This window comes from Phyllobates terribilis, unplaced genomic scaffold, assembly GCF_046119375.1.
Source record: "Phyllobates terribilis strain yellow unplaced genomic scaffold, ASM4611937v1 Scaffold_303__1_contigs__length_2303217, whole genome shotgun sequence".
NCBI classification, from domain to species: domain Eukaryota; kingdom Metazoa; phylum Chordata; class Amphibia; order Anura; family Dendrobatidae; genus Phyllobates; species Phyllobates terribilis.
In genome coordinates this window covers 43,498-187,676 of record NW_027363063.1, presented here as the reverse complement: position 1 = coordinate 187,676, position 144,179 = coordinate 43,498, and the positions used below count along the sequence as shown (strand labels likewise).

The 144,179-nt window shown below is 48.2% G+C and overlaps 1 protein-coding gene across 1 annotated transcript; it reads left to right on the top strand.

The window, feature by feature from the left end:
- The first annotated feature begins 40,057 nt into the window (after nucleotides 1–40,057).
- On the top strand, nucleotides 40,058–101,396 carry LOC141220801 (striatin-interacting protein 2-like). The gene is made up of 7 exons (XM_073666406.1): nucleotides 40,058–40,079; nucleotides 40,742–40,867; nucleotides 62,814–62,914; nucleotides 70,125–70,177; nucleotides 72,078–72,144; nucleotides 83,872–84,076; nucleotides 100,880–101,396. Exons 1-7 carry the CDS (start codon nucleotides 40,058–40,060, stop codon nucleotides 101,128–101,130), a joined length of 825 nt encoding a protein of 274 aa, XP_073522507.1. The 3' UTR covers nucleotides 101,131–101,396.
- Nucleotides 101,397–144,179: the final 42,783 nt, after the last annotated feature.

The window sequence follows — 144,179 nt, the reverse complement described above, 5'->3', positions numbered from 1 at the left end:
TGAAACCAGGGAAGGCCGTGTGCGACAATGCTGCAAACCTGGGTGTGGCCCTTCGCCGGGGCAATGTCACACACGTGCCTTGTATGGCTCACGTGTTGAACCTGGTTGTCCAGCAATTTTTAGCCCACTATCCCAGACTAGATGGCCTTCTGCAGAGGGCACGGTCGCTGTGTGCTCACTTCCGCCGTTCGCATCCCGCAGCTCAGCGACTTACATCTCTACAGAAGTCGTTGGGCCTGCCACTTCACCGGCTAAAATGCGATGTGCCTACCCGGTGGAATTCAACTCTGCACATGTTGCAGCGACTGTGGCAGCACCGACAAGCCCTGGTGCAATACGTTCTGACGTATAGCCTGGGCCAACGAGATTCAGAGGTGGGGCAAATCACGCTGGAGGAGTGGTCTCAGATCAGGGACCTATGCACCCTTCTGCACAGTTTTGAAATGGCGACGAAGATGTTTAGTGCTGACGATGCCATTATCAGCATGACTATTCCGGTGATTTACATGCTGGAGCACATGTTAAACAGAATTCGGAGTCAGGTGGTGGCACAAGAGGAGGTGGAGGAAGTAGAGGAGGAGGAGTTGTATGCGGAAGGGCTAACATCTGCAAGGTCCAGACGGTCGGCAGCACCAGGGCGGCAGGCATGTGAGGGTGGGGGAGATGATTTTACCAGGGCGCATGGTAGCAGCCAAACTAGTGAGGAAGGTGCAGGAGCCCAGGAAGAAGTGGAGGACGAACTGATGGAAGACTCATCAGATGAGGGAGACCTTGATCACATTTCTGTTGTGCGAGGTTGGGGGGAGAGGACAGAGGAAGGAAGCATGATTGTTACCTCGCCACCAACACAACAGGGACTTGGTGCTCCTGGATGCGCAACACACATGAGTGCCTTCTTGCTGCACTACCTGCAACATGACCCTCGAATTGTGAGAATTAGAAATAATCCTGACTACTGGGTTGCCACACTGTTAGATCCCCGGTACAAAAGTAAATTTGCAGAAATTATTCCTGCCATAGAAAGGGATGCACGCATGCAGGAGTATCAGCAGAGACTGTTGCAGAATCTTACATGTGCTTTTCCACAAAATACCAGTGGTGCACGTAGTGAATCTCACAGTTCCAACTTGCCAACCGTGGGACCGTCAAGTGTTCAGCACTCAAACCGTAACAGAACCACAGTATCTGCTGGTAACATCAATTTTGCGGAATCATTTCACCACTTTTTTAGCCCATCCTTTGCAAGGCCACAGGAGACAAGAAGTCTGACACATAGTCAACGCCTAGAGACGATGGTACAGGAGTATCTCCAAGTAAACATTGAAGCCACGACTGTGTCACTGGACCCTTGCTCTTTTTGGGCTTCCAATCTGGATAAATGGCCGGAGCTAGCCACTTACGCCTTGGAGATCTTGTCATGCCCCGCAGCCAGCGTTCTGTCTGAACGTGTGTTCAGCGCTGCTGGTGGTGTGCTGACAGATAAGCGCACGCGGCTCTCCACTGATAATGTAGACAGACTCACGTTCATAAAGATGAACAAATCATGGATCCGAAACGACTTTTCTACCCCTGTGTCATCCTGGAGAGAGTAAAAGCTTGATGATTGGTTAAAATCACCCTACCAACAGTTTTAAGCTTTCAAATTACTAATCATGTTTATCTGTATCTTGACTGGAAAATAATTTGGGCTTTGTAGCAGTGTGCAGCACTGATCCTATTAGGCCATCTATAATAAGCTTCACCAGATTTAAAATTAAAAATAATTTTTAGCTGCATCTAGCCCGGAAAATAATTTTGGGGCTCCGAGATGCGCAAGACACATAAGTGCCTTCTTGCTGCACTACCTGCAGCATGACCCTCATATTGTCAGAATTCGAAGTAATCATGACTACTGGGTTGCCACACTCTTAGATCCCCCAAACTTTTCGATCAACCTTTTCATTTTAATAAAGACCAAAAAAATGGTCATTTTTGAAATTATAAGCATTAGCAGGTTGTTAGAAACTGAAATCAAACAGTTTTCAACTCAAAACTTTATTCTAGGTGATGTTACATTTTCACATAGGACCCCTTGTTCGAAAGGATCTTCTGAACTCTCTCGTCCATTGAATTTGTCAGGTTTTGGATGGTTTCTGCTTCAATTGTTTTGCATGAGGACAGAATACCCTCCCAGAGCTGTTGCTTAGATGTGAACTGCCTCCCGCCATCATAGACACTCCTTTTAATGATGCTCCAAAGGTTCTGAATGGGGTAGAGGTCAGGGGAGCATGGGGGTCACACCATAAGTTTGTCCCCTTTTATGTCCATATCAGCCAGAGATGCAGATGTTTTATGTGCAGCATGAGATGGTGCATTATCATGCAGAAAAATGATCTTGCTGTGAAATACACGGTTCTTCTTCTTGAACCATGGCAGGAAGTGCTGTTTGAGAAAATCCACATACATTATGGAGTTCATCTTTAGCGCCTTCAGGGATCCTAAAGGGGCCGACAATCTCTCTCCCCATGATTCCAGCCCAAAACATTACTCCACCTCCTCCTTGTTGGCGCTGTAGCCGTGTTTGCGTGGGGTGTCCATCAACCAGCCATCCTCCACTCCATTCATCTGGACCATCGAGCGCTGCACGGCACTCATCCGTGAACAAAACAGTTTTGAAATCAGTCTTCATGTAATGTTTGGCCCACTGGAGCCGTTTCTGCTTGTGTGAAGTGGATAGAGGAGGTCGACAGGATGGCGTATGCACAGCTGCAAACCTCTGAAGGACCCTGCATCTTGTTGTTCGGGGGACGTTGGAGGCACAAGCAGCTTCAAAAACTTGTCTGCTGCTATGACAAGGCTTTTTTGCCGCTGCTCTTTCAACCTGACGTAATTGCCTGTAGGAAAGAGTCCTTAATTTGCCCTTATCAGCACGCACACGTGTGTACTGTGAATCAGCTACATACTTCTTGATTGCCAAGACACTTCATCCTGATCATCGCACAATGTTGATTGTAGTCATGCCTTGACCTAAACACTCCACAATTTGTTGCTTCTCAGCAGCCGACACATCCTTTTTCTTTCCCATTTTGGCAGAAAATGTAGGCTGCTTAATAATGTGAGAGAGCCTTCTTAAGTAGTCTTGCCTTTCATTGGACACACCTGCCAAACTAATTAGCACAGGTGTCTGCAATTGCTTACAGTGATATAAAGAGCCCTGACACACATCACCATCAATGAGTTTAACTGACAAACAAACAAATTCTTCCCTTATCACTCCTAAACACTTTTTGCATAATAATTTGGAACGCGGTGTACATGTGCTTTTCCACAAAACACCAGTGGTTCACGTAGTGAATCTTACAGTTCTAACTTGCCAACCGTGGTCTGTATGGAATTGTTCAATAAAGGGCCCAAAATTAAGATAACATAGATGGGAGAGGTCTCTATGAATAGGAATTCCTAAGTATTTGATACCCTGTGAGGGCCAGGCAAAGGGAAAGTTGGACTGGATGGAATCCTATATGGATTTAGGGAGGGAGACATCGAGGGCCTCAGACTTCGCTGCATTGATTTTAAAATTTTACCATGTAACAAAGTGATCTATTTCAGCCATAACAGCAGGGATGGATATATGTGATTGAGTGATATATACTAGGACATCATCAGCAAATAGAGAGCACTTGTACTCGGTGCCTCCCACCTCAATCCACCTAATATTGGGGTTATGGCGAATTGATGAGAGCAGGTGCTCCGTCACTAGGATGTATAAGAGAGGGGACAGAGGACATCCCTGCCTTGTCCCATTGGTGATTGTGAAAGGTGATGAAAATGTTCTGACGCACCCCCTGGGCCTTGGGACACCCGGAGCCGGACCCTTTTTGGTGGATGCTGGTGGTTGTAGTCTTCGTGGCGGCGATCCGATTCCGTGGCTCAGGGCGGTCAAACCAGTGGCGGAACTATTTATGTGGTTTTGATGTTTAAATGTCCGACTACGCCACCCGTGGATTGCGGTCAGAGTGAACCGCCGCTACAGGGCAGACCGCTAAGGCTGGTGTTGTGGGTGCAGCAGAGCGTAGCATAACTCCCCACGGGAGGAGTATAGCCTCAGGGCAGTGTATGCGGAGGATGGGGGTGATGGTGCAGGGCAGCAGCAGTAACGACACGGAGTCAGTGATGCAGTTCAGGGCCTTTACTCACAGTTCTTATTATCCAGACCACGTCTGCAGGTAACGGCTGCCCACGTCGTACTGTGCTCACCAGGTGAGGGGCTCAGACAACTCCCAGATAACTTTGGAGCGCTTCACAGGACCCCCTTTGTGTGTCCTTTGTCTGGCCTTTCTTACCAACACTTCTATCCGGCTGCCTCGGGCCTCCTCTTGGTAAACTTGGCGCCAGTTTCCCTGACCCTATGTGGTGCCTTCCTAGCGGGTGGAGCAAGGGGCTGCGCCACATAAAATGTCAGAGCCTCCGGTTTCTAGCTGAGGGTCATTTCCTGCCTCCACTAGTTCGGGGACCGGTCTCCCCCTTTGGCCTGACCCCTCCACGCAGGTGGATTCGGGCGTGCGGTGGCGACTCGCCCGTCCGCACCCCTGGGATCCCTTCATTCCTCGTTCCTGGAGCCTTCTCCGCTCCTCTTCCTTCCTTCTCCCTCTTGCAGGCCTGGGCCTCTGTTACTAGGCCCGCCTCCGGAGCAGAGCTCATGCAGAGCCCCTGCTCCCTGCCACTTCTGCTCAGACTTCTCTGCACTGAACTAAGATGGTGCCCACCTTTTATACTCCCTTCTCAATGCACCCAGGAACTGCTTCCTCCCTGCTCCTGCACTGCAGGGTTCCCCTTCCTCAGTGTTCCCTCCCCCCACTCCAGCCAGGGACAGGGACTGTCGTGCCCATCTCAGGGGCATATTGGTCGCCCTGCCCCACGGCAATGTGGTGTAATGCATGCAGGTGTCGGGTCCTGATCCACACTCCATCCTTATCTGAGAGTGAGATATCACACCTCTGGGTGAGGTGCAATACGTCTGTAGCAACCGAGCCCTCGGTGCTACAGTTCCATTTATCTTCAGCCTAGGTGACGTATTGTGATACAGGGCCGTGATTTTGGCTATAAAAGGGTCCCCTAGACCCCTACCCCAAGCTTTTTAAGAGAATCATATATGGCGTGCCAGGAGACTCTATGGAATGCTTTCTCAGCATCCAACGAGAGTATCTACTTACAAATTTTTAACTGCATCTAGCCCAGGAAATACTTTGTGCCTAGTAGCAGTGTCTGCTAGTCAGCGGATTATCCCGGCTGTTAAGCAAGCTACACCACCTGTAGTTTGGACACTTAATTTTTTCAAAGGAAATGCTTCGGGACCACGGGATACTTAGTGAAGAGCATCAGGAGGCACCCCAAGGCATAGGGGCTGGGACTGGCACTAGGATGCCTTGCGGTGGACAGCCGAGCTCGATCCTTATAAAAGCTTTTTAACTGCAGCAGCTTTAGTGGACGCTACTGGAGCTGGAATTACGCGGCTGCTGTCATGAGACTTGCCCTCCAATAGATCCTTGTAAATGGATTTAAAGTGTATTCATTCAAATTAGAGGGACAATTTAAATTAAAAAGCTTAGAGCTGCCTCCACCACAGGGGGGCTCTCTCGACCCACCAGCGGACAGGCACCAGTATTGGGAGAGGGGGGCTGGCCGTCAGGGTTCACCGCGGCTCTGGCACAAACCCGGCGACACGGAGGTGGCACGGGCAGGAGCGGACTGGCCGTCTCGGCTTCTCACTTTTTGGATTTTAGAAGGGCATGACATGCCTATATCTGTGTCTCCCCCTCCTTTTTCTCCTCCACCTCTTTTCTTTTCGCATGACTATATGTACTTGTCACTTTTCCATGTGTTAGTTGTGTCTTCTGAGCAGTTTGTCAGCTTTTGGACACCTTTGAAGGTGTTTTCTATGTGTTTCTATGTGTTTTTGTTTGCCTGCCATTGGTTTTAACGGTGTTCGAAGGTGTTCGACGAACAGTTCGACGAACAGTTCGGCGAACACACGGGTGTTCGACGAACCGAACCGAACTCGAACACTACGGCGGTGGCTCAACACTAGTAACGAGTGTTAGGGTATGTGCACACGATCATATGTTACAGCATATATGTAGTAGATGGGATTTGTACAATCACCCGCGGACACGGAGATGCGATGCGTCTTTCCAGACCGCAGCATGTCAATTTCTCTTGCGGAATCGCTAGTTTCCACAAGAGAAATTCAATCAGTGCAATGTATAGGATGCAGTGAATCCGCATGGTTCAATGAACACAAGCGGATTCACCTGCGTGCAGCGCTTTGGATGCAGCATAAAGTATACTGCGTTGAAAGCGCTGCCAATACCGACCGTGTGCACATACCCTTCTAGTGTGTGGGCTGGTGGGGTTTGTGCGGCAGGGCTGCTTTTTTGACCCAGTCCGGCCCTGGATACCTTTATTGACTAACCAGAATCTATATATATAATCGTCTTATCCCGTCTGTCTGTCTGTCCAGGAAATCCAGCGTCGCTGATTGGTCCGGCCGCGGCCAATCAGCGACGTGGGATTTGAGAAAAAGATGGCGGCAGTTAGCGGCTCATCTGCAGGACAGAGGTCAGCGGCGATGCAGCCGGGAGATGAGGCGGCGCGAGGCACTCATCTCCCGGCTTCTCGCAGTGGAAGTAGCCGCACAGGCAGCGCCGCTGCCCGGTCCTCACTAATACGATTCGCTGATTGGTCGTGCGCCGCGACCATTCAGCGATTTTGGCGCAAAATTTAAACAACGCTCTGCTGATATCAGCGAGATTGGCGCCAAATTTAAAAGCTCTGCTGATTGGTCGCGGCCACCAGCCAACCGCGACCAATCAGCGATATTGGCGCCAAATTTAAACCCTGCTCTGCTGATTGGTTGCGGCCGCGACCAATCAGCGATTTTATTGCCAAATTTCAACAAGCTCTCCGGTACTCACTAACACAGTTCGCTGATTGGTCGCGGCCGCCACCCGCGACCAATCACCGATATTGCCGCCAAATTTAAACACCGTTTTTCTGCTTGGTCGCGGTTGCCGGCCGCGACCAATCAGCGATTTTGGCGGCAAATTTAAACAACGTTCTGCTGATTGCGCCTGGTCGGCCGCATACATATTCTAGAATACCCGATGTGTTAGAATCGGGCCACCATCTAGTAAATATATATGCAAGCTTTCAGAGCACAGGGGCTGCTTCTTCAGGCAGGATTACAAATTAATGAGACAAATGAAGAAGGCACAACGTTTATATCTATACTGTCCTCACACGATAGCACGGTGTGCAGTGAGACATGTAGCTAAACCCCCTGCCTGGCTGTGAACTTGTAACCTTCTTTTATTGATTGTAGATGGACAGGAAGCTGATGATTACCCATCTAATACATCAATACACTTCTAACATCAGTGCATTGTAACACAGATAGAAGCTTACCAACTATGCTAAAACAGGCTGTATGCAAAGAACAAGACAGAGCAACACGTGAGGTGGTTTTGCCTCAGAAGAATGCAGGAAATGGCTGCTGGTATTTTCACAGTGTCATAATAAGACCACAATGCATTGCAATAATAACAGAATGCCTCAGGAACCTCCCACAATACATTGCAAACTGAAACTAAAATGTATACATTAATCGCCAGGAGATGGAGCTGTTACCAAACATTAGGAGCAATAAACATTATTGTAGCAATTTCTCGGATGGGTTTTTTCTGCTTTTGCAGCTTAAGGATGGCTTGTTTCACCTGCATGGAGAGCTCCTTTGACCGCATGTTGACTTCACAGCAAAACCTTCCAAATGCAAGCACCACACCTCAAATCAACTCCTGGCCTTTTATCTGCTTAATTGAGAATGACATAACGAAGGAATTGCCCACACCTGTCCATGAAATAGCCTTGGAGTCAATTGTCCAATTACTTTTGGTCCCTTTAAAAACAGGGTGGCACATGTTAAGGAGCTGAAACTCCTAAACCCTTCATCCAATTTTAATGTGGATACCCTCAAATAAAAGCTGAAAGTCTGAACTTCAACTGCATCTGAATTGTTTTGTTTAAAATTCATTGTGGTAATGTCTAGAACCAAAATTAGAAAAATTTTGTCTCTGTCCAAATATATATGGACCTAACTGTAAGTTTACCACTAAAAGTACAATGTGTCAAAAAAAACAACCCAATCTCAATCATTGGGATTTGAAGCGTTCAGAGTTACTACAATATAAAGTGGCAGTGGTCTAAATTGTACAAGTTGGCCTAGTCATGAAGGTGAAACAAGGGTGAAGGGGTTAAAGAACTGATTAGCTCTTCACATCACATGGCTATCATTATCAGAAGGGATATTTTTACCACTTTTAAAATTACATTCATTGGGCAAGAAAAAAGCGAAAAGGACATCTACAGAATGGGAAGAATAGAACCAAGCAACAGCACATGTGAAAAAGACTTGGGTATAATAATAGATCACAGACTGCACATAAGTCAACAGTGTGATGCAGCAGAAATAAAGGCAAACAGTTCTGGGATGTATTAAGAGAAGCATAGAATCTAGATAAAGGGAAGTAATTATCCCCCTCTACTCCTTCATGGTCAGACCTCATCTAAAATACTGTGTCCACTTCTGGGCACCACATTTGAAAAAGACATCGAAAAACTGGAACAAGTTCAGAGAAGATCCACGAGGATATTGAGCGGACTGCAAACTATGTCCAATGAGGAACGGTTAAAGGATCTGAGAATGTTTAGCTTGCAAAAAGAAGGCCAAGAGGAGACTTAATAGCTGTCTACAAATATCTGAAGGGATGGGACAGTGTAGAGGGATCATCTTTATTCTAATTTGCACATGGAAACACGAGAAGCAATGGAATAAAACTGAAAAGGGAGCAGATACAGATTAGATATTAGAAAAAACATTTTGACAGGGTGATCAATGAGTGGAACAGGCTGCCACGAGAGGTGGCGAGTTCGCCTTCAATAGAAGTCTTCAAACAGAGGCTGGACAGACATCTGTCCGGAGATGGTTTATTGAATCTTGCATTGAGCAGGGGGTTGAACACGATGAACGTGGAGGTCACTTACAGCTACGAATCTATGATTCTATTCAATGGCCCCAATTTTGATAGGTTGGGGTATCCTCATTATGAAAAAGCTAAATCTGTATAGTAATATTATGGACCAGGTTATCGATGAGACTTCTGATGCTCTGGCAGAAATCTCTTTAGAATTAGAACAGACATGTAGAGTAGCAGATTTCTTACTGGCAGCTCAAGGTTGTGTGTTCATTCGTGGAGGATTAATGTTGTATCTTTGATAGCTCTGAAGTTGTGATTGAGCATCTCAAGAATGTAAAAGAGCTCCAAGTGATAGCATCCAAAATAGGTTCCCTAGGAGCTCAGTTCATTGAGTTCTTTGTTTCATTCCTCAAAACCTATTGTTGCAATTTGTGTTATTATAATTCTAGACATTGCAAATACACATGAAGATTCGAAATAGAAACAGTGTACTTTTAAGCTTGAAAAAGTAGCTATTGCTTTTAATTTTGTGATTCATAGAGTTGTTTACGTGCAAAACAAAGGTGGGAACTGATGAAAATAATCCGTATAGCTATTAAAACAAGTAATATAACATATTGGCAAATGATGGATTATATGTCAGCTTTATAAAGTGATGTTTTGTTTCAGCTAAAAGAAACCAATTCTAATCAGGGGCATATCTAAGGGGGTGCAGGTGTGGCATTAAACTTCAGTGCAGCCGGCCAGGGGGCGCCATCGGGCCACCTAAAGTCGCGGTCAGACGTGTCTCTGCCGCCCCCATAGTGGGATTCAACTATTAGCTTGATGGCCGGCTCAGAGAAGGTGCAACAACGGCTCCCAGCAATCAACTTTACTCACGTCTTTCATGCACAAGAACAATTCAAGCACTGACTTCCCGCACTTCTGGGTCAGGGCGACGTCAGCAGCGTCATCAGGTCATCTGATTACACTGCTGATGACACTCTTCAGCGACACATAGGCGTGAAGAATGTCTGTTGGTGTGGCAAGCGCTCCAATTAAGCTGAAGGAACCAAAGAATTATTGTAATGCTGGGTGAATTTGAGGAGACAGTATGGAGAGAATGTGGGAAGAAACAGTACGGAGAGGAGGGGGGGATGAGTGTGGGATCAGGATAGGGAGGGGGATGCATTGGGATACAGAATGGAGAGCGAGGGGAGAATGTGTGAGGAAACAGCATAGTGAGCGGGGGTGAGGAATGGGTGTGGAAACACTGCGGGGAGGGAATGTGTGAGGAGCAAGCGTGAATGGGTGTGTGGAAATAATGAGGAACGGGGGGGGATGTGTGCAGAAATAGTATAAGGAATGGTGGGGGGGGTGTCAGGAGACAGTATAGGAGGAGAAAAGTTTGTGCGGGCACATAATAGAGACTGGGTAATGTGGGGAAAGGGGTAACATGAAGAGACAGTGTGAGGACATACCAAGGAGGAGACAGTACATGTACTGATGGTGGTTCTGGTGTTGTACTGTACTGATGAGGGTTGTGATGCTGTATTTTTGCATACTGCTGGTAGTTATGTTGATGTATTTTTGTGCAGTTATTGGTTCTGATCCTGTACACATTGAACAGTCCATAACTTATAAAATTACATGATACATGGCCATATTAATAAAGTGTTGTGCTGTCTGACAAGAGTTACTCTGTTTTTATTTGTTTTAGGAAAATTAAAAGGGTTGTTCAAATTTGTGATGAAAGTCTACAATCACTGACAGCAGACCTCTGAATTCTCACAGTGAACATGTGCACTGCATGCGGTCAGGACTCTCTGGCGCTAGTGGTGAGAGCAGGAAATCTTGAAACCACAATTATGCGATTTGCATACACTTGGTCACATGCCAACTAGACATGCGTGGCCTCATTCTATACAAATGACTTGAGTGAGGCTGGTCACGTTTAGTTGGAATGTGGCCAGAAGTATGAAAATCTCATACTTGCACTCACATGACCTTTCAGGATTCTCCTGTGCTGGAGGAAAGGTGAAAGTGTGCAGTGCATGCGCTGCGAGTATTCAGAAGTCTGCAGCCACCTAGAGTTACTGCCGACTTTAATCACAAACCTGGACAACCCTTTTAATTATAAAATTAAGTACTGTAGCATGCCCAACCTTAACAGCGTGCAATATACTCAATGTCAGGATTCAGCTCTGCTAGCTGGGTCCAGCAGACACCACATGACCACTCGTATGTGATTTTCATACTTACGGTTATGTGACAACTAGCCTTTAATCCTGCTTCTCTTCATGAAATAGGGGCTGTCGTTTTTCACTGAAATTGAGAGAATTAGGAAGAGCAGCTAGTCACGTGACTGTCAAAAAGCAAATCGTATATGAGCGGTCACATGACTACTATTCAAACTGCATGAGCGGTGTGTGGGGGGGGCACCAAACTGAATTCTTGCTCCGGGTGCCGGAAAACAGATCTGCCTCTGCGCTAAGCTTCCGATATGGTCAGAAGGTTCTGTAAGACATTGCACTATAGATCAGATATTCTTTCAGAAACAAACCGCCTGGAAGCCTCCTTGTCAGATTTATGCTTAAGTACTAATTATATTTTACTTTAAATATTTCTAATAAAGAAAATAATCAATACAGTAATTATAATCCATAATTTTCCAATATGTTATATTACTTGTGATACGTCTGATATAGTCTAGCTTTATTAAATCATGTTTTGTTTCTGTAAGGGAAATCAAGGCTGAGCCTGCAGATATTGTTAGAAAGTTCTGTACCATGTTATTCCATAGATAAAATGTACTCACAGAAACCAGGCGTCTGGAGGTCTCCTGCAACAGACTTATCCTTGAGAACTAAGAATTGTAATGTTTAATCTGAACATGCATGGAAACTTTGTTACTGTGAGCCAGAACTTTGGTTTAGATCCTGCACTCTTCTGTAACAGAGTAGGTCCCTCTCTCATTCATAGGGGTCCTGTATACGCATTTTATGTCTCATCTCCATCTCTGAACTGTAACTATTATTCAAAATACATTTTTCTCTCATTCAAATCACCTGTGAATATGGATGTTTTGCTTGGAATACAGATTTCCATGTCATTTCATTATATTGTCTGGGCGTGCGTGGAAACTCCATGCAGGAGAGAAATTTACATTTAAATACTGCACCCTTTTGCAAGAAGGCCGACCCACTTCTCATTCATAGGGGTTTCTGGATAAGGTTTTTATATCTTATCCTTATCTATACCTTTACTTGTAACTTTATTCTAAATAAACCTCCATTTTATTCAATTACCTATGAAGACCTGGTTTGGCCATTCCAGCAGTGTCAGCACTGGCTCTTCCGGGGCCCGCGATCCCTGCGGCCAATCAGAGGTGTCTTCACGCTCTCGTACTTTGGAGGAATTGACCGCTGCAGCTGCTCTCCCACCTCCTCCAGATATCAATGATGTCTGTAGGAGAGGAAAGTGAAGCCAGCACTGAATGTCACACCAAATATGGCTGCCCTCCTATTATATAAATCTCACTAGAACTCCACCACCAGCCTATCACATTCCTAGTTCCACATCCAACCTCCATATCAAACCCTGTAATAAACCCTTCATTACCTGGTCTTGTCAGGACCTCAATAAACCCAGCCTTTTTGAGGCCTAGTTCTGTACGGCCATTAATAATGCACTGGTGTAAATAATGTGTGTGAGGTAAATTGTGTGGAAAACCGGATTGTAATCAAGCAATGATTAGTGTTGAGCCACCCCCGTAGTGTTCGAGTTCGGTTCGGTTCGTCGAACACCCGTGTGTTCGCCGAACTGTTCGTCGAACTGTTCGTCGAACACCTTCGAACACCGTTAAAACCAATGGCAGGCAAACAAAAACACATAGAAACACATAGAAAACACCTTCAAAGGTGTCCAAAAGCTGACAAACTGCTCAGAAGACACAACTAACACATGGAAAAGTGACAAGTACATATAGTCATGCGAAAAGAAAAGAGGTGGAGGAGTAAAAGGAGGGGGAGACACAGATATAGGCATGTCATGCCCTTCTAAAATCCAAAAAGTGAGAAGCCGAGACGGCCAGTCCGCTCCTGCCCGTGCCACCTCCGTGTCGCCGGGTTTGTGCCAGAGCCGCGGTGAACCCTGACGGCCAGCCCCCCTCTCCCAATACTGGTGCCTGTCCGCTGGTGGGTCGAGAGAGCCCCCCTGTGGTGGAGGCAGCTCTAAGCTTTTTAATTTAAATTGTCCCTCTAATTTGAATGAATACACTTTAAATCCATTTACAAGGATCTATTGGAGGGCAAGTCTCATGCCAGCAGCCGCGTAATTCCAGCTCCAGTAGCGTCCACTAAAGCTGCTGCAGTTAAAAAGCTTTTATAAGGATCGAGCTCGGCTGTCCACCGCAAGGCATCCTAGTGCCAGTCCCAGCCCCTATGCCTTGGGGTGCCTCCTGATGCTCTTCACTAAGTATCCCGTGGTCCCGAAGAATTTCCTTTGAAAAAATTAAGTGTCCAAACTACAGGTGGTGTAGCTTGCTTAACAGCCGGGATAATCCGCTGACTAGCAGACACTGCTACTAGGCACAAAGTATTTCCTGGGCTAGATGCAGTTAAAAATTTGTAAGTAGATACTCTCGTTGGATGCTGAGAAAGCATTCCATAGAGTCTCCTGGCACGCCATATATGATTCTCTTAAAAAGCTTGGGGTAGGGGTCTAGGGGACCCTTTTATAGCCAAAATCACGGCCCTGTATCACAATACGTCACCTAGGCTGAAGATAAATGGAACTGTAACACCGAGGGCTCGGTTGCTACAGACGTATTGCACCTCACCCAGAGGTGTGATATCTCACTCTCAGATAAGGATGGAGTGTGGATCAGGACCCGACACCTGCATGCATTACACCACATTGCCGTGGGGCAGGGCGACCAATATGCCCCTGAGATGGGCACGACAGTCCCTGTCCCTGGCTGGAGTGGGGGGAGGGAACACTGAGGAAGGGGAACCCTGCAGTGCAGGAGCAGGGAGGAAGCAGTTCCTGGGTGCATTGAGAAGGGAGTATAAAAGGTGGGCACCATCTTAGTTCAGTGCAGAGAAGTCTGAGCAGAAGTGGCAGGGAGCAGGGGCTCTGCATGAGCTCTGCTCCGGAGGCGGGCCTAGTAACAGAGGCCCAGGCCTGCAAGAGGGAGAAGGAAGGAAGAGGAGCGGAGAAGGCTCCAGGAACGAGGAATGAAGGGATCCTAGGGGTGCGGACGGGCGAGTCGCCACCGCACGCCCGAATCCACCTGCGTGGAGGGGTCAGGCCAAAGGGGGAGACCGGTCCCCGAACTAGTGGAGGCAGGAAACGACCCTCAGCTAGAAACCGGAGGCTCTGACATTTTATGTGGCGCAGCCCCTTGCTCCACCCGCTAGGAAGGCACCACATAGGGTCAGGGAAACTGGCGCCAAGTTTACCAAGAGGAGGCCCGAGGCAGCCGGACAGAAGTGTTGGTAAGAAAGGCCAGACAAAGGACACACAAAGGGGGTCCTGTGAAGCGCTCCAAAGTTATCTGGGAGTTGTCTGAGCCCCTCACCTGGTGAGCACAGTACGACGTGGGCAGCCGTTACCTGCAGACGTGGTCTGGATAATAAGAACTGTGAGTAAAGGCCCTGAACTGCATCACTGACTCCGTGTCGTTACTGCTGCTGCCCTGCACCATCACCCCCATCCTCCGCATACACTGCCCTGAGGCTATACTCCTCCCGTGGGGAGTTATGCTACGCTCTGCTGCACCCACAACACCAGCCTTAGCGGTCTGCCCTGTAGCGGCGGTTCACTCTGACCGCAATCCACGGGTGGCGTAGTCGGACATTTAAACATCAAAACCACATAAATAGTTCCGCCATTGGTTTGACCGCCCTGAGCCACGGAACCGGATCGCCGCCACGAAGACTACAACCACCAGCATCCACCAAAAAGGGTCCGGCTCCGGGTGTCCCAAGGCCCAGGGGGCGCGTCAGAACATTTTCATCACCTTTCACAATCACCAATGGGACAAGGCAGGGATGTTCTCTGTCCCCTCTCTTATACATCCTAGTGACGGAGCACCTGCTCTCATCAATTCGCCATAACCCCAATATTAGGTGGATTGAGGTGGGAGGCACCGAGTACAAGTGCTCTCTATTTGCTGATGATGTCCTAGTATATATCACTCAATCACATATATCCATCCATGCTGTTATGGCTGAAATAGATCACTTTGTTACATGGTCAAATTTTAAAATCAATGCAGCGAAGTCTGAGGCCCTCGATGTCTCCCTCCCCAAATCCATATAGGATTCCATCCAGTCCAACTTTCCCTTTGCCTGGCCCTCACAGGGTATCAAATACTTAGGAATTCCTATTCATAGAGACCTCTCCCATCTATGTTATCTTAATTTTGGGCCCTTTATTGAACAACTCCATACAGACCACGGTTGGCAAGTTAGAACTGTAAGATTCACTACGTGAACCACTGGTGTTTTGTGGAAAAGCACATGTACACTGTGTTCCAAATTATTATGCAAAAAGTGTTTAGGAGTGATAAGGGAAGAATTTGTTTGTTTGTCAGTTAAACTCATTGATGGTGATGTGTGTCAGGGCTCTTTATATCACTGTAAGCAATTGCAGACACCAGTGCTAATTAGTTTGTCAGGTGTGTCCAATGAAAGGCAAGACTACTTAAGAAGGCTCTCTCACATTATTCAGCAGCCTACATTTTCTGCCAAAATGGGAAAGAAAAAGGATGTGTCGGCTGCTGAGAAGCAACAAATTGTGGAGTGTTTAGGTCAAGGCATGACTACAATCAACATTGTGCGATGATCAGGATGAAGTGTCTTGGCAATCAAGAAGTATGTAGCTGATTCACAGTACACACGTGTGCGTGCTGATAAGGGCAAATTGAGGACTCTTTCCTACAGGCAATTACGTCAGGTTGAAAGAGCAGCGGCAAAAAAGCCTTGTCATAGCAGCAGACAAGTTTTTGAAGCTGCTTGTGCCTCCAACGTCCCCCGAACAACAAGATGCAGGGTCCTTCAGAGGTTTGCAGCTGTGCATACGCCATCCTGTCGACCTCCTCTATCCACTTCACACAAGCAGAAACGGCTCCAGTGGGCCAAACATTACATGAAGACTGATTTCAAAACTGTTTTGTTCACGGATGAGTGCTGTGCAGCGCTCGATGGTCCAGATGGATGGAGTGGAGGATGGCTGGTTGATGGACACCCCACGCAAACACGGCTACAGCGCCAACAAGGAGGAGGTGGAGTAATGTTTTGGGCTGGAATCATGGGGAGAGAGATTGTCGGCCCCTTTAGGATCCCTGAAGGCGCTAAAGATGAACTCCATAATGTATGTGGATTTTCTCAAACAGCACTTCCTGCCATGGTTCAAGAAGAAGAACCGTGTATTTCACAGCAAGATCATTTTTCTGCATGGTAATGCACCATCTCATGCTGCACATAAAACATCTGCATCTCTGGCTGATATGGGCATAAAAGGGGACAAACTTATGGTGTGACCCCCATGCTCCCCTGACCTCTACCCCATTCAGAACCTTTGGAGCATCATTAAAAGGAGTGTCTATGATGGCGGGAGGCAGTTCACATCTAAGCAACAGCTCTGGGAGGGTATTCTGTCCTCATGCAAAACAATTGAAGCAGAAACCATCCAAAACCTGACAAATTCAATGGACGAGAGAGTTCAGAAGATCCTTTCGAACAAGGGGTCCTATGTGAAAATGTAACATCACCTAGAATAAAGTTTTGAGTTGAAAACTGTTTGATTTCAGTTTCTAACAACCTGCTAATGCTTATAATTTCAAAAATGACCATTTTTTTGGTCTTTATTAAAATGAAAAGGTTGATCGAAAAGTTTGGGGGATCTAAGAGTGTGGCAACCCAGTAGTCATGATTACTTCGAATTCTGACAATATGAGGGTCATGCTGCAGGTAGTGCAGCAAGAAGGCACTTATGTGTCTTGCGCATCTCGGAGCCCCAAAATTATTTTCCGGGCTAGATGCAGCTAAAAATTATTTTTAATTTTAAATCTGGTGAAGCTTATTATAGATGGCCTAATAGGATCAGTGCTGCACACTGCTACAAAGCCCAAATTATTTTCCAGTCAAGATACAGATAAACATGATTAGTAATTTGAAAGCTTAAAACGGTTGGTAGGGTGATTTTAACCAATCATCAAGCTTTTACTCTCTCCAGGATGACACAGGGGTAGAAAAGTCGTTTCGGATCCATGATTTGTTCATCTTTATGAACGTGAGTCTGTCTACATTATCAGTGGAGAGCCGCGTGCGCTTATCTGTCAGCACACCACCAGCAGCGCTGAACACACGTTCAGACAGAACGCTGGCTGCGGGGCATGACAAGATCTCCAAGGCGTAAGTGGCTAGCTCCGGCCATTTATCCAGATTGGAAGCCCAAAAAGAGCAAGGGTCCAGTGACACAGTCGTGGCTTCAATGTTTACTTGGAGATACTCCTGTACCATCGTCTCTAGGCGTTGACTATGTGTCAGACTTCTTGTCTCCTGTGGCCTTGCAAAGGATGGGCAAAAAAAGTGGTGAAATGATTCCGCAAAATTGATGTTACCAGCAGATACTGTGGTTCTGTTACGGTTTGAGTGCTGAACACTTGACGGTCCCACGGTTGGCAAGTTGGAACTGTGAGATTCACTACGTGCACCACTGGTATTTTGTGGAAAAGCACATGTAAGATTCTGCAACAGTCTCTGCTGATACTCCTGCATGCGTGCATCCCTTTCTATGGCAGGAATAATTTCTGCAAATTTACTTTTGTACCGGGGATCTAACAGTGTGGCAACCCAGTAGTCAGGATTATTTCTAATTCTCACAATTAGAGGGTCATGTTGCAGGTAGTGCAGCAAGAAGGCACTCATGTGTGTTGCGCATCCAGGAGCACCAAGTCCCTGTTGTGTTGGTGGCGAGGTAACAATCATGCTTCCTTCCTCTGTCCTCTCCCCCCAACCTCGCACAACAGAAATGTGATCAAGGTCTCCCTCATCTGATGAGTCTTCCATCAGTTCGTCCTCCACTTCTTCCTGGGCTCCTGCACCTTCCTCACTAGTTTGGCTGCTACCATGCGCCCTGGTAAAATCATCTCCCCCACCCTCACATGCCTGCCGCCCTGGTGCTGCCGACCGTCTGGACCTTGCAGATGTTAGCCCTTCCGCATACAACTCCTCCTCCTCTACTTCCTCCACCTCCTCTTGTGCCACCACCTGACTCCGAATTCTGTTTAACATGTGCTCCAGCATGTAAATCACCGGAATAGTCATGCTGATAATGGCATCGTCAGCACTAAACATCTTCGTCGCCATTTCAAAACTGTGCAGAAGGGTGCATAGGTCCCTGATCTGAGACCACTCCTCCAGCGTGATTTGCCCCACCTCTGAATCTCGTTGGCCCAGGCTATACGTCAGAACGTATTGCACCAGGGCTTGTCGGTGCTGCCACAGTCGCTGCAACATGTGCAGAGTTGAATTCCACCGGGTAGGCACATCGCATTTTAGCCGGTGAAGTGGCAGGCCCAACGACTTCTGTAGAGATGTAAGTCGCTGAGCTGCGGGATGCGAACGGCGGAAGTGAGCACACAGCGACCGTGCCCTCTGCAGAAGGCCATCTAGTCTGGGATAGTGGGCTAAAAATTGCTGGACAACCAGGTTCAACACGTGAGCCATACAAGGCACGTGTGTGACATTGCCCCGGCGAAGGGCCGCACCCAGGTTTGCAGCATTGTCGCACACGGCCTTCCCTGGTTTCAGGTCCAGTGGAGACAACCATTCATGAAATTGGTTCTCCAGAGCTGACCACAACTCCTCAGCTGTGTGACTCACATTTCCCAGACATTTCAATGTAAAAACCGCCTGATGACGTTGAGCCCTACTGCCAGCATAGTAAGGAGGTGTGCAGGATCCCTTCTGCGCAGTTAGAAAGCTTGTGGCATGACCAGACAGGCTTTGGGTGCAGGTGGAAGACCGAGAGGAGGTTGAGGAGGCAGAAGCAGTGGAGGAAAAATGACATAAAGAGGATTGACGCACAACTCGTGGGGACGGCAAGACTTGGACAGCAGCCCCTTGTCCTGCTGTCACCATAGTTACCCAGTGCCCAGTCAGCGACATGTAACGCCCCTGTCCATGCCTACTCGTCCAAGTGTCTGTGGTGAAATGCACCCTGTCACACACAGAGTTTCTCAAAGAAGCGGTGATGTTGTGTGCGACATGCTGGTGGAGCGCAGGCACACCTTTCTTTGAGAAGTAGTGCCGACTGGGCATCTGGTACTGGGGCACTGCGACGGACATAAGGTCTCGAAAATCCTCTGTGTCCACCAGGCGGAAAGGCAGCATTTCTGTAGCCAAGAGCTTGCAGATGGTGAAATTCAACCTCTTAGCTTTCTCATGGCTAGGAGGAAATGGTCTTTTACTTGTCCACATCTGAGGGACCGAGGGCTGGCTATTGTGCTTAGACGGGGTTGATAAGGGTGTCCCCGGCAAACTGCCGGTCTGTGAGGAAGATGCAGGCGGACATGTTAGGTTGCCTTGATCCAAAGGTGGTGCTATCGATGTCGGACAGCGCTCAAGACCAGCTGGTGTTACCACCTCCAAAGAAAATGATGACCTGCCAATCACGCTGGCTGTTGCGGGTAAAGAGGTGGCAGGTCTGCGCCCCAAAACAGGTGTGACTGCTGTCCCCCCAGTCACAGAGGATGAAGAGGCCGCGGATGCACAAGATATGGCAGACGGTGGTTGGCCCGGCCGGCTAGACCGCATTGTAGCACACTGAGCTTCCCACTGCAACTTATGCTTCATGTCCATGTGCCGGTTCATGCATGAAGTACTCAAACTATGTATTTTTTGGCCTCTACTTAGCTTTTGCTGACAAATGTTACAGATAACACGAGTTGGGTCATCTTTATCGATCTGAAAAAATGCCCAGGCTATGCAAGGCTTAGCACCCATGCGACCTGAAGAGCCACCACGACTTGTGGTGAGAGGCAGAGTTGTGTTTGAGGATGCAGTTGTTGACGTGCTTCCAGTACTACGTCTCTGTCCAGGAAGGCGCAACCTGACCTCGTCGTCACTAGCATCTTCCTCCACCTCCTCTGCTGACCTCATCTCTTGGCTGACTGTGGGTTGACAGTAAGTGGGATCTCCGACCTCATCATCATCACCCTGTGCGTTATCACACCCGTCGTCCTCAGAGCCAACCTGTTCCTGCCCTGACAAAAAACTAAAGTTGTCGCTCCAATCAGGTATTTGAGTCTTATCATCGTCTTCCTCATTGTCTCCACCAACAGGAGTTACAGTTTGGGAATGAGGGTCTACATTATGGTCAGAACCTTCTGCGTCTGGTCCTGGATCCGACTCATAAAGATTCTGGGCATCAGTGCAGATCATTTCCTCGTCTGGATTCACAGAAGCGCTGGAGTCGACCTCTGATTCCCAGGCTATAGTATGAGTAAACAGCTCTGCAGACTCAACCATCTGTTCTACCTCATACTCAGACGGGCAGCTGGAGATTTGGGAGCTGTGAGGAAGCAAGTGCGATTTGGGTGACACCTTTGAGGACTGGAGTATTTGTGATGTTGAAGTTGATGTGGAGGAGAGCCCACTTAAAGGAGCACTTGATATCCGTTGAAGCACCTGCTGTTTTTGTGCCTCATCTGGAATTTGTAGCGATTGGCGTGGCCGTAAGAAAGGGATCTTATCACATTGTCCGCTAAAAGAAGTAGACATTTTAGTTTGGCTGGAAGATGGTCTTTCTTCTGCACCTACCCCACGGACACAACCTTTTTTCCCCTTCCCAACACGCCTATTCCCCTTTCCACCAGCAGCAGGCCTTTTTCCACTCATTTTGGTGGTTAACTAATTCACAACTCTGGAGTTGTTTGCACAAAAAAACAATGGATGGTAACCGAGCAGAGCTGAGTGGCCAAACTGTGGTATTAGGCCAAAACTATTGGCTGGGTTAGATGCAGAAAAAAATTATTTTTAATTTGCAACCTGATGGAGGTCAGTATAGATGGACTAATAGACCAAGTCCCACACACTGCTAGAAGCCCAAATATTTTTTCAGAGCTAGATGCAGAAAAAAATTATTTTTAATTTGCAACCTGATGGAGGTCAGTATAGATGGACTAATAGACCAAGTCCCACACACCGCTAGAAGCCCAAATATTTTTTCAGAGCTAGATGCAGAAAAAAATTATATTCAATTTGCAACCTGCTGGACGTCAGTATAGAAGGACTAATAGAACAAGTCCCACACACTGCTAGAAGCCCAAATATTTTTTCAGAGCTAAATGAAGAAAAAAATTATTTTTAATTTGCAACCTGATGGAGGTCAGTATAGATGGACTAATAGACCAAGTCCCACACACTGCTAGAAGCCCAAATATTTTTTCAGAGCTAGATGCAGAAAAAAAATTATTTTTAATTTGCAACCTGATGGAGGTCAGTATAGATGGACTAATAGACCAAGTCCCACACACACCGCTAGAAGCCCAAATATTTTTTCAGAGCTAGATGCAGAAAATTTTTTTATTCAATTTGCAACCTGATGGAGGTAAGTATAGATGGACTAATAGACCAAGTCCCACACACTGCTAGAAGCCCAAATATTTTTTCAGAGCTAGATGCAGAAAAAAAATATTTTTAATTTGCAACCTGATGGAGGTCAGTATAGATGGACTAATAGACCAAGTCCCACACACTGCTAGAAGCCCAAATATTTTTTCAGAGCTAGATGCAGAAAAAAATTATTTTTAATTTGCAACCTGATGGAGGTCAGTATAGATGGACTAATAGAACAAGTCCCACACGCTGCTAGAAGCCCAAATATTTTTTCAGAGATAAATGAAGAAAAAAATTATTTTTAATTTGCAACCTGATGGAGGTCAGTATAGATGGACTAATAGACCAAGTCCCACACACCGCTAGAAGCCCAAATATTTTTTCAGAGCTAGATGCAGAAAAAAATTATATTCAATTTGCAACCTGCTGGAGGTCAGTATAGAAGGACTAATAGAACAAGTCCCACACACTGCTAGAAGCCCAAATATTTTTTCAGAGCTAAATGAAGAAAAAAATTATTTTTAATTTGCAACCTGATGGAGGTCAGTATAGATGGACTAATAGACCAAGTCCCACACACTGCTAGAAGCCCAAATATTTTTTCAGAGCTAGATGCAGAAAAAAATTATATTCAGTTTGCAACCTGATGGAGGTCAGTATAGATGGACTAATAGAATGATGCTATGCCCAAAAGATTTTACTTCACTAGGTGCAGTAAAAAAATTGGTATTCTATACACAGGTGGTATATCTTGCAACACAGATAGGCTACTCCACTGACTAACACACTCTGCAATAGGCCAAAAAGGATTAGCTTTGCTAGATTCAGCCAAATGCTGTGAAAAAAACTTGCACAGCACTGGCACAGACCTGCCTGGCAAAAACTGATAGGAACTGATGTAACCTAGTCCTGAAAAGGACTCCAATTACAATTAGTCTTTACTCCCACAATCTATCTATTTAAGAGCACAGACCTGCCTGATAAAAGTCGTAGGAAATGCTGTAACCTAGTCCTTAAAAGGACTGCAATCACAACTATTCCCTACTCCCAAGCTATCTGTATATTTGTGCGAAAATTGGCTTGAAATTAACAAGGTATAGCGCACACAGCAACAGCGGTGCCGTCTAACACGCAGCTGCAGCAGTGAGAAAATGGTGGCGACGGGGAAAATGGCTTGGTCTTATAGGGCAAGGACATGTGACATACACTGCCAATCACACATGCCCTTGCTTGTGTGAAAAAAAGCACTTCGCTCCGTGTGTGCGCTGCTGATAGGCTGACAGATTGCACCTCCCCACTGCAAATGCGGGAAAGAGAAAAAAAAATGGAGATCTTCATTGTTCCTGCAGAGATCCATCCCCTGCCCCTCCCCCCGCCCCGCTGTACACTCAAACTGCGTATTAACATTAATTTTCATCATTACTGAGAAAAAATCCAGTTATGATTTTGGTGCACGAACAGTTATCGAACATAACCTCGAACAGCCGAATTTTTCTCAAATTGTTCGTGTTCGCCGACCGGCTCGAACACCGCCCAAAACAGCTCGAATTTGAGATTGGCGAACAGTTCGAGTAGAACAACGCTCATCTCTAGCAATGATTTCTTCAATTGGACTGCAATGTCCTGAACCATACGACTTGTACCAGTCATGTGACTTATGCTGCCCCAGGACTACAGGCATATTGGCCAAAGCTGTGATATCACAGAGGCACATACCAGCATGTGGAAGCATGGCGACATAGCGATGACATCACAATGGCAGGTGCCGGAATGTGGAATCTATGACATAGCGATGACATCACAATGGCAGGTGCCTGCATACACAGGAGCGCAGGTGAGAGGAGACACACGGGAGCTCACAAACCACAAGGAAGGCAAGAAGAATCGATTGGAGAATAGGGACAGGAGAAAGCCAAGAAGAACAGAATAACCCGCTTCTTAGCCTTCACTGAGTCATGACAAGACTGACTGGATGGAAGCGGAGGAGGAGACCCAGGACCCCGTCACATCCACCTGAATGATGAGAAAGGGGAGAAACTATGTAGATTATGGAGCAGAATTACAACTATTCTCGTTACCCATAGCAACCAGTCAGAGCTCAGCTTTTATTACAGGGGTATTCCCATCTCCAAAATCCTCTCCCAATATGGAGTAGGTTGTAGTGGAGAGAAGATTTCCCTTTTTCGGCGCTTCCAGAGGATAAGGATCGTTACAGATGAATTCTTTTTCTCAAAATCAGATTTATTCGGACACTATATTAAGAGCAAACAACGCGTTTCTGCCAGCAACGGCCTTCATCAGGTATAATATGCACTTGTAAGGACTTTAAGGGAAGACAATCTTTATAGACTAGTTACTCTTAAGATGTCGTGTTTTTTTTTTTTTTTTCTTTCCTTGACTTGGTTGAATTGATTAGGATTGACACCACACCCCAATTAAGTTAGGAGAGTGGGTAGTTATTCAGCATTACATTCTAGCACCATTCTGTGTACTAGAATGGTAGATTTTTTGATATTAGAATGAACATATATATAATAAAATTCCTTTCTCTTATCATTTCCTTCACTTTCCCCTCCTTATATATATAGAAAGAGAAAGTGATATATAATAGTAATTTTAGAATACATAGTTGTGATTAAAATATACCTGGTGATGGTTATATTTATATAAAAAATAAATAAAAATAAATTACATAGTACTGATCATAAAAATACATAATTGTTAATCTAGTATATAAAAAAAAATCATAAAATATAAGTTATTTTTACAGGAATGAGATCTTACAATAAAACAAATATTATTTTCAGTATTGGTAAATAGGGCTGTGCATTATTAAATATACATTTTTTTCTTCTTCCCCCTCACACATTTTCCACTATATCATTAAGACCATCCGGATATAGGGTTTTCAATCTAAAGATCCAATAAGACTCTTTTCTGTTTAGTTTCTGGATCCTATTTATGTCATTCTGTGGTATTTGTTCAACAGGAGTTACCTTTATGTCAAATTGTTTGTGGTGTTTAACTAAAAGGTGTCTGGACAAACTGTGTTTTAAAAAACCTTTTTTGGTGTTGTGTCTGTGGCCATTCATACGCGACCGCAGTGTCTGTGTAGTGCGGCCCACGTATTGAAGGCCACAGGCACAATTGATCACGTAGATAGCGTGATCACTCTCACAAGTAAGGTGCTGGTTTATATTTATTGTCTCTCCTGTGCTTCTTGATGTGATACATTTTTGTTTGTGACTAATGATATTGCAGCAATCACATTTTTTTGATCCACATCTAAAAACTCCAAGGGGATTTTGTATAGGAGTCTTTTTTGGTCTTAAAGGAGAGAGGGGTTTGCCTAAGACACTAGGCGCAATAATGTTCCCAATAGTAACCCCCCTCTGGAATGTGATACCAGGATTCTCCGGTAGCCACTTTTTGAGAAAGGAATCCCTTCTTAGAATGTACCAATACTTTTTTAAAATCTGTCTTACTTTCACACTTCCCTGATTAAAAGCAGTAATAAAATTATATTGCCATCTTGTATTATTTTCTTTATCTCTCTTTTTGTACGTATTTGTTTGTTCATTGTCTATAACAGAGCACTGTTTTTTTTCTGTGAATTTTTCATACAGACATTCATTTTGAGTTTTTTTCAGGTTGGTGTCATAGGCTTCTGCTATAAATTTTTTGGGGTATTTTTTATCCAAGAATTTTTTAGTCCGAATTTTGGATTGTTCCACATAATCTTTGTCTTTCGTATTGTTCTTTCGGATGCGCAGCTATTGGCTGAACAGTATGTTCTGCTTCCATTTTGGATAATGTGCGCTCCGAAAGTCCAAAAATCCATTAGAATCCGTTTTTTTTAAAAAAGGTTTTACTTATAATTTTATTATTAGAGTGACTGATTTCCAGGTCCAGATAATGGATTTTTTCTTTATCCATGTTATATGTGAATGAAATACCCCAACTATTTTTGTTAAGTTCCTCTATAAGAGAAATAGCTTGTTTTTCTGTGCCCTTCCAGAAGATGATTAAATCATCTATATAGCTTCTATATAGCAATATGTGTTCCTTAAATGGTGTTTGGCTGATGGGAGATGAGGACTCGAATCGCCCCATAAAAAGATTAGCGAAACTTGGCGCGACCCGAGTCCCCATCGCGGTGCCAAACTGCTGCAGGAACAATTCACCCTGGAATTCAAAAACATTATGCTCCAATATAAACTTTAAGCCTAATAGAAGGAAATCTCTCTGGGCCGACGGCATATTTGGAATCTCAGATAAATAGTGTGATACTGCTTCAACTCCCATATTATGTTCTATATTGGAGTACAGAGCATTCACATCCAGTGTAATGAAAAGATAATCATTTTCCCAGTTTAAATAACTATATTCCTTTATAAGTTGGTAAGAATCATGGAGGAAAGACGGTAGCTTTTTTACAAGGTCCTGAAGATGTAAGTCTATATAGTGAGATAACTGACTAGTTAGAGATCCAATACCAGAAATAATCGGTCTACCTGGTGGTACTACAGGGTTTTTGTGGACCTTTGGTAAATGATAAAAAATTGCTGTGTTTGGGTTTTTGTTTGTCAGGAAACGTTTTTTTTTTTTATTGATAATATTTTGTGAATATGCTACATTTATGAACATGTGGTATTCTGATTTAAATGTTTTTGCAGGATCTGTATCTAATTTGTTATAGTATTTTTTATCTGCTAGGATATTGTGAGCTTCCTGCAGATATGTTTCCCTGTCCTGAATGACCACTCCACCTCCTTTATCAGCTTGTCTGATGACTATTTTTTTTATTATTTTTCAATTGCTTGAGAGCTAACTTCTCTGATTTTGAAATATTGTCTTTGGTACTGAATGATATTTTTTCAGTATTTTTGTATTTATTATTTTTAAAAAAAGTATTGGTACATTCTAAGAAGGGATTCCTTTCTCAAAAAGTGGCTACCGGAGAATCCTGGTATCACATTCTGGAGGGCGGTTACTATTGGGAACATTATTGCGCCTAGTGTCTTAGGGAAACCCCTCTCTCCTTTAAGACCAAAAAAGACTCCTATACAAAATCCCCTTGGAGTTTTTAGATGTGGATCAAAAAAATGTCATTGCTGCAATATCATTAGTCACAAACAAAAATGTATCACATCAAGAAGCACAGGAGAGACAATAAATATAAACCAGCACCTTACTTGTGAGAGTGATCACGTTATCTACGTGATCAATTGTGCCTGTGGTCTTCAATACGTGGGCCGCACTACACAGACACTGCGGTCGCGTATGAATGGCCACAGACACAACACCAAAAAAGGTTTTTTAAAACACAGTTTGTCCAGACACCTTTTAGTTAAACACCACAAACAATTTGACATAAAGGTAACTCCAGAAACTAAACAGAAAAGAGTCTTTTTGGATCTTTAGATTGAAAACCCTATATCCAGATGGTCTTAATGATATAGTGGAAAATGTGTGAGGGGGGAAAAGAAGAAAAAAAATGTATATTTAATAATGCACAGCCCTATTTACCAATACTGAAAATAATATTTGTTTTATTGTAAGATCTCATTCCTGTAAAAATAACTTATATTTTATGAATTTTTTTATATACTAGACTAACAATTATGTATTTTTATGATCAGTACTATGTAATTTATTTATTATTATTTTTTTATATATAAATATAACCATCACCAGGTATATTTTAATCACAACTATGTATTCTAAAATTACTATTATATATCACTTTCTCTTTCTATATATATAAGGAGGGGAAAGTGAAGGAAATGATAAGAGAAAGGAATTTTATTATATATATGTTCATTCTAATATCAAAAAATCTACCATTCTAGTACACAGAATGGTGCTAGAATGTAATGCTGAACAACTACCCACTCTCCTAACTTAATTGGGGTGTGGTGTCAATCCTAATCAATTCAACCAAGTCAAGGAAAGAAAAAAAAAAAAAAAACACGACATCTTAAGAGTAACTAGTCTATAAAGATGGTCTTCCCTTAAAGTCCTTACAAGTGCATATTATACCTGATGAAGGCCGTTGCTGGCAGAAACACGTTGTTTGTTCTTAATATAGTGTCCGAATAAATCGGATTTTGAGAAAAAGAATTCATCTGTAACGATCCTTATCCTCTGGAAGCGCCGAAAAAGGGAAATCTTCTCTCCACTACAATATCCAACATGCAAGCCTTATACCAGGGCTGACATAGTTCCCGCATTTGTGCTGCAGACCAGAGGATTGCAAAGAGCTGATCCACTATACAGATCATTTGAGTGAAAATACAAGACATCTAAAGGGTGAGTGCAAAAAACAAATATTGTTGTGGCAAATGCACATATTCATCTACACTTAGACTCTGCGCCCCTTGTCTCCCCTTTTTATTCTTTTTTTATATCACTGTGGAATATGGAGTATGTGTAATAATAATAATGTTAGCAAATACCTCCAATTAGAAATGTAGAATAGTTTTTCTGATTCGCCATGTCTCTTCCCTCATGTGCAGGCATTGCAGGACCTTAGCTATCCATGCTTACAAACCACTTATAGCGATAGTTATCTAGTTGCTAGTGGTCGTAACCATAGATACCTAAGGTCCTGCAATGCCTGCACATGAGGAAAGAAACATAGCGAATCAGAAAAAGTATTCTACATTTCTTATTGGAGGTATTTGCTAATATTATTATTATTACACCTACTATATATTGCGATAGGATCTTGGAGATGGGAATACCCTTTTAATTTCTGATTGCTATGGGTAACTAGGAGAGTTTTTTGTTGCTCAGCTTTGATAAGGGATGATAGATTTTACTAGGCTAAGTGGATATCATTGGTGCAACCAGTGCAGCTGCACAGGGGACTAATAGGTTAGGGGCTACCCTCTGGTGACTGTGGGGCGGTCATAAAACTACCCTCTGGTGACTGTGGGGCGGTCATAAAACTACCCTCTGGTGACTGTGGGGCGGTCATAAAACTACCCCCTCGGCTGACTGTGGGGCGGTCAAAAAACTACCCCCTCGGCTGACTGTGGGGCGGTCAGAAAACTACCCCCTCGGCTGACTGTGGGGCGGTCAGAAAACTACCCCCTCGGCTGACTGTGGGGCGGTCAGAAAACTACCCCCTCGGCTGACTGTGGGGCGGTCAATAAACTACCCCCTCAGCTGACTGTGGGGCGGTCAATAAACTACTCCCTCGGCTGACTGTGGGACGGTCAAAAAGCTACCCCCTCGGCTGACTGTGGGGCGGTCAAAAAGCTACCCCCTCGGCTGACTGTGGGGCGGTCAAAAAGCTACCCCCTCGGCTGACTGTGGGGCGGTCAAAAAGCTACCCCCTCGGCTGACTGTGGGGCGGTCAAAAAGCTACCCCCTCGGCTGACTGTGGGGCGGTCAAAAAGCTACCCCCTCGGCTGACTGTGGGGCGGTCAAAAAGCTACCCCCTCGGCTGACTGTGGGGCGGTCAAAAAGCTACCCCCTCGGCTGACTGTGGGGCGGTCAAAAAGCTACCCCCTCGGCTGACTGTGGGGCGGTCAAAAAGCTACCCCCTCGGCTGACTGTGGGGCGGTCAAAAAGCTACCCCCTCGGCTGACTGTGGGGCGGTCAAAAAGCTACCCCCTCGGCTGACTGTGGGGCGGTCAAAAAGCTACCCCCTCGGCTGACTGTGAGGCGGTCAAAAAGCTACCCCCTCGGCTGACTGTGGGGCGGTCAAAAAGCTACCCCCTCGGCTGACTGTGGGGCGGTCAAAAAGCTACCCCCTCGGCTGACTGTGGGGCGGTCAAAAAGCTACCCCCTCGGCTGACTGTGGGGCGGTCAAAAAACTACCCCCTCGGCTGACTGTGAGGCGGTCAAAAAGCTACCCCCTCGGCTGACTGTGGGGCGGTCAAAAAGCTACCCCCTCGGCTGACTGTGGGGCGGTCAAAAAGCTACCCCCTCGGCTGACTGTGGGGCGGTCAAAAAACTACCCCCTCTGCTGACTGTGGGGCGGTCAAAAAACTACCCCCTCGGCTGACTGTGGGGCGGTCAAAAAACTACCCCCTCGGCTGACTGTGGGGCGGTCAAAAAGCTACCCCCTCGGCTGACTGTGGGGCGGTCAAAAAACTACCCCCTCGGCTGACTGTGGGGCGGTCAAAAAGCTACCCCCTCGGCTGACTGTGGGGCGGTCAAAAAACTACCCCCCTGCTGACTGTGGGGCGGTCAAAAAGCTACCCCCTCGGCTGACTGTGGGGCGGTCAAAAAGCTACCCCCTCGGCTGACTGTGGGGCGGTCAAAAAGCGACCCCCTCGGCTGACTGTGGGGCGGTCAAAAAACTACCCCCTCTGCTGACTGTGGGGCGGTCAAAAAACTACCCCCTCTGCTGACTGTGGGGCGGTCAAAAAACTACCCCCTCGGCTGACTGTGGGGCGGTCAAAAAACTACCCCCTCGGCTGACTGTGGGGCGGTCAAAAAACTACCCCCTCGGCTGACTGTGGGGCGGTCAAAAAACTACCCCCTCGGCTGACTGTGGGGCGGTCAAAAAACTACCCCCTCGGCTGACTGTGGGGCGGTCAAAAAACTACTCCCTCGGCTGACTGTGGGGCGGTCAAAAAACTACCCCCTCTGCTGACTGTGGGGCGGTCAAAAAACTACCCTCTGCTGACTGTGGGGCGGTCAAAAAACTACCCTCTGCTGACTGTGGGAGGTTCTCAAACTACTCCTAGTGCTGGCGGGCGGGTTCTAGTACTGCTCCTGGCGGGGCGGTTCTAGTACTGCTCCTGGCGGGGCGGCTCTAGTACTGCTCCTGGCGGGGCGGCTCTAGTACTGCTCCTGGCGGGGCGGCTCTAGTACTGCTCCTGGCGGGGCGGCTCTAGTACTGCTCCTGGCGGGGCGGCTCTAGTACTGCTCCTGGCGGGGCGGCTCTAGTACTGCTCCTGGCGGGGCGGCTCTAGTACTGCTCCTGGCGGGGCGGCTCTAGTACTGCTCCTGGCGGGGCGGTTCTAATACTGCTCCTGGCGGGGCGGTTCTAGTACTGCTCCTGGTGCTGGCGGTTCTAGTACTGCTCCTGGTGCTGGCGGTTCTAGTCCTGCTCCTGCTGCTGGTGGGCGGGTCTAGTACTGCTCCTGGCGGGGCGGGTCTAGTACTGCTCCTGGCGGGGCGGGTCTAGTACTGCTCCTGGCGGGGCGGGTCTAGTACTGCTCCTGGCGGGGCGGGTCTAGTACTGCTCCTGGCGGGGCGGGTCTAGTACTGCTCCTGGCGGGGCGGGTCTAGTACTGCTCCTGGCGGGGCGGGTCTAGTACTGCTCCTGGCGGGGCGGGTCTAGTACTGCACCTGGTGCTGGCGGTTCTAGTCCTGCTCCTGGTGCTGGCGGTTCTAGTCCTGCTCCTGGTGCTGGCGGTTCTAGTCCTGCTCCTGGTGCTGGCGGTTCTAGTACTGCTCCTGGTGCTGTCGGTTATAGTACTGCTCCTGGTGCTGGCGGGGCGGGTCTAGTACTGCTCCTGGCGGGGCGGGTCTACTACTGCTCCTGGCGGGGCAGGTCTTGTACTGCTCCTGGCGGGGCGGGTCTAGTACTGCTCCTGGTGGGGCGGGTCTAGTACTGCTCCTGGCGGGGCGGGTCTAGTACTGCTCCTGGTGATGGCGGGTCTAGTACTGCTCCTGGCGGGGCGGGTCTAGTACTGGTGCTGGCGGTTCTAGTACTGCTCCTGGCGGGGCGGTTCTAGTACTGCTCCTGGTGATGGCGGTTCTAGTACTGCTCCTGGTGCTGCCGGTTCTACTGTAGTACTGCTCCTGGTGCTGGCAGTTCTAGTACTGCTCCTGGTGTTGGCAGTTCTAGTACTGCTCCTGGTGCTGGTGGTTCTAGAACAACCCCTGGCGGATGGTTCTGGAACAACCCCTGGTGCTGATGGGCGGTTTTAGAAGTACTCCTAGTGTGCAGTTCTAGTACTGCTCCTGGTGGGCGGTTATATAACTACTCCTAGTTTTGGTGGGCGGTTCTAGAACTACCCTGGTGGGCGGTTCCAGAACAACCCCTGGTGATGGTGGGTGGTTCTAGAATTACTCCTGGAGGGCGGTTCTAGATCTACCCCTGGCGGGTGGTTCCTGAACAACCCCTGGTGATGGTGGGCGGTTCTAGAATTACCCCTGGTGGTTGGTTCTAGAACTACCCCTAGTTTTGGTGGGCGGTTCTAGAACTACCCCTGGTGGGCGGTTCCAGAACAACCCCTGGTGATGGTGGGCGGTTCTAGAATTACTCCTGGTGCTGGAGGGCGGTTCTAGATCTACCCCTGGCGGGCGGTTCCTGAACAACCCCTGGTGCCGGTGGGCGGTTCTAGAATTACTCCTAGCGTGCAAGTCCTCGTGGGCGGTTCTAGTACTGTTCCTGGTATGCTCCTGGTGGGCGGTTCAAGAACTACCCCTGGCGCCAGTGGGCGGTTCCAGTATGACCCCTGGCGCCAGTGGGCGGTTCCAGTACGACCCCTGGCGCCAGTGGGCGGTTCCAGTACGACCCCTGGCGCCAGTGGGCGGTTCCAGTACGACCCCTGGCGCCAGTGGGCGGTTCCAGTACGACCCCTGGCGCCAGTGGGCGGTTCCAGTACGACCCCTGGCGCCAGTGGGCGGTTCCAGTACGACCCCTGGCGCCAGTGGGCGGTTCCAGTACTACCCCTGGCGCCAGTGGGCGGTTCCAGTACTACCCTTTGCGCCAGTGGGCGGTCCCAGTACTACCCTTGGCGCCAGTGGGCGGTCCCAGTACTACCCTTGGCGCCAGTGGGCGGTCCCAGTACTACCCTTGGCGCCAGTGGGCGGTTCCAGTACGACCCCTGACGCCAGTGGGCGGTTCCAGTACGACCCCTGGCGCCAGTGGGCGGTTCCAGTACGACCCCTGGCGCCAGTGGGCGGTTCCAGTACGACCCCTGGCGCCAGTGGGCGGTTCCAGTACGACCCCTGGCGCCAGTGGGCGGTTCCAGTATGACCCCTGGCGCCAGTGGGCGGTTCCAGTACTACCCCTGGCGCCAGTGGGCGGTTCCAGTACTACCCCTGGCGCCAGTGGGCGGTTCCAGTACTACCCCTGGCGCCAGTGGGCGGTCCCAGTACTACCCTTGGCGCCAGTGGGCGGTCCCAGTACTACCCTTGGCGCCAGTGGGCGGTCCCAGTACTACCCCTGGCACCAGTGGGCGGTTCCAGTACTACCCCTGGCGCCAGTGGGCGGTTCCAGTACTACCCCTGGTGCCAGTGGGCGGTTCCAGTACTAACCCTGGCGGGTGGTTCTACACCTACCCCTGGTGTGCGTTCTAGAACTACTCCTGGTAGTATACATCTATTCTATATTTTTCTATTTTAACTATTGTATGTACATTGGTGTGAGTGCCTGTCTCTACGGTGTCACTTACTTAACCGTGTATTCATTATACGTTTTTTAAATTTCCTATTTTTGCAGAATTTGACTATTTAGTTCGGTTGTTCTTGATTGGTTCTTTGGCATTCCTAGTTTGTCTATGGGCTCAATGCAACAAAATGAGTCATCTAGCGTCAATGAACTTTAACCACCTTCACTGCACACGTCAGTGTTGTGTCCTCCTCTCCCCACCCCCAAATAGCTGCAAAGTCCCACCTGTATAGTGGAGCCCAAGACCACACTCTGGATCTCTGGCACTCCTAATGTCACGTGCAGGGGCCCCAGGAGCCTCCGAACACCACACTGACATCTGTCTGCTCTCCTCCACAACTGAGCAGCAGCAGAAGCCCAGCTAACAGACATTGCTGTCACTGCAAACACTCATTGGATTAACTGACACGATGTCAGCGAGTTTCTGAAGATCCGGATACTGCAGCCATGAGATCTGTGGCTGCATTAGGCAGATGGGACATTGCAGCTAATAGAGAGTAAGAGTGTAACAGAGATGGCCCTAAACTGCATTTAAAGGGAATCTGTCACCAGGTCTATTGCCACCTGATCTGAGAGCAGCACAACGTGGGGACAAAGATCCCCAATTCCAGTGACGTGTTGCTTTCTGGGCTGATTGCTGTAGTTTTGATAAGAGATCCTCCACAAGCAGGAGACTGCCACCAGATGACTAGTAAAGCTTCTGCCATGTAGTCCAACCCTGTCCCCACAATGGATGGATAGTTCTGTACACTGTGCATAGGCAGAAAGCTACCAATCAGTGATGTGGGTGGGGTTATACAGAGCCCAGCATTCAGGGCATTTGTAGATCTGCAGCAGACACAGTTACTCTGAACTGCACCAAGTGATCCATCACTGTAATCAGGGTCTCTGCCCCTAAGTCATGCTGCTCTCAGATGGGGCAGCAAAATCCTGGTGACAAATTCACTAACCCCATCCAGATTCAGGTGCAAGTATTAGAATTGATTCTCATGCTCAAAATTAAATGTAAAGGCAAGTGGCTAATGGCAGGCAATAGGTACAGCAAGGTGTGGAAGAGTTACCTGCAGGATTGTAGGGAACAAACTTCTCAATGTCGGGGTACTGCTGCTCGTCTGTCTTATCAGAAGTGCCAGAAACCTAGAGGGGAACAGGAACCAGGTCACAAGCTTCATTTATCCAGTGTTTGCCATTAGGTTCTCCATATATGATCTGAAAAGGAGTCAGCCAAGCCCCTGTGGCATAGCTGTGGCCTGGCCATACACTGTTTGGCTAGCAGCCATCTCTCCCAACATACAGATGAGCTCTCATGTGTTCTGTGGGGAGGAGGGTAATCTGCTGCCTCTAAGCAATTTGTGCCTAGAGAACAAGGAGCGGGTATTTGAACTGAACATTTGTTAGGGCAGCCAGGAGACCCCCATACACATTACACAGCTAGATTAGCCAGATATTAGCCCACTTTAATCCAACAGATAATAATGGGACTTGTAATAGTAGAACATGCCATGTGATCTTCTTGCAGATGTTCCTGTGGCATTTTAGGATTATGTAGATACAAGTCTGTACATCAGTACAGGGCAGAACACAAGAGCGGTGTATGATCAGAGCTGCGGTAATACATTATACCTGTATAACAGCTGGCGCAGGCTTTGGCACTTTCCGGTCTCCTTTCAGAGGCTGCCCGTTCTTCTGGGTCATTACTTGCTTGTTGACATTTCCCAGAGCTTTTCTTGATGTTTTCCCACTTGATGCAGAACTGCGCACTTTGCCCTTGTGGCTTTTGACAAGCGACTTTCCTATAGGGAAAAAGTCAAGTTACTTACCGGTAACAGGATCTTTCGGAGACCATGACAGCACCATGGGGGGGGGGGGGTCAGCCCACCAAGGACAGCAAACCTACAGGCTTAACAAGGGGTGCCACTTCTCGCCTCAGTCTGGATTACAGAGTATTGAGAGGACTGCCAGGATAAACATAGCAAACAATCACAAAATTACTCATACACCACCCATTAAGTGTGAAATTCTAACAAACAGAGTGCTCCCACAAACATGAAGGGAGGAAATATAAGGGTGCTGTCATGGTCTCAGAAAAATCCCGTTACCGGTAAGTAACTTATGACCATCGGTCGACCATGACAGCACCACGAGAGAATTGTAGAGATTAAGAAGTCTAGGGAGGGTCCACAGCTTGGAGCACCCATCTCCCAAAGGTGAGGTCAGATGAAACACCCATATCCAGTCTATAGTGCCTATAGAATGTAGAGGGAGAAGACCAGGTAGCAGCCTTACATATGTCTATCGAGACACCCGTCTTCTCTGCCCAGGAGATAGACAGCCCGGGTGGAGTGAGCGTTCAACCCTTGTGATACTTCTTCGTCACTAAACGCATAAGCTAGAGAAATAGCCTCCCTCATCCATCTAGCTACAGGGACCTTGACTTTAAACACTTTCCTAACCCCTTGGTAGGATATAAACAATGAGCTCTCTTTCCTAAAGTCTTTGGTAACCGAGAGGTACCTAACCACACAACTCCTTACGTCTAATGTATGCAACTCTGCTTCCTTCTGGTTACTCGGATTAGGACAGAAGGAGGGTAGTACTACTTCCTGAAGTCAGTGGAAATGAGTAGCTACCTTAGGGAGATAGAGTCATTCTTAAACCTGATCCTGCCTATCATCCAGGATTTGAGTAAATGGTAAGGCCGTAGACAGAGCCTGAATGTGACCAATCCTCCTAGCAGAGGTTAAAGCTATTAGTAGTGCTGTTTTAAGGGAGAGGGATTTAAGGGTTGCTAATTCTACCACTGGGCGTGCCACCTGCTGGCCGTAGAGGTTATTGCAGCACTCCCTTTGGAGTCGGCACACATGTGGCCAGAACTTCCTGGTCCGGTCACGTGACCACCGGGGCGCACAGCAGCATCATGCCACGCCTCCGGCTACATAGAGAGACCGGAAGCGTGTGGCCCCGCCGTATCATGCGGCACTGAAGCTGCAACTTCCCACAGGGACACCACTGCCTGGCGCCAGAACGACACTGGGGCGGCCCACCCCAGACAGGGGCGCAGCTCCCCCTTACCATCTGGCACCAGCATGATGTTGGGGCTGCCAACCCCAGACAGGGGCACAGCCCCTGCTGCCATCCAGCGCCCATTTGATGCTGGGGCTGCCAACCCCAGACATAGGCGCCGCTCCACAGCCACTGACGCAGAGCGATGCTGGAGCTGCCGACCCCAGGCTGTGGGCGCTGCTCGACAGCTCGATTCTTCAGAATCCGTACATCTTCAACAGGTAAGCCTGCCACAGGTTCCCTTCATCAAGGATAGGAAACCAAACTGAGGCGAGAGGTGCCGCCCCTTTTAAGCCTGTAGGTTTCTTGTACTTGGTGGGCGGATTCCCTCTCTCGTGGTGCAGTCATGGTCGACCGATAAATAGATACTTTGAGGACTGTTCCCGAGCATCAATGGGCAAGAAACTGAAAGATTGCCAACACCAAAGCAGCAGTGGCAGAGTCTTCCAATACGCAAGGAACAGAATTATGCCCACCTGGATGTCAGGTGTACTAGTAATCCCAGCACCCATGCCCAATCTGAGCACATACTTGAAAATCATTTCTGCACTAAAAGTGAAAGAAAAAAAACCCACTGGAGTGGCACTTTAACCCCTTACCAACATGATTTGCAGTTACATCATATGCCAGCTGTGATATTTAGCCATCATCAACCTCTAATAGCCACATGTAGGGCACAGCTCCACCTGTTAGAGACGGACAGCGGCATTAACAGCGAACTGAGAAGGGAGTCATGCCATGTGCCCATCTGTGCTCCTGTAACACGATCGTGGGATGCCATCACTGCCAGAAAGGAGTCTGCTGAAAAGACCCATGCCTGTCATGACAGATCTGTGAATGCTGGCTATATACTGCAGTATTGCTGTACGTAACAAGAAATCAGATGATTGCATGTTCAAGTCCCCTAAGGCTATGTGCCCACGATGCAGAAATACTCCGGATTTTTCCTGAGCGTTTCTGCATCTCCCCTGGCAGAAAAAACGCATGTGGATTGTACATGTGGATTGTACATGCGGATTGTACATGCGGATTGTACATGCATTTTCCTGCCAGGGACATGCGGAAATGAAGAGTTCTTAACATGCATTTCCGCATGCGGGTTGTCAAGCGCTTTCCAAGCGATTTTAGCATCACTTGGAAAGTGCTTGTCAACTTGGTCACACTATATAAATCCATGCAAACGGCATGGATTTATATAGTGTGACCCGAGAGAATGTCAAAAAATAAAAAATAAATCTATACTTACCTTCCGATAGACCCCAGAGTCTTGCTTCACTCGGTGCTGACTGCAGGCAGATCGCGGTACACTGCACTGAAGGACCTGCCGACATCAGCGTCGCGTGACCCATCACATGACTATGACATCAGCGCAGGTCCTTCAGTCCATCGCGATTTGCCGGCATGAGAGGAGGGGCGCAGCGGGGGCCGCCAGAAGGTAAGTATCATATTTAGTTTTTATTTTATTCTTTTTTTCACAGTTTCTATAGTACCCGGGTCCGGAGGACGGTCTCCTCTCCTCTAGACCTGGGAACCATCCGCACATTGAAACGCGTGGATTGCGCATCTACATATACAGTGATGCGTAATCCATGCGATCTAATGCAAGTAAGTGGCGGCGAAAAAGCAGCACTTCCGCAAAATAATTGGTAGTGCTGCGTTTTTTTTCCGCAATGATAATCCGCAGCAGAAATTTCCGCAGCATGTGCACAGCACATGCGGGTTATCATTGGGGAACATGGCAGGCCTTCTACCATGTGTTTTTTAAGCGTTTCTGCAGCATTTTTGCCGCTGCGGAAATGCTTAAAAAATGCATCGTGGGCACACAGCCTAAGGGGACAAAAAGGAAAAAGTATAATCTGAACCTTCAAATCACCCCTGCCCCTCTATGACCCATTTTAAAATAAAACATATGGGCGTTACTTCTGTAAAAGTCCAATCAAAATATAAAAATAATTTACCTGATCAGTGAACGGCATAAAAACAAAAACCCTCATATGGCTGTATTGACAGAAAGATAAAGTTACTGCTCTTAGAAGAATAAGAAAAATGCAGAGATGGGAAATAACACGGTCAGGAAGGGGTTAAATTCTGCCACTTCTATAGAAAATTGAACCCATTTCGCTGACTGCCTTCAATGGCAGCCAAATAAGGCAGAGGGTTAGAGGAATACTGACCTTATATTGTAGACTTCTAGGATGCTTAAGAAGTGGACATTCCCTTTAAGCTACATTGTGCAGACAAAGCCATGGCAGTGTAGAAGGCCGACAAGATCTCAGTGGAAAGGCTGCAGGTTTGCGTCTGCATTAGGCAAGTTATAGAGGTAGAAGTGTTGGGACCTTGTTGCTGTGCAGGTAGAATCTGGAGCCTCGGCCCCGTCCTGCGTAGCCCATACTACAGGGAGGAGCAGCGCCATGTGTAGTAATCTGAGCAGGATAGTCAGTGTTCAGCCAGCACTGATGGAGACTGACACCCCAACTCATTACCCAATACATGACAGTCTTAAAGAACCTCTCCCATCAGAGCTTATCCTCTTAATATATTGTAATTATATAGGACTGTGTACTAACAATTGCTCACTTTACCTTTCTATCCAGTAAATTCTTTTCTATGTAGAAACAGGAAGCCTCTTCCCTGCAAAAATCATTCTCCTCTTCACCTCCTGACCCAGCTGCTCCCTCCTCCTCTGCAGGGACTTATGACTCATGCAGGAAAAGTTCACCTTGTGTTAACATAGAGATTAGAAGGATTCAGCTAGTCAGTTTTTAATCACATCTCTTTTCCATTAGGTAAATGACAATAAGCTGGGTAGAAAGGCAAAATGAGCAATTGTAAGTACACAGTGCTATATAATATGATGACTGCAATATATAGAGAATAAAAACTGATGGGAGAGATTCTTTAAAGATGGGTGGGCAAAAGTAAAAGCAAAGTTTATTATGAGGTGGACTCCACTTAACACTTCTGGTGAGGCGCACCATAGTGATGGGGTGCACTTAATTTATGGAAAGTTGTGACTCAGGTGGCTTCACCATGCTCCGTCCACTTGGCAGAGCTGGAGTGAAAGTGCTTAAATAAATAAATATATATATATTGAGTGCAAGGGATAATTTTATTTAATTGAACACGATGACAAAATCCCAAACCGACCCAAATTCATCTTCAAAAAGGCACGTAACCTAGGATCAATTATAGCCCCCACAGTAAGGATACACACCAGTTCTCAAAAACCTCAAACCCCATTCCATCAAAAACTAAAAGGCTTCTTTCCATGCAAACAATGTAAGACATGCAAAACCCTAAACACACCAAAACAACACACCGTCAGCCACCAAAAAGAAATATACCCCATCACAGATTTTATAACATGCAACACCACAGGGGTCATATACGGGCTATATTGCCCATGTGGCAAATTATATATAGGCAGAACAAAAAGACCTATGAACATCAGGATCAACGAACATTTAAGGAACATCAAAAATAAATACATGGGCCACCCTCTCTCAAAACACTTTATAAAAAAACACAATGGGTCAATAAAAGGAATTAAAATAGTAGGTATACAAATCGTCCACAAGAACTGGAGACAAGGAGATTTTATTATGAGCATGTCCAGGAAAGAAAGTGAGTGGATTTTTAAACTGAACACCTTAAGACCAAGAGGATTGAACAGCGAAATAGAGCTCTTTGCATTTAATGACTAACAAATTGACCTATGACGTCACCAGCCCTGCATATATAAGGACACCATTTGACTGGGTTAAGCCATCCCTGAGGAAGACAGCCGCAGTTGTTGAAACGCGTCGGTCTGACCCTTAACACAGCTAAAGAGGCGCCCACAGGCCTCCGTACCTTGTGCACGCTGCACGCCACGTGACCCCACGTCACGCTGCCCCCCTCTCGTGCGCTCTCCACATACTCTCTCTCTCCTCCTCCTACCCGGAAGTAGCGAGCACGCGGCAGTCACCGGCCAGGACTCCGCTCTCGCTCCGGACCTCGACCACCCCCAGATGGTGAAGCCCTCTACAGACCGTAAGTAACAACGGGCCCCTGCCCCACCAAGTCCATACTGTACGCAGCTGACCCTTTAACGGTTTTTCCCTGTTCCCCGCAGTACTTGCTATCAACCCCTTCAGTTGGGCTCTGCACCAGCCACCCTCCCTATTGCTGAATCTGGCACCCACTGTTTCCAGCCAGAGCCTCCTGGTGCACCCAACATAGGAAAACATAAGCCTCCTACTGTATCCTATCTCTGGTTACCTCTGACATAACTATAGCCTCCTACTACAGCACCCTGCTGTATCTACATTATGGAGACCTGAACCAGCATCTACTATTGACACCCTAATCCCTACGAAGCAGGTAAATCACAATCTCTGGGTAAAAACTGGAGGCTACAGCCACAATCCAGTGATACCTTAACAGATACACCCCCTCCCCCTCCCTACAGATCTCTATACAGGGAACAGAGGCATTACATGCTAGTACAAGCCTCTTGCTGCATCCTACTTCTGACCTCCTCGTGCTACCTCCACTCAACAAGGGACCAGGACTACTACCTCCAGCTCATTCTAAGACGTCCCTGGATGCCCCTTGTACCTACCAACAGGTAACCCCAAAACTCTTGTCTCCAAGGCTTGTACCACAGCTACATCAGTTAATTTATGATCTATCCCTATTCCTTCCCCCTGCAGATCTAACTCAGATCATCAACCCACAGCCGTGTGTGACATATCCTCTACCTCTCTCCAAGAAGGACCAGGACCGATACCTCCTAGTCATCCAAAATAATCAGGACACCCCCCGCTACCCTCTAGAAGGTAACTAATCCAAAACTACCCTCTTTGAACCCCGTACCTTAACCCTTGAGCCCTGCACCCTATTCTTAATACTTGTCTCCTCTCACTCCCTATAGTACTGCTCCGGTGAATCCAGTATTATCCACACAGCCTGCTGACTGTCATACCAGTAGCAGTGCTACTGTGGATCAACAGCTAACTACTACCACAGTCTATTGAGTACCATACCAAGAACAGGTAACTCACGACCCAACTCAGAGTCCAGCAGAGACATCTCTGTCGAGTTCCACCCCCACTTATCCATACATTTTTTTGTGTACCCCACTCTAGGTACCCCTCGTCCTCCCTCCCAGGCACCAACACGTGCCACCAGTGAACCTCCATACCCCATACGAGGCACCAGTATCAGGTAACCACAGACAAACAGATACCTACCCCTTCCCCCATCGCTCATTAGTATACCATATTTATACATTCCTATTCTATCCCACCAGGTCTACAAGCCTTTGCCTCCTTATACATCTACTGCAACCGAACATCCTCAGACTACGAGGGAAAAAGGCCTATTTTTATCAATCAGTGATTACCTTGTATCAGTGGACACCGATCTATTTATCGATTTTATAACTTTTAATACTTTTAATAACTATTCTTATATCCGACCCAGTGACCTCACTGAGTCTGAATCATTTTAACTAGCTATTTTTAAGCACATGTTCGATTAAATAAAATTATCCCTTGCACTCAAAATCTCTCGTGCCGTCCTTCTGTTCACTACCACTAGCGCAAATTTACTTCTTCTCGGCTATATCAACACTTATTTGGACAACCCTGGTTCCCTGTCCACAAATTTGCTGCCACTAGTAGTGACGAGCCCACAGCGCCTCCTGTACCCATATACTAACCAATTATATATATATATATATTATATAAAAAAATTAACATCTAGTTGCATAAAAGTTTTGACCTGTCAGAGTTCTGCTAGAAATCTATTAAACCCCTTGATGAATTGGGGCCAGATCGGCCGTTACCTTTAGAAACCACTTACCGGCACCTGATAGTTGTGCACGATCTCTGGACAACAGCGCAGCATTAACATCACCGTTCTCCTGGTCACTGTAGATCACGGTCGCCATTATAGTCAGATTCTGCAGGCAAAATATAAGAATGAGCCACGTTTCATTTTAGAACACACCAACAAGTAGTGTCCTCCTCACCAACCCCTGGACAATCTCCTGACACCACAACTCAGGAATATTAGAGGAGCCCTTCATAATGCTGGTCCTTGTCAGGAGGAGTATAGCGTGAGCTCAGGAGAGGAAGCCATTCCTGGTAAGCAGGTGCCCAGTGTTATAGCGATGATCCTCCTACAGATGCCAGGACCAGAGAATAGAGGACTGTGCCTCCAACCACAGCAACAACCCATTACAGGAACCGGACAGATCCATAGAGCCATGAGCAGCACTGATCAGTAGCCATGTCTACACTGCAGCAATTACCCATTACAGGGACCTGACAGATCCATAGTGCTATGAGCAGCACTGATCAGCAGCCATGTCTACACTGCAGCAATTACCCATTACAGGGACCTGACAGATCCATAGTGCTATGAGCAGCACTGATCAGCCGCCATGTCTACACTGCAGCAATTACCCATTACAGGGTCCTGACAGATCCATAGGGCTATGAGCTGCACTGATCAGGAGCCATGTGTACACTGCAGCAATTGCCCATTACAGGGACCTGACAGATCCATAGTGCTATGAGAAGCACTGATCAGCAGCCATGTCTACACTGCAGCAATTACCCATTACAGGGTCCTGACAGATCCATAGTGCTATGAGCAGCACTGATCAGCAGCCATGTCTACACTGCAGCAATTACCCATTACAGGGACCTGACAGATCCATAGTGCTATGAGCAGCACTGATCAGTAGCCATGTCTAGACTGCAGCAATTACCCATTACAGGGTCCTGACAGATCCATTCTGCTATGAGCAGCACTGAGCAGCAGCCATGTCTACACTGCAGCAATTACCCATTACAGGGACCTGACAGATCCATAGTGCTATGAGCAGCACTGATCAGCCACCATGTCTACACTGCAGCAATTACCCATTACAGGGTCTTGATCGATCCATAGTGCTATGAGCAGCACTGATCAGCAGCCATATCTACACTGCAGCAATTACCCATTACAGGGTCCTGACAGATCCATAGTGCTATGAGCAGCACTGATCAGCAGCCATGTCTACACTGCAGCAATTACCATTACAGGGTCCTGACAGATCCATAGTGCTATGAGCAGCACTGATCAGCCGCCATGTCTACACTGCAGCAATTACCCATTACAGGGTCCTGACAGATCCATTCTGCTATGAGCAGCACTGATCAGCAGCCATGTCTACACTGCAGCAATTACCCATTACAGGGTCCTGACAGATCCATTCTGCTATGAGCAGCACTGATCAGTAGCCATGTCTACACTGCAGCAATTACCCATTACAGGGTCCTGACAGATCCATAGTGCTATGAGCAGCACTGATCAGCAGCCATGTCTACACTGCAGCAATTACCCATTACAGGGACCTGACAGATCCATAGTGCTATGAGCAGCACTGATCAGCCGCCATGTCTACACTGCAGCAATTACCCATTACAGGGTCCTGACAGATAACATACAACATAAAAAAAATTTTTTATGGGCATCATAAACACCCTTTAAAAAAATTTGTGGGTGTTGCATCACGGACCACGGTCACCCTGGTGATATGGTGGTGGATGATGAGGAGAAGGAGGAGGACAAGAGCAAATAGCCACCAAAATCAGGAAGCGTATACCCATGTGTGGGTGTGAAAAGGTGCATGTGAATACACCTCCCAAAAAAAAGACACTGGATTTGAGTTTATGTTACGCTGCTTTCATACTGTGGTGTTGAGAAGTCTGGCCCAATCCAGCCCTTGTTCATTATTAGAAGAGACAGCCTGTCAGCATTTTCAGTTGACAGGCGGATGTGCTTATCAGTTATAATTCCACCAACGTCACTAAAAACCCGCTCTGATAAAACACTAGCGGCAGGGCAGGCCAGGACCTCCAAGGCGTAGAGAGCCAGTTCATTCCACGTATCCAGCTTGGATACCAAACAATTATAAGGCACAGAGGAATTACAGAGGACGTTGGTACGGTCGGCAAGGTACTCCCTCAGCATCTTCCCAAACTTTGCTCTCCTTGTGAGAGTACCCCGAGCCTCAGGGCCTGGGAGGGGCAGAGAAAATTCTCCCAGAACTTGGACAGTGTTCCACTGCCTCTGCTGGATTGGAGTTGTGTCTCTCGCCTCTGCTGCTTGGTTGTCCAACGAACTGTGACCTCTGCCACCAGCGTTTTCAGATTTTTAATAGTTCCGCAACAAGGGCCTTCTGGTACTGCCCCATTTTTGTAGACCTGTCCGCCTCAGGAATAAGAGATAGAAATTTCTCCTTGTAGAGTGGGTCTAGAAGTGTCACCAACCAGTAATGACGGTCACCCAAAATTTTGAGAACGCGAGGGTCATGGGAAAGGCAGCGTAACAAACTCAGCCATGCGTGCCAGACTGCTAACAGGCAATACTTCTGTGTCCTCACCAATAGGACCACTGACCATGCTCTCCTCCTCTCTGTCCCCAGGCCATCCACGCTGAACAGACGGTATGACAGTAGTGCAGATAGTACCATCTATAGCGCAGGAAACTAGCTCCTGTTCTTACTCCTCCTCTTCCTCATTGTCACCCGATCCACATTGGGATGAGATGAGGCTGGGCTGTGTGTAATCACCCTGTATGGTTCCTTGCTTCATCTCATCGTGCTCCGCCAGCAGTGCATACTCTTTTATTGTGAGCAGAGAGCATTTCAGAAGACAGAAGCAGGATGGTGACGCTAAGGCTAAGTGCCCACATAGCGTTTTTCAAGCGTATGTGCTGTGGAATTTCCGCAGCATAAACGCTTGTTAAACGCTAGGTAATCCGCCCCCCATGGTCCCCAAGGGGATTCCGCAAGTTCTATGCCCATGCTGCGGATGTTTCCGCAGCGTTTATGCTGCGCTCAAAAATCCGCAGCATGTCCATTAATTTTGCGGAAGCGCAGCGTAATCGCCGCCATTGACTTGCATTGAGACGCACATAATTCGTGTCAGTACATTTGTACTCACGGATTATATGCGTTTCAATGTGCGGATGGTACCCAGTTCTGGAGGAGAGGAGACTCTCATCCAGACCCGGGTACCATTGTACCTGTAAAAAAAAGAATAAAATAAAAAATAAAGTTTATATTCACCTTTCGACGGCCCCCGGTCTCCTTCCCTTTGCTTGCGGGCAGGACTGAAGGACCTGCGGTGACGTCACAGTCATGTGACCGCAGGCCCTTCAGTGCAGTGTCCTGCGATCAGCTGGCAGACAGGAGCGAGCGCAGCTACACACGCCGGGCCATCGGAGGGTAAGTATAGGTTTATTTTTTTATTTTTAAACATTCTTACGGTCACACTATATAAATCCATGCTGGTTGCATGGATTTATATAGTGTGACCTAGTTGTCAAGCACTTTCCAAGTGATGCTAAAATCGCCTGGAAAGCGCTTGTCAATCCGCATGCGGAAACGCATGTGAAAACGCTTCAAATCCGCATGTATTTGGCAGGAAAAACGCATGCATAATCTGCCAGGGAGATGCAGAAATGATGCAGAAATTTTCTGCTTCATTTTTGCATCGTGGGCACATAGCCTAATTATGGCGACATCGCCACTCACCATCTTGGTGGAGTCCTCAAAGTTTTGGAGGATATGTCTGACATCCATGTCCACTCCTGAGGTGTTACGTGGAGTCTGAACTGAATACCGACGGCCTTGTTGATGCTGGTAGTCAACAACTGCCGTCTTCTGCTCACAAATCCTTCCCAACATCTGCAGTGTAGAGTTCCAACGCGTAGGGACATCACACACCAGTCTATGGGCCGGAAGCTGCAAACGCTGCGGAAACACGGCAAGGGCGGCGGAAGCTGTAGGTGATTTTCTAAAATGGGCACACAGGCGGCGTACTTTAACAAGCAGATCCGGCAGCTCCAGGTAGGATTTGAGACAGCGCTGAACCACGAGGTTAAGCACATGGGCCAGGCATGGTACGTGTGTGAGCTCGCCTCAGAGCTGCCACCAGGGTCCGGCCATTGTCACACACGACCATGCCTGGCTTTAGGCTCGGCGGTGTGAGCCACAGATCTACCTGCTCTCCCTCCACTGTCTGATTCCGGAGTGACTGACGAGCACAGCGGCCCCAGGTCTGATATAGACCTGATGACTCTGTGCGGCCAGCCAATCACTGTAATGCCACAACCAACATGGCTGCGGCATTACAATGAGTGACAGGCAATCCCTGCATGTTCATTAGCTCGGTAAAGAGCAACAAACATGCAGGGAGGGGACTCGAGCTCCCGCCGAGCAACCCCGGAAATACTCGGCGAGCGTGGAGCATCTCCAGCAGTGAGATGCTGGGGCGAGCACCGAGCAGTAGAGAGCATGCTCGCTCATCACTAGTCTTCATGCATCAGGTCCATGTATTCAGCAGTACATGATTCATCTGCACTACCACAGACTGTAGAGACAAGGAGAAGAGGAAACCCCAGAGAATTAGTAGGGAGGTTTCTCTCTAACTACAGAAGCCGGGCGAAGAGCAGCTCATCATTCAGCCCCATGCTATACCAGCATCCACCACCAGGGGGAGCCCGGGGAACAGACTTGGGTTATAGAGCCCATATATGAAATCCTATGCACAGGGCTCCCCCTACTGGTGTCTAGCGGCAGCGCAAGACTAGAGTAAGCCACAGGAGAGCCAACATGGCGACATTACAGCTCCCGGCACACCAGCACCATCAGGACATAGGCGGGCATGCTGGGAGTTGTAGTCTCACGGCAGCTGACAAGCCAGCGCTTGTCATGTAACGGAGGTAATAAGACGCCATAACACAAACCGCCCTCCACCAGCAGCGTAACAGGCAGGGAAGCCGGGAACGTATTCACAGACGGTTACTAGACACCGCCTGACAGCCGCTCCTGAGAGCGGAGCGGACACCGATAAAGAGCACGGACGGGAAGCCGGGACCGCCGATCCAGAACTGTCATCAGCGCGTCCTGATTGGTCGCTGCCCCGGCACCTCTGTAATCTGATTGGATAATGGACGGGCCGCTCTTATTGGCTGGAGACACGTTACCTACTCGCCTGTAATAGCGCTATAATAGTCCTGTTATCACTGTACAGGGGAGGAGCTTGGCTGCGCTTTATAGGGGGGGGGGGTTATAGGATTTCATCCCTGGTGGGTCTCATCTGTTTTATCTTATGTAACGTAAATCTGTAGGCTCCAAGATACATAAAAGCACGGGGTTTCCTGTGTCCCTGCTGGGCTCTTGTGGTTATTCTCAGCGGGGGATACCCGTGTTACATTGTGGGGTCCAGCACAGAGTCTCGCAGTGTCTGCCAGTAAGGCTGTGTTCACACTGCGCCTCTCACAGGCGGATTCCGCCACAGAAAGCCCCTGAGGAAGCCGGAGGCCGCTGCCAGGAATAGACGGCCTCTCTGTACTCCCCCGCGGGGCCCATGGCGGCTCAGACACGTCTCTTATCAAGCTGCAGAGAAGTGTCCCCTCCGGCCTCCGCTCCGGCCTCCCCTCCGACCTCCCCTCTGTCCTCCGCTCCGCCCTCCCCTCTGTCCTCCACTCCGTCCTCCCCTCCGTCCTCCGCTCCGTCCTCCCCTCCGCCCTCCCCTCCGTCCTCCGCTCCGCCCTCCCCTCCGTCCTCCGCTCCGTCCTCCCCTCTGTCCTCCCCTCCGTCCTCCGCTCCTCTGTCCTCCGCTCCGTCCTCCCCTCCGCCCTCCCCTCCGTCCTCCCCTCCGTCCTCCGCTCCGCCCTCCCCTCCGTCCTCCACTCTGTCCTCCGCTCCATCCTCCCCTCCGTCCTCCGCTGCAGAATATTATAAAATACAGCTCATCTTCTGCAGAATATTATAAAATACAGCTCATCTACTGCAGAATATTATATATACAGCTCATCTACTGCAGAATATTATAATATACAGCTCACCTGCTGCAGAATATTATAATAAACAGCTCATCTTCTGCAGAATATTATATATACAGCTCATCTACTGCAGAATATTATAATATACAGCTCATCTACTGCAGAATATTATAATATACAGCTCATCTACTGCAGAATATTATAATATACAGCTCATCTTCTGCAGAATATTATAATATACAGCTCATCTACTGCAGAATATTATAATATACAGCTCATCTTCTGCAGAATATTATAATAAACAGCTCATCTACTGCAGAATATTATAATATACAGCTCATCTTCTGCAGAATATTATAATAAACAGCTCATCTACTGCAGAATATTATAATATACAGCTCATCTTCTGCAGAATATTATAATATACAGCTCATCTACTGCTGAATATTATAATATACAGCTCATCTACTGCAGAATATTATAATATACAGCTCATCTTCTGCAGAATATTATAATAAACAGCTCATCTACTGCAGAATATTATAATATACAGCTCATCTTCTGCAGAATATTATAATAAACAGCTCATCTACTGCAGAATATTATAATATACAGCTCATCTTCTGCAGAATATTATAATATACAGCTCATCTACTGCTGAATATTATAATATACAGCTCATCTACTGCAGAATATTATAATATACAGCTCATCTTCTGCAGAATATTATATATACAGCTCATCTACTCCAGAATATTATAATATACAGCTCATCTACTGCAGAATATTATAATATACAGCTCACCTGCTGCAGAATATTATATATACAGCTCATCTGCTGCAGAATATTATAATATACAGCTCATCTACTGCAGAATATTATATATACAGCTCATCTACTGCAGAATATTATAATAAACAGCTCATCTTCTGCAGAATATTATAATATACAGCTCATCTACTGCAGAATATTATAATATACAGCTCATCTACTGCAGAATATTATATATACAGCTCATCTACTGCAGAATATTATAATAAACAGCTCATCTTCTGCAGAATATTATAATATACAGCTCATCTACTGCAGAATATTATAATATACAGCTCATCTACTGCAGAATATTATATATACAGCTCATCTGCTGCAGAATATTATAATATACAGCTCATCTACTGCAGAATATTATATATACAACTCATCTACTGCAGAATATTATAATATACAGCTCATCTTCTGCATAATATTATAATATACAGCTCATCTTCTGCAGAATATTATAATATACAACTCATCTACTGCAGAATAATATAATAAACAGCTCATCTTCTGCAGAATATTATAATATACAGCTCATCTACTGCAGAATATTATAATATACAACTCATTTACTGTAGAATATTATAATATACAACTCATCTACTGCAGAATAATATAATAAACAGCTCATCTTCTGCAGAATATTATAATATACAGCTCATCTACTGCAGAATATTATAATATACAACTCATCTACTGCAGAATAATATAATAAACAGCTCATCTTCTGCAGAATATTATAATATACAGCTCATCTTCTGCATAATATTATAATATACAGCTCATCTGCTGCAGAATATTATAATATACAGCTCACCTGCTGCAGAATATTATAATATACAGCTTATCTACTGCAGAATATTATAATATACAGCTTATCTGCTGCAGAATATTATATATACAACTCATCTACTGCAGAATATTATAATATACAGCTCATCTTCTGCAGAATATTATATATACAGCTCATCTACTGCAGAATATTATAATATACAGCTCATCTTCTGCAGAATATTATAATATACTGCTCATCTTCTGCAGAATATTATAATATACAGCTCATCTTCTGCAGAATATTATAATATACAGCTCATCTACTGCAGAATATTATAATATACAGCTCATCTGCTGCAGAATATTATAATATACAGCTCACCTGCTGCAGAATATTATAATATACAGCTCATCTACTGCAGAATATTATAATATACAGATCATCTACTGCAGAATATTATAATATACAGCTCACCTGCTGCAGAATATTATAATATACAGCTCATTTACTGCAGAATATTATAATATACAGCTCATCTACTGCAGAATATTATAATATACAGCTCATCTTCTGCAGAATATTTTAATATACAGCTCATCTGCTGCAGAATATTATAATATACAGCTCACCTGCTGCAGAATATTATAATATACAGCTTATCTACTGCAGAATATTATAATATACAGCTCATCTTCTGCAGAATATTATAATATACAGCTCACCTGCTTCAGAATATTATAATATACAGCTCATCTACTGCAGAATATTATAATATACAGCTGATCTGCTGCAGAATATTATAATATACAGCTTATCTGCTGAAGAATATTATATATACAGCTCATCTACTGCAGAATATTATAATATACAGCTCATCTGCTGCAGAATATTATAATATACAGCTCATCTGGTGTAGAATATTATAATATACAGCTCACCTGCTGTAGAATATTATATATACAGCTTATCTACTACAGAATATTATATATACAGCTCATCTTCTGCAGAATATTATAATATACAGCTCATCTTCTGCAGAATATTATAATATACAACTCATCTTGTGCAGAATATTATAATATACAGCTCATCTACTGCAGAATATTATAATATACAGCTCATCTGCTGCAGAATATTATAATATACAACTCATCTACTGCAGAATATTATAATATACAGCTCATCTACTGCAGAATATTATAATATACAGCTCATCTGCTGCAGAATATTATATATACAACTCATCTACTGCAGAATATTATAATATACAGCTCATCTTCTGCAGAATATTATAATATACAGCTCATCTTCTGCAGAATATTATATATACAGCTCATCTACTGCAGAATATTATAATATACAGCTCATCTTCTGCAGAATATTATAATATACTGCTCATCTTCTGCAGAATATTATAATATACAGCTCATCTTCTGCAGAATATTATATATACAGCTCATCTACTGCAGAATATTATAAAATACAGCTCATCTACTGCAGAATATTATATATACAGCTCATCTACTGCAGAATATTATAATATACAGCTCATCTTCTGCAGAATATTATAATATACTGCTCATCTTCTGCAGAATATTATAATATACAGCTCATCTACTGCAGAATATTATAATATACATCTCATCTACTGCAGAATATTATATATACAGCTCATCTTCTGCAGAATATTATAATATACAGCTCATCTTCTGCAGAATATTATAATATACTGCTCACCTGCTACAGAATATTATAATATACAGCTCATCTACTGCAGAATATTATAATATACAGCTCATCTACTGCAGAATATTAAAATATACAGCTCACCTGCTGCAGAATATTATAATATACAGCGCATCTACTGCAGAATATTATAATATACAGCGCATCTACGGCAGAATATTATAATATACAGCTCATCTACTGCAGAATATTATAATATACAGCTCATCTGCTGCAGAATATTATAATATACAGCTCACCTGCTGCAGAATATTATAATATACAGCTCATCTACTGCAGAATATTATAATATACAGATCATCTACTGCAGAATATTATAATATACAGATCATCTACTGCAGAATATTATAATATACAGCTCATCTGCTGCAGAATATTATAATATACAGCTTATCTACTGCAGAATATTATAATATACAGCTCATCTGCTGCAGAATATTATAATATACAGCTCACCTGCTGCAGAATATTATAATATACAGCTCACCTGCTGCAGAATATTATATATACAGCTCATCTTCTGCAGAATATTATAATATACAGCTCACCTGCTTCAGAATATTATAATATACAGCTCATCTACTGCAGAATATTATAATATACAGCTCATCTGCTGCAGAATATTATAATATACAGCTTATCTGCTGAAGAATATTATATATACAGCTCATCTACTGCAGAATATTATAATATACAGCTCATCTGCTGCAGAATATTATAATATACAGCTCATCTGGTGTAGAATATTATAATATACAGCTCACCTGCTGTAGAATATTATATATACAGCTTATCTACTGCAGAATATTATATACAGTATACAGCTCATCTACTGCAGAATATTATAATATACAGCTAATCTACGGCAGAATATTATAATATACAGTACGGACCAAAAGTTTGTACACACCTTCTCATTTAAGATTTTTCTGTATTTTCATGACTTTAAAAATTGTACATTCACACTGAAGGCATCAAAACTATGAATTAACACATGTGGAATTATATACTTAACAAAAAAGTGTGAAACAACTGAAAATATGTCTTATATTCTAGGTTCTTCAAAGTAGCCAACTTTTGCTTTGGTGACCGCTTTGCACACTCTTGGCATTCTCTTGATGACCTTCAAGAGGTAGTCACCGGAAATGATCTACACTTCACAGGTGTGCCCTGTCAGGTTTAATAAGTGGGTTTTTTTGCCTTATAAATGGGGTTGGGACCATCAGTTTTGTTGTGCAGAAGTCAGGTGGATACACAGCTGATAGTCCTACTGAATAGACTGTTAGAATTTGTATTATGGCAAGAAAAAAGCAGCTAAGTAAAGAAAAACTTGTACTTCAAGAAATGAAGGTCAGTCAGTCCGAAAAATTGGGCAAACTTTGAAAGTGTCCCCAAGTGCAGTTGCACAAACCATCAATCGCTACAAAGAAACTGGCCCACATGAGGCCCGCCCCAGGAAAGGAAGACCAAGAGTCACCTCTGCTTCTGAGAATAAGTTTATCTGAGTCGCCAGCCTCAGAAATCGCAGGTTAACAGCAGCTCAGATTAGAGACCAGGTCAATGCCACACAGAGTTCTAGCAGCAGACACATCTCTTCAACAACTGTTAAGAGGAGACTTTGTGCAGCAGGCCTTCATGGTAAAATAGCTGCTAGGAAACCACTGCTAAGGACAGGCAACAAGCAGAAGAGACTTGTTTGGGCTAAAGAACACAAGGAATGGACATTAGACCAGTGGAAATCTGTGCTTTGGTCTGATGAGTCCAAATTTGAGATCTTTGGTTCCAACCACCGAGTCTTTGTGCGACGCAGAAAAGGTGAACAGATGGACTCTACATGCCTGGTTCCCACCGTGAAGCATGGAGGAGGAGGTGTGGGGGTGCTTTGCTGGTGACACTGTTGGGGATTTATTCAAAATTGAAGGCATACTGAATCAGCATGGCTACCACAGCATCTTGCAGCGGCATGCTATTCCATCCGGTTTTCGTTTAGTTGGACCATCATTTATTTTTCAACAGGACAATGACCCCAAACACACCTCCAGGCTGTGTAAGGGCTATTTGACCAAGACGGAGAGTGATGGGGTGCTACGCCAGATGACCTGGCCTCCACAGTCACCAGACCTGAACCCAATCGAGATGGTTTGGGGTGAGCTGGACCGCAGAGTGAAGGCAAAAGGGCCAACAAGTGCTAAGGAACTCTGGGAACTCCTTCAAGATTGTTGGAAGACCATTTCCGGTGACTACCTCTTGAAGCTCATGAAGAGAATGCCAAGAGTGTGCAAAGCAGTCATCAAAGCAAAAGGTGGCTACTTTGAAGAACCTAGAATATAAGACATATTTTCAGTTGTTTCACACTTTTTTGCTAAGTATATAATTCCACATGTGTTAATTCATAGTTTTGATGCCTTCAGTGTGAATGTACAATTTTCATAGTCATGAAAATACAGAAAAATCTTTAAATGAGAAGGTGTGTCCAAACTTTTGGTCTGTACTGTACATCTCATCTACTGCAGAATATTATAATATACAGCTCATCTACTGCAGAATATTATAATATACAGCTCACCTGCTACAGAATATTATAATATACAGCTCACCTGCTACAGAATATTATAATATACAGCTCATCTACTGCTGACTGTTCAGACACAAATATATCTATTTAAAAAAGTTTGGTATACACCAGGAAATTAGAACTGTGGTTCTCCTCTTCCACGGTTCAAATCTGGGTGTAATCCACCTTTTCGCCCTTTTTCCATAAAAAAAAAACAGTTTGAGTGTCTCGCTAACTGTTCAGACACAAATATATCTGTTTAAAATATTCTGGTGTAGGCCAGATAACTAGAACTGTGGTTTTCCTCTTCCACGGTTCAAATCTGGGTGTAATCCACCTTTTTGCCTTTTTTACATAAAAAAAAACAGTTTGAGTGTCTCGCTGACTGTTCAGACACAAATATATCTGTTTAAAAGATTCTGGTGTAGGCCAGAGAACTAGAACTGTGGTTTTCCTCTTCCATGGTTCAAATCTGGGTGTAATCCACCTTTTTGCCTTTTTTACATAAAAAAAACAGTTTAAGTGTCTTGCTGACTGTTCAGACACAAATATATCTGTTTAAAAGATTCTGGTGTAGGCCAGAGAAATAGAACTGCGGTTTTCCTCTTCCACGGTCCTAATCTCCTTTTTATTACCCTTTTGCCATTGATAGTGCGAGCGTAAGCTATTTTACTTCATTTACAATGGGCAAGGCGCATGGCAAGGGACGTCGAACTGGACGTTCTGGTGATGGTGCGTGCAGAGGACGGGGCCGTGGCCAAGGTGAAAATGTGCCATAACCAACAGCCACATCTTCTCGCTTCCAGTTCTTGACCGAATTACTAGGGAAGCACACAACAACACCACTTTTGCCAACTGATCAGTGTGAACAGATTATTAATTGGATAGCAGATAATACTTCCAGTCACCCTGGCACCACCATCTCCAGTCTGTCTTCCACACGATCAAGTCTTAGTAGCCGTGAGTCTCGACCGCATACTCCTCCTCACCCTGATGCTCCTTCCTCCCACCATGCCGAGTGTCCTCAGACAGCAACTGATCCCACACTTGGACACTCTGAAGAGCTGTTCACTGGTCCATTTCCATATTTGGGCCCCTAGCCTGCTCCGCTTGAAGTGGTGAAAGAGGAGATCCCATGTAGCGATGGCCAAATATTTGAACAGCCACGGCCACAGGAAGGCGACGCTGGCAATTTGTCACAAGAGGTGGACGATGACGAGACACAATTGCCACGAAGTGAGGAGGAGGACCGTGGTGCGGAAGTGGAAGAGGAGGAGGTGGTGGATGATCTAGTAACTGACCCAACGTGGCAGGAGGACAAGCAGAGCGAGGCAAGCAGCACACAGGGGGAGGGAGACAGAGTACCCCAACAGGCAGGAAGAAGCAGTGTGGTGGCCGCAGACAGAAGGCGGGCAACCGTTCCCTGTAACACCAACACGAGGGACGTTGCCAGTACAACCGGTAGGTCTTCCAGAGTCTGAAATTTTTTTAAAGACTCTGTTAATAACCCCAAAAAGGCCATTTGTACCACCTGCCAGGCCAGCATCAGCAGGGGTGACAAAACTACCAGCCTGACCACCACCAGCATGATCAGGCACATGTCAGCAAAGCACCCGACTTTGTGGGGTGAACCCCAGGGTCCACGACCAGTGTCAGTGGGTATCACCACTGCTTCTTCCTCTGTTGTGCATGTAAGAGAACCCCCTGTTGTGCGTGCAAGGCAATCCCCTGTCCATACTGCATGCAAAGATGCCCCCTCCTCTTAGTCTTCACTTGTTATGGCAGTTTCTCAAGAAACAGCATCAACGTCCACGTCCACGTCCCACCGCAGCGTTCAATTGTCCATATCCCAGACATTTGAACGAAAGCGCAAATTCGCAGCCAAACGCCCCACAGGCCACAGTCCTAAATTTGCACATTTCACGACTGCTTGCGTTGGAAATGCTGCCTTTTAGGCTGGTGGAGACGGAATCCTTCCGCAACCTTATGGCGGTGGCCGTCCCTCGGTACTCGGTCCCCAGCCGACACTATTTTGCCTGGTGTGCCACCCCCGCACTACACAAGCACGTGTCCCAAAACATCTGCCGTGCCCTCAACAACACAGTTACTGGGAGAGTCCACCCGACAACGGACACGTGGACAAGTGCTTGTGGCCAGGGACGGTGCATCTCCCTGACGGCACACTGGGAAACATAGTGGAAGCCATGACCCAGTCGGACCTTGGGACGGAACACATCCTCCCCACACCGAGGATTGCGGGCCCTATGTCAGTCAGAGTTGCCCCCACAGTGTACAGCTCCTGCGCATCATCCTCCTCCTCCTCCTCATGTTCAGCCTCCATCTCAGATATCACCACATCAGTTACAAGCTGGAAGCACTGCAGTACTGCCTCAGCCAAGCGGCAACAGGCTGTGCTGAAACTCATAAGCTTAGGTGATAAACCTCACACTGCTTGTGAGTTGTGGACAGCTGTGAAAGAGCAGGCAGATCTGTGGCTGAGATCGCTGAACCTACATCCAGGCATGGTCGTGTGTGACAATGGCTGTAACCTGGTGGCGGCTCTGAGGCGAGGCGAGATCACACACGTACCATGCCTGGCTCACGTGCTTAATCTCGTGGTTTAGCGATTTCTTAAATGTTACCCCGAGTTGCCAGATCTGCTCGTCAAAGTACGCCACCTGTCAGCTCATTTTCGGAAGTCGGCTACAGCTTCCACCGCCCTTGCTGTGTTGCAGCAGCGTTTGCAGCTTCCGGCACACCGACTGGTGTGTGATGTCCCCACACGTTGGAACTCTACCCTCCACATGTTGCAAAGGATTTGTGAGCAGAAGAGAGCAGTTGTGGAGTACCAGCTGCAACAAGGCCGTCGATATTCAGGTCAGACTCCACACATAAGACCTTAGGAGTGGACCTGGATGTCTGACATATGTACCATCCTGACAAACTTTGAGGAATCCACCAAGATGGTGAGTGGCGATGACGCCATCATTAGCGTCAGCATCCCACTTGTCTGTATTTTGCAATGCTCTCTGCAGAGAATTAAAGAGGAGGCATTGCAGCCAGAGTATGATGAGATGGATCAAGAAGCCGTAGCGGGCAATTACACACAATCAAGCCTCATCTCATCCTAACGTGCATTGGGGACAATGAGAGAGAGGAGGAGGAAGAACAGGAGCTGGTATCATGCGCTGTAGACGGTAGTACCTGTACAACTGACATACCGTCGGTTCAGTGTGGGTGGCCTGAGGACAGGGGGGTGGGGGAGGAGGAGGAGGAGAGCATGGTCAGTCGTCATTTTGGTGAGGACACGGAAATCTTGCCCGTTACCAGTCTGGCACGCATGGCTGACTTTATGTTACGCTGCCTTAACAGTGACCCTCGCATTGTCAAAATGTTGGGTGACTGTAATTACTGGTTGGTGACACTTTTAGACTCCCACTACAAGGAGAACTTTCACTCTCTTATTCCTGAGGTGGAGAGGTCTACAAAAATGGGGCAGTACCAGAAGGCCCTTGCTGCAGAACTGTTAAAAAAATTCCCATCTGAACGTGCTAGCGGCAGAGGTCACAATTTGTTGCCCAACCAAGGCGTACATGCGAAAGAGACGCAACTCCAATCCAGCAGAGGCAGGGGAACACTGTCAACGTTCTGGGACAGTTTTCTGAGACCCGCCCAGCTTACAGGCCCTGAGGCGCGGGGTACTCTCACAAGGAGTGGAAAGTTTCAAAAGATGGTGATGGAGTACCTTGCCGACCGTACCAGCGTCCTCCGTGATTCCTCTGTGCCTTTTAATTATTGGGTATCCAAGCTGGACACTTGGAATGAACTCGCTCTGTATGCTTTGGAGGTCCTGGCCTGCCCTGCCGCTAGCGTGTTGTCGGAGCGTGTTTTTAGTGCCGCTGGAGGAATTATAACTGATAAGCGCACTCGCCTGTCAACTGACAATGCTGACAAGCTGACCCTTATCAAAATGAACAAGGGCTGGATTGGGCCAGACTTCTCATCACCACCAAATGACAGCAGAGTAATATAAAGTCAAAACCACTGTGTTATTTCGGGAGGTGTATTCCCATGCACCGCTTCACACCCACACATGGGTATACGCTTCCTCATTTCGGCTGTTTTTTGCTCTTCTCCTTCTCCTCAGCCTCCACCACCACTATACCACCAGGGTGACCGTTGTCCGTGTTTCCAGCATTGCAAGTTCCTCCGTCCTAATTTTTGGCAGCTTTTGCTTGGAAGGCATAGGCAAAGACTATGGGAGACCCACTCCCCAATAATGGGAATAATGTTTTTAATATGCTGTACTGCATGGCTCTTGTAAGGGCCATTAAAATCGTCTTGTTAAGCTACTGTGACCTCCACATCTCTTCCAAGGGTCATTAATATTGTCTTTTTATTCCACTGGGACCTCCACCACTCTTCCAAGGGGCATTGATATTGTCTTTTTATTCCACTGTGACCTCCACCACTCTTCCAAGGGGCATTGATATTGTCTTTTTATTCCACTGCGACCTTCACCACTCTTCCAAGGGGCATTGATATTGTCTTTTGATTCCACTGTAACCTCCACCACTCTTCCAAGGGGCATTGATATTGTCTTTTTATTCCACTGGAACCTCCACCACTCTTCCAAGGGGCATTGATATTGTCTTTTTATTCCACTGGGACCTCCACGTCTCTTCCAAGGGGCATTAAAACCGTCTTGTTAAACCACTCTGAACTCCATGTCTCTTCCAAGGGGCATTAAAGCCGTCTTGTTAAGCTACTGTGACCTCCACGTCTCTTCTAAGGGGCATTAAAACCGTCTTGTTAAACCACTCTGAACTCCACAGCTCTTCCAAGGGGCATTGAAATGTTGTTTTTAATTACCTCTAACCTCCACGACTCTTCCAACGGGCATTGCATTTCCTCCTAATTTTAGTCAGCTTTTGCTTTTCAATGCATAGGCGAACACTAAGGGAGACCCACTCCCCAATAATGGGTAGAAGGTTTTTAGTATGCTGTAATCCACGTCTGTTTCAAGGGGCATTGCAGTTCCTCATAATTTTTGGAAAGCCTTCCATTCACTGCTTAGGCCAAAAGTGTACAGGAGACCCAGTTGCTATAAATGAAAAAAACGGTTTAGTTAAGGCCCTCTGACCTCCATGTCACTTCCAAGGGGCATTGGAGTGCCTCAAAATTTTTGGTAGGCATTGCACTCACTGTATGCCCTACAACTGTGTAGCCAAACTGCTCCTTTTGGTACAGAAACATATCCTACAAGACATGTATGGTTGACTGGCCTGATATTGATGTGAATGGTCCCTGTTCCTCCTGCTCTTTCTCCTTTGCCACCACCTCATCCATCATTCATCACCTGAAGCTTTGTTTTAATGGGAGTCATAGAACTGGGATAGTAGCAGGAAAACATCCAGCAATCCTCAGAGGAGGTAGGATATGCTTCCTGACTAAGCCATTTCCGGGCGAAACGCGCGTCGAGGCTACTGCACATCCCCAGCATCTCGCTCTAAGCTGCCCCAGACTCTGCCAACATGACCCAAGGTAATGTTAATCTTTTGATGCCACTCTCCCTGCTCCGTTGATGTGGGTGTTGTTATAACATAACAATAGAAAGTAGTACTTAGTGTCCTGCATTTAACCCCTTCAACACCTGACATCCTATACATGGGGAATCGTTATTTGCCATATCTTTCTCTACCATAGGGTCCCACTAATGCGGATTTCTGTGACTTTAAATCACCTGACCGAATCTGGACTAGGATTTTTACTTGACTATAATCTTGTACTACCTAGCTGGCAGCACAGACTTACATCTATTACATTTAATATGCTGATCTGGGGATGGTAGTCCCTTTGCAGGACGTTTATCATCTCATCCTGCTTTCTTTAGCTGTCCTCCCCCCTTCCCCTCCCTTCCCCCTTTTTTATTCTCTTTTTTCTCTTTATTCATACTATGGAATTGTGTAATAATATATTAATGTATATGTTTCAATAAAGTTTATATTTTATGATATAAATCCCTTTTGTGTCATTTTGGGACTATCAACAGGTAGATTGAGGTGATCATTTGTCATAAGAGGTTTACTTTCCCCTCATTGTCTGTAAACTCCTCTCTCTCAAAATGGGTTTTTTGTCGGTTTTGATGTCTTCATAGGGATTGCAGACCATACATTAAATGGTTGGTGAATCGGTTTTCATGTATGGTTGACTGGCCTGATATTGATGTGAATGGTCCCTGTTCCTCCTGCTCTTTCTCCTTTGCCACCACCTCATCCATCATTCATCACCTGAAGCTTTGTTTTAATGGGAGTCATAGAACTGGGATAGTAGCAGGAAAACATCCAGCAATCCTCGGAGGAGGTAGGATATGTGCCAAAACGCTGACCACCTCAGGCCTATCCGCTACTACATACATGCGCTTCCATTCCAAGGAACAGAAAGCTAAGGAGATGGATGGCCTCATAATCATGAATAATTTACTCGTTGTGTAGGAGGCCGACCACTGCTGCTGTCTACCTTCTGAACTTTGTGTTGAAGCCTGATTTACCCAGGACCCGCAATCCTCTATGTCTAGAGGACATGTTGCATCCCAGTGTTCAACTGTGTCCCGGCTTCCACAATATTAACCCAGTGTGAAGGCGTCAGTGAGATGGACCATCCCTGGCCACATTCACTTGTCCACGTGTTTGTGGTTAGGCTGTCCTTCCCACTAAATGCACTGGGGAGGGCACAGGTAATGTTTTGGTATGCGTGCTTATGTATAAGGTGCACCGGGACAAATAGGGGCGGCTGGGGACCGAGTGTGGAGACCCGGCCGCCGGGCGGCTGGGGACTCAGTATGGATACCAGGCCGCCGATGCAGCCATGACATGGTGGCCGGCGTCTGCCTCCACAAGCCTAAAAGGCCTCATTTCAAGTGCAAGCAAGCTAGCAGTATGGTATTGCAGCCTGGGGGTGGGTGGGTGGCAGGCTGCACACTTACACTTACATTCCAAGAAAACAAAGCAGATGCTAACTTCTATCATCATCATGCTCCTCACCTTGGCACTCTCAACTCCCCTGATGGAGAAGCCAGGGCCCACCGGAGGAGTCTGGTTGTCTGGTGGGCTCGTCCAATGCTGCCCTAAAGCAGGCCAGGCTAAGAAACTGTGGGGAAGGTTACCGGGACAAATAGTGGCGACTGGGGACTGAGTATGGAGACCTCGCTGCCGAAGCAGCCATGAGGTAGTGGCCAGCTATGGCCTCCTCCAAACTACAAGGCCCAATTTCAAGTGCAAGCTAGCAGTATGGTATTGCAGCCTGGGGTGGGTGGCAGGCTGCACACTTACGCTTACATTACAAGAAAACAAAGCAGATGCTAACTTCTATCATCATCATCATGCTCCTCACCTTGGCACTCTCAACTCCCCTGATGGAGAAGCCAAGGCCCACCGGAGGAGTCTCTGGTTGTCTGGTGGGCTCGTCCAATGCTGCCCTAAAGCAGGCCAAGCTAAGAAAAGTGTGGGGAAGGTTCCCAGGAAAATAGTGGCGGCTGGGGACTGAGTATGCAGACCTCGCCGCCGTCGCAGCCATGAGGTAGTGGCCAGCTTCGGCCTTCTCCAAACTAAAAGGCCCAATTTCAAGTGCAAGCTAGCAGTATGGTATTGCAGCCTGGGGGTGGGTGGGTGGTTGGCTGCATATTTGCGCTTGCATTGCAAGGAATGGGGGAGGTATAATTGAACACTGCCCTGGGACAAGGACTTGCACGGGGATAGTTGCAAGTCTGCATCTTCTGATACGGCAAGGATCACTTCTGATGGGCACACTTTTAGGCAGTGACCTGGGAGTCAGAGATCCTTCCAGGGGTCTTCCCCATGCTGTTCCCATGTCTTTTCAGCACTGTATGCATGTGTCACACAGCACATGGCCAGATAAGGTTGTAAAATGTTAAAATGACATTTCCCGGTGAATGCATTTGTCACGGTTGAAAGCAATACAAACGTGCAAAAACGCATAAAAATGCTACTTGTGAACATAGCCCAAGGTGTGGAGGAGTATTTTTGTTTTTGGTTATTTATTTTACCTTATACACAAGTCTTTACCCTGGATGTTCCTTAACATATTTCACAGGAAAACAGTTTCACTTTCATTTTTGAACGTTTTATTGTGAGTCCAATGTGGTTGCTGTAGGAGAACTCTGCCCATAGAAGACGTTGTATCCAGTCATCCTGGTGAGCAGAAATAAAGGGGCAAGCATACTGTAGTTTTCAAGAGTTTTGTTAACTGGTTTCACTTGTCCATTGCTCTGTGGATGGCACGCGGTGGAGAAATCCAGCTGGACATTCAGCAGCTTGCAAAGATCTCTCCAAAATTTAGATGTAAACTGGACTTTGCGGTCAGAGACAATGTGGAGAGGGAAAGCATGAAGATGAAACTTATGCTGGAAGAACTATGTGGCAAGCTTGGGAGTCCAAGGTAGGCCGACCAAGGGGATAAAGTGACCCATCTTAGAGAACTGTTCCACCATGACCCAGATGGTGTTGTAACCCTCAGAGAGGGGCAGGTTCATGATGAAATCCATAGCGATATGTTGCCAGGGGGCGGAAAGAACTGGCAGAGGCTGAAGGAGACCAGCAGGCTTGTTCCTGGGAGACTTGTTTCTTGGGCACTGCGGACAAGTGGTCACAAAGTCCTGAACATCCTTGGACAGCGATGGCCACCAAAAGCGGTGTGCAATTAGCTCAGTGGATGTGAGTACTCCCACATGGCAGGCTAGCTTGGATTCTTGTCCCCATGACAGTATTTTCCTTCTTTTAGCACTAGGAACAAAGGTTTTCCCCAGATGAATGTCTTTTAGGAGGACAAGGGCTGCTTCAACAATCCTGGCCGGATCTATGATATACTGAGCCTCTTCCACGAAAATAGTCACTTCAAAATATCAAGACAGAGCATCTGCTTTAACATTCTTGTCCACTGGATGGAAGTGTAGCTCAAAATCAAAACAAGAGACGAAGAGTGCCCACCTGTTCCCTTTCAATAAATGAATGTCCCCTGCTGCAGATGGTAATAATGAAACAAAACGTTCCGTATTTGCCTTCCCCGAGTCCACCGGCAAGTGTCTGCAGCAGCTTCCAGTGTCTAACATTGGCTGCGACCTGAAAGTCATGTCAACTACGCGGTGTTCAGTTTACACTGACAGAGCCACTGAGCGTAGCGATTGGCTGCTGCACTGTTAATGTGACATCAGCCAATGCCGGCCACCGCGAGCAGCGGCAAAGACTCATCGTGGACCTCGGGGAGGTGAGTACAGCACGGTTTGTTTCTTTATAACAACCTGCAACTGATGACTTTCATTTACTCAAAAGGAAAAATCCTTTTAAGTCCTGGGCAACCCACTTAAAGGGGTTAATACGAAGCCGGGAAGGGAACAGGAGAGTTAGCTCAACGGATTCAGTAGCACCTTGTTAGAATGAACATGACCACACGGAGCCGCCCTAGTCTGGGTCGAAGTAGCAATACAGAAAGAACAAGATTTTCCAGCAATGGCAGGTGATGTAAGCATAAAACTTCACTTTTTCTTTACAAACCTTTAAAATCCAATATTATCGGCAAACCACAGAACCACCACGTTTCGGCATCAAGCCGCTGGAGAATCTTCTTCTTTCTGCACTTAGACAGATTGCAGACTTTGATTCCCATCCTGGACAACCCCTTTATGTGACTGCAGACTTTTGAATTCTCACAGTGCATGCTGTTGGAATTCTCTGGTGACAAGGGCGGACATTGACTGCTTGGGGCCCGTCTGCAAGAAATGTCTGGGCCCCCTTTTTTTATGAGGCGACAAAGCTACAGATGCATAAATATGTGTAATATATACAGTCGTGGCTGAAAGTGTTGACACCCTTGAAATTGTTTCAGAAAATTATTGCAATTACAAATGTTTTGTTATGCAAATGTTTATTTCCTTTGTGTGTATTGGAACAACACAAAAAAAAAACAGAGGGCAAAAAAGGCAAATTGGACATAATTTCACACAACACTCCAAAAATGGGCTGGACAAAATTGTTGGCACCCTCAACTTAATATTAGGTTGCACACCCTTTGGAATAAATAACTGTAATCAATCACTTCCTATAACCATTAACAAGCTTCTTACACCTCTCAACTGGAATTTTGGAACACTCTTTTGTAAACTGCTCCAGGTCTCTCATATTTGAAGGGCGCCTTCTCCCAACAGCAATTTTAACCACTTTCCTGCCCAAGGCGTACTAATACATATCTGGGCCTTATGAGCATGATATGTATTAGTACGCCCTGGTGATTTCGCCCGCAGACAGGCTGTGCGGGCACGATCGCCGCCGGATGTCAGCTGATTGTCACAGCTGACTCCCGGTACTACGTGCAATGAGCGGTGCCACACCGCTCCCAGCACATTAACCCCCGAAACGCTGCAATCGAAGTCGATCGCAGCATTCCGATGGCAAGAGGAGGTAAGCGCCACTACCCAACTCTTCGCCGGCATCCCGCGGTGTCTGTGGCCGGGTCCCGTGGTTGTTATGTGCGTGATCAAAGTATCTTCTCCCTGTACAGATCTGACAGGATGTATGGCACAGAGATACTGCTGCATCCCTATGCTATACAGCCGATCAGACTGAAAAAAGTGAGAGTCCCATAGTGGGACAAAGTATAAAAGTAAGAAAAGTGTCAGAAAGTGAAAAAAAAAATTAAATTGTAAAAATATTAAAAAAAAATAATAATCTCCAAAAAATAAAAATATAATGTACCCATCAATAAATATTATGAAAAAAAAAAAGTACACATATTTGTTATCGCCGCGTCCGGAGCAACCTGAAGTATAAAACTGTCCCACTAGTTAACCCCTTTAGTGAACACGGTAAAAAAAAAAACTAAGCAAAAAAACGATGCTTTATCATCATACCGCCAAACGCGATCAAAAAGACGAATGTAAATATAAATAGTACCACTGAAAACGTCAACTCGTCCCGCAAAAAACAAGCCATCACATGACTGTCGGCCGAAATATGGAAAAATTATAGCTCTCAAAATATGGCGATGCGAAAACTAGTCTTTGCAAAAAAAAAAAAAGCGTCTTTTCGTGTGTGACAGCTCATAAAAACCCGATATAAATTTGGCATCGTTGTAATCGCACCGACCAGAAGAATAAAGTCGTCTAATCATTTATACCGCACGAGGAAAGGCGGAAAAAATTACCGCTGGGGTTAGGGTTGTGCTGGGGTTAGGGTTGTGCTGGGGTTGGGATTTTTTCAAAAGTAAAGAAAAAAAAAATGATGATGATATGGGGACTAGTGTTGAGCGCAAGTGCTCGCTACTTGAGTTTGCATCGGGTGCTCGGGTATGCACCAAGTATCGCGGGTGCTCGAGTGACAAGCTCGAGTCCCCGCCCCATATGCTTCACGGCCAGAATAACCTCGCGGGGATTACCTGCCATGCACGGGGACTTGAGCATGTCACTCGAGCACCCACGATACATGATATATACCGCAGTACCCAATGCAAACTCAAGTAGCGAGCACTTGCGCTTAAGACTAATGACAACTTATTCAATATGATGACCTAATGTTATCAATTTCTGTGTAGTGCCTCTGGGTTCAAAATGTTCACTATACCCCTTGATAAAATCCTTGATGGGTCTAGTTTCCAAAATGGGGTCACTTGTGGGGGATGTCCACTGTTTAGGTGCATCAGGGGACTCTCCAAACGTGACATGGCGTCCGCTCTCAATTCCAGCCAATTTTGCATTTAAAAAGTCACACAGTGCTCCTTCCCTTCTGAACCCTGCCGTGCGCCTAAACAGTGTATTTTCCCTTTCATATGGGGTATCGGCGTACTTGGAAGAAATTGCACAAAAGTTTTTGGGGTCCATTTTCTCCTCTTAGCGTTGTGAAAATAAAAAATTTGGGGCTAAAACATCATTTTTATGGAAAAAGTTTGATTTTTTTATTTTCACGGCTCAATGTTATAAACTTCTGTGAAGCACCTGGGGGTTCAAGGTGCTTACCACACATCTAGATAAGTTCCCTGAGGGTTCTAGTTTCCAAAATGGTGTCACTTGTGGGAGGTTTCCACTGTTTAGGCACATCAGGGGCTCTTCAAATGCAACATGGCGTCCGCTAATTATTCAAGCAAATTTTACATTCAAAAAGTCAATTGCCGCTCTTTCCCTTCCAAACCCTACCATGCGCCCAAACAGTGGTTTTCCCCCACATATGGGGTATTGACGTGCTCAGGAGAAATTGCACAACAAATTTTGGGGTCCATTTTTTCCTGTTACCCTTGCAAAAATAAAAAAATTGGGGTCTAAAGTAACATTTTTGTGAAAAAATGTAAATGTTCAATTTTTTCTTCCATTTTCCAAAAATTTCTGTGAAGCACCTGAAAGGTTAATAAAATTCTTGAATGTGGTTTTGAGCACCTTGAGGGGTGCAGTTTTTAGAATGGTGTCACTTTTGGGTATTTTCTGTCATAAAGACCCCTCAAAATGACTTCAAATGTGATGTGGTCCCTAAAAAAAAAGAAAAAAAAAAATTTTGTTGGAAAAATGAGAAATTGCTGGTCAATTTTAGCCCTTATAACTTCCTAACCCAAAAAAATTTTGGTTCCAAAATTGTGCTGATGTAAAGTAGACATGTGGGAAATGTTATTTATTAACTATTTTGTGTGACATATCTCTCTGATTTAAGGGCTTGAAAATTGCGAACTTTTCGCCAAATTTCCGTTTTTTTCACAAATAAACGCAAGTGATATCGAAGAAATTTTACCACAATCATGAAGTACAATATGTCACGAAAAAACAATCTCCGAATCAGTGGGATCCGTTGAAGCGTTCCAGAGATATTACCTCATAAAGTGACAGTGGTCAGAATTGAAGAATAAGAAATTTCCACAGGTGTCCAATGTGATTTAAGCCCCCGTCTCACATAGCGAGATCGCTAGCGAGATCGCTGCTGTGTCACGGTTTTGGTGACGCAACAGCGACCTCACCAGCGATGTCGCTACGTGTGACACTTTGCAACGATCAGGCCCCTGCTGTGAGGTCGCTGATCGCTGCAAAATGTCCTGGACCATTTTTTGGTCGTTGCCCTCCCGCTGGTCAGCACACATCGCAGTGTGTGACCAGCGGGAGCAGCGATCAGGCTGGTAACCATGATAAACATCGGGTTACTAGGGGCACACGCGCACCTAGTAACCCGTTGTTTATCATGGTTACCACTCTGCTACAGTGATCGGGAGGTTACCGCTCACTTTAGCTGGCTCGTAACCATGATAAACAACGGGTTACTAGGTGCGCGTGTGCCCCTAGTAACCCGATGTTTACCATAGTTACCAGCCTGCTCCTGCTTCAGCAGGCTCATAACCAGGAGCAGGACATAGTGGAAAGATTCTTTCCACGATGTCGCTGCTCCCCTGATCATTGGTGAGCCTGCCTGTTTGACAGCTCACCAGCGACCACATAGCGACGCAGCAACGATCCCTGACAGGTTGTATCGTTGTCGGGATCGTTGCAGCGTCGCTAAGTGTGACGGGGCCTTTAGATTCGTGTTCCAGAGAAGGAGAAAGACAGGTGAGAGCCTCCTCATTAGAGCCTCGCCTAATGGAAGAAATAGCTAAAGAGTTAAAATCATCCTGCTGGAAAGCCGAAATGGAAAGATATATCTGATTGGACTGAAAGTAGAGGACTGAGCTGAGGTTACCCAGATGCAGGGTAACTACTACAGTAGCCTTGAGTTCGCCCTGCCCAGGTGGGCAATCCTGACCTGAATCCTACAAGTCAAGTTTTGCTAGAACAGGATAGCCAAGGCAGGAACCTGACCCTTGGAAGTCAGCCCTGGCTCAAGACAGGCATGCAAAAATTAAAAAGGGGAACCACCTTAACCTTAGGACAAGTGCCGATCGGTTCTCACTTATGAACAAGAGGCTTTTTAAATGTAATGGTAGAAATGTGACTTCTAAGAGCATTGTTTCCTAATCCTTGCCAGACAAACCTATTATGAAAGGCCCGAAGCCGAGTAGAAGAGGAGAATCTTGCAATGATGGGGAAAGACCAAGATTCCTCTGGAATGTAGAAGCGCCTTGACCTTCACCCTGACCCATCACCTACCAGTGGAATCTCTAGTGGAGGTAATAGGCTTCTTGGGAGACCATAAAAGGCATAAAATCTCCAAACTCCCAGGCTGTCCAGGTAATGCAACAAAAAATTGATCATCTGAATGACATGCTTTAAGCCTTGAAAGAGATGGACTTGACCAGCTCTCCCATTGGAGTTGAAAGGATGGAAACATTGCTAGCATTTTCTAACCCAGCCATTAATGACTCCAGGTGAAAGACTGAGGTAAAATGGAGACCGCCCTGTGGATCAAGATCTCATAAGAACCAAAGTACTCAAATAACCACCTCAAAGGGAGACTAGAATAACCATTAATTTTGTCTAACGTGGTGCACTACCCAGGGATGATGCATTGCCAAGGGCAGAAAATCTGGGGACACCTTGAAAAAAAGAAGCTTGATCCTACATACAGGTGCCGGTATGTCTGGACTCCATCTTCTGCTCCATGCAAACGTGCCGTGTTATGGTGGCAGGGCGGGCAGGAGTCAAAGGACCAACCGCCCAGGTACCGGATTGCCGATCGTGAAAGTACATGGTCCTGCCATACTCATGAGAGAGGATACAGGCTGTACAAAGAGTGACTTAATTCACACTCTGTTACCCATCCTTTGAAAAATTCGGGCCACAGCCCACGTCTTCAGAAAGACAAGGGGAAGAAGGTTAGTTCCTAACCTGCCTAATTAAGGTTAAGACGGATCAGCTACTCAGACCCATGTGTGCCTCCGAATGACACTAAGCTAAACTGAACAGCTGGGTGACTTCTGCCCAGGAGTAACCTATTGGAGAGGAATCTTTTTTTTTCTAAGATGTATGTATTCTTAGTGTCAGCCTCCAGGTGGCAGCATATAAACCCATTGTTCCTGTGTTCCCCAATGAAGCATCTGAGAAATAGGCTTTTGCGATAAAGGGCTAAATTATTATTTATTATTATAGCACCATTTATTCCATGGTGCTTTACATGTGAGAAAGGGGTATACATAGCAAAAACAATTACACTAATCCTGAACAAAACGTGACGGCGACTGGTACAGGAGGAGCGAGGACCCTGCCCGCGAGGGCTCACAGTCTACAGAGGATGGGTGAGGATACAGTAGGTGATGGTAGGGCTGGTCGTGCAGCGGTATGGTGGAGCGGTGGTTACTGCAGGTTGTAGGCTTGTCGGAAGAGGTGGGTCTTCAGGTTCATTTTGAGGGTTTCTACGGTAGGAGAGAGTCTGATATGTTGGGGTAGAGTTGGGGGGATGCACGGGAGCAATCTTGTATGCGATTGTGGGAAGAGGAGATAAGAGGGGAGTAGAGAAGAAGATCTTGTGAGGATCGGAGGTTGTGTGCGGGTATGTACCGGGAGACTAGGTCAGAGATATATGGAGGAGACAGGTTGTGAATGGCTTTGTATACTATGGTTAGGGTTTTGAACTGGAGTCTTTGGATAATGGGGAGCCAGTGAAGAGATTGACAGAGAAGAGAGGCTGGGGAATAGTGGGGGGGACAGGTGGATTAGTCAGGCTACAGAGTTTAGGATAGATTGGAGGGGTGCGAGAGTGTTGGAAGGGAGGCCACAGAGCAGGAGGTTGCAATAGTCGAGGCAGGAGATGATGAGGGCATCATCTCCCGCCTATACAGCCAGGAACAGCTGCTGGAAGCTGCAAATAACTTTCTTTGTTGAGGATCCTGTACAGAAGTCAGAGCTCAGTGAAATATAACAAAATCATCCTCATTTCATAGCCAAAGAGTAACTTGCCATACACTGGTAAAGAGCAGTACAGTACTTGTAGATTTACTTAGACCACCAGTCATACCGTAAGTAGACCACCAGTCATACCGTAATACAGAGCCCATTATTGGCCTGCACCAAGTTTGATGCACTGGTTTGTTAGTCACTGGCATTTCACTTGTTCAGTGCATATTATGATAGATTGAGTCTTTCAGACAGTTGTATGTGGCACAGTTTGGCACTGTGGCATTAATTGGATGAGATTTCAGGTTACAAAAGCCCATTGTAGTCTGATTATCCCTGGGGACACTGTACAGTACATGACTTACTTCTTTCTTCTCATTGAAAACTCTCTTTTCTAGATTGCTGCTACTTATGTAGCTAATTGTAATGGTGGTGTTCTTTTGGTCCAATATAAAGCACGTTGTGAATAGTCCATTAACCCTCTTGTTTTACAACGTGTTATTCAAAGATCATATGCTACATTTCACCATACATTTTGTTTCCCCTAGAGAGAAACTGCTGTCAAAACTGAACCATATAAAGAAACTATGAAAGGGAACCTGTCAGAACGGTTTTACATTATAGAAGTGGTGATATGGCCAATATAAAATAAGGTACAAGTACATTAACATCCCCAGTGCACTTCTGGCCTGATTTTACTCAAGACTTATACTATAAATTTCTTGTGACTGGCACATCGGATCTCTACAAAGATATCATTCTTTTTGGGATAAAAGTGCCCAAACATTCATATCACTACTTTCTTATGTAATAACGTACTGACTGATTCCTTCACATTTGCCCTCCTGTTAAAGGGGATCTGTCACCACATTTTAGTGATCTGACCTATTAATATGGGCATACAGGTTATAGACTGCTGAGGAGCGTGATACCTGTATGTCTCATATCAGATGCCTTGTTGTTGAGAAATTATCTTTTATCTCTTTATGTAAATTACGTCTTCCAGGCTCTGGGGAGGACACTGCCTGGAAGATATCCCTGCCTCGAGAGCTTCATTATCTGATATTTCTCTCCCCCTCTCGTCACTGTGTCTCTGTGACGTCAGGGGTTCGGCTGGGAATCCCGCGCCTGCACTTTCTGACTGCTGTCACTCCTCTTCACTGTTCCTTCTATGGGCATTTGCTTCACTTTTGTTCTGCGCATGCGCCAGAGCGTCACTGTGACCTCCGCTCCCAGTGTTCTCCGGCGGCCAGAAAAGTTACAAATAACATGCTTACTATGCAAGGCGGGAGGAAGGAAGTCAGGAGTGCACCTTCTCTGCATGCTGGAGAACACTGGGAGCCGAAGTTACAGTGACTCTCCGGCGTCTGCGCAGAACAAAAGTAAAGCTAAAGAGAAGGGCGGAACAGTGAAGAGGAGCAACGGCAGTCAGAATGCGCAGAAGCGGGACTTCTAACCACGCACCTGACATCACAGACACAATGGCGAGAGGTGAGGAGACATATATAGGATAATGAAGCAAGGAGACAGCGTTATCTTCAGGCAGTGTCCTCCCCATATCTTTGAAGAGATCAATTACATAAAGTGATAAAGATTTCTCAACAACAAGCCATCATCCATGAGGCATACAAGGATGACTAATTTCAGCAGTCTACAACCTGTATGCCCATGTTAATAGGTCAGATCGCTCAAATATGGGTACAGATTCCATTTAATTTTCACTTGATTAAGCTTTGGTTTTGGCAAAGTTGGCATGTAATTGTCATGTTTTGCCATATACTAGTTTCACACGATCATAATACAGGTGCAGTTCATGGCCTGACTGCAGGTTTAATGACCCGATTTAACAGGATCATCGGGATCTGTGGTTGGACCATTATTGGTGATCATAAAACAAAAAATGCACCTATCCCTTACCACAAAGAACATAGGCTACATTTGTATAAATTAGATTTTACTTATGGCCCTGATCTCTTATACTTGTGCTTTCATGCACTTAAAGGGGTTTTCCCATGAACAAAAGTTAATTTTATTCACTAGATCTTGGAATAAAAATAAGATCCACATTTGGATGTGTTAAAAAAATGTTCCTGTGCTGAGATAATCTTATAAATGTGCCCCTGCTGTGTACTGTGTAATGGATGTGTCTGACCTTACAGGGCCATGGTCTGATCATACCACAGCTCCTGGACAGGGGAGGAAGCAAAAGAGTATACAGACATTACAGGACGGGATCACAGCTGATTCTTTATTTCAGGTAAAACATTGCTTAAAAACAGGCAGTGAAATGTCTTACCTCACAAAATGAATCAGCTGTGATCCCCTGCTGTAATGTCTGTATACTCTTTAGCTCCCCCTCCTGCCCAAGGAAAGAAAGAAAAGTGGAGTCTTTTTATAAAAAAAAAAGATTATTGAATTAAAGCTGTGAGAAGTCATAGATGTATATACAGTAGTAATCCCCAAAAATTGTTATTTTTTGTGTTTTCTCCTTGATTCCTTAGTATTTCTATTTTGGAGTTCCCATCATGTGTTGTCCATGAGTTGCCTGAACTTACAGCTGAAAGCCTGGTAAGAGATCTGTAGCTGACAGCAACTTTACATTCATAGCCTTTTTCTTTTGCAAGATGAGCACCATCTTTTGTGCTTTTTTTCCTGACGTTTTATGGGTAAGGCCAGGGATACATGATGATCACAATGATGCTCTGCAACATAACACCTACTAACTGTAAATGGGGTCGCATTGCATCTAAAGAAACAGTGATCTGACTATCACAAAATGCAAGTTGAACGTGACTGCAATCTACCTGCAATCTATCGGCGGTTTGGCGTAGACTAAAAGTCAAGCAACCAAAGTTACAGTATAGTATAGCCTATGAGGGCTTACATAAACCTTTGCTAATTGTAAAGGCAGTATCCTCTATCCCTCTTGGTCTAATGACTGTTTTCTTACTTAGAGGGAAGATATCATAGGAAAATTGTATTATTATTTATTTTTATTTTAACATTTTTGCCAATATTTTTTTCATATCACAATCTTTTTAGTAAAAAGAAAGTAATCTTGCAGTTTGTATACTGGCCATTTGGGCTTTTTTAAACTTTAACTTCCTGTCGTTTCAGGAAAAAACACCTGCACATTAACTATAATGGTCAAACCCCAACCACCCTTTCTTTTGTATTGAAGCATCTAATGAGTGTGTGCAAAAGTCATTGTGAAGGGAGGGAGAGCAGGGACCGCTGTGATATCACCTATTGTGTTTGCGGGATCCTATGTTATCAGCTGTGTATAGAGGTGTCACCTGTCATTATAATCCCGCCTCTGATCATACCGAGCCTGCTGAAAAGTCTTTCTGAAACTACAGGAATTAGTCATCTAAAAAAGCCCCATGGGCTAGTGTATAAATTGCAAGATTGCTAATTTTTGTTTTTTTATAAAGATCATGAAATGGAAGAAAAAAATATATATCACATAAAAAACAGACTTTAAAAGTTAAACAACAGGTAATTTTGTGACGATGGCTTCCTATTAACTTTACTAGTAAGATATTCCCTGTAGGATAGATAAATAGATCTCTCTCTCTCCATCTAGATATATCTATATCTAATCTATCCATCTATAGATCTATCTCTACATAGAGAGAAAAACAGATATTTTGCTGCCACCAAGTGGCCATTTGCTGGTACTGCAATTCATACAATATGGATTCACCTGTGTATTTGCTTTAGGTGTGTCCTTTATTTTTATGCACTATCATAGGATCACATTTTATGATAATGGCTCCATTGCATATATAATTTGTTACTTTAGGGAATGATGTCTGGCTAGTTGTTTCTTTGTACATGGTATATTGATTAAGAAATATAGACCGTTAATCCTACTAGCTTGGGCAAGCAATGTTTGTGACATTGCAATTCATTACTTTTCAATCTCTGAAATAAAAGCAAATGTAAAAAGACCTTAGTACATTTTTGTAAAAGCAATTCACTGCATATGTTGAAAATATGTTAATAAGAAATCGTTACTTACTTTTTTTGTGTCCTAGTGTAAAAAAATATTGTAGGACTGTGACAAGGACATGAGAATAAGAACCATGTATTCTGTTTTGTTTCCATCATGCAGGAGTCTGGGGACAATAATCAGTTTTGCTGGAGAAATCTATTTTCCTGCATAAGGCTGCGTTCACACATTGCGTATTTCCCTGCGTTTTTTTACGCTGCGTATTTTCCTGCCTTTTTTACCTGCATTTTTTTAAGCAGGTAAAAAAAGCACCTCCATTCACACACTGCGTAAAAAAGCGCAGCAAAAAACGCAGTGTGAAAATGAAGGGTGACATGTGTAATGTCACACTTCATTTCAGTGTGACATGTGTACTGTCTGTGTCTGTGTGTCTATGTGTCGTGTGTGTGTCCCTAGCAGTGTATGTACAGACTATGGATACTCGCCTACCCGATGGATGAGAGACGCGTCTGCTCCGTCCCGCGCTTGCAGCATCTGCCGTGAAGCGATCAGCAGACTGTCAGCTGACCGGCTTGTAAATCAGCTGACCGACCGGTTACAAGCCGGTTAGCTAACAGCTGATCGCTTCACCGGCAGATGCTGGAAGCGCGGGATTGGAGCGGACCGGACCGGACGCCTCTCCCCTGACATCGGATAGGTGAGTATCCATCCTGCGCCTCCGTAAAAAAGCGATGGAATTACGCAGTGTGTGAACACCGCTGCGTAATTCCATCGCTTATAATGGGCACAATAGAGAGAAAGCGCAGGACGCAGCTGCGTAAAGAATTGACATGCCAATTCTTTACGCAGCTGCGCTTTCCCGCTGCGTAAAATTACACAGTGTCTGAACGGCAAAGTGAATTTCCCATTCACTTTGCTGGCAGACACAAAGCACATTGTGTATTTTCAAAAAGCGCGCGCAAAAAAGCGCGCGAAAATACGCAATGTGTGAACGCAGCCTTAATTTGCTGAGGGTCCTCAACAAGCTCACTAAATGGAAGCATTCCCGTACCATGGTGAGTGTGCAGCAGACACACGGCCCCCCGTCTGCAATCAGTACCAAAGAGGGCAGCAGCAAACATTGCATAACATAACAAGAAAACATTGAATATATGAATTTTAAACCACATTACTGCTACTTGTCCTTTATAACTTGGGCAACTTGTGTGTGCCCACAAGCCATGACAAGTCGTCCCTTTCTGTGATGAGACCCTACTTTTCCATATATACCTCTCTTGCCTCAAAAACCTACAAAATTAAAGGGAAGGTAGGATGTATATATTGCAGTCACCACAGCTTGCACCTGTTTACAATTCCTTTATTCTATTAGTCGGTATGGTCAGATTAGTTTTTTGTAGGAATCAACTTTCTCCTTTGTTGGCTGAGCACTCCTCCCATCCTTCATATTTTAATTATTTTTTTTTTCGTATGCAAAAACGGTTCATGTTTTATGGTATTTTTGATCTGATTTTCATCAGAGTTTGGTCAGAGTTTCATCAGTTTTTCTTGGATGAAGTAAAAAAATGAAGGTTTCTCAAGCTTTTCATAATAAACAGTCAGTGAAAAAGGGACCGCATACGGATGGTATCCTAGTGCTGTTTTTTTTTTCATGGACATATAGATTTGTGTTGACTAGTTTGATCTGACACTCGGATCAATATGGAACAAGTCTCCATGCTTTTGTACGAACAACTCAGTCATAGGAACACAAATCAGAAGTGAAATTCCCCATAGACTATAATACGTACAAGTGCTATCCATGAATAACACAAATAATTTTTCTCATATGAGTGCTGACTTGTGAAGGAGCCCTTACATTGTTTTTAATCAGTTCTGGATCCTATCGTCATTTTAAAGGCCTTGACCCAGGAGAAGCGAGTCTAATAGTTGGGGTCCCATCAAAGAGGTATGCCTTGATGTGGCTGGTGCGCATCCAATAGAATACTGGTGGCCTATCTGCTAAGGATAGAAGGAATAACTTAACTGTGTGTGTGTGTGTGTGTGTATATATATAGATAGATATAGATCTGTGTGATGGCACAGCTTTTCTTCTTAATGTTTCTTCCAGACATACAGTACAGACCAAAAGTTTGGACACACCTTCTCATTTAAAGATTGTTCTGTATTTTCATGACTTTGAAAATTGTACATTCACACTGAAGGCATCAAAACTATGAATTAACACATGTGGAATTATATACTTAACAAGAAAGTGTGAAACAACTGAAAATATGTCTTATATTCTAGGTTCTTCAAAGTAGCCACCTTTTGCTTTGATGACTGCTTTGCACACTCTTGGCATTCTCTTGATGAGCTTCAAGAGGTAGTCACCGGAAATGGTTTTCACTTCACAGGTGTGCCCTGTCAGGTTTAATAAGTGGGATTTCTTGCCTTATAAATGGGGTTGGGACCATCAGTTGTGTTGTGCAGAAGTCTGGTGGATACACAGCTGATAGTCCTACTGAATATACTGTTAGAATTTGTATTATTGCAAGAAAAAAGCAGCTAAGTAAAGAAAAACAAGTGGCCATCATTACTTTAAGAAATGAAGGTCAGTCAGTGTGAAAAATTGGGCAAACTTTGAAAGTGTCCCCAAGTGCAGTTGCAAAAATCATCAATCGCTACAAAGAAACTGGCTCACATGAGGACCGCCCCAGGAAAGGAAGACCAAGAGTCACCTCTGCTTCTGAGGATAAGTTTATCCGAGTCACCAGCCTCAGAAATCGCAGGTTAACAGCAGCTCAGATTAGAGACCAGGTCAATGCCACACAGAATTCTAGCAGCAGACACATCTCTTCAGCCTTCTTGGTAAAATAGCTGCTAGGAAACCACTGCTAAGGACAGGTGTGTCACCCTGGCCTGGATGCCACAAATATAATAAAGCTGTGTCTGAGAGCAAGGGGGAGGTTCTCTAGTCAGGGGAACATTAGCATGCAATACCTCCTGTCTCAGGCCAGTAGAGGGAGCAGGCTGCCCCTATAAAAGCTGGAACTGGGGGCAGGGTTAGAGAGAACTGGACGACCTGTCTCTGGATTGAGAGGTGTCCCAGAGGAGTGAGGGACAGTTGTATTGCACCCTAAGAGGACGTGTGGCAGTAGGAGAGCCACAAGCCAGGGACAAGAGGTGAAGGAAGCCTGTCCTGGCAGATAAAGAACCAAATTTACCAGACTTTGGCGTCTGAGGCTGTGAGGATTCCACGTCCTACAGCAGATAACCAGTCCACAGGGGACTGTACGTTCCTTGGCCTAAGAAGCCCGGAGGCTCCGCCACAGCAGAAAGGACCAGCAGAGCCGTGCCAGGCCGGGAGTAGAAAGGAACCCACGTTGCAAACCATACGGGCGAGAGGACACGGTGAGCTCGGGACCGTGGGCTGTTACCCTACCAGGAAGAGATAGCCAGAAGGAGCGCAGAGAGCATGGTAGGCCTACACTCTCACCCTGACCAGGGCCAATTTCCCGTTTGCTCTCAGACGTCCAGGCCCCCTTCTAGCCGGGCCTGTTTGTGGGTCAGTTCACCTGTTCTAGTAAAGACCCTGGACTGCAACCTGTTGTCTGTGTGCTCCTTGCTCCTCCAGCACTAACGGTACTGGGACGTCCTGTACCTTCACCCCCATCTTCCATTATACTGCCCTGGGTCCGCACTCTTCCCGTGGGGAGTCACGCTATCCCAGCTGCATACATCATCAGCCCCAGCGGTCTACCTGGCAGCGGCGGTCCGCACTGACCGCAATCCACGGGTGGCGTAGTCGGACACATCAACAGCGCGTCGCAGACTACCAATGGTCTGACCACCCTGAGCCATGGAACCGGGTTGCCACTACTACCCCCATCGTTTCCCGATTGCCCGGCTCCGAGTGCCCCACGGCCCAGGGGGCGAGTCAGCTTTGGGGTAGTCGGCAGGATAGTAACCAACCCGCCACAAACGGGTATTGCGTGCCTGAAAAATACTGTACACGTACCTGAAGAAGAGTTTTCCCGCCATCCGGAGCCGTTTCCCGCCATCTTCTGTCGGTTCCCGCCATCTTCAGCCATTTTCCCGCCATCGGACGCAATCTTCAGGACGCCGCGCGGGAAGAAGAGGGGCATGGACGTCCAAACCGCGCGAGACCCGAAGCTCCGCCCCACGCACCGACGCTGCGCAAGGTCCTGGAAGGGAGAGAGAGCGACACTGACGTCATCAGGACGCGACGCAAGGTCCTCGTCCGGAGCAGCATCAGCAGAGCCGCGGCCTACAGAAGAGGATCGTCGGAAGGTAGGCCACGCTTAACTAGGGGGGAGGAAGATGTCGGACACAGAGGCGCCCACTACCACCAGCGCAGCTGCAGCAGCGGTGATGCCATTTTCCCTGCCCTACATCCCTGGAGCGGCCTGGCTGCCTAAGTATTCAGGGGAGCCCCATGCCCTAACTGACTTTAAGGAAAGGCAACTGCAGTACAAGAAGGTACAGGAGAGTGTGGAGAAGAGCCTGGCCCAGGTGAGAGAGAGGCAAGAAAAACTCTTCAACCAACACGCCCCTGCTGGTCCCCTAGAACCTGGTGAGCAGGTCCTGAAGCGAAAGAGAAGGCTTCACAAGTTGGACGACCAGTGGGAAAGGGAACCCTACACCGTACTGCAGTCTGATCACGACAACCCGAAGGTGTGCGTGATCACCAAGGATGGAGGAGAAACCACTAGTACCGTCTCCAGAGACCACCTAAAAAGGTGCCCCAAGGAACTCCGTAGTGCAGAAGAGGATCAAAGTGATCTTGAACCCGCAGAGGACAAGGAAGAAATGATCAGCACCGTTCTCGGAGAGTTCCCCCAGTCCTGGACTCGAATAAACGATGCCATAGTGGTACCCGTCCAGCATTTCCCGCAACCGGCTCAGCAACAACCTACACCAGAGCCGGAAGGTGAAGAAGAGCAAGCAGCTCCAGAGGCAGAAGAGCCTGAACCAGCAGCCCAGGAGAGTCAACCCTCTGTTGACAGTGAGCCTGCCATGCCTGCGGTGAGCCAAAGGACCCGCAGACAGCTGCCTGCCCTACCTGTACACCCAGCTGGTAGCTGTACCCCTAACGCTAGTGGGGAAAGCCAGGTCGATCCACCACCAGACAGTGGGTTAAGGAGGTCAACCAGGAGCACAAAGGGTCAGATACCCGCTCGCTGGAGAATATAGGGTGCACTAAAATTGTAAATAACCATGTTGCCAAATGTTGAAATGTTTGCCAAGTTACCTGCATGATTATTAATAGTGTATTTCAGTTTCTTGCAGTTACCGTACGGACTCAAAGGTTATGGACTTTTAATAACCGGGACTTTGTATGGACTGCGTTCGGAGCCTGACCAAGGAATGAACTAAGACTGTAAAGGACTTGGGGTAGGACAGACCCCCACCTGGTTAAGGCTCCCCGTTGTATTGGTGATATGGACACCCGGTCACAGACCACACTGTGACCTTAAGAACTCAATCTGTGCGTCGTTTGTCTACTAATGTTTTATAGTCATGTATATTATCTTTGTTTACTGTTTAGTCCCGGAGTACTAAATTCTACTAGGGGGGAATGTGTCACCCTGGCCTGGATGCCACAAATATAATAAAGCTGTGTCTGAGAGCAAGGGGGAGGTTCTCTGGTCAGGGGAACATTAGCATGCAATACCTTCTGTCTCAGGCCAGTAGGGGGAGCAGGCTGCCCCTATAAAAGCTGGAACTGGGGGCAGGGTTAGAGAGAACTGGACGACCTGTCTCTGGATTGAGAGGTGTCCCAGAGCAGTGAGGGACAGTTGTATTGCACCCTAAGAGGACGGGTGGCAGTAGGAGAGCCACAAGCCAGGGACAAGAGGTGAAGGACGCCTGTCCTGGCAGATAAAGAACCAAATTTACCAGACTTTGGCGTCTGAGGCTGTGAGGATTCCACATCCTACAGCAGATAACCAGTCCGCAGGGGACTGTACGTTCCTTGGCCTAAGAAGCCCGGAGGCTCCGCCACAGCAGAAGGGACCAGCAGAGCCGTGCCAGGCCGGGAGTAGAAAGGAACCCACGTTGCAAACCATACGGGCGAGAGGACACAGTGAGCTCGGGACCGTGGGCTGTTACCCTACCAGGAGGAGATAGCCAGAAGGAGCGCAGAGAGCACGGTAGGCCTACACTCTCACCCTGACCAGGGCCAATTTCCCGTTTGCTCTCAGACGTCCAGGCCCCCTCCTAGCCGGGCCTGTTTGTGGGTCAGTTCACCTGTTCTAGTAAAGACCCTGGACTGCAACCTGTTGTCTGTGTGCTCCTTGCTCGTCCAGCACTAACGGTACTGGGACGTCCTGCACCATCACCCCCATCTTCCATTATACTGCCCTGGGGCCGCACTCTTCCCGTGGGGAGTCACGCTATCCCAGCTGCATACATCATTAGCCCCAGCGGTCTACCTGGCAGCGGCGGTCCGCACTGACCGCAATCCACGGGTGGCGTAGTCGGACACATCAACAGCGCGTCGCAGACTACCAATGGTCTGACCACCCTGAACCACGGAACCGGGTTGCCACTACTACCCCCATCGTTTCCCGATTGCCCGGCTCCGAGTGCTCCACGGCCCAGGGGGCGAGTCACAGGCAACAAGCAGAAGAGACTTGTTTGGGCTAAAGAACACAAGGAATGGACATTAGACCAGTGGAAATCTGTGCTTTGGTCTGATGAGTCCAAATTTGAGATCTTTGGTTCCAACCGCCGTGTCTTTGTGCGACGCAGAAAAGGTGAACGCATGGGCTCTACATGCCTGGTTCCCACCGTGAAGCATGGAGGAGGAGGTGTGATGATGTTGTGGTGCTTTGCTGGTGACACTGTTGGGGATTTATTCAAAATTGAAGGCATACTGAACCAGCATGGCTACCACAGCATCTTGCAGCGGCATGCTATTCCATACGGTTTGCGTTTAGTTGGACCGTCATTTATTTTTCAACAGGACAATGACCCCAAACACACCTCCAGGCTGTGTAAGAGCTATTTGACCAAGGAGGAGAGTGATTGCGTGCTACGCCAGATGACCTGGCCTCCACAGTCACCAGACCTGAACCCAATCGAGATGGTTTGTGGTGAGCTGGACCGCAGAGTGAAGGCAAAAGGGCCAACAAGTGCTAAGCATCTCTGGGAACTCCCTCAAGATTTTTGGAAGACCATTTACGGTGACTACCTCTTGAAGCTCATCAAGAGAATGCCAAGAGTGTGCAAAGCAGTCATCAAAGCAAAAGGTGGCTACTTTGAAGAACCTAGAATATAAGACATATTTTCAGTTGTTTCACACTTTTTTGTTAAGTATATAATTCCACATGTGTTAATTCATAGTTTTGATGCCTTCAGTGTGAATGTACAATTTTCAAAGTCATGAAAAAAAAGAAAAATCTTTAAATGAGAAGGTGTGTCCAAACTTTTGGTCTGTACTGTACATTCCATAGGCCAGGAGCAATATACCTTTATTTTTATGTTGACCTTTGAACTTGTGTTCTTCTTTGGTTGGTCAACACAGCCTATTGTTCTTATAAACCTGAATATTGATCACTAGAGTTGATATTTGGTAATTGATGAATGGCTGTTATCTACATCTTACATCCGCTCCTACAATCTATTGTCTGCCAGTTTTGCAATACGGCGACTCAGGGTTGTTGAACAATGGATGTTTGCTAGATATGTTCAATTCCATTGTAGGGTGTTTGCCAACATTGGGGGATGAGCTGTGGATACTCGAGCATTGTGAATTAATATCATGATCCCTGACCCTTGACCTGTGAGTCATGGCTTGAAAGGACAAATGTGAACTATAAAAAGGGGGTCTCTGCATCTGTTCTGAGAGACTCTACAGGATGTCAGCCTAAGGGACCACAACCCTGGCTGGAAAAATACAGAACAGATCCATTGAACATTGCTGAACTCTGTCCCAACCTGGATTCTTCAAATCGTCTCAATCAGGTCACTTGGCCACATATCTCACTACCCTAATCCTGGCGAGCCAGCGGAAGGGTGAGACTCTGTAATTTGCACCATCTTGTGTTTTGCTGGGACTGTTCTATATGTTATTAATTGTTGGTGGTTCAATAAATTATTACCACACTATTTACTATCACCCTGTGTTGTCTGAGTAGTGTTCTGCCCACAGTAAAAGAGAGCGGGTGTTCAGTGGTATAAGCCCTGGTCCATGCGATCTTTCTAAAGACAGCCGGGCCAGCGGACAAGAGCACCCACTGACCCATGTCTTCACAATATGGATATATATTAATATATATATAATACATGTTTCTCTCCATCTTTAGCCGTACTTTTTGTATCATGGTGGGAAGAAAGCACTATTTTCACAGACAAAAATCCTTTTAAAAATAACATTGAATTATATGTTAGATATTTGGACGATGTTTTACTAATATGGGTCGGAGAAGTGGAAAAAATCCCATATTTTTTTATCCTATATCAATGCTAATGATGTAAATTTAAAATTTACTTATACTGAACCGCAGGATAAAATCAGTTTTTTGGGTTTGTTTCTCATTAGGGAATGTTAAACAACAAAAGGTTAGATATCGCAACTATAGAAAACCTATTAGTGGGAACACTACACTTAGAGCAGACGGCTGCCATCCCGCACATACTGTGAATTCAATCCCCTATGGTGAATTAAATAGAATTTATAGGAATAGCTCTGATATCACACTATTCAATGAACAAGCCAATGTAGCAACATCTAGATTAATGGAAAGGGGGTATAAGAAAAGACATATTGCTTCAGCATTAAAAAAAAGTTTTTGTGAGACATACTCATTTAAACAGAGATGATGGTATTAATAACAGCCAGAAACCAATTACAACAAAATCAAATAATAAGGACAAAAAAAACATCTTCAGTACCCCATATAGCCGCCAATTTCAGGAAATAAAAAATATTCTAAACAGATATGTCCCTATATTATTCCAAGATCGGGACTTAATCCATTTTTCAGGATTTTATTTAGTATGTGTGCCGAGAAAAGGGAGATCATTAGGTGCTACTCTTTCCCCAAGTCTATACAGGCCACAAAAAAGTGATAAAAAAATCTGGCTAAGTTGTAAAGGTTTTTTTAAATGTGCATGTTCCAAATGTACGATGTGCCAATATACATTGCAAACTCAAAAAACTGATGCAGCCAATGATATAAAAAGATTTATTAATTGCAATACAAATTATGTTGTGTGTTTCATATATTGCAAAGAATGTAAAATAAAATAAATTGGCTGCACAATACGCAAATTAAAGAAAAGGATGGCAGAACATGTCACCAACCTCAAAAATAAAAACGCATCCTATTCAGGAGCATGCAAGCATTTTGTAGAGAGACATAAAGGGGAATTAAACAATTTTTCATTCTATGGGCTAGAAAAAGTGGATATTCCTATTAGAGGAGGGGATTGGAGGAAAAAACTCCTCCTAAGAGAATTATTTTTGATCATTAAACTTGAAACAAAATACCCCAACGTCATGAACCATAGGAATGATACTCTTTACCTAGATTAAATCTTAGGGATTTGAATGCAGGTTTTTTTTCCTCTCCTTCTGGTTTTCCTTGTGATTTAGCCTTGTGATTATGCTAATTATTCTTTAATGTGATTGATTGTTAACATATGTGTTTATTGATCAACGGTTGGTTACCATTTGTTTTTATACCATGTATCATAAGGAATCTGTATCTCAGAGAATAAGGGCTTTTTGCCAGAAACGCGTTGAGATGTATCCCCAACCTGTATGATCTTTTAAACTATTTTGTAATAAATTGAGGATTTTAATTATTTTTGGGACTCACCAAAATTATTTTCTTATATATTAAAATTAGTACACACAGCATACAATGCTCAGTTCATAGCTGATAGGCCACCAGTGTCCCCATCCCCCATCCATTAGACTAACGTCAGCTGAACCCTCTGATATCGACAGGTCCAGTTGACAAGTCTTGTGTGATTGTAGGCCCTGGACAGATGATTGTCAGGGAAGTTAAGGATCTGGCCATGGGCACCAGTGTCTGGTATTGACTCTGTTACAGAGAATACATGGGGGACTTGGTGGAGAAAGTGCTCCTGTGTGTGCGAGTGCCGGGTGAGATCGCTGCCAGTCTAACCATCGTTCAGCCAACAGCAATCTTGTGTATAGGGGGCTTAAGATTCCGGAGAGCCGTTTTAACTACATTTAAGCCATTTTGATGTATTCTTGAAATTGTGTTTTAGGACACCGATGTAGGGAAGATCTCCACAGTGGAAATAACAGTTTCATGGTAATTAAACATTAATTGCGGTTTTATGTTCTTGTCTTCTCTTATCAGATGTTGGTGGTATTTAAATCTGCCCCCATTCTAAAACGTGCTCTGAAGGTTAAGCAGGCAATGATGCAGTTATATGTGCTAAAACTTCTGAAGCTCCAGACAAAATACCTCGGACGACAGTGGAGAAAGAGCAACATGAAAACCATGTCAGCTATCTACCAAATGGTGCGCCACAGGATAAATGATGACTGGGCCTATGGCAATGGTAAGGAACTGGCGGCAACGTAAAATTCCACTGAGAATTCATTTAATTCCTTTCAGGTCCTTGATTTCTCTAGATAAAGCGCACGTGACAAATGTCCTTTTTCTTTCAGTACTGTAACCCCAGGGGCAAGCTCAGGATTTTTAAAGCGAGTTTTCCCAGTGTGTTGGTGTTTCAGAAAAAAAATTGCAAAATCCCCCCAATTACTCGGACTTTGCCAACTTTCTCCACAAATTACATCATAGATTTGTACTTGGGTTGGTATTGTGGTTAGTGATGGTATTTAATACTCAATACTTCTTCTGGTGCTTTAGGGTGAAAAAAATAATGTACTGATGGAAGTTATACATGAAGGCCATGGGTTAATATGGAAGTTTAGTGAAGGTTTAACCCCCTTATCCCCGAAGGTGGTTTAGACGTTAATGACAAGGCCAATTTTTACAATTCTGACCGCTGTCACTTTCTAAGGTAATTTACTCTGGAACGCTTCAACGGATCCCCCTGATTCTGAAACTTTTTTTTCGTGACATATTGTACTTCATGATTGTGGCAAAATTTATTCAATTTCACTTGTGTTTATTTGTGAAAAAAACGGAAATTTGGCGAAAATTTTGAAAATTTAGCAATTTTCTAAATTTGAATTTCAGCAGCAGAAGGGAAGGAAGGGAGACACAGGATCATTGACGCGCCCCCTGGGCCTGTGTTGTGCAGGGGAACCCGGAATCGGACCTGTTGTAGAATGCTGGGGGTTGTAGTCTCCGTGTGGCGGTGACCCGGTCCGTGCCCAGGGTGGTCAAACCAGTGGCAGTCTTAATGTATAGCAAATGTCCGACTACGCCACCCATGGATTGCGGTCAGTGGGGACCGCCGCTGCGCTGCCGACCGCTGAGGCTGATGTTGTTTGCGCAGCCGAGTATGGGATAACTCCCCACGGGAGAAGTATTGCCTCAGGGCAGCTAATGTGAGAGATGATGGGAGTGATGGTGTGAGGGTCCCAATGTTAATGGTGCTGGTGCGGCAAGGAATCACAGAGACGTGAGGTGCAGTTCAGGGTCTTTACTGATGGTACAAGGCAGACCCTCCCGGGAGTACTGGCTAGTATAAGGGGCCTGGTCAGTCTGAGAGCAAGCAGGAGTTCCCCTGGCCAGGTGGAGTTGTAGGCCTCCCCGTTTATCTGCACTCTTCCTGGCTACCTTGCTGTCAGCGGTTACAAGTAGCCCACGTCCCTGAGTATACCGTGTGGTGCTCACCCGTATGGCTGGTGACTTGGGGCCTTCTGTTAGCCTCCGCTCCTGGATGGCGGCGCTGGTCCCTTCTTTGTGACTGAGCCTCCGGGCTTCTATGGCCAGAGGACCTGGAATCCCCTGCCGGCTGGTTTCTGCTGCTGGGTATATATCAGTCCCCACAGCCTCGGACTCCTGTGTCCGGTTTTAGTAACTTCAGCCAGGGCGAGCTATATCTCTGCTCACAGCCCCTGGCCTTCTGCCTCTGCTCCTACAGAGCTCCTGATGTATCTTTTCCTGTGTCTGGAACTTTACTCCAGGCTCTCCTGACCAGAGAAACCTCCCACTTGCTCTCAGACATAATATCTCTATTACTGTGGCAACCAGACCCCTGGGGTGTCACATCATTACTAGTGGGTAGGCGGAGCCCCACAGGATAGTTCACCTCAGATTTATAAAAAGTGGCGACCGGACCCTCCAGCCTAGGCTCCTCCTACTCCCATGATTCTCCAGTCTAAAATTTGAGGTCGCAGACGATAGTCGCTGCCTTTGCAGCTCCTCAGAAGATTTTTTTATTTTTATCCCGGAGATCTGGACCCCCCTTGGTCTAGAGGTCTCAGGGGGTCTCAGCGCTGCTGGGACCCCCATCCCTCCCCTGGCGGATCTGCGTACCCCCTAAGGCGGTCCCCGCAGAACCCTGCCGGCCCCGGGGGATACAGGGCGCTTCCTGGCGGAAACGCAAACCGCGCCTGTGGGGTCCCTGCGCTCTCCACCGTGGGGGAAGCTAAGGGCCACGGTGCCACACATCCCTGGGGGTCCCTGTGGCGCTCAGCTGGGTAAGTGCTCAGTATGTATGAGTCCATCAGCGGCTGCTGCGGCAGCCGCTGCTACTTTAATCAATGCGGTGACTGCTGTTTTTTTCTTTTTATCCGCAGGTGGAATCCCTGCAGTGAGGTGTCAGACGAGCGGGAGCGGAGGACGGAGAAGCCGCGCGCTTTTTTGAACGGCAGCGGGGGGCGTGGCCTCGCGTCCCCTCGGCTGCCTGTCTTTTGCGGGCAGGAAGCGCTCTAAGCGCGCGCTGGAGCGGTTCCCGCCCCTTCCTCTTCCGGCTTCTTCATGCACGGTGGCCATACCGAGCGGCGTCCTCCTGCTCCTAGCTCGTCTCTCGTCTCTCTCTCTCCCTCATTCCGACCGGGAAGAGCAGTCACCGCGGCCAGCTGGGTGAATCGCTTCTGTCTTTAAGGCAGAAGGTTCCTTTCTCACCTCCGCAGCGCGGGGCACCTCTCTGCAACCCTGTTAAGGTAGTCAGACTGTGCTGTACCTGCCGCTGTTACCTCTCAGCTGAGGTATTTCTGGGGCTCGCACACCTCTTTTAAAAAAAGCAGAGGTTGTCCGCGGTCTGCAGCATTAACCCCTCGAAGGCAGTTAACCCTTAAACCTTGCTCTGTCGGGCAGCTGGGGTAGCTTTCTCTCCTAGAGGAGCTGTAACCCTTCAGCGCTTGGTTTCCCCTGGGAAGAACAGGCTGTGGTACGGGATCACTCTGTCCTAGTTAGTGACCACACCTTTAAGGGGTTATTCGGCCTTTCAAATTTCTGTGTGAGGGCATGTCGGATCAGGGTCCAGAAGGCGCGGACCGCCTCCCAGGTCCGCTTCAGGATCTGTCTCGCGTATCTGACACGCAGGAGTCCTCGACGGCGTCAAGTTTAACGCTGGTCGGGGGGCTCAGTGATGTTAAAGTGGAGGCGCTCACTCGCTCCATTGATAGCCTGTCTGGCCTTCTAGGTCATTGGGTATAAGCTAAATCCCAACAGACTTCTCGTGGCAAGAAGCGCCACAGGCCGGTACTGTCCCCTCCGCACAGCGAGACGGAGGCCTCAGAAACTCCGACAAGCTCTGCTGGGGAGATCTCCGATTCTGACGAAGAGGATCGGCAGGGGCGCTCTGCTTCGCTTTTGGGCCGTGTGGATGCCTTTATTGTGGCTATGAGAGAGGCGTTACAGTTGCCTGATGAGGTATCGAGACGCCCTGGTAAGTCGGCCCGGCTGTTTTAGGAGTCGCGTCGGACTCGGTCGACTCTGCCATCACTTGATGAGCTTAGCGAGCGGTGGAGAAAGAACGCCTGTGTCCGGATAAGCGTTTTCAGGGGACATGGATTTTTGATGCTCTGTACCCCTGTTCCACGGAGACGGTCGCTAATTGGGTTCCCTCTCCTGAGGTGGACGTTCCTTTATCTCAGCTGAGTAAATCTTCTCTGCTTCCTGTTAAAGGGAAGGCGAGTCTGCAGGATCCGCTAGACAGAAAGACAGAGTTAGCGGCGAAATCCATCTACGAGGCCGCGGGTCATGGATTCCGAGCATCTTTAGGAGCCATGTGTGCTGGTGAGGCGTCTCTGCGGTGGTTGGATCAGCTACGGACGGCGTGGCAAGATGGGACCCCGTTATCGGAGGTAGAAACACTCATCCAGTTGTTGGAAGAGGCGGCCCGATATGGCAGAGACGCAGTTCTGGATACTACTTCGGTTCTGTCCAGAGCGCAATCCTCGGCCGTCACAGTCAGAAGAGCGCTGTGGCTGAAGCAGTGGACTGGAGACGCTGTATCCAAGCAAGGTTTGCTGAGTCTGGCGTACAAGCGCGGTCAGCTTTTTGGTTCTGACCTCACGGAGCTGATTGCTAAGGCCAAAGCAAAGGATACGGCTTTGCCGCAGCGGAGAGCAGCGGCGTCTACGTCTGGCAAGTCTAGTGTCGGTGGTGGTTGTCGGTCCTTTCGGCCCAGGGGACGGTTCGGTCAGCCCTCTTGGGGATCGGGTCGTCCCTCGTCTTCCGGAAAGAAGACCTCTCAAAAATCCCGTACTCCCTGGAAACAGAATTTCCGTCAAGACAAACGGGAAACTGACAAAAAGCCCGCTAAGGCGGACTGATGCCAGGTGCTCACCCGAGGGTTCCCGGGTGGGGGGTCGTCTGCTCCAATTCGAGTCGACTTGGGCATTCCACGTATCGGACGCCTGGGTGACGCGGGTTATCTCGGCAGGCTATTTCATAGAGTTTCATTCTCAACCCCCAGACAGGTTTTGCCAGTCTCGCATCCCGTCCGAGCCCAAGCTGGCAGCTGCACTGCTGCGGGAGGTCGATTCTCTTCTGCAGAACGGCGTAGTGGTTACGGTTCCACCGGAGGACTGGGGAAGGGGGTTTTACTCCATCCTCTTTGTGGTTCCCAAAAAGGAGGACAAGTTTCGCCCCATTCTGGATCTCAAAGAGTTGAATCTTCATGTCCGGACCCGGAAGTTCCGCATGGAATCTCTTCGCTCTGTTGTGGCGGCCCTGTCACAGTACGATTTTTTGTTGTCAATCGACATCCGAGATGCCTATTTGCATGTCCCCATTGGAAGGGCCCACCAGCGCTTCCTGCGTTTTGCCATAGGTCAGGCTCATTATCAGTTTGTGGCCCTGCCGTTCGGGTTGGCCTCGGCGCCCAGGGTTTTTACAAAAATTCTGGTGCCACTTATGGCAATTCTCCGAAGACAAGGGATTACGATTTTTCCCTACCTGGACGACCTGTTGATAGTGTCATCCACAGCGGAGGAGGCGGTGACAGCTCGCGATCTATCCCTTCAGCACCTGGAAGACTTCGGGTGGCTGGTCAATTGGAAGAAGTCATCTCTGGAGCCGTCACAGTCAATCCTGTTCCTCGGAATGCATTTCGACACGGTACGGGCAGTGGTGTCCCTGCCTCCGGACAAACAAGCAAACCTTCGTCACCAGGTTCAAGCCATGAGGTCGACGACGGCAATGTCCCTTCGAAGGTGTATGCGCCTTCTGGGTCTGATGGTATTGTCACCACCGTTTGCTCAATTTCATTCCAGGGGTCTCCAAGATCTCATTCTGACCCATTGGGATCAATCGCCGGCTTCGCTGGATCGCAGTGTCATTATCTCCCGCAGGGTGCGAGAGTCTCTCAGATGGTGGTTACGTCCGGAGGTGTTATCCCTGGGGAAATCTTTCCTCCTTCCACGGTGGTCGGTCATAACCACCGATGCCAGCCTGACGGGCTGGGGGGGAGTTTGGAACGATCTCTGGATTCAGGGAGTCTGGTTGTCAGAAGAGTCTTCTCTGCCGATCAATATCCTGGAGTTGAGGGCAATTTTTCTCTGCCTCCGCCATTGGACGGTCCCTTTGAGCGGTCTGCCAGTCCGAGTTCAGACGGACAATGCGACAGCGGTCGCATATATCAACCATCAAGGCGGGACGAGGAGTTCCAGACTCATGATGGAGGTCTCTCGGATCATGTTATGGGCCGAGTCCAGGGTTCCAGTCATCTCCGCGATTCACATTCCAGGAGTGCGGAATATCACAGCGGATTTTCTCAGTCGCGAGCAAGTGGATCCGGGAGAATGGAGTCTTCATCCGGAAGTGTTTGCACTGCTGTGCTCCCGTTGCGGAACTCCCGAAGTGGATTTGATGGCATCCAGGCTGAACGCCAGGATTCCGACGTTCATGTCCAGGTACAAGGACTCGGAGGCCGTGGCGGTGGATGCTCTAGTAGCCCCGTGGGACCAGTTCGAGCTGATCTACGTATTTCCACTGGTATCTTTACTACCTCTGGTGATCAGACGGATCAAACTCGAGCGAATCTCGGCAATTTTGGTGGCGCCAGATTGGCCAAGGAGGGCGTGGTTTTCAACGCTGGTGTCGCTTCTGGCAGCACCTCCGTTTCCACTACCTCTTCGCCCGGACTTGTTAACCCAAGGACCCATTCGTCATCCGGGCCTGAAGTCTCTTCGTTTGACGGCGTGGCTCTTGAGACCGAAATCTTGACCCGTCAAGGGTTTTCAGCCGAGGTCATTGCCACTCTGCGAGTGGCCAGAGGGCCTCCTACGACTAGGGTTTATCACAAAACTTGGGAGGCCTTCTTTTCGTGGTGTTCTGGATCTTCAAGAAACCCGAGGGTTTTTTCCATTCCCAACTTCTTGGCCTTCCTGCAATATGGATTGTACAAGGGTCTGGCAGTCAGTACCTTGCGGGGTCAGGTATCTGCTCTATCCTTGCTTTTTCGGAAGGCTATTGCCTCGCGCAGGGATGTGCGTTCCTTTTTTCACGGGGTAACACGTCAGTTTCCGCCTCGGAAGAAGTTTGTGGCTCCTTGGCGTCTTAATCTAGTCTTGGAGACTCTTCAACACAGACCTTTTGAGCCTATGGATTCTGCTACGCTTTTTTTGCTTTCTTGGAAGGTGGCCTTTCTGGTGGCGTTCACCTCTTTGACAAGGGTTTCTGAATTGGCGGCACTGTCTTGCTCGCCCCCTTTTCTGGAATTCCACTCGGATCGTGTGGTGCTTCGCCCCCGTTGTGACTTTCTGCCTAAAGTGGTGTCACGTTTCCATGTTAATCAGGACATCGTGTTGCCCTCACTCTGTCCAGAACCAAGGAATTCAAAGGAGCGGGCCTTGCACTCGTTGGATTTAGTGCGGGCTTTGAAATTTTATCTTTCAATCACGCAAGGGTTTCGGAAGTCGGACTCTCTTTTTGTGATTCCTGCTGGTCGTCGACGTTGTCAGCGGGCTTCCAAAGACACTAGAGCTCGGTGGATACGGTCGGCTATCCTAGAGGCGTACCGGCTTAGAGGCGAGCCTTGCCCTATTAAGGTTCGAGCTCACTCCACTAGAGCTGTGGGGTCGTCGTGGGCCTTTCACCAAGGGGCCTCGGTAGCTCAACTCTGCCGGGCAGCTACCTGGCGTTCCGTTCACACTTTTACAAAATTTTATAAGGTGGACGTCAGTGCTTCCGCTGATGCGGCCCTAGGACGTAGGGTCCTGCAGGCTGCGGTGGTTTAGGTTATCTCTTTAACTTTAGTTTAGCGCTGGTTGCGCTTTTATCTAAGTTGTTGGGGTGTTGGCGATTCTGCCACTGTTTCCCACCCTTAAGTTCTGGACTGCTTTGGGACGTCCCACTAGTAATGATCCTGTGTCTCCCTTCCTTCCCTTCTGCTGCTGAAAGACGGATTTTGGTAAGACCTTACCTGTAAAATCCTTTTCAGCGAAGGAAGGAAGGGAGACACAGCACCCTCCCATGGCAGAAGTTTATTATAGTTTTTCAGATGCGGCGCGACCCCTCTCTGATGGCGGTTATCTGGGTTGGGGTTGGCGCGCAAAGGCTCTGTTCCAGCATTGCCAGCTCATCGCAGTTGTCAGGTCCAGTGAGTAGTACCTGGGACTGTGTGGTTTCTTCTACTATATGCATAACCTGTTCTCTCATTTTTTTCTGAGTTTTCAGAAGAGGTTGTGTTGCTCCGCTGGTGTTATCTGCTCTTCCTTAGCTTGTGTACGGACTGGAGAATCATGGGAGTAGGAGGAGCCTAGGCTGGAGGGGCCGGTCGTCACTTTTTATAAATCTGAGGTGAACTATCCTGTGGGGCTCCGCCTACCCACTAGTAATGATCCTGTGTCTCCCTTCCTTCCTTCGCTGAAAAGGATTTTACAGGTAAGGTCTTACCAAAATCCGTCTTTTTATGCCCTTAAATCAGAGAGATACAGTACAGACCAAAAGTTTGGACACACCTTCTCATTTAAAGATTTTTCTGTATTTTCCTGACTATGAAAATTGTACATTCACACTGAAGGCATGAAAACTATGAATTAACACATGTGGAATTATATACTTAGCAAAAAAGTGTGAAACAACTGAAAATATGTCTTATATTCTAGGTTCTTCAAAGTAGCCACCTTTTGCTTTGATGACTGCTTTGCACACTCTTGGCATTCTCTTGATGAGCTTCAAGAGGTAGTCACCGTAAATGGTCTTCCAACAATCTTGAAGGAGTTCCCAGAGATGCTTAGCACTTGTGGCCCTTTTGCCTTCACTCTGCGGTCCAGCTCACCCCAAACCATCTCGATTGGGTTCCGGTCTGGTGACTGTGGAGGCCAGGTCATCTGGCATAGCACCCCATCACTCTTCTCCTTGGTCAAATAGCCCTTACACAGCCTGGAGGTGTGTTTGGGGTCATTGTCCTGTTCCAAAAAAAATGATGGTCCAAATAAACGCAAACCGGATGGAATAGCATGCCGCTGCAAGATGCTGTGGTAGCCATGCTGGTTCAGTATGCCTTCAATTTTGAATAAATCCCCAACAGTGTCACCAGCAAAGCACCCCCACACCATCACACCTCCTCCTCCATGCTTCACGGTGGGAACCAGGCATGTAGAGTTCATCCGTTCACCTTTTCTGCATCGCACAAAGACATGGTGGTTGGAACCCAAGATCTGAAATTTGGACTCATCGGACCAAAGCACAGATTTCCACTGGTCTAATGTTCATTCCTTGTCTCTTCTGCTTGTTGCCTGTCCTTAGCAGTGGTTTCCTAGCAGCTATTTTACCATGAAGGCCTGCTGCACAAAGTCTCCTCTTAACAGTTGTTGAAGAGATGTGTCTGCTGCTAGAACTCTGTGTGGCATTGACCTGGTCCCTAATCTGAGCTGCTGTTAACCTGCGATTTCTGAGGCTGGTGACTCGGATAAACTTATCCTCAGAAGCAGAGGTGACTCTTGGTCTTCCTTTCCTAGGGCGGTCCTCATGTGAGCCAGTTTCTTTGTAGCGCTTGATGGTTTTTGCAACTTCACTTGGGGACACTTTCAAAGTTTTCCCAATTTTTCTGACTGACTGACCTTCTTTTCTTAAAGTAATGATGGCCACTCGTTTTTCTTTACTTAGCTGCTTTTTTCTTGCCATAATACAAATTCTAACAGTCTATTCAGTAGGACTATCAGCTGTGTATCCACCAGACTTCTGCACAACACAACTGATGGTCCCAATCCCATTTACAAGGCAAGAAATCCCACTTATTAAACCTGACAGGGCACACCTGTGAAGTGAAAACCGTTTCCGGTGACTACCTCTTGAAGCTCATCAAGAGAATGCCATGAGTGTGCAAAGCAGTCATCAAAGCAAAAGGTGGCTACTTTGAAGAACATAGAATATTAGACATATTTTCAGTTGTTTCACACTTTTTTGTTAAGTATATAATTCCACATGTGTTAATTCATAGTTTTGATGCCTTCAGTGTAAATGTACAATTTTCATAGTCATGAAAATACAGAAAAATCTTTAAATGAGAAGGTGTGTCCAAACTTTTGGTCTGTACTGTATGTCACACAAAATAGTTAATAAATAACATTTCCCACATGTCTACTTTACATCAGCACAATTTTGGAACCAACATTTTTTTTATTAGGGAGCTACAGTGGTGGCCAAAAGTATTGGCACCCCTGCAATTCTGTCAGATAATACTCAGTTTCTTCCTGAAAATGATTGCAATCACAAATTCTTTGGTATTATTATCTTTATTTAATTTGTCTTCAATGAAAACACACAAAAAGAATTGTCCTAAAGCTAAATTGGATACAATTCCACACCAAACCTAAAAAAGGGGGTGGACAAAAGTATTGGCACCCTTTGAAAAATCATGTGATGCTTCTCTAATTCGTGTAATTAACAGCACCTGTAACTTACCTGTGGCACCTAACAGGTGTTGGCAATAACTAAATCACACTTGCAGCCAGTTAACATGGATTATAGTTGACTCAACCTCTGTCCTGTGTCCTTGTGTGTACCACATTGAGCATGGAGAAAAGAAAGAAGACCAAAGAACTGTCTGAGGACTTGAGAAACCAAATTTTGAGGAAGCATGAGCAATCTCAAGGCTACAAATCCATCTCCAAAGACCTGAATGTTCCTGTGTCTTCCGTGCGCAGTGTCATCAAGAAGTTTAAAGCCCATGGCACTGTGGCTAACCTCCCTAGATGTGGACGGAAAATAAAAATTGACGAGAGATTTCAACGCAAGATTGTGCGGATGGTGGATAAAGAACCTCGACTAACATCCAAACAAGTTCAAGCTGCCCTGCAGTCCGAGGGTACAACAGTGTCAACCCCTACTATCGGTCGGCGTCTGAATGAAAAGGGACTGTATGGTAGGATACCCAGGAAGACACCACTTCTTACCCTGAGACATAAAAAAGCCAGGCTGGAGCTTGCCAAAACTTACCTGAGAAAGCCTAAAACGTTTTGGAAGAATGTTCTCTGGTCAGATGAGACAAAAGTAGAGCTTTTTGGGAAAAAGCATCAACATAGAGTGTACAGGGAAAAAAAAGAGGCATTCAAAGAAAAGAACACGGTCCCTACAGTCAAACATGGCGGAGGTTCCCTGATGTTTTGGGGTTGCTTTGCTGCCTCTGGCACTGGACTGCTTGACTGTGTGCATGGCATTATGAAGTCTGAAGACTACCAACAAATTTTGCAGCATAATGTAGGGCCCAGTGTGAGAAAGCTGGGTCTCCCTCAGAGGTCATGGGTCTTCCAGCAGGACAATGACCCAAAACACACTTCCAAAAGCACTATAAAATGGTTTGAGAGAAAGCACTGGAGACTTCTAAGGTGGCCAGCAATGAGTCCAGACCTGAATCCCATGGAACACCTGTGGAGAGATCTCAAAATGGCAGTTTGGAGAAGGCACCCTTTAAATATCAGGGACCTGGAGCAGTTTGCCAAAGAAGAATGGTCTACAATTCCAGCAGAGCATTGTAAGAAACTCATTGATGGTTACCGGATGCGGTTGTTCGCAGTTATTTTGGCTAAAGGTTGTGCAACCAAGTATTAGGCTGAGGGTGCCAATACTTTTGTCTGGCCCATTTTTGGAGTTTTGTGTGAAATGATCAATGATTTGAATTTTGCTTCATTCTCTTTTGTCTTTTTTCCTTGCAAGCAAATTAAATGAAGAGAATAATACCAAAGAATTTGTGATTGCAATCATTTTCTGGAAGAAACTGAGTATTATCTGACAGAATTGCAGGGGTGCCAATACTTTCGGCCACCACTGTATAAGGGTTAAAAGTTGACCAGCGATTTTCTCATTTTTAAAACAAAATTTACCAAACTATTTTTTTAGGGACCACATCACATTTGAAGTCCCTTTGAGGGGTCTTTATGACAGAAAATACCCAAGAGTGACACCATTCTAAAAACTGCACCCCTCAAGGTACTCAAAACCACATTCAAGAAGTTTATTAACCCTTCAGGTGCTTCACAGGAATTTTGGGAAAGTGGAAGAAAAAAATGAACATTTACATTTTTTCACAAAAATGTTACTTTAGACCCAATTTTTTTTATTTTTGCAGGGATAACAGGAAAAAATAGACCGCAAAATTTGTTGTACAATTTCCCCTGAGCACGCAGATACCCAATATGTGGGTAAAAACCACTGTTTGGGCGCAAGGCAGGGATCAGAAGGAAAGGCGCGCCATTTCACTTTTTGAATGTGAAATTTGCTTGAATAATTAACGGACACCATGTTGCGTTTGGGGAGCCCCTGATGTGCCTAAACAGTCGGAACCCCCCAAAAGTTACACCATTTTGGAAACTAGATCCCTCAGAGAACTTATCTAGATGTGTGGTGAGCACCTTGAACCCCCAGGTGCTTCACAGAAGTTTAGAACAATGAACTGTAAAAATAAAATTTTCACATTTTTGCAACAAAAATGTTTTTCAGCCTCCAATTTTGCATTTTAATGAGGGTAATAGCAGAAATTGCACCATGCAATTTGTGCAATTCCTCCTGAGCACGCAGATACCCCATATGTGGGGGAAAACCACTGTTTGGGCGCACGGCAGGGCTCGGAAGGGAAGGAGTGCCATTTGACTTTTTGAATGTAAAATTTGCTTGAATAATTAGCGTATGTGCCCCTGATGTGCCTAAACAGTGGAAACCCCCCACAAGTGACACCATTTTGGAAACTAGAACCCTCAGGGAACTTGTCTAGATGTGTGGTGAGCACCCTGAACCCCCAAGTGCTTTACAGAAGTTTATAACATGATGCCGTGAAAATAAAAAAAATCAAACTTTTTCCACAAAAATGATGTTTTAGCCCCAAATTTTTTATTTTCACAAGGGTAAGAGGAGAAAATGGACCCCAAAAACTTTTGTGCAATTTCTCCTGAGTACGCCAATACCCCATATGTGGGGAAAATACAGTGTTTGGGCGCATAGCAGGGTTCAGAAGGGAAGGAGCACTGTGTGACTTTTTGAACGCAAAATTGGCTGGAATTGAGAGCGGACGCCATGTGGCGTTTGGAGAGCCTCTGATGTGCCTAAATAGTGGAAACCCCCCACAAGTGACCCCATTTCGGAAACTAGCCCCCTCAAGGATTTTATCAAGGGGTATAGTGAACATTTTGAACCCAGATGTACGACACAGATTTTGATAACATTAGGTCATCATATTGAATAAGTTGTCATTAGTCTTGAGCGCAAGTGCTCGCTACTTGAGTTTGCATCGGGTACTCAGGTATGCACCATGTATCGCGCGTGCTCGAGTGACATGCTCGAGTCCCCGCCCGCATGTTTTACGGTTATTAGACACCCAAAAAAGGATCGCTTGTGAATGACAGGCAATCCCTGCGAGTTTTTTTTTGGCCGCGAAGCATATGGGGCGGAGACACGAGCATATCACTCGAGCATCCGCGACACTTAGTGTATACCCAAGCACCCGATGCAAACTCAAGTAGCATGCACTTGCGCTCAACACTAGTCACCATATTGTCATCTTTTTTTTTTTTTTTTTACTTTTGAAAAAAATCCCAATCCTAATACAACCCCAATCCTAACCCTAACCCTAGCCCCAACACTAACCCTAGAGTTTATTTTTCACGCCGTTCCTCGTGCGGTATAAGTGATTTGACGACTTTATTCTTCAGGTCGGTGCGATTACAGCGATACCAGAATCATATCGGGTTTTTATGATTGACCGCTGTCTCACACTAAAAGACGCATTTTTTTTGCAAAATCTAGTTTTTGCAACGCCATATTTTGAGAGCTATAATTTTTCCATATTTTGGCCGACAGTCATGTGACGGCTTGTTTTTTGCGGGATGAGTTGACGTTTTTATTGGTACCATTTTCATGCACGTGACATTTTTGATCGCTTTCTATTCCGTTTTTTGGGAGACAGAATAAACAAAAACCAACAATTCAGGAATTGTGTTTTGTTTTTTTTTTGTTTTTTTTATGCTGTTTCTGCGTGTGGTAAAATTGATAAGGTATCTTTATTCTTCGGGTCAGTACTTTTACAATGGTACCACATTTATATCTTTTTTCTATGTTTTGGCGCTTTTACACAATGAAAGCTATTTTATAGAAAAAAAATATTTTTTGCATCACTTTATTCTGAGAGCTATAACTTTTTTATTTTCGGCTGATGGACCTATATGGCAGCTTGTTTTTTGCAGGACACGATGACGTTTTCAGAGGTACCATTTTTATTTATATTAGTCTTTTTGATCACGTTTTATTCCATTTTTTGTTTGGCGGTATGATAAAGCATCGTTTTTTATTTTTGTCTTTTACCGTGTTAACTAAAGGGGTTAAATAGTGGGACAGTTTTATAGGTCAGGTCGTTGCGGACGCGGCGATACCAAATATGTGTACTTTTATTGTTTTTGTTTTTTTTCATAATATTTATTGATGGGTACATTATATTTTTATTTTTGGTGGATTATTTTTTTTATTTTTATTTTTTCATTTTTTAACAGTTTTTTACTTTTATACTTTATCCCACTATGGGACTTTCACTTTTTTTTACTTTGATCGCCTGTATAGCATAGGGATGGAGCACCATCCCTGTGCTATACAGGCTGTAAGCGCTGCAGATTCAGAAGATACTTTGGTCATGCACTGCGCATGATCAAAGTACCTTCCTGCTGTCTGGTGACCCAGATGTTGTCATGTCGACATCCGGGTCATCATGACAACCACGGGACCCGGCCTCAGACAGCGTGGGACGCCGGGGAAGAGGTGCGTATCGGCGCTTACCTCCGCAATGCTGTGATCGATGTGCCGGGAGCGGTGTGGGACCGCTCCCAGCACATAACACCGGGTGTAATCTGACAGCCGGCGGCGATCGCGCCCGCACAGCCTGTGTGCAGGCAAAATCAACCGGGTGTACAAATACGTACCTGGCTCTTAAAGCCCAGGGCGCAGGTATGTATTAGTACGCCCTGGGCTTTTAAGGGGTTAATACTTAAAGCGTAATCGCCGTTTTTTAATTTTTATTTCATAAATCAATAGTACACATGAAAATAAGCAACTTTGTAATATATCTTATCAGACTAATTTGCTTCTTTCTTTGCCAGAATTGATCAGGTATTATCAAAATTCTTGATTCTGAGGTAAAATCTGTATTCAGTGAAGACAGACTTTCCCATTCCTGAGATAGGAGATGGCAGATACTACTGATACAATTCTATGTAGGGGGAGGAGCTCTGTCTCTAGCTCCTCCTCCCGTCTACATAGGAGTTGGCAGCTGCTATTGATGCAAACCTATCTCAGGAATGGGAAAATGTCTTCACTGAATACAGATTTTATCTCAGAATTGAGAATTTTGATAATTTGATCATTTCTGTCACAGAAAGAAGCAGATCTCTGATACGATATATTACAAAGTTGCTTACCTTCATGTGTACTATTGATTTATGAAAGAAAAATGAAAGTGACCGTTACCCTTTTAACCATTACTTGGAATTATATTAGTACATTGTTTGCATGGTGCATTCACACTGATCCGCATGACAATCTGCCTCCAGAGCTTATTTTAAATGAAAAGGGACTTTACCAGTATGAGACATGTAATGACTGAAAGTCTGCTCTCTTGATCTACATGTCTCAGGTTGGTGACGTCCCCCCTTTTTTTTTTTTTTAATCGGATAAATTTTTATTAAACATATCAAAACTTGGAACAGATATTACATGATAGTACTCGTTTTACAATATTACAGTAAGTCCCCCCCATGGAGACCTTTATTTCTCTTTTTTTTTTTTTTTTTATCCCCCCCCTTCTTTCCTTTCCTTTCCCTACTTTACTCCTTTTCTTTCCTTCCCCTACTCCCTTTCCTTCTCTTCCCCTTTTCTTCTTTCCTTCTTCCCTCTCCAGTCCGCCATGGTGACGTCCCCTTTAATTTAAAATAAGCTCTGGAGGCAGATTCTCATGCAGATCTATGTCCGGCCAATAGATCTTAACAGCTCATTACATATAGGAAAAACATGAATATCTGTGGAATATTATATCGGTTTACAGATATTAAGGTAGCATTTTAGTCCACTTTTTATGACCTACATGCCCATATAAACTGCTTAGAAGGGTTGAACCTACTAACAGATGCCCTTTAAAGTGGATCAGTCACAAGTTTTCACAATACACAAAAAATGCATTTATTATACCAACCTCATCAGGTCTAAGAGATTAATTTATTTACTTTTAAAATACGTGTTAAGATATTAAGGTGATCATTTTTAGTTTAGCCGTAGAAAGAAATGGCTCATTAATTCAAGTGAATACAATTTCCAACCATCTAGCTGGACTGAGAGCTGCGGCTTGTACTGAGCAATGTGAGATCTCGGCAGCAGGAGGGTCCCTGAAGCGCTTTCTGGCTAGGTAGAGTGAAATTGAATTAAAGGTGTTTTCCCACGAACAAAAGTTAATTTTAATCAATAGATCTTTAAATAATAATTTCCACAATTGGATGTGTTTAAATAAACTGTCCCTGTGCTGAGATGATCTTATAAATGTTCCCCTGTGCAATGGCTGTGTCTGACCGTGTATGGAACACGATCTGATCATACCACAGCTCGAATATACAGACATTACAACACGGGATCACAGCTGATTCTTTCTTTGAAGTAAAACATTGTTTAAAAACAGGCAGTGAAACGTTTTACCTCACAAAAAGAATCAGCTGTGACCCCGTGCTGTAATGTCTGTATACTCCTTTGCTTCCTCCCCTGTCCAGGAGCTGTGGTATGATCAGACCATGTTCCTGCAGGGTCAGACACATCCATTACACAGTACACAGCAGAGGCACATTTATAAGATTATCTCAGCACAGGAACATTTTATTTAACACATCCAATTGTGGAAGTTATTATTATTCCAAGATCTATTGATTAAAATCAGCTTTCGTTTGTGGGAAAACCCCTTTAAATATTCATAAAGGGATTATGCAGCCACTTTGACATGGCTCTTCAAATTAACCTCTGCATCCTCATCGGGTCTAAGGGTATGTGCACACCGTCAGGAATGGTAGCACTTTGAATGCAGCATACTTGATGCTGCGTTCAAAGCGCTGCACACAGGTGAAGCCGCATGTGCATTGCACTGGTTGAATCTCTCTTGTGGAGATCAGCGTCTCCGCAAGAGGAATTGACATGCTGCGTTCTGTGAAGACGCGCCGCATGTCCATCTCCGCTGGTGAGTCGCATGAGCACGGGAATGCATAGTGGGCATGGTATTTGTACAAATCCCATCCACTATGCTGTAACATCTGGCCGCTGCGGATTGCACGCAGTGCAAGTGTGCTGCGACCAATCCGCAGCGTTTACTGATCTTCTGCACATACCCTAAGAGATCAATTTAGTAATGTATGCAGTTTGTAGTGTGAAATCTGGAGATTGCAGCAGAATATAGAGGTCATTGTCCACCCATTCATGTTTCTTAGTAATGGCATAGTTAAATAACATTTTGGTGACTTTCTATCCCTATTTATTACATTAGACATAGATGCCAGACCCTGGGACTTCCAGGCTGAAGAGTGCACTTTGCGGGGAAACATCGAGAGTTTCAACAGTTGGAGATATGAGAAGAATACAAACTGGGAGTTTGCCCCGGTGGATAACTGTTTGCAGAGTGTTGTGGGACAAAATCTTGAACTCCCTGAAGATTTCCATTATACTTATGAGCTCTGGCTGGAAAGGGAGGTGTTCTCCAATCCAATCCAGTGGGAAGACCTTCTACAATATTCCTGACTGATGAATGTAGCACCTGCTGTTCGTCCTTTTCTTGGTCCACTGTCTTAGATCACTTGTCAAAAAGACCCATCATAGATCCAAGTAGCTATAAATGTATCCCTATCCTGCTCCCCCAACTTTGCAGGAATTCAATTAGAAGCCAAGCTGAGATGACTTTTCCTGTAATCCTACACCAAGCTGCCTATATTGGTTTGTCTACCCATTATTCAGGTTGCCAATAATGGCAAGTAAAGGTGATTTGTTATAAAGTAAAACGTGATCTACCTTGTGTACCAATTCCTCACAGTATTCAAAATCTCTAATTGTAGTCACTGAATGAGAACCATATTGGATTGCTTCCTGAGGCTAGCAATCTGTCCGGGTCTTGTGATGGTCACACACCAGCGCGGCCTGTCACAGTATACAGACTAGTGTTTCCGGTGCCATGCACTGCATCTGTGTGTACGTCACGTGGCAACGACCGATTTATATTCGTAGAAAAAACCTTATGAATGTTCAAAATGACTAAAAACTGTAAAGAATTGATACTCAAAGTACTCAAGAAACTTTATTATACAGTTAATTAGTTAAAATGTTTAAACTGGAATACCTCTTCAGATACATTGCACTCAATGCGGCAACCCCTCCCCCCCCATCTCGCCATCAGCTTCTGCTTCCAGGGAAAGCAATGAATAAATGAAGCATTCAATGGCACTTATTCAATAAAATCAATGGGACGCCAATATTTTGCACCGATAGGCTGGGTCCTCCAGAAGGAAAGCAACTCTTCTCTCTGGATCATAGTGGTGGATCCTGAACCCATATGCCTTAGACAGAAAAGGACTAATTCACACGGCTACAGGATACCTGTATGTTCTTATTAGGGGCGGTCAGACGGCCGTATAACACGGATGACTCTCACATAGCAATGCTCGGACTGGCCGGCAGCTCTCTTGATCCGTGCATGACAGCATGTATTTCTATGCAGCTGTCACGCTCGGGTCATGAGGGCTGTCGGCTAGTCCAAGCATTGCTATGTGATCATCATCCGTGTTATACGGCCGTCTGACTGCGCCCTCACAGAGACCATTCCTGGCCCAACCACACATTTTGTGACCCAAACTAACCGCATCAAATATGCTTATTACACTAATAATTTGGATCACAAGAACTGTAGTTGGACTAGCATTAATATGGATGAGAACATATGGCCAATTTATGGCTGTGCAACCTTTCCATTTTGTGGACAGTCACCTTGAAGGGGTTGCCCACTTCTGGGGACATTTTATTTTTATTTATTTTTTCTTCCTTAAATACATGTATTGTTGAGGACTAAAAATTATTTCTCCAAATGGGTTTAAATAAAAGTCTTTAACCATTTTTCTTTTACAGGCTTTATTTTTTTGTATATTCAGCTGATTTAAAACCAAAGAGGACATCAAAATTGAGAGAAAGAAAAAGACAGATAAGAGTTACAGACTCCCTGTCAGACCATCATAGTGAGCTTACTGATGGATTCTCTGATACCTCATTCTGCAGCCAGCAATAGACAGTGCAACACAGAGGTTATAAAAGGCAAAATGTGGAATATTTTCAATGAAACCCACTTTCTAAAAGTGATTTTTAGCTCAAAATACATGAATTCAAGTAGAAAAAATGGCCTTGTTAAGGATATTTCTGAAAAACTTTGATCAGAACTGATTCATAAGACATTACTTAAATGTGAGAGCAGTGAAGGACCTCTGGGGTGACATGTTTCACCTCACCAGACAGTATTTCAAGTTCATACATACAAAGTATTCACTGGAAACACCAAATGTTTGCTGCTTCTCTATTTTGCCTGTTGAAGATTTTTATAACAAAATGAATATTAAATTAAGGCTATTGCTTTCCATCCGGTTCTTGGATTGTAATTATTATTGGCAAAGAGACCATGTTTTACAATCTGTGGAATATAAACTATTGGTGACACTACTTTGCTGCTTCTCACATGTCCTAGAGAAAATGATGATGCATGTGTAATCTTCGTTTATGGCACATTCTCCGTCTGCCTCAGGTTCAGTATGCTGACATAATGCGTTGGTTGTCGTATTGTTACTCTCCTATGAAGTAAGGGTCCATTTACATGGGGACTGACGGGAGGCTCTTAATGACCACAGATGGGTAAGCCTTTACTGATCGGCTGCTGTTTAATAGCCTGTTTACACAGGCAGACTGTACTAAATGATGCGCACTGAGAGATCTGTAATACATTGCTCAGTGCACATAGGCTGTCATAGTTCTTGGCAGAGCAAGTCCTGTTTACACAGAACGATCACATTTTCTGCAAACCAAAAGATCATTTCATTTGATGAACAGGCATTTTGATCATTTATCAGGTGATCGGCAGCCTGTTTACACTGAAAGATTATCATGTTCACGATTATCTTTCAGTGTAAATGCAGCTTAAAGGATTTGTCGAGGACTTTTTTTTCCTTTGGGGCTAAGAACTTATCAGATAGTTGCTCACTACCTGGCTGTTCTGCCCTGAGACAATGTCTCCCGAATAAGAGCAGTGACGGACCGCTCCTGCCTCCGGAGATGTCATGTTGACAGAGCAGTGTCTTCTCTTCTGGTCTGCTTTGTCAGTTGGGCGTCACTGTCGGTGTCCTACTGATTGACTGTCCGCTCCCCACTGTATTCGGCTGAGATAGTGCTTGGCCCCACAAGCAAATAAAAAAGTCTTGGAAAGCCACTGTAGCAACTCCGCATATAAGTACAATGCAATAAATGTACAGATGGCCAGAAAGGGTTGTCCATTTTGAATCGCCTCATTTGTTACCTAGTCCCCCTAACATGAAGCTTTTTGCAGGGTGTCTCCATGCTGCAACTCTGAATAGCTGTAAACTGTTGGGGAACCCAGCAGCAAAGAGTTAATTTTCCAATGCATCACCACCTCAGGGGAAATCCTAAGAGATCAGTGGTCTGTCCTTGTAATACGTTTATATGATAAATCCTACAGAAAGACAGATTCTTTTGGTGGTCACTTTCCACTCCTAACCTCTTCAGCAATAAGCTTACATTTAAACATCCGTTTTAGTTTTTGCATCATTGAAAAACAAAACATTTTTTTCTTCATGCGTCTTCCACAATGTCTGTGATGCACCTGTTTTTTTTTCCTCATCCGTTTTTAAAAACAATTTTGCTATTTAGTAACGATTTACAATTCAAGTAGCCAAAGATGCAGGGTCTGGCAAATGATAATGCACAAAACTTTGAGCAGTTATACAATTTTTCTATTTATTGTGTTGATATACCCACCTAAGCTCTGCTCTGTTTCCCCATTAAAATGCAAATCTTGTGCTGTAGTCTACTGGCAACGTCTTGTAGCAGCAAGCTATACTGGCTGCCTGCATCTCCTGGAGCGCAGCTCAAATCCCTTCTGTGCCATTAAGTAGAACTCCTGACCTTTCAGCTCACTCGGTCGACCGTCCCATTAAGCTGGCCTTTCAGCTCACTCGGTCGACCGTCCCATTAAGCTGGCCTTTCAGCTCACTCGGTCGACCGTCCCATTAAGCTGGCCTTTCAGCTCACTCGGTCGACCGTCCCATTAAGCTGGCCTTTCAGCTCACTCGGTCGACCGTCCCATTAAGCTGGCCTTTCAGCTCACTCGGTCGACCGTCCCATTAAGCTGGCCTTTCAGCTCACTCGGTCGACCGTCCCATTAAGCTGGCCTTTCAGCTCACTCGGTCGACCGTCCCATTAAGCTGGCCTTTCAGCTCACTCGGTCGACCGTCCCATTAAGCTGGCCTTTCAGCTCACTCGGTCGACCGTCCCATTAAGCTGGCCTTTCAGCTCACTCGGTTGACCGTCCCATTAAGTAGACCATCTGACCCTGGCTTAAAGATCAGTCCTGCTGCTCTTCTGAGCAATTCTTCTCTTGAGTTGCGGCTTTAAGCCAGTTCAATTGACAGTGCACATCTGACTTGATACAAATCTGGCCAATGAACCACCCCCCTGCCTTGGCCTCGGGGTTTTTTTTTTATATTTTCTGTGTCGCAGTATATCACGTGTTCCTGTGACTCTGGTCTCTCCTCCTCTCGGGCAAGCAAGCTTCTCATTCTAGTTTCTCCATTGATCCGTTAGTTTCCATCTCTTTTTTTTATTAATATCTCTGTCCAGTGTATGGCAACATTCTTACATATAAGTCCCCACTGTACATATTCCTTATGTGAATCACTCACTCCCTTAACATTGACTCTTAACAATGGACCAGTGAAAAACAGATGGAACTATGAAGAACATGGTAAGGCTTCCGTTTTTAAAATATTAATGCATCCGCATAGACTTTAATGGTAGTCTGATCCGCAGAACAAATAAGAATAAGACATGTTGGGTTTCTATGAGGAGGTGAGTGCAAATTTGGATGTTGGTAATGCGGCTGATGTGATTTATCTGGACTTTGCAAAGGCATTTGATTCTGTACCACATAAGTCTTATACTGAAGCTACAGAAGCAAGGACTTGGGGGAACTATATGCAGATGGGTAAGGAATTGGCTAAATGACAGGAAACAAAGAGTCATCATAAATGGTACATTCTCTAAATGGGGCATAGTCAGCAGTGGGATACCGCAGGGATCTGTTCTAGGACCGATTCTTTTTAACCTCTTTACTCTCAATCCCATCCCCAAGGTCATTAATAAAGTGTTAGTCTTTGCTGATGATGCCAAACTATGTAGGATATTAAAATCTGATCTTGACATGATATTGCGGAACGATCTGGATAAGATGACTGAATGGACAAACACTTGGCAGATGAGGTTTAATGTAGATAAATGTACAGCAATGCACCTAGCATGGAGTAATCCTATTGCTGTATACACATTAAATGGGAGTATACTCGGGACTACAGAAGAGGAGAAGGCACTTGGGTATTCTGGTTACAACTAAGCTGAGCAGCAGTACTCAATGTCAAGCGCAAACAAGATTTTAGGGTGTATAAAAAGAGAGAAAATCCCGTAATCCCAATGCACTGTTGCTCCTTTATAAAGCACTGGTGAGGCTACATCTAGAATATGGGATCCAGTTTGGGGCTTAAAAGGATATTCAGAAGTTGGAGTCAGTTCAAAGGTGGGCAACTAGATTATTAGAAGGATGGAAGGCCTCTCATATGATGAGAGGTTGGAAAAGTTTGGCTTGTTTAGCTCAGAAAAAATAGTCCTCAGAGGGGATCTCATTTACATGTATAAATATATGTGTGGTCAGTACAAAGGACTAGAATATGGCTTATTCCTTCCAAAGACCACACTAAGGACCAGGGGGCACTCATTACGGGTGGAAGGCGATTCCGTCACCTAAACAGGAAAGGGTTCTTTACAGTCAGACCGTGGAATGCCCGACCCCAAGAGGTAGTAATGGCCGACACTATAACAGCTTTCAAAAAAGGGCTGGACGATTTCCTCAGTACACATAACATTGAGGGTTATAGTTAAATTAGTGACAAAATGGACAATTTTTGGAGGAAGGTTGAACTTTATGGACCTAGATCTTTTCTCAACCTATGTAACAAGCTCCGAGTCTCACAGACCGGACAGTTTGATCCATATACACATCAGTTTTTTAATTAATCTCTATGGGTCAGTGTGTTGTCCGAGAAAAAAAAAACAAAGCACTAGGATGTGTTACACGGATGTGTAAATGTAGCACAAGACCAATTTTAGCATACAAAAAAAATCCAGTTTTTTTCCACATTAAAAAATGTGATTATTTTCATTTGCATGTCCATTCTTTACATTTATACGTTCACTGTATGTCTGCTTTTTACATCCACACCGGAAAACAATAATACTGTAATACAGTATCTGTTATATTTACATTGGATTGGTTAAAAACGGATGCCATATAAAATGTCAATTTGGCATTCATTTTTTATGCACACATTGAGTTTTATGCGCGAGTTTCTTGAAAAACAAGTCAGAATGGTGCACGCTGCTTCATTTTTATTTATTTTCACACGGACACACAATCTGTGTGACAATGCCGCATCTGAATTAGCACAGTCACTTTGGTCCTTGTCTTACTACTTTTTGCACAGACAGAAAATACACTCAGCAGAATGAAATCTTTAGGGTGTGTGGTAAAAAAAATAACGAGTTTTCCAATGGAAAGGGCTTCAGGAAATGTTCCTTGGACAGTTTTTTGTTTGTTTTTTTAAGTGGTTTTGAATAATTTTTCCAAGTGTGTTTGAAGAGTTTATTTTCTTAATCATTTTTTCATAGCTTTTTGTTTGGACAATTCTTAGTTTCGAGTGTTTTCCATTAGGAGATGCTTCAAAGAATTGACATAGATTTTCTTTTCTCCCACCGGGCAGTTTTCAAAGCTTGAAGCACAAAAAAAAGCTAAAAAAAATACAGCAAAGTGGTTTTACAATAACAAAGAATAAGAGAATCTTTCAAGCGGTTTCAGCGATTTCCACCTTAACCTCTTCCCTCCTCTCGTAGCGAACCTGCTCATAAAACCTCTGTGATGTGCACGTGCCCTAAGCTATGGCCCTTCCCTGGACAAACACCTGGGCAGCTTTCTAATACTGACACAAGGAGATGACTTGGCATGATATAATACAGGGCATATTTGCATAAGGCTATAGTCGTCATACTGTAATATGCCCCATTTACTGCTTTGCAAAACTTGCCAATTGAAGCTGTGATGTACTCTGGGATTAAAGAGTAACCGTCGTTTTTCATTTTTATTTCATAAATCAAGAGTACACATGAAAATAAGCAACGTTATAATATCTCTCTCAAGAGAGGAACAATCAGAGGAGAAGTATAATAGAAACACGTCACCACTCCTGGTTTTGGTTTACAAATACTGATGTAGAATACTGACCGAATGCTGAACATGTGAACGTGGATATAGTGTAGATTGTTATTGTTAAGTAGAATGTGTCAAATTTTTCTTTAATGTTTTATAATTTGTTTAAAAATGTATTTATGGCTGTTTGAAATTAAGTGATGTATTTTTTTCTTCAGCCACTGGAGGCTGCCAGTTTTATTTTTCCGGTGCCTAAGTGTCTAAGCAGAACACTTAGACCAAAGACACACTAACGTTTTTAAAATCGGTCCAATTTTGATGCACAAGAGTCGGACGGGTGGCATGCGATTTTCATGAGAGTATAATGCGATTTTATTTTATTATTATTATTTTTTTTTTTATCACCTAGCATCAAAATGCAATCCTTATGCAATGCGATTTTAACATTAGCTTTTACATAGAGTAATTCTCTGTCATTTAAACATAGTTTTCAAAGTAAATATTCTTCAATATCTATATACAGTGGGGAAAAGTATTTGATACACTGCCGATTTTTGCAAGTGTTCTCGCCTACAAAGAATTGGCAGGTCTGTAATCTTTATGGTAGGTACACTTCAACTGTGACAGAATCTAAAAACAAATCCAGAAAATCACATTATATGACTGTTGCATAATTAAATTGCATTTTATTGCATGAAATAAACAATAGAAAAACCGAACTTAATATTTGGTACAGAAACCTTTGTTTGCAATTACAGTGGTCAGATGTTTCCTGTAGTTCTTGACCAGGTTTGCACGCACTGCAGCAGGGATTTTAGTCCACTCCTCCATACAGATCTTCTCCAGATCTTTCAGGTTTTTGGGCTGTCACTGGGCAACATTGAGGTTCAGCTCCCTCCAAAAATTATATATTGGGTTTAGGTCTGGAGACTGGCTAGGCCACCCCAGGACCTTGAAATGTTCCTTATGGAGCAACTCCTTAGTTGCCCTGGCTGTGTGTTTCAGGTCATTGTCATGCTGGAAGACGCAGCCACAAACCACCTTCAATGCTCTTACTGAGGGAAGGAGGTTGTTGGCCAAAATCTCGCGATACATGACCCCATCCATCCTCCCTTCAATACATTGCAGTCGTCCTGTCCACTTTGCAGAAAAGCATCCCCAAAGTACTATGTTTCCCCCACCATGCTTCACAGTTGGGACAGTGTTCTTGGGGTTGTACTCATCCTTCTCCAAACACGGCGAGTGGAGTTGATACCAAAAAGTTCTATTTTGGTCTTATCTGACCACATGACCTTTTTTTTATGCCGCCTCTGGATCATCCAGATGGTCATTGACAAACTTCATACGGGCCTGGACATGTGCTGGTATGAGCAGGGGGACCTTCCGTGCCCTGCAGGATTTTAATCCATGATGCCGTAGTGTGTTACTAACGGTAATGTTTTAGACTCTGGTCCCAGCTCTCTTCAAGCCATTAACTAGGTCTTCCCGTGTAGTTCTGGGCTGATTCCTAACCTTTTTCAGAATCATCCTTACCCCACGAGGCAAGATCTTACATGGAGTGCAGACCGAGGAAGATTGACATTTTGTCATCTTGTGTTTCTTCCATTTTCTAATAATTGTGCCAACAGTTGTTGCCTTTTCAACAAGCTGCTTTCCTATTGTCCTGTAGCGCATCCCAGCCTTGTGCAGGTCTACAATTTTGTTCCTGGTGTCCTTACACAGCTTTTTGGTCTTGGCCATGGTGGACAGGTTGGAGTGTGATTAATTAAACTCGTTACCTGGATAAAAGATACCTGTCCACACACTCAAACAGGTGCAATTAATACAGGTAATGAGTGCAGAGTAGGAGGGCTTCTTAAAGAAAAAGTAACAGGCCTGTGAGAACCAGAATTCTTGCGGGTTGGTAGGTGATCAAATACTTATTTCATGCAATAAAATGCAATTTAATTATTTAAAAATCATACAATGTGATTTTCTGGATTTTTTTAAGATTCTGTCTCTCACAGTTGAAGTGAACCTACGATAAAAATTACAGACGCCTCCATTCTTTGTAGGTGGCGAAACTTGCAAAATCGTCAGTGTAACAAATACCTATTTTCCCCACTGTAGATAGAAATGTGTGACATATATAATCAGTGCTTTGCGTGTCTAGCTTACTGTACATGTATTTTACTAATAAAAAAATAACTTTCTGAAAAAAAAAATGGCGTGGGATCCCCCAAAATGTTATTAACCAGCAGAGGGAAAGCGGACAGCTAGGGGCTGATTTTTATAGCCTGGGAAGGGGGTAATACACATGGAGCTTCCGAGGCTATAAATATCAGCTCACATCTGTATACTTAGCCTTTACTGGTTATTAAAATGGGGGACCCCAAAATAAAAACGTGCCCCCCCCCCCCCCTTATTATTAACCAGCAAAGGCTAGGAAGACAACTGCGGACTGATATTAATAAGCTAGGAAGGGGCCATGGATATTGGCCTCCTCCCAGACTAAAAAATCAGCTCTCAGCCTCCCCAGAAATGGCATATCCAGAAGATGCACCAATTCTGGGGCTTAGCCTCCGCTCTTCCCACTTGACCTGGTGCACTGGCAAGTGGGGTAGGGTTGGGGTAATGTCAGCTTTGTACTGGCTGTTGACATCAAGCCCATGGGTTAGTAATGGAGAGGCGTCTATAAGATGCCCCCATTACTAACCCCATAGTCATATTGTAAATAGAAAACACCCAAAATAAAGTTCTTTTAATTGAAATAATCACAATGACACTGTCAGGAATTCCAACCCACACTGAGGCACGACACCGGGGAGATCACGCAATATCTCGCCGTTGCCGTCACACCGTCCGTCTTTCGTCCGGAGTTGCGAGCACGCAATCCAGACTACTCGCTATGTGGATATCGGCAAGTGAGCGTATGGCGCCACACTTCAGGGATTTCAACGCCTGGAATCCGTGTTTAACGCCCTCTGTATGGTCACTGTCAGCTTCACAATAGCCCAGTTTTTAATATTCGCTGCCACCACCGGCCGAGTTTGAAATATAATACAGGCCTGGCCGGATGCCAGCATTTTGGTAGCGTATATGGCTTCGGGGAAGGGAACGATTACAGAACAAAAGAAACAGAACTATTACATTTTATGTTTAATCCAAAAGGGAGGCAGTGTTTAGGAAAACAATATACATAAGGATGTTACAAAGGAGACATTAAAATGCATATGCAGTTACATAAAATAAACAGGATGAAAGAAGATAACTTACACTATACGATCGTGGAGACTATTCAATATAGGTGGAGGAGGGGCTCACCAGATGGATTATGCTGTTATTGAACCCGCTGCTTATAATTCTTATTCCCCCCTGGCAATGAGTGCTTCTGTACTGTCCATAAGTTCTCTTATACCTAAGGGGAGATCTGCCCACACGCCCCTTGTGGTGACATCATGTGAGCCAGTCTCCTGCCTGTCAATTTTTATCAAAAACGCTAACTTCGGCAATAACTCATCGCTTGTTGATCGCAGAAGCTTGCAAACGGCGCCATTTTTTCCCTTATGATTTTATCTTTAGAGACCACACATCACATAGGTGCAGTCTGCTATTATGGTGTTTATGCGCTACAGCTCCCTGATTTTGCCTACAGCTCTGGACAACTACCTATACATTCCTGGGCTGATTTTGTCACTAAACATATGGGTCCCGTTACTGTCGGACGTATGGAAATCATAATATTTCATAGTTCATATCGGAGTCAGCGTGTCTGCAAATTTCCCTTTGAGGTTCGGGAAGCAGCCTCACGGTTACACGCAAATTAGTGCAAGCCTCCTTGGCTGGCATTGTTTGCATAAGCTATTTCCCAGGCGTGTGTTAATTGGGGCTTTTGTGCTGAGGAAAATGGGACAGCTCGGTGCTGACAAGTGGTGATAATTTGCAGTAAGACACTGTATAATTATCATCTCTGGACAAACACTACAGGAGAGGGCATGGGAGAAGGGGCTAATATTCTGTTAATATGTCCCTGACATTAATGTTTTCCTGACAGACACCTTTATTTTAAATAAAAAGCACAGTTATACTCCCCTTTAATTTTAATCCACTGAAACCTATGTCCCCTGTAAAAGAATAAAAATAATAAACCAACATAATCCTCATCTGTCTGACATGAAGGTAATCCAGTTGTCTGGTACATCTAGTTGCCTGGCTTCATCGCAAGTGGGAGCGAGCTGTTACATCAAATATGGCAGCCACAGGGGACCAGGTTAGCATCCAACCACAATCTCCTATATTGTGGTTGCTTCAGCTAAAATTTTACTGTTCACTCTTCATAAAAAAAAAAACATATTTGGTTTCGCTGTAAAAGTCCAGTCTATCAAAATATGAAATTAATCAACCCCTACGGAAAATGCCATAAGTAGAAAAATAATCAAAATATCAGAAATGTGGGTTTTGTGTTACCTCTCCTCCCTATTGTGCTGTGTCCCAAAAAGCATTAGAAGCCTTTGCCGGTGTTTTTTGTTAATTATTCTAATTTACTGAGATAATGACTTTTGTGCTTGCATAATCATCAACATTAATATAACAGAAATAAACACTTGAAATAGATCATTGTTTGTAATGACTCTATAATATGAGTTTCACTTTTTGTATTGAAAAACGGAAATAAATTAACTTTTTGATGATATTCTAAATTAGTGAGAAGCACTTGTATATGTTTTGAGGAGATATCACCATATTGTATGCACATTCCAATTGGTGATCTAGACATGTAGTTCAGATTAGTTTTATGATAGATTGTGATTAATGAGCAGCGCGATAGTTAATAAATAAATTAATAATAGAGTACACTATTTTGGGTGATATAACTTTCTGGTTTAAGGGCATAGAAATTAAGAATTTGAAAATTGCATTAAAAAATATCAACCTAAATTTACCTCTACTATAAAGTACAATGTGTCACGAAAAACAGTCTCAGAACCACTGGGATACATTGATGTGTTCCAGAGTTGTTGCTCCATAAAGTGACATTGGTCAGAATTGGAAACATTTGGCTTGATCAGGAAGGGGAAAACAGACTTCGGGGCAAAGGGGTTAAAAATGTGTTTGTCCAGAGTGATATCTTTTGCTTTTTACTGTTTTGCCTTGCTGATATGCTGGATGCTTGCTTCATGTAGGATGTTCTTGAGCGTTATGTATCTACTCGTGGAGACTCCATATAATATGAGTTTCACTTTTTGTATTGAAGAACTGAAATAAATTTAACTTTTTGGCGATATTCTAATTTAGTGAGAAGCACTTGTAGGTCCGGCATCATAGTAAGAGAAACATGCCCACATCATGATGCTTGCATCATGCTTCACTTTCTTCAGAGTGTACTGTGGCTTGAATGCACAGTTTGGGGGTCGTCTGACGAACTGTCTGCAGCCCTTGGACCCAAAAAGAACAATTTTACTTTCATCGGTCCATAAAATGCTTCTCCATTTCTCTTTAGGCCAGGTGATATGTTCTTTGGCAAATTGTATCCGCTTCAGTACATGTCTTCTTTTTTTTTTAACAGTGGGACTTTGCGGGGACTTCTTGCTAAGTGATTAGCTTCATTGTTTAAGATGTGGTAATATAATTTATACCAAACAGTGATTAATCTGGTTAGTCATATTGGACTGCTGTTATTTTGAACACTACTTTATACTGCAGTATACTGCGGGCCGTATATGGAAAAGTCCAATTTAGACGAGAATGGTAGAATAACATTTTTATTTTTTAAATCTACAGTCCACAACAGTACGAACAGCAGGGCAAACTGCCTATCTAGGAGGGTGTTCACACAGCGTGGATTTTGTGCACTGTGAAGCAAATCTACTTCATAATTCACATCAAAGAATATTTGAATCATTTTTTGATGTCAAAACACCCTCTGTGAACGCACCTCTATCACATGTTCACACTGTTTTTGTTTTTGTTTTTTTTTTACATGGATATATTCAACAATGAAAGAGGATGTCCACCTCTAAGGTCAATTATACAACTGCATGTATTTAGGGCGAAAAATCTTTTTTCAATTGACTTTCATTAAAATATTTGCACCATCTAACTGCCGGATGAGTTATCTGCGTCTGTCTGGCAGCCCGCTATGGTGGTTCAATAGGATCAGGATGAGTTATCTGAGGGTCCGTCTGGCAGCCTGCTCTGGTGGTCTGATAGGGTCGGGATGCGTTATCTGAGGGTCCGTCTGGCAGTCCGCTATGGTGGTCTGATAGGGGCGGGATGAGTTATCCGATGTTCCATCTGGCAGCCTGCTATGGTGGTCTGATAGGGTCGGGATGAGTTATCTGAGGGTCTGTCTGGCATCCCGCTATGGTGGTCTGATAGGGTCAGGATGAGTTATCTGAGGTTCCATCTGGCAGCCTGCTATGGTGGTCTAATAGGGTCAGGATGAGTTATCTGAGGTTCCATCTGGCAGCCTGCTATGGTGGTCTGATAGGGTCGGGATGAGTTATCTGAGGTTCCATCTGGCAGCCTGCTATGGTGGTCTGATAGGGTCGGGATGAGATATCTGAGGTTCCATCTGGCATCCCGCTATGGTGGTCTGATAGGGTCAGGATGAGTTATCTGAGGTTCCATCTGGCAGCCTGCTATGGTGGTCTGATAGGGTCGGGATGAGATATCTGAGGTTCCATCTGGCAGCCAGCTATGGTGGTCTGATAGGGTTGGGATGAGTTATCTGAGGGTCTGTCTGGCGGTCCGCTATGGTGGTCTGATAGACCCTCAGATAACTCATCCCAACCCTATCAGACCACCATAGGGGGATGCCAAACAGACCCTCAGATAACTGATCCCAACCCTGTCTGACAGTCCGCTATGGTGGTCTGATAGGGTCAGGATGAGTTATCTGAGGGTCTGTCTGGCGGTCCGCTATGGTGGTCTGATAGGGTCGGGATGAGTTATCTGAGGGTCTGTCTGGCGGTCCGCTATGGTGGTCTGATAGGGTCGGGATGAGTTATCTGAGGTTCCATCTGGCAGCCTGCTATGGTGGTCTGATAGGGTCGGGATGAGATATCTGAGGTTCCATCTGGCAGCCAGCTATGGTGGTCTGATAGGGTTGGGATGAGTTATCTGAGGGTCTGTCTGGCGGTCCGCTATGGTGGTCTGATAGACCCTCAGATAACTCATCCCAACCCTATCAGACCACCATAGGGGGATGCCAAACAGACCCTCAGATAACTGATCCCAACCCTGTCTGACAGTCCGCTATGGTGGTCTGATAGGGTCAGGATGAGATATCTGAGGGTCTGTCTGGCGGTCCGCTATGGTGGTCTGATAGGGTCGGGATGAGTTATCTGAGGGCGGCACGGTGGCGCAGTGGTTAGCACTGCAGCCTTGCAGCGCTGGGGTCCTGGGTTCAAATCCCACCAAGGACAACATCTGCAAGGAGTTTGTATGTTCTCCCCGTGTTTGCGTGGGTTTCCTCCGGGTTCTCCAGTTTCCTCCCACACTCCAAAGACATACTGATAGGGAATCTAGATTGTGAGCCCCGATGGGGACAGCGACAATAATGTATGTAAAGCACTGCGGAATATGTTAGCGCTATATAAAAATAAAGATTATTATTATTATCTGAGGGTCTCTCTGGCAGTCCACTATGGTGGTCTGATAGACCCTCAGATAACTCATCCCAACCCTATCAGACCACCATAGGGGGATGCCAAACAGACCCTCAGATAACTGATCCCAACCCTGTCTGACAGTCCGCTATGGTGGTCTGATAGGGTCGGGATGAGTTATCTGAGGGTCTGTCTGGCGGTCCGCTATGGTGGTCTGATAGGGTCGGGATGAGTTATCTGAGGGTCTGTCTGGCGGTCCGCTATGGTGGTCTGATAGGGTCAGGATGAGATATCTGAGGGTCTGTCTGGCGGTCCGCTATGGTGGTCTGATAGGGTCGGGATGAGTTATCTGAGGGTCTGTCTGGCGGTCCGCTATGGTGGTCTGATAGGGTCGGGATGAGTTATCTGAGGGTCTGTCTGGCGGTCCGCTATGGTGGTCTGATAGGGTCAGGATGAGATATCTGAGGGTCTGTCTGGCGGTCCGCTATGGTGGTCTGATAGGGTCGGGATGAGTTATCTGAGGGCCTGTCTGGCGGTCCGCTATGGTGGTCTGATAGGGTCGGGATGAGTTATCTGAGGGTCCGTCTGGCAGCCCCCTGTGGTCGTCTGATAGGGTCTATGTAACCCTCTTTTATGTCTTTTCTGAATGTAGCAGATTTCTGACAACAAAGTTGAATGTGCGGGAAGCAAAGAGCCTGAAAAAGCAGAACTGTTTTAATAAAACCTAATTGCAAAAATGATTTTAACCTAAAATACAAGCAACTAAGGAAAAAAAAATGAAATTGACCCCAAAGGTGAACAATTCCTTTAAAGCCTCTGTGTGAACGGGAGGCGGCTGCTGCTCCATCTACACAACATGGCCGCCTCCTGTCATCCGCAGGGGTGAAGACTGCGGCCCGGTCCTGTCACTCAGATCAGAGCCTCACAACCTGCTCGGTGACCACCACAGCACAACTGCCGACTGTAAAGCCCCGCCCACCTGGCTCCTAGCACGTGATGCCTGTATCCGGCTAGGCGGTAGGCGGGATTCCTTGTCACCACGGCAACCGTTCCATGCTGAGCTGCCTTCGTAGTCAAGGCAACGATGCTATAGTATACAGCTAGGAGGCAGGCGGTGCAGTCATCAAACCACCGGAGAGCCCGAGCCCCGGGGACAGCGTCGCCCGGTGAGCGCACAGTATCCTACGGGCAGCCATCCATGTGCGGCCGCCAGCAGCCCGGAGGCGCCTCCTGCCAGTGCACATGAGCTCTTATAAGGGTGACATGGTGGCTGCAGGCATCACTATCATTACTAGGGGACGGGTTATTGGGGCTCCCAGAAATAAGCCTTCAAGATGGAAATTCCCTTCCATCAATAGTTTATAGGAAAAGAAAAATCTTTCTATTATAAAGCAAAGTGATGACATCACGTCCATGATGATGTTGCATCACACGACAGCTGATAATGGCTCGGTGGCCGCCATAGTCACGTGAGGCCACCGCCATGGGCGTTGTGTCACTAGGTGGGTGAGAGGAGAAGAGCAGCAGATAAGGAGGCAGTCTGCGACTGGCCTGTAGTGGTTTACTTCTAGGGTTCCTGCTGCACCATATCCCCACTCGTCATTTCTCTCTATAGCACAGATCTCAGGATATTTCCATACAATATCACTGCTGCTATTATTCTAATCAGGACCTGTCACTCCCCATAAATATGTGTTGTTTTACCTGGTGTAAATGCTGTAAATCTAGACTTTGTAGCCAAAAAGGCAATGTCCTCTTGTAGATACACACAGAGAAAAGGTGGGGACCACACCCACTTGGCTAACAAGACTAGATTTATATACAAGGAATAGGGGGCCATATCTCAGCAACAGGACAACAGCAGCATTTACACCAGGTTAAAAAAAATATAAAATAAATAATAATACACAAACTCTCACACTTACTTATGGGAGGTGACAGGTCCTCTTTAATATAGAAATACTCAGGTCTTGAATCAGTTTTGCACTAATTTGTTCTCTTTTTCTGCTTTTTTTTATAGGTAATAGGTGATATTATGGAAAGATAGCCACCTCTCGACTAACAAAAATGGTAATAAGACAAGTTTTTTCTTATTTACTAATTTTACTACTGTACCCATACTAAGTTGCTCCTTAGGATAGCTCACCAATACCACATCTGTGCAGCTGTGGTACCTTATTACTTAAAGCGCTCCTGTCAGCAGGATTGTGCTTAGTAAACTACATACACTGTGAGGTGGGCGCCGTTACACTGAGTAAAATGATACCTTTGTTGATGAAATTCGTCCAGTGATTATAAAACAATCTTTGTTTTCATTTCTGCCATAATGATATGCTTCTGCTCTTAGCGGGACTTTAGTGAGGGGCTGTAGCTGGTGCTCTCATTATGTATGCCTATCTCTGGCCTCTGACAGGTCACTGTGCTTTCAGCCACCTGCCTACTATTATAAATATGGCCTGTGTAATTTCTGTGGCAAAGTGAAAATTTACATCCCCAAAATGGCTGCCACCGCCCGCGCATGCGCAGTAGTATATTTATCGGTTGCCGAGAGATGCTACTGCGCACGCGCAGGTGCAGTTTTGCTAGACGAAAAAGGAACTTACAGCAAGGAAAGTGAAAAACCTGCACCACCTGCAAGCAGTTGCAATAGTCAGTGCAAAGCTGAACATGTACAATGCAGACACTTAAATAGGACTTGGTAACATTGCAGGTGCAAAAGCTCCTAAAAAAGTTTAAACAGTCCAAAATAACCATAAGAAAGAAAAATGAGCGGCACTCACCAGTCCTGTAGAAGCGTCTTCACGCGAAACAGCTGTTGTCTGCTTTTTTCTTCCCCGCTCTCCCTGCTTGCCGGACTTTTTATTCTCATGGAATAAAGATACTGCTTTTAAGGACTGGTGAGTGCAGCTCATTTTTCTTTCTTATGGAAAAAGAAACTTGCCTGCAGCAATATGGTCCCCGCCACCCACGCTTGCGCAGTAGTATTTCTCGATTGCTGAGAGATGCTACTGCACATGCGCAGCGCCATATTTCTGCATCCAAATTCTTTTTCCAAAAGCAAAATGGCGCCCATCTGTGCGCAGTAGCATATCTCGGCAACCGAAAGATGCTACTGCGCATGCGCGGTCGGCCATTTTGAAGGATGTAAATTTTCACTTGCCACAGAAATTACACAGGCAGTATTTATAATAGTAGACAGGTCACTGAAAGCACAGTGACCTGTCAGAGGCCAGAGATAGGCATACATAATGAGAGCACCAGTTACAGCCCCTCCCTAAAGTCCCACCCTGAAGCACGAGAATATCATTATGGCAGAACTGAAAATAAAGATTCTAAAAGAACCGCTGGATGGATTTCATCAACAAAGGTATCATTTTACTCAGTGTAAAGGCTCCCACCTGACAGTGTACGTAGTTTACTAAGCACAATCCTGTTGACAGGTGCGCTTTAAGGGAATCTGTCAGCAGATTTTTGCTATGTAATGTGAAGACAGTAGGAAATAGAGGCTGAAACACAGAATTTAGGGATGTGTCACTTGTCAAAGTGCATACTGTTGTTTACTAACCGTGAAGGATTTATGACTAAGAGATTAACACTGCTGAACTACACTAGTTCGGCAACGCCCTCTCCCCCTGTGATAAGCAGCTCACTGTCTATGTACACTGAGAGCCTGGTGTGGGCGGGGTTAGCTTTCTCAGCTCTGCTGCATTCTAAATCTAAAAGCTTTGTAAAAAAAGAAAATTGGCAACAAACTAACAAAGATATAAACATACTGTTATGCACACGCCCGGGCTGAGCGGCTTGTGCGTGTGATTGTAGTGATTCCACTGGACCGTGCCGGAGAGTGAATGCCTGGAGGGGCTTAACTAGGTATTCACCCGATCCGACCAGGGTCGCACGACGGCATACGACGCCAGTGCACCAAGGAGGAACCGAGCAAAGGGACCAGGTGCTACTCCAGGACAGACCCCGGACACGGCTGTTGACCCACACAGGGGAATACAGGAACAGACTGGTAGGCTGGCACACAGACTGGTGGGTATAGGCAGGCACGACTGGTATGCAGGCAGGCGGGTAAGCAGGCAGGGGGGTACAGGCAAGCACAGCTAGATTGCAGACAGGGAGGCACTAGCAGGTAGGAACACAGGCGGGATAGGACCCAGTACACACTGGGACTCAGGAACAATACAGGCAGAGGGGTACAGGCAAGCACAGCTAGAGTGCAGACAGGGAGGCACTAGCAGGTAGGGACACTGGCGGGATAGGACCCAGTACACACTGGGACTCAGGAACAGAGCCACAGATGTGGCGGACAAACACAGCAGAGTGAGGCTGCCCAGAGAGGTGAGCGAGAACAGGGCAGGACAAGGCCGCCTGGAGCGGTGAGCAAGAGTAGAGCAGGACAAGGCCGCCAGGAGCGGTGAACAAAGGATCAGAGCTGAGCGAGACTGCTGGAGCAGTGAGCAAGAGTAAAGCAGGACGAGGCCGCCTGGAGCGGTGAGCAAGAGTGGAGCGAGACTGCCGGAGCAGCGAGCAAAAGGGTCAGAGCGGAGCAAGGCTGCCGGAGCAGCGAGCAAAGGAGTCAGAGCAGGCTAGAACCGCCGGAGCGGTAAGCAAAGGAGTCAGAGCAGACTAGAACCGCCGGAGCGGTGAGCAAAGGAGTCAGAGCAGACTAGAACCGCCTGAGCGGTGAGCAAAGGAGTCAGAGCAGGCTAGAACCGCCGGAGCAGTGAGCAAAGGAGTCAGAGCAGGCAAGGCTGAGTAGGGGGGACAGGGCTCTGTTCACACGGAACAGACAGGAAGGGAAAGGCAGAGCCAGACACCCACAGGGTACTTGCAGTGAAGTAGCGAGTGGATCACAAACTCACAAACGGGAGTACAGAGACAACAGGCAGGAGTTAGGTACGAGTTCAGACTCTGCAGAAAAAGGAAAGGAACGGACATAGAGAAAAGACAGATGAAAGATAGGAGAGAGTACAGACTGGAACTGAGTGTACGGACGAGACCGACACAGGAGCGGGACACAGGAGCGGGTCTGGGAATACGGCCCCCAGAGAGGCGGGACGAACAGGCAAGGAGCGTGTTCAGACAGAACAGACAAGATACAGGAGCAGGTCTGGGTAATCGGCCCCCAGAGAGGCGGGACGAACAGGCAAGGAGCGTGTTCAGACAGGACAGACAAGATACAGGAACGGATCTAGGTAATCGGCCCCTAGAAGGCGGGAGGAACAGGCTAGGAGCGTGTTCAGACAGGACAGACAAGATACAGGAACGTATCTAGGTAATCGGCCCCTAGAAGGCGGGAGGAACAGGCTAGGAGCGTGTTCAGACAGGCCTGGAAATACAGCCTCCAGGAAAGGCAGCAGGCAAGAGTACACAGACAGGACTCAGTTCAGACACGGGAACTGATACCGCAAGGCAGGAGACAAAGACAGGACTCAGCTCAGACACGGGAACTGATACCGCAAGGCAGGAGACATAGACAGGACTCAGTTCAGACACGGGAACTGATACCGCAAGGCAGGAGACATAGACAGGACTCAGTTCAGACACGGGAACTGATACCGCAAGACAGGAGACAAAGAACGGGACCTGGCATCTTCAGAGTGAAAGCACACACTGAATGAAACACTATGCTCAGGCAGGGATAGATGGGAGCAGCTGAGCTATATACCAGGTGACAGACAGCAATAGGCTGAGGACGCACAAGGGGTGTGACCCACAGCAGGTACAAAAAGCAGGAAGTGATCGGGCGCCGCCCTTAAGCAGCAGAAACAGACACAAACAGACAGCATGGAGGGAAGCCAGAGAGACATTCTGGACTGGAGATCAAGTGCGCGCTCTTGCACAGTGGGAGATGGACCACCATGCAAGGACGCCGCCAGGTATGTTACAGTACCCCCCCCCTTACGCCCCCTCTTCTTCAGGCCTGCCAGAATCTTCCGCAGGGAATTCGAGGACTAGTCGTTCGCTTCAAGGAGATCACTTCCACTGTCCACAGGAAAAACTGATCTCATCTGGTTAGCTAGGATGCTACCTCCTATCCAGCCATCCTCAGCAACAGACGAAACGGGTGGAGTACCAGGAACAGCACACAAGGAAGTCTCTCTCCACATATTTTCAGGTGGCACCCCAGAGGGTACAGGAGACAACTGGAAGTCCTTCACCGGGTTGGAGGGGGACAGAGACTTGGGGGTAATCTCTGCTTCGAGGTACATCTTGTCAAGCTCACAGGAAGAAATAGACAGGTTATCAGGTACATAATGAGGAAAAGTCACTGTCTCTTTGTTATCTGGTGGTACCCCAGAGGATTCAGGAAACAACTGGAGGTCCTCCGCCGGGTCAGAAGAGTGCAGAGGCTCAGAGAAAACATCTGCTTCAGAGTACACTAGGTCGGACTCACTGGACGAAGCAGGCGAGGTATCCGGTACCGAGTATAGGAAAGTCTCTGTCCATTCACCACCAGGTGGCACCCCGAAGGGTTCTGGAGACAACTGGCGGTCCTCCGCCTGGTCAGAGGGGTGTAGAGACTCACGGGTAACCTCTGCTTCAGAGTACACTAGGTCGGACTCACTGGACGAAGCAAGCGAGGTATCAGATCTAGGATATAGGAAAGTCTCTGTCCATTCACCACCAGGTGGCACCCAGAAGGGTTCTGGAGACAACTGGAGGTCCTCCGCCTGGTCGGAGGGGTGTAGAGACTCGGGAGTAACCACTGCTTCGGAGTACACTAGGTTGGACTCAGTGGACGAAGCGAGCGAGGTATCAGGTACAGAGTATAGGAGAGTCTCTGTCCTTTCGCTACCAGGTAGCACCCCGAAGGGTTCTGGAGACAACTGGAGGTCCTCCGCCTGGTCGGAGGGGTGTAGAGACTCGGGAGTAACCTCTGCTTCGGAGTACACTAGGTTGGACTCACTGGACGAAGCGAGCGAGGTATCAGGTACAGAGTATAGGAGAGTCTCTGTCCTTTCGCTACCAGGTAGCACCCCGAAGGGTTCAGGAGACAACTGGAGGTCCTCCGCCTGGTCGGAGGGGTGTAGAGACTCGGGGGTAACTACCACTTTGGGGTACCCATTGTCAGGCTCACAGGACGAAGCGGACAAAGTATCGAGTACCGGGTGTAGAGAAGTCTCTCTCCATTTGTCATCGAGTGGTATCCCGGAGGATTCAGGAGGCAACAGGGGGTCCTCCACCAGGTAGTAGAGGTGCACAGACTCTGAGGTAACCACAGCTTTGGAGCATCCTTGGACATGCACACCGGTTAAAGTGGGTGAAGCATCTAATGCCGGGTGCAGGAAGTTCTCCTGTGTGGAGTCTGGATCGGCAGAAATCTCTTCGGGCAGGAGAACTGGTGCACTACCCACGCACATTACCCGTTGGGGCTTCTCCGGGATACAGGGAGATGAAGCTTCAGTAGGGACTTCAAGGTTGGGGTCAGGAGGTCTCAAGGAGGACAGACCCTGGCGTGACGGCTTGCCTCTACGTCTAGCACGTCTGGACTGCCTCTTGAGGTTGGGAGAAGTATTCCGGAAAGCGTAGTCACCCTGTGAGGATTCTGGGTGGGCAGTAGTCTCATTGGGCTGGAGGACTATTGCGCTACCCACACACATTACCCGTCGGGGCTGCTCCGGGATATTGGGAAGTGAAGCTTCAGCAGGGGCTTCAGGGTTAGGGTCCTCGAAGACCATATGAAAGGCCACCAGGAAGGCCTGCAGGTCAAGGACGACAGGATCCCATGCTTCCCATAGGGGGGTGACCCATTTCAAGGCATCACCCGCTAGGTAGTCAATCATAAAGGCCACTTTAGCCCAATCGGAAGGAAAATAGAGAGGGTAGGCCTTAAAGTGTAGCATGCATTGCTCCACAAATGCACGACACTGTCTTGGATCCCCATAGTAACGTGGCGGATCCGCAGGAACGAGAACTGATAGATCCATCTGGACGGTGCGTAATTCGCCTGGAACTCAGCTAAGGAAAAAAAAATTTATTTATTTATTTTAATGCATGTATTCGCTGGAAAACTTCTCAGAGAGCGAAGGCCGTGGGGCTTAACGGGAACCATGGCCTGAGCATGCTGTTATGCACACGCCCGGGCTGAGCGGCGTGTGCGTGTGATTGTAGTGATTCCACTGGATCATGCCGGAGAGTGAATGCCTGGAGGGGCTTAACTAGGTATTCACCCGATCCGACCAGGGTCGCATGACGGCATACGACGCCAGTGCACCAAGGAGGAACCGAGCAAAGGGACCAGGTGCTACTCCAGGACAGACCCCGGACACGGCTGTTGACCCACACAGGGGAATACAGGAACAGACTGGTAGGCTGGCACACAGACTGGTGGGTATAGGCAGGCACGACTGGTATGCAGGCAGGCGGGTAAGCAGGCAGGGGGGTACAGGCAAGCACAGCTAGAGTGCAGACAGGGAGGCACTAGCAGGTAGGAACACAGGCGGGATAGGACCCAGTACACACTGGGACTCAGGAACAATACAGGCAGAGGGGTACAGGCAAGCACAGCTAGAGTGCAGACAGGGAGGCACTAGCAGGTAGGGACACTGGCGGGATAGGACCCAGTACACACTGGGACTCAGGAACAGAGCCACAGATGTGGCGGACAAACACAGCAGAGTGAGGCCGCCCAGAGAGGTGAGCGAGAACAGGGCAGGACAAGGCCGCCTGGAGCGGTGAGCAAGAGTAGAGCAGGACAAGGCCGCCAGGAGCGGTGAACAAAGGATCAGAGCTGAGCGAGACTGCTGGAGCAGTGAGCAAGAGTAAAGCAGGACGAGGCCGCCTGGAGCGGTGAGCAAGAGTGGAGCGAGACTGCCGGAGCAGCGAGCAAAAGGGTCAGAGCGGAGCAAGGCTGCCGGAGCAGCGAGCAAAGGAGTCAGAGCAGGCTAGAACCGCCGGAGCGGTAAGCAAAGGAGTCAGAGCAGACTAGAACCGCCGGAGCGGTGAGCAAAGGAGTCAGAGCAGACTAGAACCGCCGGAGCGGTGAGCAAAGGAGTCAGAGCAGGCTAGAACCGCCGGAGCAGTGAGCAAAGGAGTCAGAGCAGGCAAGGCTGAGTAGGGGGGACAGGGCTCTGTTCACACGGAACAGACAGGAAGGGAAAGGCAGAGCCAGACACCCACAGGGTACTTGCAGTGAAGTAGCGAGTGGACCACAAACTCACAAACGGGAGTACAGAGACAACAGGCAGGAGTTAGGTACGAGTTCAGACTCTGCAGAAAAAGGAAAGGAACGGACATAGAGAAAAGACAGATGAAAGATAGGAGAGAGTACAGACTGGAACTGAGTGTACGGACGAGACCGACACAGGAGCGGGTCTGGGAATACGGCCCCCAGAGAGGCGGGACGAACAGGCAAGGAGCGTGTTCAGACAGAACAGACAAGATACAGGAGCAGGTCTGGGTAATCGGCCCCCAGAGAGGCGGGACGAACAGGCAAGGAGCGTGTTCAGACAGGACAGACAAGATACAGGAACGGATCTAGGTAATCGGCCCCTAGAAGGCGGGAGGAACAGGCTAGGAGCGTGTTCAGACAGGACAGACAAGATACAGGAACGGATCTAGGTAATCGGCCCCTAGAAGGCGGGAGGAACAGGCTAGGAGCGTGTTCAGACAGGCCTGGAAATACAGCCTCCAGGAAAGGCAGCAGGCGAGAGTACACAGACAGGACTCAGTTCAGACACGGGAACTGATACCGCAAGGCAGGAGACAAAGACAGGACTCAGCTCAGACACGGGAACTGATACCGCAAGGCAGGAGACATAGACAGGACTCAGTTCAGACACGGGAACTGATACCGCAAGGCAGGAGACATAGACAGGACTCAGTTCAGACACGGGAACTGATACCGCAAGACAGGAGACAAAGAACGGGACCTGGCATCTTCAGAGTGAAAGCACACACTGAATGAAACACTATGCTCAGGCAGGGATAGATGGGAGCAGCTGAGCTATATACCAGGTGACAGACAGCAATAGGCTGAGGACGCACAAGGGGTGTGACCCACAGCAGGTACAAAAAGCAGGAAGTGATCGGGCGCCGCCCTTAAGCAGCAGAAACAGACACAAACAGACAGCATGGAGGGAAGCCAGAGAGACATTCTGGACTGGAGATCAAGTGCGCGCTCTTGCACAGTGGGAGATGGACCACCATGCAAGGACGCCGCCAGGTATGTTACACATACACCTGTAACTTGGGCCAGGTACCGCGCTAAAGGCTTGCGGTGGTGCTATGCCGTGCTGTAATGTTCAAATATATCGTAAAAAAAAAAGAAAAGCAGCACTCACCATGCCATAAAAATATATGTCCTTTATTTCATGTGGCGGGACAAACAAGCAGGGGGAGCTGGGAAGAATGAACAGACAACAGCTGTTTTGCGCTCAAACAGGCGCCTCTGCGGGTTCTAAATCTAAAAGCTTTGATTGTGTCAGAACGGCTGCACTCAGTGATCTAAGTGATACATCGTTGGATTCAGCTTCTCTTGCCTACATTACGCTGCTCTCAGATGAGATAGCAAAAACCTGTGACAGATTCCCTTTAAATGGCATAGTGCTGTAGTGAGTTGTAATATTGGGCACAGCCACTACTAAAAGTACAGAACTATCCCTGGTAAACTATGATGGAAATGTGGCTCTTTGGAGCTGATTTGAGGGGGTGCCCAGGGTCAGACCACCCACTAACAGACCGTCAATTTAATTCAAAGTCCCAGATAGGATATTTTATTTTAATGGTGTTGTCCACTTTTATTAAACATTTTAAAAATGGGCCTGTAATGGGGTTAAAAAAAAGCAGGTGATAAATGAATGGCTACAACGTCCTGTTCCGTCTGAGCCGGAAGAAACAGTCCCATAGCTCTCTTTTCCAACTTGGATGGAACATGGCATCTTCAGCCAAATAGTGGCCACTGATTGGCCACAGTGCACATCTGACAGCTTTCACCATAACAGGAAGCCTGGAACTTGGCAGTGGCAACTGCAGCAGTACAAGGAGAAGCAGGGTTACGGCTGGTACGATTGTCTATATCAGCGCCACAATAGGCCTATTTTCAAAAAGTTTACCAGTAGTGAACAACTCCTTTAAGATATTTTATGGCAACATAAACTCCATTATTTAACAAAATCAGTCAGTCAGTCAATCTAGGAACTAGATGTATGGACAGCAAACATACTCAAATATCTTCCCCTCTTGTCCAACATAACATCCCACGGACTCCTAGTAATAACAAGTCTTTTCGTCATTTGTGAATATAGCATTTCAGTAAAGTCTACAAGAACACGCATCTTCTGTCTTGATTTCCTTTATTATCAGATAAGACTCTTAATATCCAGTGATAAAATATCTAACACTTTAACTGTTTAATTGCATAGAAATGATTGACCACCTAAAAAAGGTCTTATAGAACATGGTGATAAAGAAGGGAACCCATTAACTATTTTGGCCTAAATTGCCTTGTAAACAATGGATGGTTTGGACATGTAAAAAATAATAAAAGAGGTTCTTGTTATCCAGGTAAAGCTGTCCTTAAAGGTGTATTCCTATCCACAAGATCCTATCCCATTATGTAGTAGGTGTAATAACAATATTAGCAAATACCTCCAATTAGAAATGTAGTATAGTTCTTTTGATAAACGATGTCACTTACCCCATGTACAAGACATTGCAGTAGCTTAGATATCCATGGGTTTCCATCTCTGGCAGGCATAATGCATTTGGTAGCGTTCACACAGGCAATGCAGTTTTGTTCCAAACACATGCAGTTTTTGTTGCTTTCCACGGGTTGTACAGCACAAAAACCAACTCAAACATAAATCCCTAGCCTTGGCCAGGTGCTAACTAAACAGAACCGAACAGATCTTGGCTACTCATACAGGGCTGAGCTAGTCCCAGTTCGGTCAAACAAAACAGCTATTGTCCATAGCAACCAGTTATACTTACGGTTCTCTGCACGTGGCCTGTGCAGACTCTTCTCAGAGAGGCATTCTGGCCGGTCTCTCTCTATGGTTACAACCACTCATATAGTGACAGTTAGTTAGTTGTCGTAACCATGGATTCCAAAGCTACTGCAATGCCCTGCACATGGGGTAAGTGACATAGCTTATCAGAAGAACCTTTTGCTATTATTATTATTATTACACTTACTACATATTGGGATCTTGGAGGGAGTACCCCTTTAATGCTTCCATACATATAAGGGTAATGTCGAGCATAGATGAGGTCTTTGAACTTGAGGGGCCTCATCTTCTGCTATAACACTATAATAGTTAATGTTAGCCTTCATTTTATACTGAAGTAATTTGTATGTTTTCAGCCCACAAAAAGTGCCAAATCCAAGGGCTCTTCAAAGTCCCGCAAAGGAAAGAAGTCAAAAAAGTCAAAGAAGAGTAAGCAACCTAAACCTGAAGTGGACATCCTTAGTCCAGCCGCCATGCTGAATGCCTACTACATCTCCCATAATGCAGTGGACTGCTTGGAATTTCGTGGATTTAGCTGGTCTGGTGCTCCAAAAAAGAAAGGGAAGAAAGGAAAGAAGAAGAAGAAGTAATTTCCACCAAAATCTACAATGACCACTTGGTGCCATATAATAACATCAATGTTCTAGAAATGAACTGTTAATATTAATGCACAGTTTACATTGTAAATTAGATCAGAAACAATTGAATTTTAAAGTATTTTTTTAGGAATAGAATATTCATTTCTTTGGTTTTAACTGGATCTCCTTGTGGAGAATTGTAAAAAAATGTGAATTGCTGAAAATGTGTAACCTAGCATTGCTGTAATGACAAATGATAATCTCCTAAAGGCAATCTACCACACATAAAATAAAAATTTATTGTTCGGGTAAATTGGGAATAAAACAAGGTAATATACAATATAGACTTTCAGTCTATGAGTAAAAATTAGGCAATAACCCGGGGCGCACAGCAAGCCTACAATTAGTCTTGACATCAGCATTAAAATTAAACATGGAACGATGACAGAGTGGTAAAATACTTGACTTTTAAATGGCATTAATATTCTCTCTCTTTTATGGTGCCATGCATCTGAGATTTTCGCCCCCGCACGTTTCGCCCCCAGTGAATTGCTGTGAAAGCTGACTGATTTTTTTTGTGCTCGTACACCTCTCTTTGTCGAGATTTTACACACTGCTATATTCTGATGTAAAGATGGAATAAAATTGTTACATCTGCAACAAAACTTGCAAATAAGCAGGTCAGTGCTGGGTCAGGTAAAAGTTCACAAAATGTTTAGATTTTAGAGTGGTTTGCATTCCCCACATAAATCAGGCCTCATTCACATTACATTTTTTGAGGGGGTGAGCGTCTGAGCGGGTGAGCGTCTGAGGGGGTGAGCGGTTGAGGGGGTGAGCGTCTGAGGGGGTGAGGTGGTGAGCTTCTGAGGGGTTGAGGGGGTGAGTGTCTGAGGGGGTGAGCGTCTGAGGGGGTGAGCGTCTGAGGGGGAGTGCGTATGAGCGGGTAAGCGTCTGTGGGGGTGAGCGTCTGAGGGGGTGAGCGTCTGAAAGGGTTAGGGGGTGAGCGTCTGAGGGGGTGAGGTGGTGAGCTTCTGAGGGGTTGAGGGGGTGAGTGTCTGAGGGGGTGAGCGTCTGAGGGGGTGAGCGTCTGAGGGGGAGTGCGTATGAGCGGGTAAGCGTCTGTGGGGGTGAGCGTCTGAGGGGGTGAGCGTCTGAAAGGGTGAGGGGGTGAGCGTCTGAGGGGGTGAGTGTCTGTGGGGGTGAGCGTCTGAGGGGGTGAGTGTCTGAGGGGGTGAGCGTGTGAGAGTGAGCGTCTGAAAGGGTGAGGGGGTGAGCGTCTGAAAGGGTGAGGGGGTGAGCGTCTGAAAGGGTGAGGGGGTGAGCGTGTGAGGGGGTGAGCGTCTGAAAGGGTGAGGGGGTGAGCGTCTGAGGGGGTGAGCGTGTGAGGGGGTGAGCGTCTGAAAGGGTGAGGGGGTGAGCGTCTGAGGGGGTGAGCGTCTGAGGGGGTGAGCGTGTGAGGGGGTGAGCGTCTGAAAGGGTGAGGGGGTGAGCTTCTGAGGGGGTGAGCGTCTGAAAGGGTGAGGGGGTGAGCGTCTGAGGGGGTGTGCGTCTGAGGGGGTGAGCGTCTGAGGGGGTGAGCGTCCGAGAGGGTGAGTGTCCGAGGGGGTGAGAGTCTGAGGGGGTGAGCCTCTGAGGGGGTGAGCTTCTGAGCGTCTGAGGGGGTGAGCTCCCCCCCTCAGTCGCTCACCCCCTCAGACGCTCACCCCCTCAGACTCTCACCCCCTCAGACGCTCAGCCCCACCCCCTCAGACGCTCACCCCCTCCGACGCTCACCCCCCCACCCCCTCCGACGCTCACCCCCTCCGACGCTCACCCCCACAGACGCTCACCCCATCAGATGCTCAGACGCTCACCCCCTCCGACGCTCACCCCCCCACCCCCTCCGACGCTCACCCCCTCCGACGCTCACCCCCTCAGATGCTCAGACGCTCACCCCCTCAGACGCTCTCCCCCTCACCCCTTCAGACGCTCTCCCCCCTCGGACGCTCACCCCCCCACCCCCTCAGACGCTCACCCCCCCACCCATTCAGACACTCACCCCCCCACCCCCTCAGACGCTCATCCCCCCACCCCCTCAGACGCTCACCCCCCCACCCCCTCAGACGCTCACCCCATCAACCCCCACCCCCTCAGACGCTCACCCCACCACCCCCTCAGACGCTCACCCCCTCAGACGCTCACCCCCCACCCCCTCATACGCTCACCACCTCAGACGGTCAACCACCCCCCCCCCCCCTCAGACGCTCACCCCCTCAGACGCTCACCCCCTCAGACGCTCACCCCCTCAGGCGCTCAACCCCTCCACCCCCTCAGACGCTCACCCCCTACCCCCTCAGACGCTCAACCCCCACCCCCTCAGACGCTCAACCCCCACCCCCTCAGACGCTCACCCTCCCACCAACTCACCCCATCAGAAGCTTACCCCCTCAGACGTTCACCCCCTCAGACGCTTATCCCCTCAGACGCTCACCCCTCAACCCCCTCAGACGCTCACCCCCTACCCCCTCAGACGCTCACCCCCCACCAACTCACCCCATCAGACGCTCACCCCCTCAGACGTTCACCCCCTCACTCCCTCAGACGCTCACCGCCTCACCCCTTCAGACGCTCACCCCCTCAGACTCTCACCCCCTCAGATTCTCACCCCCTCAGACGCTCACCCCCTCAGACGCTCAGATGCACACCCCCTCAGACGCTCACCCCCTCAGACGCTAGCCCCTCAGAAGCTCACCCCCTCCGACGCTCACCCCTTCAGACGCTCACCTCCTTAGACGCTCACCTCCTTATACGCTCACCCCCCACCGCCTCAGACGCTCACACTCTCACCCCCCCACCCCCTCAGACGCTCACCTCCCCACCCCCTCAGACGCTCACCCCCTCAGACGCTCACCCCCCCATCCCCCCTTCCCCTCAGACGCTCACCCCCCCCACCCCCTCAGACGCTCACCCCCCACGCCCTCAGACGCTCACAACCTCACCCCCTCAGACGCTCACTCCCTCTCACCCCCTCAGACGCTCTCCCCCCACCCCCTCAGACGCTCACCCCTCACCCATTCAGACGCTCACCCCCTCAGACGCTCACCCCCCCACACGCTCACCCCCTCAGACGCTCACCCCCCTACCCCCTCAAACGCTCACCCCCCCACCCTCTCACTCAGACGCTCACCCCCCACCCCCTCAGATGCTCAGCCCCCACCCCCTCAGACGCTCACCCCCCTATCTCCTCAGACGCTCACCCCCTCAGACGCTCACCCCCCACCCCCTCAGACGCTCTCCCGCTCACCCCCTCAGACGCTCACCCCCTCACACGCTCACCCCCTCAGACGCTCACCCCCTCAGACCCACACCCCCTCCGACGCTCACCCCGTCACCCCCTCAGACGCTCACCCCCTCAGACATTCACCCCCTCAAACGCTCACCCCCACCCCCTCAGACACTCATACCCTCACCCCCCCAACCACTCAGACGCTCACCCCCCACCCCCTCACTCAGACGCTCACCCCCCACCCCCTCACTCAGACGCTCACCCCCCCACTCCCTCTGACGCTCACCCCCCACCCCGACAGATGCTCACCCCCCCACCCCCTCAGACGCTCAGCCCCTCAGACGCTCACCCCCTATCCCCTCAGACGCTCACCTCCCCACCCCCTCAGACCCCCTCCACCCCCTCTGACGCTCACCCCCCACCCCGACAGATGCTCACCCCCCACCCCCTCAGACGCTCACCCCCTCAGACGCTCAGCCCCCACCCCCTCAGACGCTCACCCCCCCCACCCCCTCAGACGCTCACCCCCTCAGACCCTCACCCCCCCAGACGCTTACCTCCTCACCCCCCACCCTCTCAGACGCTCACCCCCTCAGACGCTCACCCCCTCAGACGCTCATCCCCCCACCCCCTCAGGCGCTCAACCCCTCCACCCCCTCAGACGCTCACCCCCTACCCCCTCAGACGCTCAACCCCTACCCCCTCAGACACTCACCCCCTCAGACGCTCACCCCCGCACCCCCTCAGACGCTCAACCCCCACCCCCTCACCCCATCAGAAGCTTACCCCCTCAGACGTTCACCCCCTCAGACGCTTATCCCCTCAGACGCTCACCCCTCAACCCCCTCAGACGCTCACCCCCTACCACCTCAGACGCTCACCCCCCCACCAACTCACCCCATCAGACGCTCACCCCCTCAGACGTTCACTCCCTCAGACGCTCACCACCTCACCCCTTCAGACACTCGCCCCCTCAGACGCTCACCCCCTCAGACGCTCACCCCCTCAGACGCTCACCCCCTCAGACGCTCACCCCCTCAGACGCTCACCCCCTCAGACTCTCACCCCCTCAGACTCTCACCGGCTCAGACTCTCACCCACTCAGATTCTCACCCCCTCAGATTCTCACCCCCTCAGACGCTCACCCACTCAGACGCTCAGATGCACACCCCCTCAGACGCTCACCCCCTCAGACGCTAGCCCCTCAGAAGCTCACCCCCTCCGACGCTCACCCCTTCAGACGCTCACCTCCTTAGACGCTCACCCCCTCACCCCCCACCGCCTCAGACGCTCACACTCTCACCCCCCACCCCCTCAGACGCTCACCTCCCCACCCCCTCAGACGCTCACCCCCTCAGACGCTCACCCCCCCATCCCCCCTTCCCCTCAGACGCTCACCCCTCCCACCACCTCAGACGCTCACCCCCCACGCCCTCAGACGCTCACAACCTCACCCCCTCAGACGCTCACTCCCTCTCACCCCCTCAGACGCTCTCCCCCTCACCCCCTCAGACGCTCTCCCCCCCACCCCCTCAGACGCTCACCCCTCACCCATTCAGACGCTCACCCCCTCAGACGCTCACCCCCCCCACACGCTCACCCCCTCAGACGCTCACCCCCCTACCCCCTCAAACGCTCACCCCCCCACCCTCTCACTCAGACGCTCACCCCCCACCCCCTCAGATGCTCAGCCCCCACCCCCTCAGACGCTCACCCCCTCAGACGCTCACCCCCCACCCCCTCAGACGCTCTCCCGCTCACCCCCTCAGACGCTCACCCCCTCACACGCTCACCCCCTCAGACACCCCCTCAGACGCTCACCCCCTCAGACCCACACCCCCTCCGACGCTCACCCCGTCACCCCCTCAGACGCTCACCCCCTCAGACGTTCACCCCCTCAAACGCTCACCCCCCACCCCCTCAGACGCTCATACCCTCACCCCCCCAACCACTCAGACGCTCACCCCCCACCCCCTCACTCAGACGCTCACCCCCCACCCCCTCACTCAGACGCTCACCCCCCCACTCCCTCTGACGCTCACCCCCTCACCCCCCACCCCGACAGATGCTCACCCCCCCACCCCCTCAGACGCTCACCCCCTCAGATGCTCACCCCCTATCCCCTCAGACGCTCACCTCCCCACCCCCTCAGACCCCCTCCACCCCCTCTGACGCTCACCCCCCACCCCGACAGATGCTCACCCCCCCACCCCCTCAGACGCTCAGCCCCCACCCCCTCAGACGCTCACCCCCCCACCACCTCAGACGCTCACCCCCTCAGACGCTCACCCCCGCACCCCCTCAGACGCTCAACCCCCACCCCCTCACCCCATCAGAAGCTTACCCCCTCAGACGTTCACCCCCTCAGACGCTTATCCCCTCAGACGCTCACCCCTCAACCCCCTCAGACGCTCACCCCCTACCACCTCAGACGCTCACCCCCCCACCAACTCACCCCATCAGACGCTCACCCCCTCAGACGTTCACCCCCTCACTCCCTCAGACGCTCACCACCTCACCCCTTCAGACACTCGCCCCCTCCGACACTCACCCCCTCAGACTCTCACCCCCTCAGACGCTCACCCCCTCAGACTCTCACCCCCTCAGACTCTCACCGGCTCAGACTCTCACCCCCTCAGATTCTCACCCCCTCAGATTCTCACCCCCTCAGACGCTCACCCACTCAGACGCTCAGATGCACACCCCCTCAGACGCTCACCCCCTCAGACGCTAGCCCCTCAGAAGCTCACCCCCTCCGACGCTCACCCCTTCAGACGCTCACCCCCTCACCCCCCACCGCCTCAGACGCTCACACTCTCACCCCCCACCCCCTCAGACGCTCACCTCCCCACCCCCTCAGACGCTCACCCCCTCAGACGCTCACCCCCCCATCCCCCCTTCCCCTCAGACGCTCACCCCTCCCACCACCTCAGACGCTCACCCCCCACGCCCTCAGACGCTCACAACCTCACCCCCTCAGACGCTCACTCCCTCTCACCCCCTCAGACGCTCTCCCCCTCACCCCCTCAGACGCTCTCCCCCCCACCCCCTCAGACGCTCACCCCTCACCCATTCAGACGCTCACCCCCTCAGACGCTCACCCCCCCCACACGCTCACCCCCTCAGACGCTCACCCCCCTACCCCCTCAAACGCTCACCCCCCCACCCTCTCACTCAGACGCTCACCCCCCACCCCCTCAGATGCTCAGCCCCCACCCCCTCAGACGCTCACCCCCCTATCCCCTCAGACGCTCACCCCCTCAGACGCTCACCCCCCACCCCCTCAGACGCTCTCCCGCTCACCCCCTCAGACGCTCACCCCCTCACACGCTCACCCCCTCAGACACCCCCTCAGACGCTCACCCCCTCAGACCCACACCCCCTCCGACGCTCACCCCGTCACCCCCTCAGACGCTCACCCCCTCAGACGTTCACCCCCTCAGACGCTCACCCCCCACCCCCTCAGACGCTCATACCCTCACCCCCCCAACCACTCAGACGCTCACCCCCCACCCCCTCACTCAGACGCTCACCCCCCACCCCCTCACTCAGACGCTCACCCCCCCACTCCCTCTGACGCTCACCCCCTCACCCCCCACCCCGACAGATGCTCACCCCCCCACCCCCTCAGACGCTCACCCCCTCAGACGCTCACCCCCTATCCCCTCAGACGCTCACCTCCCCACCCCCTCAGACCCCCTCCACCCCCTCTGACGCTCACCCCCTCACCCCCCACCCCGACAGATGCTCACCCCCCCACCTCCTCAGACGCTCACCCCCTCAGACGCTCAGCCCCCACCCCCTCAGACGCTCACCCACCCACCACCTCAGACGCTCACCCCCTCAGACCCTCACCCCCCCAGACGCTTACCTCCTCACCCCCCACCCTCTCAGACGCTCACCCCCTCAGACGCTCACCCCCTCAGACGCTCACCCCCTCAGGCGCTCAACCCCTCCACCCCCTCAGACGCTCACCCCCTACCCCCTCAGACGCTCACCCCCTCAGACGCTCACCCCCTCAGACGCTCAACCCCCACCCCCTCACCCCATCAGAAGCTTACCCCCTCAGACGTTCACCCCCTCAGACGCTTATCCCCTCAGACGCTCACCCCTCAACCCCCTCAGATGCTCACCCCCTACCACCTCAGACGCTCACCCCCCCACCAACTCACCCCATCAGACGCTCACCCCCTCAGACGTTCACCCCCTCACTCCCTCAGACGCTCACCACCTCACCCCTTCAGACACTCGCCCCCTCAGACGCTCACCCCCTCAGACTCTCACCCCCTCAGACGCTCACCCCCTCAGACCCTCAGCCCCTCTGACTCTCACCGGCTCAGACTCTCACCCCCTCAGATTCTCACCCCCTCAGATTCTCACCCCCTCAGACGCTCACCCACTCAGACGCTCAGATGCACACCCCCTCAGACGCTCACCCCCTCAGACGCTAGCCCCTCAGAAGCTCACCCCCTCCGACGCTCACCCCTTCAGACGCTCACCTCCTTAGACGCTCACCCCCCACCGCCTCAGACGCTCACACTCTCACCCCCCACCCCCTCAGACGCTCACCCCCCCATCCCCCCTTCCCCTCAGACGCTCACCCCTCCCACCACCTCAGACGCTCACCCCCCACGCCCTCAGACGCTCACAACCTCACCCCCTCAGACGCTCACTCCCTCTCACCCCCTCAGACGCTCTCCCCCTCACCCCCTCAGACGCCCCCCCCCCACCCCCTCAGACGCTCACCCCTCACTCATTCAGACGCTCACCCCCTCAGACGATCACCACCCCCACACGCTCACCCCCCCACCCCCTCAGACGCTCACCCCCCTACCCCCTCAAACGCTCACCCCCTCACCCCCCACCCCCTCACTCAGACGCTCACCCCCCACCCCCTCAGATGCCTAGCCCCCACCCCCTCAGACGCTCACCCCCTATCCCCTCAGACGCTCACCCCCCCCACCCCCTCAGACGCTCACCCCCCACCCCCTCAGACGCTCTCCCGCTCACCCCCTCAGACGCTCACCCCCTCACACGCTCACCCCCTCACTCCCTCAGACACCCCCTCAGACGCTCACCCCCTCAGACGCACACCCCCTCACCCCCTCCGACGCTCACCCCGTCACCCCCTCAGACGCTCACCCCCTCAGACGCTCACCCCCCTCAGACGCTCACCCCCTCAGACGCTCACCCCCTCAACCCATCAGACGATCACCTCCTCAGATGCTCACCCCCTCAGACGCTCACCCGTTCAGACGCTCACCCCCTCAGACGCTCACCCTCTCACCCCCTCAGACGATCACCCCCTCAGACGCTCACCCCCTCAGACGCTCACCCCCTCAGACGCTCACCCCCTCACTCCCTCAGACGCTCGCCCCCTCACTCCCTCAGACGCTCACCCCCTCACCCCCTCAGACGCTCATCCCCTCACCCCCCACCCCCTCAGATGCTCAGCCCCACCCCCTCAGACGCTCACCACCCTATCCCCTCAGACGCTCACTCCCTCACCCCCCCACCCCCTCAGACGCTCACCCCCCACCCCCTCAGACGCTCTCCCGCTCACCCCCTCACACGCTCACCCCCTCAGACGCACACCCCCTCACCCCCTCAGACGCTCACCCCGTCACCCCCTCAGACGCTCACCCCCTCAGACGCTCACCCTCTCACCCCCTCAACCCCTCAGACGATCACCCCCTCAGATGCTCACCCCCTCAGACGCTCACCCCCTCAGACGCTCACCCCCTCAGACGCTCACCCTCTCACCCCCTCAGACGCTCAACCCCTCAGACGATCACCCCCTCAGACGATCACCCCCTCACTCCGTCAGACGCTCGCCCCGTCACCCCCTCAGACGCTCACCCCCTCAGACGCTCACCACTTCAGACGATCATCCCCTCAGACGCGCACCCCCCTCACCCCCCCACCGCCTCAGACGCTCACCCCCTCAGACGCTCACCCCTCAAACGATCACCCCCTCAGACGCTCACCCCCTCAGACGCTCACCCCCTCAGAAGCACACCCCCTCAGACGCTCAAACCCTCAGACGCTCAACCCCTCAGACGCTCACCCCCTCAGACGCTCACCTCCTCACCCCCTCAGACGCTCACCCCCTCAGACGCTCAGCCCCTCAGAAGCAACCCCCCTCAGACCCCATGACCCGCTCAGACCCTCACCCGCTCAGACGCTCACCCCTTCATCCCCCCACCTCCTCAGGCGCTCACCCCCTCAGACGCTCAACCCTTCATCCCCCCACCTCCTCAGACGCTCACCCCCTCAGACGCTCACCCCCTCAGACGCTCACCCCCTCAGACGCTCAGCCCCTCAGACGCGCAACCCCTCACCCCCCCACCCCCTCACACGCCCACCCCCCCAGACGCTCACCCCCTCAAACGCTCACCCCCTCAGACGCTCACCCCCTCAGACGATCACCCACTGAGACGCTCACCCGCTCACCCCCTCAGACGCTCACCCCCTCACCCCCTCAGACGCTCACCCTCAGACGCTTACCCCCTCAGACGCTCAGCCCCTTAGACGCTCAGCCCCTTAGACGCTCCCCCCTCACGCTCACCCCCTCAGACGCTGACCCCCTCAGACGCTCACCCCCTCAGAAGCTCACGCCCTCACACGCTCACCCCCTCAGACGCTCACCCGCTCACTCCCTCAGACGCTCACCCCCTCACTCCCTCAGACGCTCACCCCCTCACACGCACACCCTCTCAGACGCTCACCCCGCTCAGACGCTTACCCCCCTCAGAAGCTCACCCCCTCAGACGCTCACCCTCTCACCCCCTCAGACGCTCACCCCCTCAGACGCTCACTCCCTCACCCCCTCAGACGCTCGCCCCCTCACCCCGTCAGACGCTCGCCCCCTCACCCCCTCAGACGTTCGCCCCCTCACCCCCTCAGACGCTCACCCCCACACCCCCTCAGACGCTCACCCTCTCACCCCCTCAGACGCTCACCCTCTCACCCCCTCAGACGCTCACCCCCTCAGACGCTCAGCCCCTCAGACGCAACCCCCCTCAGACCCTCACCCCCTCAGACGCTCATTCCCCTCACCCCCTCAGACCCTCACCCCCTCAGATCCTCACCCCCACACCCCCTCAGATGCTCATTCCCCTCACCCCCTCAGACGCTCACCCTCTCACCCCCTCAGACGCTCACCCTCTCACCCCCTCAGACGCTCATCCCCTCAGACGCTCACCCCATGACCCGCTCAGACCCTCAGACCCTCACCCCCTCAGACGCTCACCCCTTTATCCCCCCACCTCCTCAGACGCTCACCCCCTCAGACGCTCACCCCCTCACCCCCTCAGACGCTCACCCCATGACCCGCTCAGACCCTCACATCCTCACCCCCTCAGACCCTCACATCCTCACCCCCTCAGACGCTCATACCCCTCACCCCCTCAGACGCTCACCCCATGACCCGCTCAGACCCTCACCCTCTCAGACGCTCTCCCCCTCACCCCCTCAGACGCTCTCCCCTTCACCCCCTCAGACGCTCACCCCCTCAGATGCTCACCCCCTCAGACGCTCACCCCCTCAGACGCTCAGCCCTCACCCCCCCACCCCCTCACACGCCCACCCCCCCAGACGCCCACCCCCCTAGACGTTCACCCCCCTAGAAGTTCACCCCCTCAGACGCTCACCCGCTCACCCCCTCAGACGCTTACCCCTTCATCCCCCCACCTCCTCAGACGCTCACCCCCTCAGACGCTTACCCCCTCAGACGCTCACCCCCTCAGACGCGCAGCCCCTCACCCCCCCACCCCCTCACACGCCCACCCCCCCAGACGCTCACCCCCTCAGACGCTCACCCCCTCAGACGCTCACCTCCTCAGACGATCACCCCCTCAGACGATCACCCGCTCACCCCCTCAGACGCTCACCCCCTCAGACGCTCACCCCCTCAGACGCTCAGCCCCTCAGACGCTCAGCCCCTCAGACCCTCAACCCCTCACCCCCTCAGACGCTCAGCCCCTCAGACGCTCAGCCCCTTAGACGCTCCCCCCTCAGACGCTGACCCCCTCAGACGCTCACCCCCTCAGACGCTCACCCTCTCACCCCCTCAGACGCTCACCCTCTCAACCACTCAGACGCTCACCCCCTCAGACGCTCAGCCCCTCAGAAGCAACCCCCCTCAGACCCTCACCCCCTCAGACGCTCATTCCCCTCACCCCCTCAGACGCTCACCCCCTCACCCCCTCAGACGCTCATCCCCTCAGACGCTCACCCCATGACCCGCTCAGACCCTCACCCCCTCAGACGCTCACCCCTTCATCCCCCCACCTCCTCAGACGCTCACCCCCTCAGACGCTCACCCCTTCATCCCCCCACCTCCTCACACGCTCACCCCCTCAGACGCTCAGCCCCTCAGACGCTCACCCCTTCATCCCCCCACCACCTCAGACGCTCAGCCCCTCAGACGCTCAGCCCCTCAGACGCGCAACCCCTCAGACGCGCAACCCCTCACCCCCCCACCCCCTCAGATGCCCACCCCCCGACGCTCACCCCCTCAGACGCTCACCCCCTCAGACGCTCACCCCCTCAGACGATCACCCCCTGAGACGCTCACCCGCTCACCCCCTCAGACGCTCACTCCCTCAGACGCTCAGCCCCTCAGACGCTCAGCCCCTCACCCCCTCAGACGCTCACCCCCTCAGACGCTCAGCCCCTTAGACGCTCCCCCCTCACGCTCACCCCCTCAGACGCTGACCCCCTCAGACGCTCACCCCTTCAGACGCTCACCCCCTCAGAAGCTCACGCCCTCACACGCTCACCCCCTCAGACGCTCACTCCCTCAGACGCTCACCCCCTCACTCCCTCAGACGCTCACCCCCTCACACGCACACCCTCTCAGACGCTCACCCCCCTCAGAAGCTCACGCCCTCACACGCTCACCCCCTCAGACGCTCACTCCCTCAGACGCTCACCCCCTCACCCCCTCAGACGCTCATCCCCTCAGACGCTCACCCCATGACCCGCTCAGACCCTCAGACCCTCACCCCCTCAGACGCTCACCCCTTTATCCCCCCACCTCCTCAGACGCTCACCCCCTCAGACGCTCACCCCCTCACCCCCTCAGACGCTCACCCCATGACCCGCTCAGACCCTCACATCCTCACCCCCTCAGACCCTCACATCCTCACCCCCTCAGACGCTCATACCCCTCACCCCCTCAGACGCTCACCCCATGACCCGCTCAGACCCTCACCCTCTCAGACGCTCTCCCCCTCACCCCCTCAGACGCTCTCCCCTTCACCCCCTCAGACGCTCACCCCCTCAGATGCTCACCCCCTCAGACGCTCACCCCCTCAGACGCTCAGCCCTCACCCCCCCACCCCCTCACACGCCCACCCCCCCAGACGCCCACCCCCCTAGACGTTCACCCCCCTAGAAGTTCACCCCCTCAGACGCTCACCCGCTCACCCCCTCAGACGCTTACCCCTTCATCCCCCCACCTCCTCAGACGCTCACCCCCTCAGACGCTTACCCCCTCAGACGCTCACCCCCTCAGACGCGCAGCCCCTCACCCCCCCACCCCCTCACACGCCCACCCCCCCAGACGCTCACCCCCTCAGACGCTCACCCCCTCAGACGCTCACCTCCTCAGACGATCACCCCCTCAGACGATCACCCGCTCACCCCCTCAGACGCTCACCCCCTCAGACGCTCACCCCCTCAGACGCTCAGCCCCTCAGACGCTCAGCCCCTCAGACCCTCAACCCCTCACCCCCTCAGACGCTCAGCCCCTCAGACGCTCAGCCCCTTAGACGCTCCCCCCTCAGACGCTGACCCCCTCAGACGCTCACCCCCTCAGACGCTCACCCTCTCACCCCCTCAGACGCTCACCCTCTCAACCACTCAGACGCTCACCCCCTCAGACGCTCAGCCCCTCAGAAGCAACCCCCCTCAGACCCTCACCCCCTCAGACGCTCATTCCCCTCACCCCCTCAGACGCTCACCCCCTCACCCCCTCAGACGCTCATCCCCTCAGACGCTCACCCCATGACCCGCTCAGACCCTCACCCCCTCAGACGCTCACCCCTTCATCCCCCCACCTCCTCAGACGCTCACCCCCTCAGACGCTCACCCCTTCATCCCCCCACCTCCTCACACGCTCACCCCCTCAGACGCTCAGCCCCTCAGACGCTCACCCCTTCATCCCCCCACCACCTCAGACGCTCAGCCCCTCAGACGCTCAGCCCCTCAGACGCGCAACCCCTCAGACGCGCAACCCCTCACCCCCCCACCCCCTCAGATGCCCACCCCCCGACGCTCACCCCCTCAGACGCTCACCCCCTCAGACGCTCACCCCCTCAGACGATCACCCCCTGAGACGCTCACCCGCTCACCCCCTCAGACGCTCACTCCCTCAGACGCTCAGCCCCTCAGACGCTCAGCCCCTCACCCCCTCAGACGCTCACCCCCTCAGACGCTCAGCCCCTTAGACGCTCCCCCCTCACGCTCACCCCCTCAGACGCTGACCCCCTCAGACGCTCACCCCTTCAGACGCTCACCCCCTCAGAAGCTCACGCCCTCACACGCTCACCCCTCAGACGCTCACTCCCTCAGACGCTCACCCCCTCACTCCCTCAGACGCTCACCCCCTCACACGCACACCCTCTCAGACGCTCACCCCCCTCAGAAGCTCACGCCCTCACACGCTCACCCCCTCAGACGCTCACTCCCTCAGACGCTCACCCCCTCACCCCCTCAGACGCTCATCCCCTCAGACGCTCACCCCATGACCCGCTCAGACCCTCACCCCCTCAGACGCTCACCCCTTCATCCCCCCACCTCCTCAGACGCTCACCCCCTCAGACGCTCACCCCTTCATCCCCCCACCTCCTCAGACGCTCACCCCCTCAGACGCTCACCCCCTCAGACGCTCAGCCCCTCAGACGCTCAGCCCCTCAGACGCTCAGCCCCTCAGACACGCAACCCCTCAGACACGCAACCCCTCACCCCCCCACCCCCTCAGACGCCCACCCCCCGACGCTCACCCCCTCAGACGCTCACCCCCTCAGACGCTCACCCCTCAGACGATCACCCCCTGAGACGCTCACCCGCTCACCCCCTCAGACGCTCACTCCCTCAGACGCTCAGCCCCTCAGACGCTCACCCCCTCAGACGCTCAGCCCCTTAGACGCTCCCCCCTCACGCTCACCCCCTCAGACGCTGACCCCCTCAGACGCTCACCCCTTCAGACGCTCACCCCCTCAGAAGCTCATGCCCTCACACGCTCACCCCCTCAGACGCTCACTCCCTCAGACGCTCACCCCCTCACTCCCTCAGACGCTCACCCCCTCACACGCACACCCTCTCAGACGCTCACCCCCCTCAGACGCTTACCCCCCTCAGAAGCTCACCCCCTCAGACGCTCACCCCCTCACCCGCTCAGATGCTCACCTCCTCAGACGCTCACCCCCTCACCCCCTCAGAGGCACACCCCCTCAGACGCTCACCCCCTCAAACGCTCACCCCCTCAGACGCTCACCCCCTCACGCCCTCAGACGCTCACCCCCTCACGCCCTCAGACGCTCACCCCCTCAGACGCTCACCACCTCGCCCCGACAGACGTTCACCACCTCACCCGCTCAACCCCTCACCCCCTCAGACGTTCAGATGCTCACCTCCTCAGACTCTCACCCCCTCACCCCTTCAACCCCTCAGACGCTCACCCCCTCAACCCTCAGACGCTCACCCCCTCAGACGCTCACCCCCTCAACCCTCAGACGCTCACCTCCTCAGACGCTCATCCCCTCAGACGCTCACCCCCTCACCCCCTCAGACGCTCACCCCCTCAGATGCTCACCCCCTCCGACGCTCACCCCCTCAGATCCTCACCCCCTCAGACGCTCACCCAATCAGAAGCTCACACCCTCACTCCCTCAGACGATGACCCCCTCAGACGCTCAACCCCTCCCCCCCTTCAGACGATCACCCCCTCAGACGCTCACCCCCTCACCCTCACCCCCTCATCCCCTCAGACGCTCACCCCCACACCCCCTCACTCCCTCAGACGCTCATTCCCCTCACCCCGTCACACGCTCACCCCCTCAGACGCTCACCCCCTCACCACCTCAGACGCTCACCTCCTCAGACGCTCACCCCCTCAACCCCTCAGAAGCTCACCCCATCAGATGCTCACCCCCTCAGACGCTCACCCCCTAAGACTCTCACCCCCTCAGACGCTCTCACCCTCACCCCCTCAGACGCTCACCCCCTCAGACGCTCACCCCCACACGCCCTCACCCCCTCAGACGCTCACCCCCTCAGACGCTCAGACGCTCACCCCCTCACAACCTCACCCCCCCAGACGCTCACCCCCTCCGACGCTCACCCCCTCACACCCTCACTCCATCAGACGATCACCCCCCCAGACGCTCACCCCCTCCCCCCCTTCAGACGCTCACCCGCTCAGACGCTCACCCCCTCAGACGCTCACCCCCTCAGACGCTCAGATGCTCACACCCTCAGACGCTCACACCCTCACTCCCTCAGACGTTCACCACCTCACCCGCTCAGACGCTCACCCTCTCACCCCCTCAGATGCTCACCCCCTAAGATGCTCACCCGCTCAGACGCTCACCCCCTCAGACGCACACCCCCTCAGGCGCACACCCCCTCAGATGCTCACCCCCTCACCCCCTCAGACGCTCACCCCCTCACACGCTCACCCCCTCAGACACTCACCCCCTAAGACGCTCACCCCCTCAGACACTCACCCCCTCAGACGCTCTCCCCCTCAGATGCTCACCCCCTGAGAAGCTTACCCCTCACCCCCTGAGACGCTCACCCCCTCAGACGTTGACCCCCTCAGACGCTCACCCACTCAGACGCTCACCCCCTCACCCCTTCAGGCTCTCACCCGCTCAC

What these genes read in the sequence shown, in the direction of transcription:
- LOC141220801 (XM_073666406.1), top strand. Translation starts at nt 40,058, where the DNA reads ATGGTGAAGCCCTCTACAGACC. An exon ending in ACATTGGCTGCGACCTGAAA is followed by an intron (nt 62,915 to 70,124) that starts GTCATGTCAACT and finishes TGTTTCCCCTAG; the next exon opens with AGAGAAACTGCTGTCAAAAC. An exon ending in TGACTGGGCCTATGGCAATG is followed by an intron (nt 84,077 to 100,879) that starts GTAAGGAACTGG and finishes TTATTACATTAG; the next exon opens with ACATAGATGCCAGACCCTGG.